The sequence below is a fragment of the Acomys russatus genome, chromosome 5 (assembly GCF_903995435.1).
Source record: "Acomys russatus chromosome 5, mAcoRus1.1, whole genome shotgun sequence".
In the NCBI taxonomy this organism is placed as follows: domain Eukaryota; kingdom Metazoa; phylum Chordata; class Mammalia; order Rodentia; family Muridae; genus Acomys; species Acomys russatus.
Genome location: NC_067141.1, coordinates 54,144,268 through 54,278,028, shown reverse-complemented (window position 1 = coordinate 54,278,028; position 133,761 = coordinate 54,144,268). Strand labels below are relative to the sequence as shown.

Genomic DNA, 133,761 nt, shown 5'->3' with positions numbered 1-133,761 from the left:
CCTATGAGGAGAATTTGCTACTGAGGCTAGACTTTGAATAAAAATAATACTAATGTAATTCGAGCATTTACCTTATACCTCCGCAGGCACTAAATTTATATAATGGATTGTCTGGCCCAGAGAACCACCCTTTAGGGCAGTAGCTGATGCTATCGTCCCATATTATACATTCTAAATTAGTAAGGGACACAAAAACAAGTGGAACCGAGATCTGAATTCAGCTGAAGAGATTTATGACCCTGTTTTCAGCTATTTTACTTAATTAGAAGCACTTTGGGAACACCTGTTTGACAAACTTAGTGTTTGTTGATACAGTAAGCCATATCTCTCACCACTACCCTCCCTCTGACTTCTCACTCTCATTGTCCAACCAACCCAACACAACACACACACACCTCCCCCACAAAATAATCAAATTTGATAGGAACTAATTTGAAATAGAAAAGTGGATACAAGGCCAAAAGGGAAAAATGAGCAAAGAAATGTAAATATGAAAGGAGAAAAGATGAAAATAGATACACTTTTTTTCCATTCCAGGCTGGAATTTTAAGTTTTAGGGGTTGATAGGTTGTTGTTTTTTTTTTAAATAAAAGATTCCTTCTGTGTAGCGTAAGCTGGCCTCAAACTCCATACCTTCCTACCTCAGCCTCTTTCCAATGCTGAAATTTTAAAAGAGAGTACCAGCACGCTGGTACCAGCACACTAGCTGGACGTCAGTCTTTAATGGGCTTTGTAATATTCATTTCCATTCAGCTCCTTCAGCTAAGTTTATACTCTGGATCCAAGTTTCCTACCAATACCTCACAGGGTCTTGTTGCTTTTGCTAGTTATCGATGTAACAAACCAATCAGTGAGGTGCAACTGATGAAACTCTTAGTCTAGGGATAGAGGACACTGTGATCTTTTCTTTAGGATTTACAAAAAGGAGTCCAGTAATGGGGTCATATTAACAACAATACCAGAATCTGTTAGCATTTAGCTCACTGTAGATTTGGCAATTAACAATGGAATATGCAGACTCCCCTTTAAACGGTGTGTACAAAGGCCACCTCTATAATCCTCCCCAGCCCTGCTTCACTGTGTACTTTCTATGCACCCTGAAAAGCATAGAATAGTGTGTGTGTGTGTGTGTGTGTGTATGTATGTGTGTGTGTGTGTGTGTCCATCCAGAATAACTTTTCCTTTCTCTTCTTTTTCCTACATATGTGGCAAATATCATCTCGTGCTTTTAACACTTGGTATTAAACATCGCCTCCTCTAGGGAGCCTATGTTTGTGACTGTACATAGTGTATATGGTGACTGTGCCAAGTTAATGTCTGCCGTATGCACAGTCCTTGTACAGGTGCCACTTACTAAGAGGCCAGAGGAGGACATCAAGTGTCCTGCTCTATCACTGTCTGCCTTACTTTCTTGAGACAGGGTTCCTAACTAAAACTAGAGCCAGGCTAACAGCTTGCAAACCCCAGTGATCCTCTTGTCTTAGCCCTTCCCCACAAATGGGGTTACATGTGTGACCACACTCAACTTTTTAAATGAGTTCTAGGGATTTGAACTCGGGATCCCATGCTGGCAAAGAAAGTACCCTTACCTGCTGGGGCCGTCTTCCCAGGTCCTAGAGTCAATTTTCTTAAACTCTGTCATTGTTTTGTGAATTTAAGCTTAAGAATTTACATTAGAATGTGAATTCTAATTCCACGGCTGTCATTTTTCAATGACATTTATAGCATCTTTGGCATAAATAGATCCCATCTCAAGAAGCCTCTTGGTTTATCCATTTATAAGAAACAACTTATTGCTGGGTGTGGTGGCATATGCCTTTGATCCCAGCACTGGGAGGCAGAGGCAGGTGAATCTCAGTGAGTTCAAGGCCAGCCTGGTGTGCAAAGGGAGTCCAGGGAGTCCAGGACAACCAGGGCTGTTACACAGAGAAACCCTGTCTCAAAAAACCAAAGCAAGCCAACAAACAAACAAACAAAAGACCAGTAAAGAAACAACTTAAAGTTTCATCATTGAATTGCAACAATTTGTTCAGACTCCCAGGATCTAATTCATTCTCTCGTTGTTTCTACATGTGTCGTTACTTCTTCCACCCGGGTCTTCAAACATTGGTCATCCGTGAGGACTGTGACTATTTCCAAACTCCTTTTAAGTTGGATTCCATTAATCACCCATCTTTTTTTTTTTAAGATGTGTTTATTTATTACATATACAGTGCTCTGCCTGCATGTACACTGCACACCAGAAGAGGGCATCAGAGCTCACAATAGATGGTTGTGAGCCACCATGTGGTTGCTGGGAATTGAACTCAGGACCTCTGGAAGAGCAGTCAGTGCTCTTAATCACTGAGCCATGTCTCCAGCCCCAATCACCAATCTTTTTAATGACATGTAGAATGTTGAGCCCTTTACAGAAAGGTTTAAGTGGATTTTGTCCAGATTCATCAGAGAAGTGGAACTACAGTGGGTATAGTCTCATAACATGTATAATCTTAAATAATATGATTTGAGTTATAAATACACCTTGATCCATGAGTTGTTGAATGAACATTGTATTACCAGACTTGGGTTGTTTGGGTTTTTGTTTTGTTTTGCTTTTTGTTTTTGATGTTGTTGTTGTTGTTTGGTTTCTGTTTTTGTCTTTCTGTGTAGCCTTGGCTGTCCTGGACTCACTTTGTAGACAAGGCTGGCCTCAAACTCACAAAGATCCGCCTGCCTTTGCCTCCCCAGTGCTGGCAGTACAGGTGTGCACCACCACGCCCAGTTTATTATCAGACTTGAAAACATTAATCTGACTTATTTGTACCAGAGGTCTTAGGCAACCAGGTATGTTATCAATGAGAAGTCATGGCTGAAAAATTAATCCCCTACTCCTATAAGGAAATATTTTTGTCATATGTGATGGTATGGGCATTTAATTCCAGCACTTAGATGGATCATTATGAGTTCAAGGCTGACCTGCTCCACATAATGAGTTCCGGGCCAGGCAGAACTACACAGTGAGACCCTGTCTCAAAAAGCAAAAATTTTTTCCTCCTAACCAATAAGCTTAAATCATTCAGTAAACCATATTGTTAAATAGGCGTGCTGCCATCGAGGATTTGTTGTTCTATAGCCCTTAATGGGAGATTTAGTCTACATTCTAAGGGAACTAGTCTTTTCAGAACAGAATGAGCTTTCACTTCAGGTTAAAGTCACTAGCTTCATTAGCACTTCACAAGAGAATTGGCCTGTTCTTTGAAGCCAGGAATTGATTTCCTCTTCTTTTTCTTCTTCTTCTTCTTCTTCTCCTCCTCCTCCTCCTCCTTCGTCTTCTTCTTTTGGTTTTATGAGACAGGGTTTCTCTGTGTAGCCTTGGCTGTCCTGGACTCATTTTGTAGACCAGGCTGGCCTCAAACTCTCGGTGATCCACCTGCCTCTGCCTCCCGACTGCTGGGATTAAAGGTGTGCGCCACCACGCCGGCAGGAATTTATTTCTTTGTGGCAGTGAACATCCTAAATGACATCTTCTTACAGGGATATTTTGACTACACTGAGATCCTGTTGTTTAGGGCAGCCACTTAAACCAGTGACCCTGTCCAGAGCTGGATACCCAGTGTTCCTGCATCTGTCCTTGTGGCTGCACCTTGCACTATTGTGACAGGAGAGGTAGGTTCTCTTCATCCTTATAAACCATTTTTGCTAGCTTCAGGCCATTCTTTCCCAGCTTCCTTGCCTTTCTTAGCCTTCAAAGAATTATAGAGTGTTAGAGCCTTGATAGGGATTAGGCCTTGGATTTAGGGAGTATTGGGACGGGTTTACTCTCTCTAGACCACTAAAATTTCCCTACGTCTTGAATAAGGCTGGTCTCTTTCTTGTCCTTTGTGTGCTCACTGTGTAGCCCAAGGGAGCCCCACACTCTGTCTTTCTGCCTCAGACTCTCGAGTGCTGAGGCTATGGGGATATCCCACCTCATACAATTAGATAATATCACTTTAATTTTTTTCAAGAATGTGTGCTGGTTGAACCTAAACACTCAATTTAGGCGGCATAGTGACAGCAGCATTAAGTGACAAGCTTATATAAATTAAAAAAAAAAAAAAAAGGCTTGAGTTTCAAATAGCTTCACACCTAGCCAGAATCCGTGTCTGCTCAAGGTTCACTGTCCTACCCTACAATTTCTCTGAAGTCATTGGTTTGAATATTAACTATTTCTTTGCCTTTATATCACTGATTGTAAAAAAAAAAAAAAAAAAAAAATCACTTCAAAAATCAATGAAGACGCAGCTGATGAAGCTGGAAACAAGAAAGGAAAATACAGCACTAGCATTTTAAGACCTTCCCTCACTGCTGATAATCTGGTAAATGTGTGAAACCATATCACCCAACAAAAAAAAAATTCCATTTAGAATTACCAAAATGCAACTGCTTAAAATCCAAATGGTGGGGGCTGGAGTGATGGCTCAGCGGTTAAGAGCACTGTCTGCTCTTCCAGACATCCTGAGTTCAATTCCCAGCAACCACACGGTGGCTCACAATGTATATAGAGCTCTCATATTAAATAAATAAATAAATAAATAATCTTTAAAATCCAGAAATCGTGTGTTGCGTTGGTTTGGAAATAACACAAGGTGGTGCTAATAGACTTCGCACAAATATCCTTGACCAACCATCACAGACCTGCTGGTGAACTCTAGTTTCCTCTAAGACAGTAGGATCTAAATCAGTATGGCCTTTTTATTTTAGAAAATGTTTTAATATATGCTTTTGATATTTCAGGTACCCAAGGAAAATATTTCATGTATAGCTTATTACTAAGGGAAGCCATTGAATTACTATAATTAATCACTCATTGAATAAACAGACAGAAAGCTGGGTGTCGTGTGTTTGCTTTTACTCCCAGCACTTGGGAGGCAGGGGCAGGTCAGTCTCTGCGAGTTCAAGGCCAGTGTTATCCGCACAGTGAGTTCCAGAACAGCCAGAGCTTCACAAAGCTACACATTGTCTTAGGATATCCGTCTTTTATAAGGGAGGATAAAAGGGAGGGGGAAATGAAAATGAACACAGAGAAACATGTGTGGCTTTTTGTTCGAGAAAGTGCCAGGCCATGCAGCCCAGGCTAACCTGAAGCTGTGTAGGCAGCTGGCCTCAAACTTGATCCTTTAGTCTCTACCTACTAAAATCTGGGATTATAGGCACGAGACACCACAACTGGCCAAGAAATGCATTTATTTTGTTTCCAGTCATCTAATGAATTACAATTTAGGAGTCTTGCATCACAGAAATAGAATATGAAGTATATGTTTGGGCCTGCATGCTAAATATGGTGACACATTTCTATTATGCCAGCACTCAGAGACGGACAGAGTGTTTCAAGTTCAAGGCCAGTTTCATTTTTTAGAATCAAAATAAAACATCCTGGAAAATTAACTGATATGCACAAGTAACCAACATTGCTTAGAGCTGGAGGAAAAATATGAGAACAAAGACCTAAGCCTTCTTTTTCCCAAAGCTAGCTATCAGACCCAGAGTACCAGACATGGTAATGGTTCTGTCAGGAATCAAACGACAGTTCTTAGGCTTGCATGCTAGTGTTGTTTATCTGCCAGGCAGTCTCCTGGCACCTCCTTTTTAACTTTTTTTTTTCTTTCTTTTTTTTTCTTTTTTAAGATTTATTTATTTATTATGTATATGGTGCTCTGCCTGCATGTACATCTGCAGACCAGAAGAGGGCACCAGATCATATTATAGATGGTTGTAAGTTACCATGTGTTTGCTGGGAATTGAACTCAGGACTTCTGGAGGAGCAGTTAGTGAGTGCTCTTTACCTCTGAGCCATCTCTCCAGCCCGCGCGTTTTTTACTTTTAACTACCTTTGTTTTTGCTATCATCGAACTTTTCTTTGTTTCTGTTTGTTTAATTTCATTTTTTGAAGAGAGGTTGTTGTTGTTTTTGTTGGAGATGCTATGTACCTAAGAATGCAAGTTGGAGATTTTTTAAAAATTTTTTTTGAATTTATATTTTAAACACAGGATTTAAGAGAAAGGAAAAGGTGTTTGGAGGAAAAAAAGTAAGACATACCAGAGAGAGCATGGGTGTGAGATTCTCAAAGAAGCGCCTGTCACACAACTTCTGTTCAAAGCTTTTCATATTTTTAACTATCTTGCTTTAGTACTGTAGAACTCTCTTGCTGACTCTCAAGAATATTGGTCTCATTGACAACAGTTGAAGAAATGAAAACTAAGTCACTCCTACTGCCCATTCTAGTTCAGAAATCTCTACAAAGTACAGAGTACCTTAGATCTAAACCTGCTCTTCACCTTAAACAGAAGGTACAAACAACAACAAAACGCTACAGGTTTTTTGTGGTTTGGTTAGTTATTTCAGAGAGCTGCCCCTAAACTAATTGTTTACACCACCCCAACAGCCAAATTTTTGCTCCTTGGTAAATTACAACACTGGTCTACAAAAAAAGTTCTAAGCCATCCAGAGCTACACTGTGATACCTTGTCTTAAAAAACAAACAAACAAAAATAAAGCAATGGTGTAGCTTTTTTTTTATGAAGTAGAGAAAGAATAATAAAGGAAGTGTTAGAGTGTTTACTTGTGGCAGAGTATGTTGACAGAAAGAGAAAATGAATAGGATTTTTATGATCAAAGAGACAAGGTTTGTCTTTCCTATGTCAATGAGAAGTTTGTAGTGATGAGCAAGTGCAAGTCAGAGCCTCGAGGCATCTTACTTTTACCTGTGTGCCTGCTGGGTACAGAGAGGCACTCAAAAAATGGCTGCACTAAACTGTCATGACCTGGTAGGAAAGAGCAATGCTGAAAGTATGCCTGTGCTCACACATCACCACAGATATGTGATTTCTTCCAGCTTGTTGTATTTTACAGATGACCTATATTTATTGTCTGGATTTTCCACACTTCTGGAGTCATAGAAACTGACTTAATTCTCTTTGTCACCCTGTGAGCCTGGTCCCCCTCCAAACTGCCCTTCACCTAGTGAGACAGCAACAAAACACTTGGATTTAAGCAAATATGAAGATGGGAACGAGGAAGAAAAGTTGCCTCTTAGTAGAAATTCAGAAAGTAGCACATTAAATAAGGACCAGATGGCAAAAGCTAAGTCATTTAGAAGTCTGTGAGTTCTGACACTGTTTGGGGGGGGGGGAAGGGGGAGGGTGTTTGTTTTGTTTTGTTTTGTTTAGAAACAGGGTTTCACTGTGTAATAGCCCTGCATGTCCTGGACTCACTTTGTAGACCAGGCTGGCCTCCAACTCTGCCTTCTGAGTGCTGGGATTAAAGCTTTGCACCACCACGCACAGCCTCTAGCACTGGTTTTTGAATGTCTCGAATATATTTCAATTTGGACTTGAAAACAATCACTCTCAGTCACATTTAGAATATACAGTTTATGAATCAATTAAAAACCAATTAAACAGTCACCATAGTAGTGCACACCTATAATCCCAACACGTAAGAGGCAAAGTCAGGAGGCCTGCCAAGAGTTTGAGGTCAGTCTGGACTATTTGGTGAATATGAAGCCAGCTAGAATTATATAATATCTTTTCTATTAAAAAAAAGACAAATAAATGAGTGATACAGTTGGATTCTGGAGACATGTCTGAAATGAGCTCTTTTTCTTTGTTTTGTCTGATTTTGCATCTTGGCAGGCAATTTTAAAAAGTTATGTCAATATATATATTCAAATGACCAAATTTTAGGATACTGAATTGAGCAGAACAGATGTGGAAGAGCTGCCGAATACTGAGCCTCAGTCTTTTTGTTTTTGTTTTTCAATACAGGGTTTCTCTGTGTAACCTTGGTTGTCCTAGACTCACTTTGTAGACCAGGCTAGCCTGAAACTCACAGAGATCTACCTGCCTCTGCCTCCAGAGAGCTGGGATTAAAGGGAGCCTCAGTCTTTTCACCACTGAAATGGTATCTTTAATACAGGCCCACTCTCTATTCTGCTACTGAAAAATGAAACAAAGGCAGAAAACACTCTGAAACCCAAAAGTGTTTTGTACACTTGGCAGCAGGACTATTGGGCAGCAAACCCTACTGTGAGCAAATGTGAAGCCTTCAATTTCTCAGCACTTATATCCACCATCACATTGTGCCTTTTTATTTGCTGAAATTTTGCGACATGAGGATTAATTTCACTGGGAAATGTCCAAAAGACTTAAAGATGTACCTCTAGGTAATGGTAAGAAGAGGAAACACTCACCTTTATTGATAGCTCAGAAAGTGGACTTATTGCAGAAGCTTGATGCTGGTGTGACCATGAGACATCTTACTGGAGAGTATGGTGTGGGAACCACCCCCATATTTGACTTAAAGAAACAGAAAGACAATTTACTAAACTTTTACAGTGACAGTAACAACCAAGAATTAATGGAAACCAGAAAAACTTTTCAGAGAGCTAAAAATGAAGATCTGGATCGTGTATTGATTGAACGGATTCAACAACAGCGACAGGCTTGTTAGTCATGAAACAAGCTAGGGTAGACCGTGAAGAACTGACCATTGAGTACCCAGAAGGCTGGCTGCAAAAAAATGTTAAAAGTGTCATGGGATTAAAATTCTTGTTTGTTTGTTTTTTGTTTTGATTTAGTTTTGGTTTTTGGTTTTTCAAGACACCACTACCTGGCTAGAATTAAGTATCTTAAAATGTGTGATAGGAAAGCTTCTACTGATGGTGAATTTCCTGAAAATTACATTAATGACTTTGCTAAGATAATATCTAATGGAAACCTCAACCCTGAACAAATTTATAATGCTGATGAAATAGCTCTTTATTGGTGCTATGTTCCTAGAAGGACTTTAACCATGGCCAGTGAAAACGCTCCAGTGGATTTCAGGGATGCCAAGCAACAGCTGACTGTTGGATGTGCTAATGTTATAGGCACACACAAGACAAAACTAGCAATGATTGGATATCCAAATGATTTAAAATACATGAACATTTTAATGATACATTACTATGCAAATGAGAGAGCATCAGGAACAAGAGAAATCTTTTCTGGCTGGTTCAGTAAGCACTTTGTGCCAGCAAGACGCACTGCTTCAGGCTGCACTGGAGGAAAAATCACAAAATTATTCTGTTCCTAGACAACTGTTATGCATACCCCTCTCCATAACCTCTCGTGAAAGTAATACTTCCAGCATTAACCTCCCCCCAACGTGTATCAGTGATACAGCCTTACAACCAAGGCCTCTTGCTCTCTGTGAGGAGCAAAATAAGCACTTCGTCTTGAACAACTCACTTACTTCAGTTAACAGAGGTCTTAAAACCCCAGCACTGACTTCAAGAGTTTAGTCTTTTAAAAAATTTTTTGTCAAGACAGGGTTTCTCTGTGTAGCCTTGGCTGTCCTGGATTGGCTCTGTAGACCAGGCTGGCCTCGAACTCACAGCGATCTGCCCGCCTCTGCCTCCCAGGTGCTGGGATTAAAGGCGTGCGCCACCACCGGCCGGCTAGAGTCTTGTCTTGAGGCTGCTTCCTATGCGGGTGGCCAATGGTTGGAATGATGATGATGAGTCAGCATTGACAAATGTTTGACACACACTTTGGGCTACAGTGATGTTTGAAAATGACCTTGATAAAGATTGGGAAATGTTTAGAGACTCTGTTGAAAAAGAAAAAAATGATATCAAAACTTTATCAGCTGCCAAAAGTGTACCAGCTGAAAGTGTGAATAAATTGAAAGAAACTGCCATTGAACACGTGTTAAGTATTAAGAAAGATGCACCAGTTGTGCATCCTTTGTGTGAGGGAGAAGTTGCTGAGGTAGCATTAAATACAGATCACATGAAGACATTAGCCGTGCTGATGATGACACTGAGAGTATAGGGGAAATACCTGTAGACCAAATGACAAAAACGTGCGACCAGTTAATAACTGACCTTAAGCAGTTTATGCGTTTATCAGTGAGAAAGAGACACTTTATTCAGTTAAGAGAAACTCCTTAGAAATCTGTGTTGAGAAAACATGATATGGGGAAGTTTTTATTAAAGGTTCTCTGTGGTTTTGTCTCCTTAACACTTGATGGTATGTTTCTTTCTCACAGACTGCCCAGCTCCAACCTAGTTTCATAGACAGTGACAATGGTGTTGTGACCTTTTCACCAAGATTCTCAATCAGACAGAAATGCTAAGCATTTATCACATATAGCTGTAATGTTACATATTCACCAATATATATATTTAAATGTCAATTTAAGGACTGGAGAGATGGCTCAGCCATTAAAGGCTAGGCTCACAACAAAAAATATAAATGCCACTTTAATGCCCTTCAATTTTTTGTAAGTTATGTCTTTCAGAAAGCTTGAAGAGTGTATGATATATGATCCTGTTTCATTTAGCAATAAATTTATCAACAAATTGCATCTATTGATAGATTTATTTATGTAAATAAACTAGTATTTATATAGTCTTTTATTTAGGGTGAATTTTTTGTACACATCTTGAAAAGGTAGCAGCGTAGCAGAGTCTCTTCATGTAGCTTTTGCAGTCCTGGAACTTATTATGTAGACCAGGCTGGCCTCAAACTCAGATACCTCTGCCTGCCTCTGTATGCCAAATGCTGAGATTAAAAGTATGTGCTACTGTGCCTAGCAAATAGCAATGTGTTTCATTTATAGGGTTTAGCCTTATCCTCGTTTGGAATTTTACAAAATATATAGTATATGTGCTATATTCCTAAGGTGTCTCTGATGGACTTCTCCTGGCTATGACAGTACCTAAGAGAAATGGTTTAAAGGATGACAGATTTGGGCTCACAGTGATTCCAGTATAGCATTAGCTCACTCCTTTGTTTAGGAGCTCATAATTAGCAGATCATCATGGTGGACGGGTTTGGTCGCATAGAAATGCTCACCTCAAGATAAACAAAAATAGACATTCAAAAAATTAAGACAGTGAGCCTGGCGTGGTGGCGCATGCCTTTAATCCCAGCACTCGGGAGGCAGAGGCAGGTGGGTCGCTGTGAGTTCGAGGCTAGCCTGGTCTGCAAAGTGAGTCCAGGATGGCCAAGGCTACACAGAGAAACCCTGTCTCGAAAAAACCAAAAAAAAAAAAAAAAAAAAAAAACAAAAAAATTAGGACAAAGTATGCTCTTCAAAGATAGTTCCAGTGGCCTACTTCCTCCAGCAAGATCTCACCTCCTAATAGCCTGGGTATTTTTTTTAATGAATTTATAATGAATTAACCCATTGATGAAAGTATTTTCCTCATAATCTAATTGTATCTCAATGATTGAGTCCATCAGCTGAGAACCAGTCCTTCAAGACTTAAGCCTTGGGAGACACATACGGGAATCGCAATAAATTCCAATTTCTAAACTCCAAATATTTCTCACTTCCAAAAATTACCTAGTCTCTGAAGTTTTTACTAGTAGATGATGGACATGTAGCATTTATCTTAGCCAAGGCCATCTCATTCCATTCTTCATGTTCATCCTTGCTGATACAAAATGCTTTAGCTGTCTACTCTCTGCCTTTCTTTGTCATTTAAAATACTCATTCATGCCAAACAGAGCAGTCCATACCTGTAACCCCAATAGTTAAGAGGCTAAGAAGCAGGATTAATATGTCCAAGGCAAATCTGGACTAGACATTGATACCCAGCCTCAAAACTAATCTGGGGGTCAGGAGACGGCAGAACAAATAAGTAAACTTCTGATGACCTGAGCTTGATCTCTAGAATCCGGTCTTGTTCTCTGCAATTGCTTTTCCTCTTTGCTACATAGGACAATGAAAAGACAAAAAAAAAGGGGGGGAGGGGAAAGACTGCTTGGTTGTCCCTGCTTCTGGTGATGTTATGAAAAAGATCCTGAATATTTGACCCAGAAGTACCTCTTGGTCCCCAGATTTGCTTTCCCCAGTCTTGGAGCAGGACTGAAGCCTTTCACAATTTGCAGATGTTGCTCACTTCCTGACTTTAGGGCAGTGATCCCTTCCTCAGCGTTACTCCAGTTCGATTTTCTGTTTTTCATAGTTCTGGTCCCTTTAGAGCCTTTGTCTTGTATATTAGCAAGGTGTGCGTGTGTGTGTATAAATCAGCATGGTGTGTTTATGTGTATGTGTGTGTGTGTGTAAATCAGTATGGTGTGTGTGTGTGTAAATCAGCATGGTGTGTATGTGTGTGTGGGTAAATCAGCATGGTGTGTGTGTGTGTGTGTGTGTGTAAATCAGCATGGTGTGTTTATATGTATGTGTGTGGGGTAAATCAGTATGGTGTGTGTATGTGTACATCAGCATGGTGTGTGTGTGTGTAGTTTGAACCCAGGATCTTGTCTATTCTGGTAAAACACTTTATTGTTCAGCTATACCCTCAGAAACTAATAGGATCTTTTGAAAAAAAATTTTCTATTTTATTTTACATGTGTGAGTGTTTTGTCTGCATGTATGTCTATTTACCACATGTGTGCCTGGTACACAAGGTGGTCAGAAGAGCATGCCGCTGGAGTTATGGAGTGAGGCACCTTGCGGATGCTGGAACAGTATCCTGGTCTTCTGTAACACCAACAGTGCTCTTAACCACCGAGCCATCTCTCCTTAGAAGGTAGCTATCACTTATAATAAATAAGTAATAACTAGCATTGTTATTAAAATATTATCTCTCAACCTTAGGCTTGCCTAGGTGCTAAGACTAGCTTGTGCGACTTTTGGCTCAGCAGGTGATAGCACTCCCCAGAAAAAGCTAAACAGAAATGCATGGGCGATCACCCTGCAGCTACTTCAGGACAGGTGCTGCTAGACTGGAAAAAGCAGCAGCTGCAGCCTAGCTAGCTGCCCTGCGGCTCTTCTGATTCAGATCACAAGTGGGTGAGACCCAACGACTTATCATCCAAATCCAGAACAGTCTCCCCTCCAGCAAGACACCCTGTCATTAGACACTAGGCAGATGCAATGTATCCCACTAACAGAATCTGAATTATTTTTATCTTGAAATGTCCACGACTTAAGCTTGTGAGAAGCTGTGCTGGCCAGAAATAGAACGGCAACTTTATTAAAGATCATTTAAGTCAAACAAATCTGGATGCATTCTCAAATTGAAATCAATACACTGGGTTAAAAAAAAAAAGATGTAAAGTGGAATGACTTTCATGTATATTTATTTTAATGAATTTTAAAGTTATATCCGTTAAAGCAATAATTTCATATATCTACATAGAAGACTTTTAATCCTATTTTAAATTTTTTATTAGGGGCTGGAGAGATGTCTCAGTGTTTACGAGAACATACATGGTGGCCTACAGCCATCTGTACCTCCAATTCCAGGACATCTAGCACTTCCTTTGACCTCTGCAGGCATCAGCACACATGTGGTGCACATACATGCATTCAAAACACCCACACACATAAAATTAAATACATCTTTTTTAAAATTAAAAAGTTATTATTTGTATATGTGTGCATGTTAGGAATCAATTCTCCATCCACTATGGCTTCCAAGGATCAAACTTGGGTCATCTGGGTTGCAGGTAAGCGCTTTTACCCACCGAGCCATTTTGCCATCTCATTTTAATCCTATATCAAATAACCACAGCTTTTGTTGGGTCTAAATTAATGATCTTTTTACAATAACAATATGTGTTTGATCACTTAAAACTACTTAAGTAAGGAGTTAAGATATAGGAAAAAACACTTAGTTTCATGTTTAAGTAGTATTTTTATATTAACCTTAACTGTTGAAAATACACTGAAACTTTTAAATGTTTAAAGCTTTCTGGCGTTTTAAAAACCTGAGCTGGTGTAGGTGGAGTGGGTCTTCTCAATAGGCAAAATAAAGAATTATAAACTTCAGGTTTTCTCAAGTGAAGACTTTCTGGCTCAACAGTATTGTGTTTATCCAGTTTAATTTTCAATTAGTAAATACTTCAGACATATTTATATAAAGAAAAATTACAAGTATAAAGAAAACTTATCCTTAAGAGTTATGACCCAAAGACTCCCAGATCTTCACTGTTAGTTAGCATTTGACCTGCCTGTTTTTTCATTCTTATACACGCATGAAGTGAACATCCAAACAGCCTCTCCCCTACAGCTGTCCTCTCTGTTACTGCGTTAGAGTCAGAGTCAGACAATATTTCAGTGGGATGTCTCATGTTTAGTATTGTAAAATAAGTGGTCCCTTTATTTTAAAAATAAACTGCAGCCCATGACAACAGAGTGCTATAATCCCAGGACTCTGGAAGATGTGGCAAGAGGATTTCCCTGATTTTGAAAGGCCAGACCGGGCTACAAATGGACTTCAGAATGAATACTGGTGTGGTGCGTTTGCTATCTTAAGCCACTAAAATTTGAAAGTCGTGTTTTTCTTTTCTTTTTTTAAATATTTATTTATTATGTATACAGTATTCTGCCTGCATGCCAGAAGAGGGCACCAGATCTCTTTATAGATGGTTGTGAGCCACCATGTAGTTGCTGGGAATTGAACTCAGGACCTTTGGAAGAGCAGACAGTGCTCTTAACCTCAGAGCCATCTCTCCATTCCTGAAAGTCATTTTCATGCAACAACACATATATCATGAATAAGACCATGAATGGGGCTTTGAAGTAGAGTGTTAATTAAACAAAAAAAAAAAATAAAATAAAATAGGCCAGGTGGTGATGGCATGCCCCTTAAGTCCCACCACTCAGGAGGTAGAGACAGCCTGGGCTACAGAGTAAGTTCCAGAACAGTGAAGGATACACAGAAAAACCATCTTGAAAAAGCAAAAATAAAAAAATAGGTGTCACTGACTACCAGTTATGGGTGGAAAAAGAAAACTAATGCTAGAGGCAGAAAAACTGTTAAGTTGTGATCTGCAGTGGCAAAGCACTTTGCAATAGTCCTTATAATAACAACTTAGAAGACAAGCCTTATGCTCATTGATCTATCAGTCCAAGTGAAGAAGCCACAGGGAGCAAAACTGTTCATGCATACTGGCTACAGTTGGCTACCAAGTACTGGGCATTTGCAAAAAAGAAAATGGGAAAATAATGTAAGTTTGGAATCTTAACCTAAACTACTTATAGATCTCAAATTGTAGCAATAGAAACCTGTTAATTTACTATTTTATGGCAAAGAGAACACTAGAATTGTAGCCCCTCCCGTGAGTCCTGACAGCATCATAGAGCCTGACACTAAGTTGAGTCATCGAAGAGGAGACAAATATCAAGAAAGTATTGAGGCATAGGAACGGTTTATGAAAGCAATGTAAAGTCTTATATTTCTGAAGTTGTGTTTCCAAAGAAAACAAAAGTGTTGTTTTAAATGAAAATCCCAAATAAAGACTCAGGAGCCAGATGCTGGGGTGAAAAACCTGCTAGCTCAGAGAGACAAAGAAAGCACCCAGCTGACCTTCCTACTCAGCTCACATCCCGATGGAAAAGGACTAAAAGGCTCACAAGCTCAGTTGAAAGCTCAGGAGGAAAAGGCCAAACAAACAAACAAACAAAAAAACAGAAACAAAACAAAAAACCCAAGGCAAAAGGCTTGCTTGCTAGTTCAAAGTTCAAAAAGCCAAAGGCTAAGGAGCTCAAAAGCTCAAGGGCTGAAAGCCTAAGAGTCAAAAAGTGCCTTTTACTTCCACACACTGTCTTAAATACCATTCAACTCAAAGGCCCTCCTATTTTTTAATCCCTGTCATTTGGTTTCTTGCTCCTCCTCTTGACCAAGGGTTAAGTATTAAATCCTGTGTACAGAAAGCTCTTGGATTAAAGGTGTGTGCTAGGGCTGAGCCAAACCATAATCTCCTGTTTAAATAAACAAAGTCCTTGGATTAAAGGTGTGTGTTGGGACTCAACCACAAGAAGCATTATGATCTCAGGGATCATAATGGGATCAAAGACCTGAAACACAAAAGTCTGGGATAAAGACTAGTAGAGGAATAAAATAACTCTCAGACCCTCCCCCCCCACCACCACCCCAAAAATAAATAGACTCCAAAATCTACATACCCTCAGAGAAAGTTTGCTCCCAACTACCAACCTTAGTAGGCACACAACAAAGGGAAGTCCCAAGGAGCAAAACCTACTTTTAGTGTGGGCAGATGATAGACTCAATTTTCTCAGGTGCTGAAGTATGCAGTGGAGTTTTAGTTTACCATAAAGGTGAAATTGATGCTGGCAGGAAAGTGGAAATAACTAGAGATCATCATATGAAGTGAGAAAAAAAGCCAACACTCCAATCCTACTATCATGTGTTTTCTCTTGTATGTGGAATACACACAAATACACATACTCAAAAATTAATAGAAAGTAAAGGTATTTTGAATGAGGATGGAGGGACTGGTGGGAGCAGGAAAAGAAAGGTTAACTGGAAAGTATATGTTGAAAGTACATATAGATAGACAAAAAATGTCATCTTAAACTTACTGCTTTGTATAATGAATACGCAATAATATCTTTCTACATTTATTTATTTGGGTGTGGGAGGGCTCATACGATGGTGTGTGTATGGAGAACTTGCAGAAGTCAGTTCTCCCAGAGGCCTAAGTCATGTTGTCAGGCTTGATAGCAAGTGCCTGTAACCACTGAGCCATCTCACTAGCTGCTCCTCACTCCCAGGATTTAAAAAAAATTTTTTTTTTTCATCTATGTTTTCTGATCTAGGAAATAAACTTTGAGCTTCTTTAGGTCAATGGCAGTTTAGGTCTTTCATTTTTCTGTCTCAAGTTGGACATTGAGGTTGTCTCTCCATATTACTACGTATTTGGAGATGAGGAAGGGATTGTTTGTTTGTTTGTTTCAAGACAAGGTTTATCTCTTTAGCCCTGGTTGTCCTGGAACTCTCTTTGCATATCGGGCTGGCCTCAAACTCAGAGACCCACATGCCACTGCCTCCCAAGTGCTGGGGTTAAAAGCCTGTGCTACCTTGCTTGGCTAGAGAGAGAATTGCATCAACCAGAATCACATCTGTGTTAGAGGAGCAGGTTAGATGCTAAACATTATCACCCAGGGATTTTGTTGGGTTTGTCATACCCAAATTTTGAGAGACTCTCTGAACAGACCACCCAAGAGCCGAGTACAAATGCAATGGCAAGGAAGTGTTTATTGCAAGTTCGAACCCGGGCAACCCTTCCTATGCACTGACACAGCAGATGCAGGGAAGTGGCCTTGAGCCTCAATTGAGAGGGATTTTTAGATTTTAGACAAAGAAATGGGTTTTACAGTATATGATTGGATAACATTTGGGCAGAAAAGCTGCAAGCAGGGAGTGACAAGCCATGGTGTTTTGTGGTTGAGTAATAGGTGTAGAGGTAAGTTGGCCTACAGAAAAGATTGGTGGAAGCAGTCATGGGGCATTAGGCACTTTGGCCTGGCTTCTCCTAATTGGTTGTTGTTATGTGCCAGACCACTTGATGGTCAGCCTGACCAGCAGAGAGTAATTTGGACTTTCCCAAGGTGAGCTGATTGTGTTGCTAGGGAATATTTTTTCTGTTTAGACTAGTTTGTGGTTTTTCTGGAATCTGGGTTCAGCTCTTGGCTAGGTTTAACACAAAATAGCGTTTCTTTTTCAAAATGGAGTGTGTCTGGTCCTTACAAATTCAGTGTCTTTGAGTAATGTACTGAAAGTCATGGTAGATAAAGGCATTCTATATATGGGAAGAAGAAGAAATATAAAAATTTTTGGCTGAAAGGAAAAAAAATGGCAGAGAATGTTCATGTGTTTTCCAAATTTGTTTCTTTTTTCCTCTTAAATACTAAGTTTAACATTTTTTTTAAATTTTTTTTCTCTTTTTTTTTTATTAATTTATTCTTGTTACATCTCAATGTTTATCCCATCCCTTGTATTCTCCCATTCCCCCCCCCCCCTTTTCCCATTATTCCCCTCCCCTATGACTGTTCCTGAGGGGCATTACGTCCCCCTATATATTCTCATAGGGTATCCAGTATCTTCTTAGCTACTTGCTGTCCTTCCTCTGAGTGCCACCAGGTCTCCCCCTCCAGGGGACATGGTCAAATGTGAGGCACCAGAGTACGTGAGAAAGTCGTATCACACTCTCCACTCAACTGTGGAGAATATTCTGACCATTGGCTAGATCTGGGAAGGGGTTTAAAGTTTACCTCCTGTATTGTCCTTGGCTGGTGCCTTAGTTTTCACATACACTACAATTGGCCGATGGTGAAGGGCCATGTAATTTAGCTCTGGCCAGTTAAACTTGGGCCAAGGTATCATATGGCAGTTCAAATATTCTGGTGGCATGAATAATAGTGGCCCCTAGGCTCATATGCTTGAATGTTTGATTCCCAGTTGGTAGAACTGGGAGGTGTGGCCTTGTTGGGAGTAGATATGGTCTTGTTGGAGGACCAGGTGGAGACACTCTCTCTCCTTCTTTCCTCCCTCCTTTTTTCCCTCCCTCCCTTCTTCTCCCACTCTCCCCCCATCTCCTGCTTGTGGATCATATTTAAGCTTTCATCTATTGTTCCAGCATTATGCCTACCTCTCTGCTCCCATGCTTTCCACCGTGATAGCTATGGACTCACCTTCTGCTATTGTAAACAAGCTATTGATTATGTTAGAGTATGGTCTGGTGTTTTATATTGGTTAATCGCTTGCCCTCTGAGATTCTTACTGCAGACTGTTATATACCCCAAGAAGTGCTGTTTAATCTTGCCTCCCTGTTTAACTAATAAAGAAAACTGATACCTGAGCAGGGCTGGAGGAAGATAGGCATGGCAAAGGCGCACAGGCTTGGGGACAGAAGGATCTTGGGAAGGAGAAGCAGACAGATACCAAAGGAGGAAGAGGAAGAAGGTCACCATGGGGTAGAAAGGAGCCAAGTGGGCCAAGTGGAGGAACTCTAAAGTTCCACATGATAGAAATGGTCCAGGTGAACTACCCTAGCAAGTATTTTGGGATTATGGATGGAAAATAGCTCAAATAAAAGTCATTAGAAGCAAATGACATGGGATTGAGACTGGGATATAATGAAAGGTAGCTTAAGAGTTAATATCTGCCATGCCCCAGGTGATAAGGCTATTCTAAAATACATCCGGTATTTGTGGGTTTTTTTAAATTGTATTTATTGATTGTAAAAGCAGGTTAAATAATGCTGCCATAATAATTATAAGCCTATTAATAAACACTTATTAGGTCATACTTTTAAAATTAAACAAAGCACAATTAAATGCTTTCTTCTATAATTGTCTTGGTCATTGCTGTGAAGAGACGCCATGACCACAGCAACTCTTATAAAGGAAAACATTTAACTGGGGCTAGCTCACAGTTTCAGAGGTTTAGTCCATTAGCATCATGGAAACAAGGAGGAGGCTGGATTGTTTCCCTCGGAGCACAGCTTGAACATTTAAGACCTCCAAGCTCTGCCTCCACAGGCATACACTTCCTCTAACAAGACCACACCTCTGAATAGTGCCACTCCCTATGGCCAAGCATTAAAACACATGAATCTAGGGGACCATACTTATTCAAACCACCACATTCTACTCACTAGTCCCCATAGGCTTATATCCATAACATAAAACAAAATACATTTAGTCCAACTTCAAAAGTCCCTGTTGTCTTGACAATGTTTAAAAGTCCAAAGTTCAAAGTCTCTTCTGAGAGCCATGCAATCTCTTAACTGTAATCCCCTATAAAACCAAAATTTAAAAATCCAGATCACATACTGCCAACATATTATAGCACAGGATATACATTGCCATTCCAAAATCTAGGGAAGAGAGCACAGTGACCAAAGCAAGACAGAAAAACCAGGTGGGCAAACTCCAAACTCTGTATCTCCATGTCTGCTGTCAAACTACTCTTCAGATCTCCCACTCCTTTCAGCTTTGTTGACTGCAACTCACATCTTTCTCTTGGGCTGGTTGCACTCTCTTTTAGCAGCTCTCCTTGGCAGGTATCCCATTGCTCTAGCATCTCTAGCTCCTTGGGGTCTCCAAGGAAATTCAGGCTTTGCCTTCACAGCTTCTGCTGCTGCTGTTCTTGGTGGTCACTGCATGGTCCTGGCATCTCCAAAACAAAGGGGTCTTCAGCGGCAGCTGCGCTGCACTTTCATCAATACCCTCTCATAGGCTCTCTTCTTGATGCCATGCCTCAATTTCTTTGCATGACCCCTTCAGTCCTGGGCCTTCAACTGACACAGGCTTTACTTTCACCAATGGCTTCTCCTGACCTACCACAATGCCAAGCCTCAGCTGCTCTCCGTGACCCCTCCTCCCACTCTTATATCTTTGTTTTAAGCCTGTTGGTTTATGGGCTTTAGAAGCCCAAAGTGACCTGGGGGAAATCTGAGCTTCCAATTCAATGGAATGTTTGTTGTGGCTCCTGGCCAGAGCACTCCCCTCTCTGGAAGCAAAACTTCTAGGCCAGCATGACTTAGGGTTGTGGGAACAGGAAGCAAAATGTTTCCTAGTAGGTCACTAGGGGTGATAATGAGTGGAACTATTTCCTCTTCCACACCTTGATTTCTGGACCTGTGAATCCTGGGTATGTGATGAAATGGAACCATAATGTGTTGGGCTGAATAGGTACAGTCCCCATAGATTAGTGTGTTTGAATGCTTGGCCATAGAGAATAGAGCTATTAGGAGGTGTGGTCTTGTTAGAGCAAGTGTGTTCCCGTGGAGGCAGAGCTTGGAGGTCTTAAATGCTCAAAGCTATGCCCAGTATGAAATAATCCTGTCTCCTCCTTGCTGCCTACTGGCTCCTCTAGCACCATATCTGCTTGCACACTGTCATATGCTTCCTGCCATGATGATGGACTAAAGCTCTGAAACTGTGAACTAGCCCCCAACTCAATGTTTTCCTTTGAAAGAGTTGTTGTGGTCATAGTGTCTCATCACAGCAATGGGAACCCTAAGACAGAAGTTGGTACCAGGAGTGGGGTACTTCGGTGAGAGGCCTGACCACGTTTTTGAGAGGATTGTGGAAAGACTTTACAATGTTGGGCAAGAAGAGCTATTAGGTGTTGAGATCTCTGTAGGAGCTTGGAAGATAAGAATGGTGAGAGCAGTGCAGACAATGGAGGCCTGAATTGTAACTGAAATTGTAATTTCAGAGGGAAGATTAAAGACTCTATTGAGGCTGTTTGCTATTTTGATTTAAGAGTCTGTGGTTCTCGTTACTGGGGCTGAAGAATCAGCTGTGATTAACAAAACACCAGAACTACTGAAGTGAAACCTTTACATTACTGGGACAAGTGATGTTGGTTATGGAGCAAACAAATTTGGTGATTATGAAGAGACCAGCATTACTGAGGTAAAATCTTCTGGGAATTATTTTCTGAGAGCACAAAGAAGTTGTGTTTCAGAGACCTTGTGCTGGCAGTGAGCATGGAGAGCAGCTAAAGTTTGACACTGTAGAGGCCAAGAAAGGCCATTGGTGAGGGTACAGCTTCAGGGACAGTTGAAAGCCCAGAACTGAAGGGGTCATGCAAAGAAGTTGAGGCTTGGCACTATGAAGAGAGCCTAAGGGAGGCTATTGGTGAAAGTGCAGCCCGGTTACAACCCAGTTGCAGCAGAAGATCCCAGTTTTTGAGAAGCCAGCACCATCACTGACCACCAAGCAGCAGCAGTAGTGGCATGGAGCTGGCAGAAGCCTTGAAGACAAGCTGTGTGCTGCAGAAGTGACCCAAGCAGTCAGTTGTACTGGCTAGTTTTGTGTCACCTTGACACAAGCTAGAATCATCACAGAGAAAGGAGCCTGAGTTCAGGAAATGCCTCTATGAGATCCATCTGTAAGGCATTTTCTCAGCCTATTGTGATGGTGCCATCTGTGGGCTGGTGGTCCTGGGTTCTATAATAAAGCAGGCTGAGCAAGCCATGTAAAGCAAGGCAGTAAGCAGCACCCCTCCGTGGCCTCTGCATCAGCTCCTGCCTTTAGGCTCCAGCCCTGCTTGAGTTCCTGTCCTGACTTCCTCCAGTGATGGACTATGAACTGCCAGTGATTTTTGTTCATGGTGTTTCATTGCAGGAATAGAAACCCTAACTTAGACAGTCATGGTGCCTCTTTATAGCGACAGGACAGTAACTAAGTCAGATGTAATCCTGATAACATTCCACACCATCCTTGACGCTCTTTAACCCATCATCTACTCACTGGGGGAAACACTCAAGAGTTATAAAATTATTTCAGTTAGCAAATCCCCGACTTGGTTACACTGAACACCAAATGGACTCTTCATGAATGAAGCCACTAAGATTTTGGAATTATTAAAAGAAGCTAAGGCTCATGAGATGAGTCAGCTGATCCCACACGATGAAAAGAGACATTCAACTTCTGCGGGTTGTCCACTGACTTCCATTCTTGTGCGTGTGTGCGCGTGTGTGCACGCGCGCGCACACACACACACAAATAAATAAATAAATAAATAAATAAATACATTCAATGATAGAAGCAGGTGTGCTTCGGGTTGGTGAGCATTAGTTTTGGTTTGAGACATGGTTTCTCTACATACCATAGACTGTTCTGTGTGGGGAGTCATGCCAAATTCTGCCATGTCAGAAATCATGTGCTTAGGCTGCATGCTGTTGTGGGGAACTGCAGCTGTGCTGGTACTTACCATTACTTGTTTTTGTCTGCAGTTGAAACGTTACTTGTTTTTGTCTGCAGTTGAAACATTACTTGTTTTTGTCTGCAGTTGAAACATTGTGCTCCACTGGTTTCCTTCATTTTTCTTGTTTTGAGTCTTCCTCCCCTATATAAGCAGTTCTGTTACTTCCAATAAAGGGCATTCGGCATTCTCTTAGCGTGAATGACCCACTGTTATGTCGTCTTTTCAATCTGCAGGCCCTCACCGTAGCCTAGACTAGCAGCGCCAGCACTGCAGTTCTGCCTTGCCCAGAACTATTTTCCAGGCACTGGTCACATATCATCTTAACTTTTTAAAAATTCTATAAGATAGATATTATCAATATTGTCATCACCATTTTAAAGTTGAAAAAGCAACACAAAGCTGTTAGGCAGCTTGCCTTAAATCACTTCACAGCTAGTTGACTAAGGGTAAGACAAAGATTTGCACTAAAAGTCATTTCTATAATCACTACCCCACAAGACACATGCATTCCTTCATTGTAGAATGCATAGATTATCTTCTGTTCTCTGCTTTCTTTTAGAGTTGGTTCAAGATATATGCCACCAAAATTTAAAGACACATTACAAGATGACATTTTTCTGGATATTCTTCTACCCAATGACAGCTTCACTTAACATGTTGCCTGTGGCAAGGAGATGAAAGTTTGAAGGACGTCCAGCAACCCTGACAGATATGGAGTAATAGTGCAGGTCAGGTCAAGTACACTGACTGTTCCTTCAAGGACGTGCATCAAAGAGCTTTGGCTAGTTGGCCCAGCATTACAGTACATTTTAACATATTTTAATATAGTATTTTTGCTTTTATTGAAAAGAGCTTTTATTCTCACACAGTGTATTCTGATTATTGTTTCTTTCCCTCTATTCCTCCTAGTTCCATATCACCCTCTCCCCATGAAGATCCACCCCTTTCTCTCTTTCATTAGAAACAAACAGGTAAGGCTGGAGAGATGGCACAGTGACTGGGGGCACTGACTTCTAGAGGACCCAGATTCAGTTCCCAGCCCCCACATGGCAGCTCACAACTGTCCATAACTCTAAGATCTGACACCCTTTCACAGACATACATGCAGGCAAGACAACAATGCACATTAGAATAAAAATAAGTTATTAAGAGAGAATCAAAGAAAAAAAGAGCAAAAGAAAGAAAGCAAAACAGGCATCTAAAAGATAATAATAAAATAAAAGTCAATGGTTGCACTTGTCTTCAATTCCAGCACTTGGGAGGCAGAGGCAGGAAGATCTCTGCATTTGAGGCTAGCTTACAAGCATCTCTGTTGGATGTAGTTAGTAGACATCTTTTTCCATTCCGTAGGCTGCCACGTTGTCCAAATGCCAGTGTGCATTGCCATGCAGAAGCTTTTTGGTTGTATGAGGTCCTATTTATTTTTACTTTTGTTTTTTATTATTTGGGAATTTCACATCATGTACCCTGATCTATCACCTCACCTTGAAGTCTTCCCATGTTCTCCTCCCTTTCTCTATGAAATCTCTCAAGAGAGAAAAAGAGAAGAAGAAAAAAGTCCATTTTGTGTGGTTCATATATTCACTGAAGTATGGTCAAATTTTTAGTGGCCAGCCCTGCAAGGGAGGATAAGTCTTCGCCTGCATCTGCCCCAGAATTCATCAGCTAGGAGGGCCTTGCAGTGGCAAGAACAGAGAGAGCTTAGTTATTCCTTGCCCATGCCACCACTACCAGGCAGAGAAGCTTAAGGCTATCACTGAGGCATTGGAAGGGTGGAATGAAGGTGGGAGTCTCTCCTGTGAGGGATGAGCTGGCTCTTCTGTGCCCACACCATCACCACCACCTGGTGTGGCTACCGCGGAGAACAGGGGGAGGGGTTGGGGGGATAAGGTTCTCCTATGAGGGAGGAGGCCAGCTCTCTTGTATCCAAGCCATCACCACCTGTGCGCCTCAGCGCATCAAGGTGCTGAGCCAGCTCTCCCCAGCATTGGACATTAAGGCTTCAAGTGCATCCTTGTGGGTGTTGGTGGTAACACTGGTTACAGACAACCACACAGCTCTTTTTTTCAGTTGCATGGACCACAACTCTCAACCAGGTCTCAACACATGCCATTTACATCAGCATGTCCTCCTGTCCCCTCTAGGCAGCAAAACCTGAGGCTGTTAGTGAGGCATAGGGTGTAGCATCACATTACATACTTCCACAGGGATCTCAGACTTCATCAAGATCTGGGGCAGCAGCATGGACCACAGACACCGACATGGCCTCTGGTAGTGTAGCAGACCACGTTGGTTCTTCAAGGAATTCCAATCCAGAAAATGAGCTCTTCCTCATCTCCAGGCTCTGTCCTTGCCCAGAGCCAGAGGCATCTCACTGCCAGTCAGCAGGTTAGTGGGGTGAGGTCTGGTCTGCATAAACTCCAGGATATTATATGCTATCCCACCAACCTGGGCAATGACAGCATGTTGACCTCAGCCCCCTCTCTCTCATCTGTCACTGTCATCATGAGCTCAATGCTAGTCCCCACTTTCTCTTCTATCAGGTTCAGTGTACTTGGCTTTATGTTGAGGTCTTTGATCCATTTGGAGTTGAGGTTTGTGAAGGGTGTTAAGTATGGATCTATTTGCGTTCTTCTACATGCAAATATCCAGTTTGGCCAGCACCATTTGTGAAGATGTTGTCTTTTTTTTTTTTTTTTTTTTTTTTTTTTTTTGTGGTAGGTAATTCTGGCTTCTTTATAAAAAACCAGGTGTACATAGTTGTGTGGCTTTATGTCTGTGTATTCAATTCAATCCCATTGATTAGGATATCTGTTTTTATGCCAAGTTCACATTTTACTACTATAGCTTTGTAGTGTAACTTGAGATCTGGAATGATGAGACCTGAAGCTTTTTGTTGCTCGGGATTTTTTTCATTATCCTGGGTTTTTTAATGTTTCCATGTGAAGTTGAGAACTGTCTCTTCAAGATCTGTGAAGAATTGTGTTGGAATTTGATGAGGATTGCACTGAATTTGTAGCAATAGAACACAAATTTAAACTGCCTTAATCATTTCCTTCCAGTCTTTGCTTTCATAGACTTCTTTAAGGGATTTATTCATTTCCTCTTTAAAGACCTCCATCATATTCATATTCTATTTTAAGGTCTTCGGTGCTTCAGCTATGTCGGAATTCTGTGTCTACTGTGGTAGGGTTCCTGGGCTCCAGGAGAGACACATTGTCATCAATATTCCTGCAGGAGCCTTCTGAGTGTCTGGATTATACTCAACTAAAATGCTATTTTAATTCTACTATTTCGTTCTACTATTTGTTGTTTGTTTATTTAGTTCAGACATATGGTATCACACTGTAGCCCAGGATGCTCTCAGACTCATGATAATTCTCCTGCTTCAGTTTCCTGAAATCTGGGACTTTCAGTGTGTGCTGCTATACCTCGATCATTATTCGTCATTTACTTTGTGTGTGTGTGTGTGTGTCTCGGGGGTGCACATGTGTACCAAACCGCCACACACATGTTCATAGTATACGTAGGAAGGTCAAAGGAAAGGCTGTAGGGTTCAGTTCTCTCCACAATATGGGTCCTGGAGACTAAACTCAAGTCATCAGTCTTGATGGCAAGTACTTTGAATAAGAATGGCTCCTGTAGACTCAAATATTTGACTGGTCACCAGAGGCTGGCACTACCACAGAAGGATCAGGGGTGTGGCCTTCTTGGAGGTTGGAGGCCCAGAAACACTGTGTCTGTCTGTCTCTCTCTCTGTCTCCCTCCCCCCCTCTGTCTGTCTGTCTGTCTGTCTCTCCTCTCTGTGGATCAAAGTGCAGAACTCTCAGCTCCTTCTCCAGCACCATCATGTCTGCCTGTGTGCCTCCATACTCCTCACCATGCTGATAATGGATAAAACCTCTGAAACAGTAAGCTGGCTCCAGTTGAAAGCTTTTTTCCCCCTAAAAGTTGCCATGGTCATGTTTTCTCCAATAGAACACTGACTAAGACACACTGTTCCCTACTGAGGATCTCATCAGCTACAGCTGAAATAATTTTATAAGGTGCCAGGATAACCATGACGAGTGTGGGGCCTTTGTGACCTCTACAGCAAGTCTCAGGCTAGCCAGGGATACATAGTGAGACTATGTCTCAAAGGTAAAAAGTTTTGGATGTGGGGGGCTGGAGAGATGGTTCAAAGGTTAAGAGCACTGACTGCTCTTCCAAAGGTCATGAGTTCAATTCTCAGCAACCACATGTTGGCTCACAACCATCTATAACAAGATTTGTATACACAATAAATAAATATATCTTTAAAAAAAAGGTTTTGGATGAGATAACAATTCAGATGTAATATGAATGAATTAATAAATAAATAAATTTGAAAAAAAGAAAAAGGAGTTTTCTTTTTTTTTTTAATAAAGAGAATGCTATAAAAGTCAGCTGTATGAAAATCAAGTTTCTTCCATTATCATTAAACTATCTAATAGGTACAGACAATAAATGAAAGACAGATGCTTTATATATCCCTTAGTTTACCACTATCCAAAATAGAGAATATATTCATCAAAATTCTGTAATAAGCTGGGTGGTGGCAGCACACGCCTTTAATCCCAGCACTCGGGAGGCAGAGGCATGCAGATCACTGTGAGTTCAAGGCCAGCCTAGTCTACAAAGCAAGTCCAGGATAGTCAAGGCTACACAAAGAAACCCTGTCTCAAAAAACAACAACAATTCTGTAATAATAACCAATTCAAAACAATAATTTTCGGCTAGGGCTGTAGCTCAGTGATAATGTTTGCAATGAATGCATGCGACCCAGAATTATGTTCAATTCCCAGCACCATGCAAGAGACAGAATGACTTTGCAGATTTCAGCGTATTTTAAGTGTTTTGATACATTGACAAATTGTTTTTGGCTCAGATTGTCCCATTGTTGGCCATTGGCAGCAACCTCAAATTGGTTTGCAGTTGGTTCCTTTTGTGTTCGTTACTTCTGTGTTGCTGTCATAGAATGATTGGCAGGAGCAGCTTCCAAGAGGGAGAATTTGTGCTGCTGGTGGTTTGAAGGGTTCAGCCTATATATGCTTGTCCTTGTGTAACTGGGCAGAACATCACAGTGGATGAGCTGTGGTAGTGGAGGGCTATTGCTATTAACATTGTGGAGAGCAGGAAGGAAGCAGAGACACAGATGGTAGGAAGAGATGAGGAACAAGATATGTTACACACACACACACACACACACACACACACACACACACACACACGGTCTTAATTCTTACAGCTAGGCTCCATTTTCTAAAGTTTCTGGAACCTCTCACAATAGCACTACCATCTGGGGATGAGCTAACACATAAGCCTATGGGAAGGCATGTCATATTCAAACCATAACCGCCCCCCTTTTTTTAACCAGAAAAAAAGTATTTGTGAGACAGGGTCTTGGTATATATTCCTGGCTGGCCTCAAATTCACTATGTAGATCATACAGGCCTTGAACTTGAGGCCATTGTCCTGCCTCTTCATCCTGAGTGCTGGGATTATAGGTATGTACTGCCATACCTCACTTCTAAAGTATCTCTAGACCAGTTTCCATTACCTTTCTTGGACCACAGTTGCATCAAATGCCTACCCTGGGCTGAGAGATGAGAATGGATGGGGCCAAATCATTTACCTTCTTCTCAAAGCTTCACTACCATTTCCTGAAATCATCTAATGCTTTTTTTTTTTTCAGAATAAAAAAGTCCATTCCCTCCCCAATTCTTCCCCAGTGCCCTGACTTACGCATCTCCCTAGCTGCCTACTCATCGGTATTCTTACAATATCCTTTACAGTCAGTGGAGTTCCATGAGCCACTCCAGCAGACTATCAAACCTAAGGAGCAAGTCATGGGAACCCTGATTCTGTAGCTAGTTGGCCAGTAATAGAGGTCACAACCTGGCACTTGCACTTAGCATTGGGTAATACTAGAGCTCTTTTGAGACTGACATCTTGACCTGTGAATCTGAAAAGTGGCAGCCCTGTAAACTCTACTTATGACAGTGGCCATCAGTTTAAACATATCTGTTTAAACAGTCTGTGGGGCTGTAAAAGTACTAGCGTGCTTTTTTAGATAACCTGACTTCAGTGTCTTATACCTGTGTCAGGTAGCTTATAGCTGCATATAAATCCAGCCATCTCTGGCCTCTAGGGCACCTGCAGTCAGTACACACTGTGTTAAAAAGAAAATAAACCTTTAAAAATATTTTGTGTGTTTCCTCCATTGCTGGTGGGAGTGCAACTTCTATAACCGCTTTGGAAATCAATCTCCTACTTTCTCAGAAAATTGGAAGTAGTTCTACCTTAAGACCCAGCTATACCCCTCCGAGGAGGTTCTGCCATACCACAAGGACACTTGCTCAGCTATGTTCATAAGCAGCTTTATTCATAACAGCCAGAAACTGGGAAGAACCTAGATGTCTTTCACCCGAAGAATGGATTAAGAAAACGTAGTACGTTTACACAGCGGAATATTACTCAGCTTTTAAAAGCAATGACATCATTCTATTTGCAGGCAAATGGATGGAACTAAAAAATATTCTGAGTGAGGTAACCCAGACTGAGAAAGACAAAAATATCACTTATAAGTGGATATTAGTCACAAAGTACAGGACAATCATGCTACAATCCACAGACCCAAAGAAGCTAAGTAACAAGGAGGACCCAAGGGAGACACTTGAATCTCACTGAGAAGGGGAAACAGAATAGACATCCCAGGTGGATGGAGGACTGGGTAAGGGAGGGTTGAGGAGGACAGCAAGAGAGATCAAATCACAGGAGGAGGGAGGGAGCGATTACTGAGTGAGAGAACTGGACTTGGGGTGAGGAGCCTTCTCTGGGACAAGTTAGAAACCTAGGGCAACGGAAACTCCTAGGAATCTATGACGGTGACCCTAGCTAAGACTCCTAGCAATGGGGGATCTCCTGTAAAATGGCAAACTCATATAACCAGAAAATAATCCCAATGGAGGGATTGGGACACCAGTCCAGCCACAAAACCTTCAACCCACAATCCGTCCTGACTATAACATGTGCAGGGGTAAAGATGGAGCAGAAATGGAGGGAGTGGCTTACCAATGACTGGCCCCACTTGAGACCCATGCCTTGTGAGAGGGGCCACCCCTGACACTATTAATAATAATCCACTATTCTTTTTTTCCTTTTTAATTAATTTATTCTTGTTACATCTCAATGGTTATCCCATCCCTTGTATCCTCCCATTCTTCCCTCCCTCCCATTTTCCCCTTACTCCCCTCCCCTATGACTGTGCCTGAGGAGGACTTCATCCCCCTGTATATGCTCATAGGGCATCAAGTCTCTTCTTGGTAGAATAATCTACTATTCTTGCAGACAGGAGCCTAGTATAACTGTCACCTGAGGGGCTTCACTCATCAACTGATGCAAACAGATGCAGAAACCCACAGGCAAACATTAAAGGAGAGGAAGTATTGAAGGAACCAGAGTGGTCAAGGACACCAGCAAGAAAACCTACAGCATCCACTAACCTGGGCCCACAGAAGCCCTTACACTGAACCGCCAAACATCATGCACAGGACAGAGCTAGGCCCCCCTGTACATATGTAACAGTTGTGCAACCTGGTCTTCATGTGTGTCTCCTAACAGCAGAAGCAAGAGCTGTCTCTGACTCTGTTGCCTGCCTTTGGATCTCTTTCTCCTAGCTGGCCTGCCTTGCCTAGCCTCAATAGGAGAAGATGCCCTATCCTACTGCAACTGGATATGCCAAAGCAGGTTGATATTCATGGGAGACCTGCCCTTTTCTGAGGAGAAAAGGAAAATTGGGAAGATGGGGGAGAGGGAGGGGCTGGGAGGTGAGATGAAAGGGAGGGACTGGAAGGAGAGGAGGGAGAAGAAGCTGCAATCTGTGGTGGGGATATAATAAAATAATAAATATTTGATGTGTAAATATTTATACAGAATAATAGACTGGAGCTGAAGTTCTGGGATTTATTATTATTGTTGCTGCTGCAGACTGATTTTGCAAACTTTAGTTGTTTTTACTTTTTTTTTTTTTAACAAAAAATGTATTATTGTTGCTTGTGTGTGCGTGCATAAGTCCACTGGCACGTATGCAGAGGTCATGTGACAGCTTTGTGGAGTCAGGCCCTTTACAAGGATTTCAAGGACTAACACCGCCTGCCAGGCACGCCAAGTTCCTTTACTGGAGGAGCCCCTCTCCTCAGCATTTTTATATGCCGTTTTGCGAGAGGGTCTCACTATGAAGCCTGGGCTGGCGCCAAAATCCCAGTCCTTTTGTGTCTGACTCTTGAATGCTGGGGTCGTGGGTACAGCCACCATGCCCAGCTTACAAAATTCTTTTAAGGAGGAAAAGCTTCTTTTGTAAACAAGAATCTAAGATGCTAACTTGCAGATACTGGTGATAGGCAAAGCCATCCAATTTCTGTTAAGAACGAACTCTGCGCAGGCAGTGGATGTTACACCGGTGCCCCACAGCCCTGGCAACAGGAGAAGCACTTTCTTTCAAGAGGCATGAAAAACAAACAAACAAACAACAACAAAACCAAAAACCTGTTCTCTGTCCCGCCCACAGGAGAAGCACTTTCTTTCAAGAGGCACGAAAAAACAAACAAAAACAACAACAAAAACAAACAAACAAACAGCTGTTCTCGGTCCCGCCCACACTGACGTGGGGTAGGTGCCCAGGCATCCCACAAGTGGATGCTCTAACAGCTCAACCTCTAATGCTATGCACCTAGGCTACTGAGGAGTCAGTCCCAAAAGACAGTCTCATCTCAGACACTAACTGCAAGCTCCAACCATGCGGCCTGTGCTTCTGCCGAGCTATGTGTTTGGTATCCCATGAACTTCCTCCTAGTGTGACCTCAGGTCCCTAAGGGAGAAGAACAGGAGCCACAGCCACATATGTACTGAAGATTCTTCATGGGCAAATGACTAAATTTCATGGTCACGGATGTTAAAATGTTGTAGCAAAGCTAAATTATCTTGGGATATTTTTAGTTCCCCTGAAAGCCGCTTCTTGCCCACTCCTATGACCACCCTACGTGCTTGCGCCTATCATAAAATCTTTAAAATGTATTTTTAGCAAGCCACTTGCTTCCACCAATCCAAAAGCTAAGAACATCACTAGACAGCACAAGGTCTGTAATAGATTTTAGTGCTCTGTCTTAACCCACCCACCTGATGTTTCTAGCAATGTATTTTTAATTTGTCTTAATTTAAAATTTTCTTTTTTCCCCCCTTTCTACTATAAAAGATTCATCAAGCTGGGCATGATAACCTGTGCCTTTCATCCGAACACTTGGGGAAGCAGAGGCAGGTGGATCTCTTGTCATTTACAAGGCACCTTGGTCTACACAGCAAGTTCCAGCATAGGGTTATAAAACAGAAACCAATAAAAACCGTATGAAATTGTTACCACACTGGAACACGAAATCTGAAGAACCCGAATCTGTGTTCCTGGGTCACAGTTGCCCACATTTGACCCCACAATAAACTGTCCTTTACTCCTTTTGATGCGAGAGCTGTTTGTTGTTGCTGTTGACATGGGACAGGATTCATGAAAATTACTTAGGGCTGCCCACTTATTATACAGAATTCAGATGGTTAGATGAAAGGATACATTTGCAGGGTATGGCGGCAAGGTTATCTCTGACACCTACACCTGAGTGCTGGGCTCGGTGGTAGAGGTTTGCAATCCTAGTAGAAGCAGGAGGATCAGGAGTTCAAGGCCATCCTTGCCTACATAGCCAGTTTGGTGACACTCTGGGCTATATGAGATGATCCTGTCTCAAAAAGAGAACAAAACTTAGAACAACACGGAAGTTCATTAAAATTCTCTCTTTTTAATTGAAAACAGATTTTTCTCTCATACAATATATCCATCCCCACCACAGTTTCCTCCTCCCTCCACCTGGCTCAGCACCGCAGCCCCCAGATCCACTCCCCCTCTCTTTCCTCTTCAGAAAAGAGCAGGTCTCCAAGAGATGACGGCCAAACACAACAAAACAAGATACAGTAAGATAAGGCAAAAAGCCTTTATACTGAGGCTGGACAAGGGAACCCCACGGGAGGAAAAGAGTCCCAGGAGTAGTCAAGAGTTAAAGACACACCCTCTCCCACAACACCATCAAGCTAGTAGCCAGAGCACACATTCAGAGAAACCTGTGCACACCCATGAGGGCTCCGTGCTCACAGATTCAGTCCCTGTGAGCCCTTTATCCAAGTGCTTTACAGAGTTTAGTCTCTAGCCACCGGAAGGTTGTCGAGGGGACTGAAGATTTAACCCTCAACCTTCCGTGATGATTCATGTCTATGATCCCAGTGTGGATAAGCTGACAGTTCAAGGCAGTCTAGGCTGCATAGTAAGTGCCAGCCAGCCTAGGTTAAAATAGGATCCCGTCTCCCCATTCCCTGCGCCCTCTCTAAGAGAGTTCCAGTGCTCTAATTTTCTGATCACTGTTTATATTCTGGTGGTTAGCCTTATCTGGAGCCTGAGCTACCCAACTAGAATAAAATCAGTTATGGTAGAAAAAGGTGGGTGGGGGAGACCACTGTCATTCATATAAAAGATGCTCCTAACCCCTGTAAGACCTCAGGCTACAACCATGTCTCAAAAAAAGGATGGGTAAGTCAACTTTAAAAAGTGAAACAAAGCCAGCCTGGTGGCTCACGCCTATAATCGAAGCATTTGGGAGGCTGAGGCCAAATTTGAGGCTGCATATTAAAATGCTTTTAGTCGCAGCACACAGGAGGCAGAGGCAGGTGGATCCCTGTGAGTTCAAGGCCCGCCTAGTCTACAAAGTAAGTCCAGGACAGCCAAGGATACACAGAGAGAAACCCTGTCTTGAAAAAACCAATCCCCCGTTCCCCACTACCCCCCCCCCAAAAAAAGAAGGAAAGAAAGAAAGTAAAGACTACCTTGGGGGCTGGAGAAATGGCTCAGTGGTTACTTCCTGCTCACTTTCTGATCTTTCAGAGGTCCTGAGTTCAATTCCCTGCAACCACATGGTGACTCACAAGTATCTGTAATACGATCTGGTGCTCTCTTCTGGTGTGCATGAAGACAGTGTACTCATATACATAAAATAAATAAATCTTTTAAAAAAAAAAAAAGGACCTTGTCTCAAAGCCAAAACTAGTCAGGAACTGAGAAACCACGGACTCTCCCCAGTGTCTGTGTGGCTAACGTGCTGGTGAACGGTGACATCTGCATCAGGACCTGGCTCTTCTTCTGGCATTTCTAAGGGCCCAGTAAATACTTTCCTGTCAGCTCCCTTCGTGTTTGTTGAGAGTTTCGGTTTAACAATGATAAGTCTCCAATGTATCCATTCTCAGAGCTCACAGGACTGCTGATAGGCCAAAGGCAAGAAAGCACGGGGCTGGAGGGGGGTGGGGGGTCTTTTTCTTTTTCCTTTGTTTTGTTTGTCTTCTTGTTTTGCCAAGCTAGGGGGTAGAACCGTGGTTTTGGTTTTTCAGCAGCTTAAACCTGGGCCTATTTGACTTTGTTTTCTTTTCCACCCCCACCTGGCAGCTGAGGACTGAACTCAAGGCTTTGTGCTTGGTACCACTGAGCTAAATCCCCAGCCCCATATTTGACATTATTACCCTTTTCCCAAGTAACTAAAATGTCTATAATAATAGTGCATAGTGATGGTACAGTGGATGGGTTTTATCTGCTTTTTTCCCCCACAGAAATTAACAGTAAATATAATATAAAACTTACTATCTTGTATGCTAAGCTAAATTTTAATTTACAAAAAATAAATTGCAAGTCCCATATAGAATCATTAAGTTAAACTCTGTCTCAAAAACTAACATAATGGTAGGTGTGATGTCATACACCTTTACACCTTTAATCCCAGCAACTCAGATGAGCCAGCTGATCTACTCAGCAAGTTCCAGGACAGCCAGTGCTACATAGTGAGAACCTGCCAAAACAACAACAGCAAAAACCATAGATAAATTAAAAATCAGGTTACAGGCAGGGCATGGTGGCGCACGCCTTTAATCCCAGCACTCAGGAGGCAGAGGTAGGTGGATCTCTGTGAGTTCGAGGCCAGCCGGGTCTACAAAGTGAGTCTAGGACAGCCAAGGCTACACAGAGAAACCTGTCTTGAAAAGCCAAAACAAACAAACAACAACAGCAACCCCCCCAAAAAAAAATCAGGTTACAGTCCCAAGTATTAGGGGACAAAGTTAGGAGGTAGAGATAAGACAGGTGCCTCAAATTAAAGGGAACCAGTTGGTCTACACAGGGAGTTCCAGGCCAGCTATGGTTACACAGGGGCGTGGAGCCTCAAATCAAGGAAGCAAGCAAACAAAAATAAACCCATGTTACAAGGCAAAGGCCTGAACGTCAGCCCTGGCTAGATTCCCTCCCTAGCTGCACAACCCCCAAATATTTACACAAACTCACACACACACATATTAAGGGAGGGAGGGAGGGAGGGAAGCATGTGTGTTGGAGCTGAAGAGAAGGGGAGGAGAGAAAGTAAGTAGAAGGCAGGAGGCAGGGTCCTGCTACAGGCCAAGGTACATGGGAGGCGGTAGAAGAAGGGCTAGGCTCCATCTTTCTCTCTCAGACAAGATGTCACCTCTGAGCCCTTGCTGCCCTGAAGGTCTGGCAATATTCCTGCCTCAGCCTCCTGAGTGCTGGGATTGCAGACATGAGCCATGACCTCCACCTCCAATGCCCTATTTAAAAAAAAAAAGAAAATTAAAAACATAAACGTTCTCTGCTGGGTTTATTATCTGGAACCCTCCAAAATTGGGAACTAGAGACCAGAGAACCACCTTTGGCTACAGAGTGAGTTCAAGGACTAACAAAAGAAAACAGAAACAAAATGCCCAGTGTGGTAGGTAGCCCATGCCCTTAGTCCTTACTTAAGAGGCAGAGTCAGGAAGACCTTTAAAAGTTCAAGGCCAGCCTGGTATACAAATCTAGTCCGAGGCCAGGCAGTCAGGACTTCACAGTGAGATACTGAAGGGGTGGGGTGGGGGGAGTAAAAATTCTCAACTGGATTTAATGGTGCAGACCTGTAATCCTATCTAACTCAGAAGTCGGAGGGGGAAGGATCACAAATCCAAGGCCTGCTCAGCTACAGAACGAGTTCAAGACCAGCCTTGACAAATGAGTGAGATCCTGCTTAAAATACAAAAAGATAGCTGGGACACTAACTCCGTGATAAAGTGCTTGCCTGGCATGTGTCCTAGCCTCAACCCTCAGAACTGAAGAAGACAAAATGTGTAGATTGTTATGACACTGAGTGAGAAAAATCAGTGAATGCTTTTTCTGTTTTTCTAATAAACCATAACCTTCTGAGTGCAGCAAAGGCATCCATTTTGCCTTTGGATCCCAAGTGTGTGTTTTGGGGTCTTCAGCACAGCACGCTCTTAATTAATGATTGACAGTGAATGAGTAGAGACAGAGAGAGATGGATTGTGGGCCTCCCCTTTCCTTACTGCTCTGGCTTTCCTGGAGCACAGGATGGTTCCTGCCTGTCCCCCCCCCCCCATCCCCCACCTACACATACCCTTGAATAAACCTGTGGGAGTCACCTGGCTTCCCCCAGGCTGGAACCAGGGCACCAGCCTGAAAGGGAGGTAGGCGAGAGAGACAATCTGTACCAGGACTTCTGCCCTGTCTGGGTTGGAGCCACTTGGCTCGGGCCTCCATCGCCATGCCTGGGAATGAGGTTGGAGGATGTGCCCTTGAAGTCACTACAGTGCCACTCCACTCAGCTCACTTCTGTGAGCGTCTGAATCCTGAGAGGTAGCAATGGAGACTCCTAGCAAATTTACTGTATAAAGTGAGAGGACCCAAGATCAAACTCACTTGCTTCTTTCCAAGGGTGCATCCAGAATTCCCTGACGATACAGTGATGCAGGGTTATCTGCCTTCATGGAGTGTAGCTGAGCAATGGGAAGAAACAGCCATCAAGTGGAGTGTGACTGCATCATTTCAACCATGCACACTTATATTAATTCATTTCATCTTTGATGTCCTGATATTATGACCATCTCAAGATAAGGGAACACATGCATTTTATTTTAACAGTTCTAGGGACTCGGCCTAGAGCCTTCTGCCAGCCAGATGCTGTAACATGGAGCTATATACATCTCCAGCACCTACCTTTATTTTGAGACAGGATTTAACTATTGAAAACTGGCTTGAACTAAGTAGTTAAGGTGGGGCCTTGAACTTGAAATCTTCCTCCTGAGTGGCTGAGATTGCAGGCCTGTGTCACCATGTAAACTACATGTATTTTATGGCCAGAATAAGAAGGCAGGAAGGGGGTTTAGGAAGGAGTAGGGAGAGATTACAGCCTGAAGGAGCAAGTTGTCAAGAAACTGGACTAAAAACAGTAGATGGGCTGGGGCTGGATTCCCTAAGGCGATTTTTTCTGAAGTCATCAAACCATTATGTATGCTCAAGGAAGCACAGAGGGTAGGTATTAGGTTCCATTTCTAGCTTTGTTCCTGACCTTGGTTATTTCTCATTTCCTTGCCTGAAAAAACATGTGGGAGGAAGAGAGAGGCTTCACTGACTCTGAAACTGTGATTTTGGGAAGAATGCTGATGTAAGAAATCTTTCAACTAAATACAAACCCCGGGTTACCGCCACTGCCAGTCTTGGACCCATGGAAGACTTAGTTCAAGGGACTGGTAGGTTAACCACAGGTCACTTGTACAAGGGCTAAGGTAGAGGGAAGTTCACATTGTTGAAGCTGGCCTGCTTGGGGATTTTGGCTCTCATCTCTTCAATACAGATTTTTCAGAGGGGCAGATAGCGTAGCTGCAGCTTGGTGATGCTGAACTGCCAGGAGGGGCTTCCGTTTGGACTTAGCTCTGCTCATACTAGTCTGAAACAGTGGCCGCCGTTTTTATGTTTTCTCTACTCTTTGGTGTAGAGCTAGGAAGCATCCTACTATGGAGTTATACTCTAGCCTGACTTTTAATTTTTACATTTAGACCCTTGTGAACTCTTATTATGTGCCAAGGTTACACTTAAGTACTACCCCCCACCCCCAGACAGGGTTTCTCTGTGTAGCCTTGGCTGTCCTGGAGTCCTAGACTTGCTTTGTAGACCAGACTGGCCTTGAACTCAGTGATCTGCCTACCTCTGCTGGGATTAAAGGCCTATGCCACCACGCTCAGTACTTTCGTTAAACTCAAGAGTCCCCTTTGGACAGGTGTAAAAGCTAAGATCCCTGAGTGTGTCCTGCCTGCTGGGCACCTCCAGTCTGGTTGCCTATTACAGGTGTGTGTTTTTTTGGTTTGTTATTTTGTTTTTGTTTTTTGTTTGTTTGTTTTGAGACACGGTGTCTCTGTGTTAGCCTTGGCTGTCCTGGACTCCCTTTGTAGACCAGGCTGGCCTCGAACTCACATCGATCCACCTGACTCTGCCAATTTGTCTTTTGCTCAGTGACCATAGGAGTCAGAACCGAGGGCCTAACTTGTGCTGGTTCCTCTTCTGATAGCCAAGGGGCAACTTTTTACTCCATAAATAACAAGACAGGGCATCATTCCCCTCCGTCTTTTCTGGGTGAGGAATGCGCTTTTTATAGCTTGGGGTCATTTCTGTTTACTTGGTTTCTTCCAGTGCCAGTTATTCCTGCCTGGCTTTGTCCTTCACTGTCCTTACCCTCTCTTCGTGGGTTTCCTCTCGCCAAACCAAACGACAACTAACTCAAGAACAGATGCTGCTTGTGTGCGTGTGCCAGCCAAGGAATTTGACTCCCCTCCTTTTCCAAGGCTGCCTACCTCTCTATAAATAATTGTTCTCTTCCCTCCCTTCAGACCTGGGAGTAGTTTGGTCACATTAACGCACGCGCGCCGGAACACAGACTTTCGGGGGCGGGGGCGTGGCCATGAGTGACCTTGTGAAGGTACTAGCCCACTGGGGGATAGCATTAGCAAACCTGAAACCTCTGCAAATATTTGGCTTCCTCCGGCATTCCTCCCGAGGCTTCGGACTGTCTCGTGCCTACCTCACCCAGTACCCTTTAGGCTCGCTCCGCCACACAAAGCCCGATCAGCCTATCTCCTCTCTGAAAACCCTGAGAACTTCATTCCGCACGTTGAAACTCGTCGGTGGCGGTGGCAGGCAGGACTGGGCATGCTCAGTGGCGGGGACAGGTCTTGGAGGCGAGGAAGCCGCATTTGAAGTGCCTCGGCCTGGGGATGAGGGGGAGGCGGGCGCCCGGGCCGGGGTCCGCGGAGGCTCCCGCTGCGGCGGCGGCGGCGGCGGCGCGCGAGGCCGACATGCCGCGGCCGGGTGCAGTCAGCTCGGCGCGCGGGGGCCAGGTCGCCGAAGACATGGGGGCGCCGACGGGAGGAGGAGGGGAGGAGCGCCGGGGCCGCCAGCCCCCGGCGCTGAGGCTGCCGGATAGCAAGCCGCAGGGAGGATCGGAGGACAGGAGGACGCCGGACCGTGACCTCCAGCGAGGCCGCCTGAGTCGGAGCCCGCGCACTGCCCCGCCGGCCCCGGGCATGGGCGACCGCGGCGCGCAGCACGAGCGCGCGGCCCTGCAGTCCCCGGGGGCCCCCGAGGGCGCCGCGGCCGCCGTGAACGGGCTGCTGCACAACGGCTTCCACCCGCCGCCCGCCTGCAGCCGCGACCCGCCGCCAGCCCGCGTCCAGCTCTTGGCTGAGCTGCAGCCGCAGCCGCTGTTCGCCCAGCATGATTCCCCGGCCAAGAAATGCCGGCTGCGGAGGAGGATGGACTCCGGGAGGAAGAACAGGCCGCGTAAGTCCTGCCGGGAGGGGAGCGGCGGTGCCCGCGGTCGGTCGAGGGGGCGGCCGAGTGCCGCTCTGGACTGCGGTCCGCCCTAGAGGCGACGGGCGCCGAAGGTGGCAGCCTGAGGTGGCGCCTTGCTAGTCCTATCCATCTGATGGGTCGGTTAGACACTAGCTGTAGCTGCTCTCTCGATCACGGTGGAGGCAAGGCGATCGCACTGGTCGCCCTTATTGGTGGCCGGGAGCATGCACCTCGACTGATCTTGGGTCTGAGGCTAGGGGGTAGGGCGGGCTGGCACAGTCCCCAGTTCACGGCTCCCTTCTCCAAGCACGTCTTTTGGGGGGCGTGCAGCTCAAGCTATCACCTTGCCCTTTGAATCGCAGAGTAACCGCCAGTATCTTGGGCCCATTGGCAAGCTTAAGTTTGGAGGCGTGGAGTTTGACAATCCCCCAAATCACAGCCTATGAAACAGTATTTCTACACAGCCAGTGAGACGGTCTTTGTAGAGGGAAACACCCACTGACACCATGTGGGCCGGAACTGTGTGGACCAATGAAGACTGCAGGTGGATTTTTTTTTTCCTGGAGTGGATAGAGTTGAGTGTAATTAATTGTACAGTGCCTTAAATGCGTTGTTTCACAATCTGAGGCTTGTGTACATAGTGTAAAAGGAACCTTCCCCACCTGACGTTCTGGGATGTCAGTTTTGTAGGTAGAGTTCACGACTGTTCGTTTTTCTTATCCGAGCCTAACTCCATTCAACTGATCACTTCTTTCTGAGTGTCTTTAATGAAGCTTAAAAATGGCAACAAGCAAAGTAAGTAGCGTGCACGGTAGTAAGCGATCAGAGTCAAACGTGTGCTTTTTTTTTTTTTTTTTTGCATAAAAATTGCTGTTTGGTGTTGGGAAATGGTTAGATTGGGCTTGAATTTTCTGTAAAAGTTTGAACTTTGACAAACGGCATAACTCCTTCGGTCTTTGCTTATAATTTTTATCTCTTTTTCATAGCCTTTCTGCATTGCATTAGCTTCTAAAACTTTAGGAAACGCGTTCACACGACTGTGGGTGAATCTAATGCTTGCATTTTGTAGGTCTGAAATTTTAAGGCATTTGTCAAATTTGGGAATTGCACAGCAGATTTGATTTGGCCATGGCTGTAAGACAGTTACTAAGTGTCTGAGTTTTTTTTTTTTTACCTACCTTTTAAAAAAATAGTTCTTGGGAAATTATTTTACGAATTTCATGCTGCCTGATACCTGTGTCTTATTTCATTTGTTTTACTTCCATGAAGCCACATTTTAGTTACTTCTCTGATCTACATTTAAAGAAGTTTACTATAGTTTTCAACGACAGTAACTAGACTCCAAGAAAGAGAAACTAGGCAGACATATTGGCATAGACTTATAATCTCAACGCCTGGGAGCCTGAGGCTAGCCTGAGCTACATAGCGACTTATGAGGATGGCAAAGAGGCATAGTCCCTGGTTTGAAGTATTTTCGTGGCTTCTTTTTTTCTAACGTGCATTGTGTGGTGGTGGGTATCTGGGTGTGAGCATGCGCAGCAGCTGACGACGCTAGAGGGAGAATTTGTCTCTCCCAACTGGTCATCACACTCACCTTTACCTGCTGGGCTCTCTGTCTGGCCTCTTTGGTGTTCTTGAGATTGGTTTTGTGATACAGTCCCAGGCTATAAATCTTGATATTCCTCATGCCTCAGTCTTCCAAGTGATAGGATCACAGACTTGTACCATCATGTCTTACTCTGCACGTCTTAAAATCCTTTTTGAGGAATTGAAAATGCAGCATATAAAACTGATTTGAGGAAGGGAAAAACTAACCTGAGCCTTAATTATTCTTACAAAGCTATAGGAATTATTTTAATGTGTCAGAAGCTAAGCGGCTTGTGGTTTTTACAAAAAATTAGAGCTCATTTATAAATTCTGTTATTTATAAGTTGTTCATTTACTATTTTTTTTCCCCCTTGAGAGCAGAAGGATCTCCTATAGCCCAGACTGGCCTCAAACTCAACTCAAACATATAGCCAGGAATAACTTGAAACTCTTTGATCCCCCTGCCTCTACAATACACCACCACACTTGGTTTGTTTCTTGAGGCAGGGTCTCACTGTGTGGCATTGGCTGACCTGGAAATGGGCAGTAAAGATCCGCGCGCTCCCACCTCTTGAGTGCTGGGATTAAATGAGTGTGCCACCAGCCTAGCTTATTTACAACTTTTTAGAGGATTGAATCAAAGCTGTTTTCCCCTCCATTAACCTATTATGTTTAGTTTTCTTAGATTTGAGGACACACTAACTTTTTTATATGTATGAATGTTTTCCCTACATGCGTATCTCTGTACCACATGCATGCTTTGTGCCATCAGATCCCCCGGTACTGGGTTATGGATACTTGTGAGCCACCATTTACGTGTTGGAACCAAATCTATGTCCTCTGTAAGAGCAAATGCTCTTAACTATTGAGCCATCTCTTCAGCTCTGAGCATATAGTTCTGAGATCAGTTTCCCACAGTTTAAGGAGTACATCTGTACATTTCACTACTGAAATTTCTTACCTAAAAGAGAGATAGCTTAGTAGTTAAGCATGGTGCTGCTTTTCCAGAAGACAAGAGTTTGATTTCCAGCATCCACATCAGAAAGCTCACAACTGTCCAACTTCAGCCCTATGGGATCTGACATCCTCTTCTGGCTTCAAGGACAAGTGTACACAAGCGGCACGTGCACATGCACACAGACACACACAAGCGCTCACACACATACACACACACAGACACACAGACACACACACACATTAAACAAACTACCCCAGAAAATCTTAAAACCAAAAGTTTAACCCCAGTGTTTCAGTATGAAGGTGTTCTAATCTAGAAATCAAATCAGAAGGCTGGAGGGATAGCTCGGTAGCAGAAGATAGAGGCGTCCATCATTCAAAACTCCCTGGGGTTACCTCCCTGCACCCTCCAGAAAAATCAATTGGTTGCCTGTTGGTTTTACTAAACAAGAAAAGAAGAATGTTACCTAGTTAATGTTCATCTAAATGTCATTTTACTTCACTTACTCCCTAGAGCCGTTCCCTAAGACTAAAGTCCTCAGGTTCTCTCAGGTGTGTTGCCTGCCCCTGCTACTTAGCAGTCATGATGTCAACTACGGTACTAGCGCTTCTGAAAGGCAGGACTTAAACAAGAGGTTGTTTCTTATACCTGCAGAGTTCTGTGCTGTTTCAGAGCTGACACATCTCCCTGTGTGACCTTTACACTAGTTATCTAGCCTGCCACACGAGTAAGCATTTATGTTCTCAAGCATTTATGTGTGTTAGGGTGTGTGTGTGTGTGTGTGTGTGCTGGCTGTTGAAACTAGGGCCTCCAACATGCCAAGAACACACTGTCCCACGACCTACTCCTAAGCCCTGCCTGTCTCCCCTGCTGCCACCATCATCTTTGTTGGTTGCCTTGTTACTTCCTTTCCAATTGAGTTGGGAGTCTGATTGGAAATGATGTAGTCTCACATACTTTGAAATGGAGGAGCATGCATATGTGATTGATGGGGAAGGAGAAAAGTGGTCCAGGTGGCACCACCAGCTCATTGGATAGCTGTCTCCACTTCTGTAGCTGATTTTCTCAGAAGACCTTCAGTGGGTCCCGGTGAAGCATCAATAGAAAGAGGGTCCTTTGATCCACACTCTGTTTTGCTGATTCTATTTTATTTTATTTCTTGCCTGACAGCTCTGTGCTATATTTTATATTGGTTAATAGGTAGTTTAAGGCTTGTCAGCCATTTCTTTCCAACATTAAGCTAAAAATAGTCCTGGTGGTTTTATTTAACACGCAGGACTAACGCATAGCTGGACCAGAAAGTGAATCAAAGCCAAATTCATTAGAGGCTGTATGAATCCACCCCTTCCTCCATCCAGATGTCTTAGGTTTGAATTTCAGCTGTGTGTGTGTTCAGAGTCAGTACTCAACCATCGTGCTTGAGGAAGAATGAAAGGGAGGTAACCAGACCTTGAAGAGCTTGTGTTAGGATGACAGGAGAAAACATGGTACCTGCCAGCTGTCATCACTAAACACCATCCACTGTGAATCTTGGGACAAGCAATGGAGGTGGGAGATGCTGCCTCAGATGCACTTCTTTTGAAAAAGAAACCTAGGCCTAAGTAGAAGAGACTGAACTTTATTTTATTAGCCATATCACTCCTCATCCCATATTCGTTTTTCTGTCCCACAAAGGTGTAGGAAAATATCAGGGAAATAAAGTACTCACCGCTCTATCGCGCAGCAAACAGCTGCTTTAGATATGGCTTCTGGGCTAGCAAGTAAGGGGGCTTACAGCAAAGCCTGGTTACCCAAGTGAGAGCCCCGGTCCCAAACAGTAGGAGACAGTCAGCTCCTGCAAGTCGTCCTCTGACTGCCACACCCTGCTGTGGCACAAGGGTACCCCCATATATGCACATACACAAATCAAGATAGGTAATAAGTATATAACACACGCACGTGCGCGCGCACACACAGACACACCATGTACCACCTACACATAGTAATAAATACTTGAGTTTTTGTTGTTGTTGTTGTTATTGGGTTTTTTTTTTAAACCAATGAATAGGGATGTAGAGTAGTTGCCTACAAATGAACGAAACCCCAGGTTCGATCTCTAGCAGTGATCCCAAGCCTCTTATCCTGTCACTTGGGTAACTAAATAGAAGCTAGGAGCAGTGGTTCTCAACCTGTGGGTCTCGACCCCTTTGGGGGTGATGTCACCTAAGACCACAGGCAAACGCATATTTACATTACAATTCATAACATTAGCAAGATTACAGTTATGAAGTTGCACCAAGAGTAATTTTGTGGTGGTGGTTGCGGGGGGGGGGGGGCGTCGGGGTGTTCACCACAACACAAGGAGCTTTATTAATGTGTGGCAGCATTTGGAAGGTTGAGAACCACTGATCCAGAGGGTCAGAAGTTCAAGATCATCCTTGGCTACCTAGCCAATTTGAATTTAGACTTGGATACAAACCACACTGCTTCAAAAAGCTGGTAATTTCTTGTCTCAGCCTCCAGAGAGCTGGGGTTACAGGCATGCTACCACCTCAGCTATCGTGTCACGTTTTTAAGAGTAATTTTGAGTGTCACGAAATTAAGATTTTGATAACATTTTTGTTCCTGTTGGGTTTTTGTTTGTGTGTTTGTTTTTGAAACGGGTAGTCCAGGCTTGCTGGAACTCACTACATAGTTCAGGTTGGCCTAGAGTTGATGGTGAGTGTCCTGCCTCAGTCTCCCAAGTTCTGGGATTACAGGCATGAGCCAGTACCCCTGGCTTGACAACTTGTTTTTTTCTTTGCTTGGTTGTTTACTTGTTGTTTTCAACTGAGCCTGAATCTCAGGGCCCCAACGTGGCCTCGGATTCACTATGTAACAAGGGATGACTTTTGAGTTTCCTTGTTTTTTTTTTTTAATATTTATTTTTGTTAGGGGTGTTTTGTCTGCAAGCATGTGTGTGCATCATATGTGTACTTGGGGCCTGCAGAGGACAGGAAAAAAAAATGTCAGATTTCTTGGGACTGGAGCTATAGATAGTTGTGAGCTGCTATGTGCTGAGAATCCTCTCTGAGAGTCGCCAGTGCTCCAGCCTGCTGAGCCACCTCTCCTGCACCAACTTGGAGCTTCTGGTCCTCCTGCCTCTGTATCTTGAGTGGTGGAATGACTGGGACTACTGCCATGTGGGGTTTTAGTTTTGATGCTGGACACTGACTTTGGGATTTTTTGCTTTTAGGCCGACCACTCTACCAACTGAGCTACATCTTTACTCACTGATAACTTAAAAAATAGTGTGTGTGTGTGTGTGTGTGTGTGTGTGTGTGTGTGTGTGTGTGTGTTGGGGGTTACGGGTACCGTGACAGTCAAGGGAGTTCAGATGAACTTTGTGAAGTCATCTCTCTTCTTTTATCTTGACTTGGGCCCCAGAGATCAAACTCAGGTTGCCGAAGATAGCAGGCATCTTCACCCACCAAGCCATTGCATACACACAACCTCTATTGATAACTTAATAAAAACTAAACAGCTTAGCTTGAACATTCTTGCTCTGTGCCTTTCTCTGCCTCTCTGTGCAGTGTGTTCATGTGGTACACCCATGTATATGCGGGCTTGTGGTTTTTTGGAATGCTAAAGTAGGACACAGCAAGTGCTCTCTGCCTTATCCCCTCACTGAGCCTGAAGCTTGCCATTCTTAACTAGGCAGGTGGCCAACAAACCTCACCAGTACTCTTCTCTCTGCCCCTCCTCCCTCCATTGCTGAGGTCACAGGCCTGGGAAGCAGCAAGGCTCTTCCTCACAAAGCCATCTCCCAATCGCAGCAACCCAGCATAAACCTTTCCTTATGACTGAATATCATCCTTAATACCACCCTGTATTACATTCCCCAGATTCCGTTATATGGACGGACCATAGTTTATTCACCCCGCCCCGTAGCTTTAGTCTCTAGGTAGGTCTTTCCATCATGACGTGCGTACACATATACAAACCCACTGACAGTCTGTGTAAGAACTCTTCAAGTAACATTTGCTTCAGGTTAGATGTTACAGTTTATCCACAGCTGACTTCAACTGTATCCCAGGCAGTTCAGTTACTGCAAATATGGTGTCATCTCATATGGAGCTCGCTCCCACAGACTGTGGCCTCCTCAGATGGGGAGGAGGGTGTGTGGGTCCTATAGCCAGTCCACCACCCATATAGAGGAATAACACGACACTCTTTTTGAGGACACACAAATGACAGTGAGTAGTAGTATGACTGAGTGTGTGTGTGGTCTGTTTGTGGTTAGGGGTGTATACGTGTGTCAGGAGTATGTGTATTAGGGATGTATGTTAAGTGTATTTGTATGTTAGGTATGTAAGGTGTATGTATTAGATGTGTGAGGTATGTATGTATGTGCTAGGGTTGTGTGTGTGTGTTAAGTTTGTGTTTAGGGGTATGTGTTTGTGTGTGTTACGTGTATAGTGTATAGATGTGTGTTAGAGGTATGTGTATTAGATATGTGTGGTAGACCTGTGAGGTGTATGTGTGTGTTAGGTCTGTGAGGTGTGTGTGTTAGGTCTGTGAGGTGTGTGTATATGTGTTAGGAGTGTGTGTGTGTGTGTGTGTGTGTATGTTACCTTGATGTCGCAGCACTTTGCCCATAATCCCAGCTCTCAGGACACACAGCAGAAAGATCTCAAGATTCAGGCTTAGGCTATGTAGGGAGTTCCAGGTCACCCTGAGCTATGTGTGGAGGTTTTTGACTTTAAAAGAAAAGAAAGAAGAGCCGGGAGCCAGGCACGATGGTGCACACCTGGAATCCCAGCACTTGGGAGGAAGAGGCAGGTGGATTTCTATGAGTTTGAGGCAAGCCTGGTCCACAAAGCGAGTCCAGGACAGCCAAGGCTACACAGAGAAACCCTGTCTGAAAAAACAAAAACCAAAAATAAGTAAATATGGGGGAAAGGAACAAAAGAAAGTGAAACCTAGTAATTTTAGTTACATGGGCTATTGTTTTGGATGAGGCAGTACACTGGAAAGAGGAGAGAAGGCTTCCGTGGTAATGACGAAGTGCTCAGTGTGGAAGGCAGGCAACTGAGCAGCTTCTGGTGGGCGGAGGGATAACATTACCTTTTTCTTCCATTGAATGGTTGCAGGCAGGAGTTACAGGTGAGCCAAGCTGGTGGCCCTTCAGGTAAGAGGTTCTGATGTCTTGTATCGTTCAAAGAGAACATTCCGGTAGCAGAAAACAGATAAATCCATTCTGTGTTAACACGGGTACAAACCTGAAGCAAACGAAATCTGTTACCAGCTTAACTACAATTGTGAAAGCATGAGGACGAAAGTTTTAAAATATTGAGATTCCGCGATGCTTGGACTTTACCTTGGAATTGGTGAATCAGAAAAGCCAGGGTGAAGAGAAAGGGGGGAGAGGCTTCTGGTTGGAGCTATAGAATATAGATGTATCTGCCTTTTCTTTTTTCCTTAGTCACAATCACTCATTCCATACAAGAAGTATGCAGACTAAATTACAAAACATTCAATAGAAGCAGGAGCTATCCTTTGGGACATGGTGAGTTGCCATCTCCTCCCTCTACTCTTTGATAAGGATTCATAGCCCAGGCGGGCGTAGAATTCCCTCTGTAAAAGGGGCTGATCTTGCCTTTGTGACCTTTCTGCCTCAACGTCCCAAGGGCCGGGGCTACTACCATGTCCAGCTTTAGGTTTGCAATTATGTTCTAAATAGGTATTTGTAGATTAAATTGTAATCTGTAAACTGTAATGGACAGTTGTAGATTAAGATCTAAGGCCTAGGATGAGAGTGCTCAGCAGGGCTGCCTCTAAGCCTGACAACTCATGGCCAGTCTCTGGAAACCGCGTGGTGGTAGGAGAAAACTGCCTCTGCCGGTGATCCTCCAGCCTTCCCGTGCCACTCGCACACCATGCGTGCACGCACAACTATGTAAAAGTTTTTAAAAATTGCCTTTGTCTTTGGTTTAGAAATCAGGATTCTGTTAAACACACAAATGCGTCCTCACCCCCACGCCAAGGCTAAACACAGGAACATCGCTTTCCTCCTGAAAGACTCATAAGTAAGTTTCAGGGTTAGTACAGCCTGTATTTGTGTTGTGACCGGAAATGGAAATAGTGCTGGGAATTCTTCGCAGGAGGGACATGTAATAAGTAAGATGAAACCAAACCAGGAGTGATTTTGTAAAGAACTATGAAGCTTTAACTGGCAGGTGTTTTCGTGTGTGTGTGTGTGTGTGTGTGTGTGTGTGTGTGTGTGAGAGAGAGAGAGAGAGAGACACACACACACACACACACACACACACAGACAGACAGACAGACAGACACTCACTGACTGACTGACTGAGACTCTAAACTGTTGGGTATGAGGATATATAAAAATAAGCCCAGTAGTAGAGAGGCTAACGCAGGATTATCTAGAATTCAAGGCCAGCTGGGCTGTATAGTCTGTTTCTAGCCACACAGTCTCTCAAAAAAGGAAAAAAAAAAGCCATAAAAACCCCTGATTCTTCCTCTCCCCCCAGTACTGAGATTGAACCCACATGTTGTACATGCTGAACAAGCACTCTCTCATAAGCTATAGCCCCACCTGTTTGCTTTTTATTATATATATATATATATGTAGACAATATATAATTCAAATACAGAAACTTCAGTGTGCTCAGTGTGACATACAGAATTTGAATAAAAATTGTTTTTTCTAGATAATACAGTTCTCAAACTTGGTGTAGTGTTACTTAATTTAAGACATCTTTTAGGTGCCTCAAGTTGATTGTATATTTATGAATATATTCTCCCTGAGAATGCATTTGAGAGTATTGGATCATTCAAAAGAGTGAGAAAACATCATTGTTTAGGGATAGCTATAGGAATCATGATCCTGGCCACTATGATGTCTGTATCCTTTGGAGAGAAGGCGGAGAGGCCGCCTGCAGGGAGCCATCATTAAGCAAGAGCTGTGTACCTTTTGTTCCACGTCTGTGTTTACAAAAGCACATGTACTTTCTCCATTGTGCAGGTGGAGAGAGGCTCAGAGAAGGGAAGAGACCTGCCTGAAGCCATGTAGGTAGTGATTGTGGAGGCCATAATTTAAACCCAAGGCCATCCCTCTCTCCAGATGCCTTTCTTTTCTGTCCCAATCAGCTTGCCCTTTCACTGGGAACAGGAACCAGTTCTGTAAAACTAAAAACAGACAGGTGCATGAAGTCCGCATAGCTTTGGCAGTAAGTTTATCCATGTGCCTGTGGAAGTACTGGGAGGAACAGCAGCCTACATTAAGGGGTGCTCGACTTCCTATGTACCAAGAGCTAAGTGGACTCTTTTATGTGGTGGCCTGCGAGGTGAGGGTTGCAGGTGTGGATCTCCAAGGGGTAAGCGTTCTATAGTGAAAAGAGCTTCGAAAAGAGCTCTGGGCTCAGACTCTGATTCTCCCATTATAGAAGGAATTAATTATTCTAGAATTAAATAATATTAGTTCTGGTTATTAATATGGCGGCAGTTATTCCCCATTGTATAAACAAATAGTCACAGAAACCTGTTAGGTTTTTGATAAGCCTTAATGCACTGGGGCTGGGAAGATATTGACCTCTAAGCTGTCTTGTCTACCCTCTCAGCTACACAACCCAAGCTACTTGGCCAATAAGTCGTCCTTTCTGGGCTGGACCTGCTCCACCGTGCCCGTCCTCAGAGCAAGCTCTTCCTGGCCACGTGCTTCTAGTTCATGCTAACCCACGATGACCTGCTCTTGTTCTTTTCTTCCTCCTTCCTCTCCCTCCTGGTTCTTCTCTGACCCCAAAAGCCCACAAACCTTGGTCCTGCCTGCCTCTCTCCTGCCCAGTCGAGGCACAGGCAACTTTATTCAACAACTAGGGACACTTTGTGAGGCAAGGCTTGCACCACATCATTTTAGATACCCGGGAGTTTGCTCGTCAGGATCTTGGGGAGCAAGCAGTTAACATTTGAGTACATAGTAGCTCCAGATCGACTTCCGTGTCCCACTTATTAGCAGTGTAGACTTGGGTGAGGTCCAAACTTCTCTGAGGCTCATTTATTTATAGGAATAAACGTATCCATCCTTCCAGCTGGTGATAGAACCAAATATGGAAAATGCGTATGATGATTCTTTGGATAATTTGAGGGCGGGGTTTCGGAGTATCCTTCAATCCCACCTTCAGTCAGCTCCTGAAAAGAGATTTTCCTAATGCCCTTTGATCTTTCTAGAAACACACTATATGGCAATCACAAGCCTTAACTTCACTGTTACTCCTGGGACCAAGCAGGCATGCCCTAAGAGTGGTGATGGCAACACAGAGAATAAGAGAACTGAGTAATTTATTTAACTGGTACTTTGGTGTCAGGGCAAGGTTTTGATTAATTTTAAACTATTTTAAAACTACATTTAAGTTAGATTACATGTAGTTACCGCAGTACAAGTGTGGCAGCCACAAGACAACTCCCAGGTGTTGGTTCTGTCCTTCCTCAGACTCGGCAGCAAGTGCTTCTGCACACTGAGCCATCTCACTGGTCCCAACAAAGTTTTTTTTTTTTTTTTCCTTTTTGTTTTTTAGCAGTATCTTTTGGTCTTGACTGATATCTCAGCCGTTGACTGAGGCAGACAAAGATAAAGGAGATGAGAGGGGTTAGAAAGATCACCGCTTTCCTTTTGAAGAGCTACACGGACTGAACAAGATTTTAGAACAGCTGTCTTTAGCTCTCCGGTCATATTTTTAACCTATTTTCCAGGAAATGAAAAACTTGCCTTCCAGTCTTTTGGTAGGTGACAGATGAGGTGGCTGTTTCTAGGGGCAGGTGGCCTCCAGCATTGCCACCAGAGCCTCCTGGTGCTCTGGCCTTGAGTCCCTGCTGGGACCGAAGCTACAAGGAGTCCAGACACAGGGACAGTATGTCTGCGTAGACCTGTGAACGGTGGCCAGTTTGGACAGTGCCAGTTACTTGAAGTTCTCTGGGGCTCTGGATAAACAACTCCTTTATCTCCCAAGGTCGACCGTCCTGGGATACAGAGACAGGGGTAGTAGACTTGGTCAGTGTTAACCTTGATGAGAGTCAGCAGTACATTGAAGCTTCCTTAAAAATGCAGGCACTCGATGTCAGTTAGCTGTTATTATTATTATTGGTGGTTATATAGATGTCCTGTGTCAAAACCTTCCTCTTCTCCCCATGACTTGTACCCTGTATTCCCTTACAATTTTTTAAATCAGTCTTTATTATATGACAGCCCATTAGATATTTTAAGATAGCTATATAGTTCTTTTTCTGGATCCTTAGTCCCTAAAGAACTAAGAGTGGTCTGTACTCTCATCTGCCGAATCCCACTCATGTCACTCAGTGTGGGCTGTATCAGATTACTAGCCAGGACTGACTCAAGACCCAAGCAAGGCTTCTTGGGAGCGATGTAAAGGGGATGAAGAGGGCATTACCCACCTGGGTGTGGTGGCACACACCTTTAATCCCAGCACTTGGGAAGCGGCGGGCAGGCGGATCTCTGTGAATTTGAGGCTGGCCTGGTCTACAAAGCAAGCCCAGGACAGCCAGGGCTCTGTTACACATAGAAACCCTGTCTTCAAAAAAACCAAAGGAGGGTGGGGTGGGGTGGGGAAGAGGGCATTGTCTTTGGTGGCCTTGAACTCAGAATTAGTGATTCTAATGAGACCCCCATAGGAACTAATCCAAGTTTTATTCCTATGGGCCAAATACTGATGTATTTTCAGTTTCTAAGCTGGGGTGGAACCTGGAGCAGGTGATTGGCAGTTACCAAGGTGGGCAACGTCATGATTGTGGGACAGGGTCAGAATTACTTGTGCCTTTGCTGTCACGCCTCTCCAACTACGTATGCTTTAAAAGTTTTTATTTATATTTTTTGACACCGAGTCTTGTTGTGTTGTCCAGGCTGCCCTTGAACTCCAGCGTCAGTTTCTCAAGTAGCTGGAAAATGTAGATGCACATCATCAGGTTGGCTTCCTGTAGCCCATGAAGATAGTTAAAGCCAAGGCTGTGGCGTGCTGGTAATCAGCAGTTGGCAAGAAGTTTGGCCAAGGGGATAATTATATTTTATCTTTGGGGAGTGTCCTTTCCTGTATAGAAAGTTTTTTTTTTTTTCTATTTATTCTATCTATTTATTTTTCCTTTGTTAATGCTTTTTGAGAGACAGTTTCTCTGTGTGTAGCTTTGGCTGTCTTGGAACTCACTTTGTAGACCAGGCTGGCCACGAACTCACAGAGATCCACCTGCCTCTGCCTCAGCCTCCTAACTGCTGGGATTAAAGGCATGCACCATCACTGCCTGGCCCATTTGTTTGTTTTTGAGATGGAGTTTCATGAGATCAGAGTAACTTCAAACTCTCCCTGTAATTACTCTGGAACTATAGGCATGCATTGGCCCTGGTTGTATGAGGTCTCATGAATCAAACACAGTGCCTTGTGCATCCTAGGCAAACAACGCTGCCCCTGAGCTACATGCTGATCCCCTAGCTGAAGGTTTTTACTATGACAAGGGTCCACGTTAGGTTTACTCTTTGAGGTGACCGTGCATTTGCAATAGTGCTGTCATAAATTAGACCATGACTGCCGCTTAGATTGAGGCTACCGTAAGCAAACCTGGAGTCCTGATGCTGCCATCAGGCCAGCACATGGCTGCATGCACATGGCTGCATGCAGGACTCGAACGTGAACATGTCTTTTAAGTTTACATTTAGTGTCTCTGTGGCCATGGTGGTTATATTTACATCATGAAAGTTGTCAGGCAGGAAGCCAGATATGCTAATTTACCAGTGCACCAGTAAAAGGGACCAGGTTGGACTTGAAGTCAAGGTAATCCTCCTGCCTCAGGCGCTTTTGCTTTCAACTGTTTGTAAGTAGAGCTCACACCCAGCAGGGATCTTTTTTCCCTTTATCTTTCTCTTCTCTTGTCTTGCCTTTCTCCCTTCCTTCCTTTCTTCCTTCCCCCCTCATCTTCTCTGTGACAGGATCTTTTGTGGCCCAGGCAGTGCAGGAACTCATTATGAAGCTGAAAATGACCCGAGCCTTGGTCATCTTGCTTTTACCTCTCAGGTATTGAGATTTCAGATTGCTACCTCTGGAATTCTTAAGAAAGAAAGTTATTCCAGCCAGGGGTGGCTATATATGCCCGTCATCCCAGCAGGCAATTCAGAAGGTGAAGTCAAAAGGGATGCAGGATCTTGTCTCCAGTTATGCTGGCCTGGTCAACATAATCCCAGGCCACGGAGCAAGACGCTGGCTCAAAATATGTACATACATACATACATACAATTATTTTGTCTTTTTTTTCCTTCCAGAGCTGAGAACTGAACCCAGTGCCTTGTGCTTGCTAGGCAAGTGCTCTACCACTGAGCTAAATCCCCAACCCCCATAAAATTAATTATAAAGAAAGAACAAGAAAAAAGTATAAGGTGTAGCTCAGAGGTAGAGCATCTGCTTAGCATGTGCCAAGGCTTGGCTTTGGTTCTTGGTTTGAGGGCAAGAGTATTTTAAAAACACTTGAGGGTCCATATGACATAATAATAGGATTTTTAAGGACCATATTATAAACTATACATATTTAATTATATATAAGTAACTATATAATTTATAGTCTTATTACAAGTTCTTGTTAAATTTCTATTCCAAACATGGTTAGGCTCAGTCTTGGGTTGGCCAGTTGGTAGATCGAGATCACTGTGCATGCGCTTGGAATGGGAGGCATAGAAAAAAAAAAAAATAAATGTGTTTCTTCATGCTAGGAGAGATATGTACCTGTGTGTCCCCAACGTTTTAGTCCCAGGAGCATTATGCCCTTGGATTTATTTATACTTATTTCATGATTCACTGTGGTTGTGTTTGAGTGATCTTAAGGCCTGTGTTGGTTGTGATTTAGGAAACGGCAAGTGTTTGCCTTGAAATAGTTGTCAGCAGGGCTTCTTCAGCCAGGCCCCTCTGCCTGCCTTTCTGAGGTGATTTTTGGTTTATGTGAAGCAGGGTCTCCTGGGTCCAGGCTGGCCCCAAGTCTTGCCATAGCGGCGGGGGGACCTCAAAGTCATGGTTCTTTTGTCTCTCCTTCCCGAGTGTTGGGGTCGTCACCTGCGCCACCTGCGAGATGGCATACAGTGGATTGGCTGTTGTTGAACTGTCAGGGTGCATAGGCCACTATATCTTTATTTCATGTTTCTTGCTCTGGCAGGTAAGTTGAAGTGTGTTCTAGCCAAATGGAAAGGAAATGTTCCTGTTTGTTTCTATAAATAGGATCTGGGAGGGGAAACAGGCAAGTCTTTGACCATGAACATTCAGATTTTGCCTCAAAGATCACCTGTTGTGACTTCCTTGTCTTGAAAGAACATTTGGACAGTGCTGCGGTTTCAGAAACCTTTTTCATTTAGGAAAAATTTAACTGTTACTCAAAACTTGGGACCAGAGTATTAGGGACTGTCAGGTTCTCATCATTCAGTGTCTGTGATTACAATTCATATGAAGTCTTCTTTCTTTCTTTCTTTCTTTCATTACAAGCTCAGATTTCCCTCTTTGCACACTGGATGTTAGGAAAGTAAATCTCAGGGATCATTTCATTTCAACTATTGTTTTTTGTATATTTTTATAAAAAATAACCTCTTTAAAAATGTAACTTGTGGGGGCTGGAGAGATGGCTCATCGGTTAAGAGCATTGTCTGCTCTTCCAGAGTTCCTGAGTTCAATTCCCAGCAACCACATAGTGACTCACAACCATCTGTAACACATCTAATGCCCTCTTTTGGCCTGCAGGTGTGCATACAGGCAAAGCAATACATAATAAATAAATATTTTTTTTTAAATGTAACTTGTTATTACCGTAAAATTAGGAATATATTACATAATGCATAATTAGATAGATGAATTTAGTTATTTAGTCACAATAAGACTTGTGCCATCTCACGTACAGACCAAGTAATAAAAGCCTGGTTGTTGTGGTGTCCTCAGAGAACTCTTTTGTTTGCAAGTGCCTGTTGTTGTTTGTATGTGATTAATTCTTAATTATTTGTTCATGGTCTCAGATCAGAAATGTCATTGTTGGAATAACATAGCATTGTGCCAAAAAGGCTGCATTGGAATCACTCCCAAATCACTAAGTGGAAGTAATTAGTATTTTCTTCATCGTTTCTATCTTGAGAAACAGATTAAGAATGAAGAATGGGGCACATGCCTATAACTCAGTGCTCCCCAGGCACAGGGAAGAGGATTGCCACAGGTTCAAGGCCAGCCTGATCTCCATAGCCAGTTCTAAGCCAGCCAGGGCCATTTACACAGCAAGACCATATCTCATAAAGTAGCCCCTGAAACAGATACACACAGACAGATAGATGAGGGGCTGGGAACCTCAAAGAGAAAGAACAGTATTTTTTGGTATGGGTATAGGGGTGTGAGTGCATTCGTGCATTCGTGTGTTGTGTGTGTGTTGTGTGTGTGTGTGTATGTACTTGTATGCGAGGACATCATGTGTGTACATTAAAGGTCAGAGAAGAGACTTAAGTGCCATTCCTTTTGTTCAAACACATTCCACATTTTGTTTGAGACAGGGTCTCTCCTCTGCCTGGATCTTGCACAGGTAGGCTAGGCTAAGTGGCCAGTGTGCTCCAGGATTCTGCCTGTGCCACCTGTCTCATTGTGGGATTATGAGCGTGTGCCACTATGTCTGGATTTTTCTGTGGGTTCAAGGGGTCTGGATTTTGTTTCTCAGGCTTATAAAGCAAGTGCTTTAGTGACTAAGCCATCTTATCTACTGCCCCTTTAAAATGTTTAATGTTTACTTATTCGATTTGTGAGACAAGGTAACCCTCAAAACTCACAGAGCTCCTGCTGTCTCAGTCTCCCAAGTACTGTATTTGAGAAGTATGCCAGTATGCCAGGCAAGGGAAAGTAGTAAAATGGTTTTATTTCCTCCTTTTCTTCAAGGAGCAAGAACTCACTAGAACAAGGCCAGTAGAAACAGGTAGACAAGCTCTCTTGAAAGTCACTAGGGCACAGTCATTGCCACACTGGTCTTCAGACACCATGACTATGTTTCAAAACCAAGCACAGAAGCATACAGAGAAAGGGAATGTTCTCTATTTGTTAAGAAGGCCCAGGAACGAAAGCAATTATATACCATTTGTCACATATGCCAGAGCCAGTTTGTTTTGTCAGTTTTCTGAAGATATGCTTCAAAAGCATCCCTACCTTTCTTGACAGAATAAGTATCATTTAATAACTTTTTATTAATTTAGAGGTATCATCACTAGCACTTTTATACTGAATTACAACACAGGGAAATCTAAGACAATAATGCCTAAGTTATTTGAATTAGTTCATTCAATGAGTTTTTGTTGTATAGAGTTGTGTGTAGCTTGTATCATTGAAGGACTCAACTATTTTACTCAACACCCTTAGTTTTGTTGTTTTTGGTATTGGTGGTGGTGGTGGTGGTGGTGGTAGTGTTGGTGGTTTGGGAGAGTGCTTACCTAGCCTGCTCTACATGAATTCCTGGAGGGCTGGGAATACATAGACCCTGTCACAAAACAAACAAACAACAACAACAACAAAACACCCAGGCTGCTGAGTAGTGATAACACGTTGGCAGTGCCGGCCACATTAGTTGGCTGTTGCAGTTCTGCTGCTGCCCTCGATGGAGTTTCAGAGACCCATGGTAAGCATCTTCTGAGTTGTTATGAACAGATCTGCCATCTTATTGGCCTGCAGATGAATGTCATCAATAAATAAAGAAGCAGCACATGTCCCAGTACACCACTCGCACGTGTGTACCAGTTTCAGCTAAATTTTAGTCAAGAGTTAGGCGTGTCTACGTGACCACTGCTCTCACTTTGGCTTAGGTCAGTTACCTAAGAAGTAAATGTATAACCTGCCAGGCCTTGGATAATGCTCTCTTAGCATTTGAGTGCTTGTTACAAAAGGCTTGAATGGCTTTTACTTGATTTTTATACTTGTCATGATCAGAGTGTAGAGTTGTTAAATATTTTTAGTATTCAGCTTTTTATGGAAGACTTTCTGTAAACCTTTCTATGGTACTGAATGAATTCAGAGTCAGTTTTCTAAGGTGGAAACATTTAGCATTTGCACTTGTTCTGTAAATTGAGATTCTGTCTGAATTATGTAAGGCAATAGATACACTAATCAGTTGCCAAGCATAGGACCTCATGCCTCTAATTGCAGTGTGAGACATTGAGGCAGGGGGATTGCTGTGAGTTTGAGGCCTATCTGATCTAAAGAATGAGATCTTGTCTTAAATAGACAAACTAATAAATAATTGCTGGAATTCATGAAAATAAAGCTGTTCCATAAGACAGCTTATTGCCTTTATTTTGTTGAAAACATCATCATCATCATCATTATTGATTACTGTACTAACTACTTTTGTTGCTGTGATAAAATACCAGCACTAAAAGCAATTTAAGGAAGAAAGGGTTTATTTTGGCTAACAGTTCCAGAGTAATAAGAGTCCATAATGGCACACTGGCTGGAGGGAAGGCTGTGTGGTTACATTTTCATCCATACTAGGGAGCAGAGACAGGAAGTGGGCAAGGCTCTAAACCTTCAGCAGCCAGTGAGTTTCAAATACATAAGCCTATGGGAGGAGACATTTCTCATTCAAACCACCACAATTCACTTTAAATATTGTGGTGTGATTTGTAAATTTATGCAAGGAGTTTTGCTTTGATCTATCTTGTGGGGCCTTCAGATGTAAGATGGAACAGAAGAATTCCAAAGCAAAAGAGTTTGAAAAGGTTTCCCCTTTTTTGTTGTCTTTTTTTAAGGTTCCCCCACTCCACCCCCAAGACAGGGTTTCTCTGTAGCCTTGGCTATCTTGGACTTGCTTTGTAGACCAGGCTGGCCTCCAACTCACAGCAGTCCTGATCTACCTGCCTCTATCTCCCCGAGTGCTGGGATTAAAGGTGTGTGCCACAGCACCCAGTTTTGTTGTTGTTTTTCGTTTGTTTATTTGGCATGAGGTGTCATATATCACGAAACTGTCCTCAAATTCAAGATCCTCTTGCTGCAGCCTCTGAAGTACTGGATTAAAGATGTCTACACCATGCTTGGCAGGAAACAACTTCTCATTTCCTCTGTCCTCTCCTCACCCCCTGCCCTAGGCTGACTTTGAACTCAGTATTCAGTAAAAGACAGCCTTAAACTTTGATCTTCCTGCCCTGCCTCCAGAGTAGTGGGACTGTAGACATGCACTGCCATGTTCTGTTTGTTTGTTTGTTTTGAGATAGGGTTTCTCTGTGTAGCCTTGGCTGTCCTGGACTCACTTGGTAGACCAGGTTGGCCTCTAACTCACAGTGATCCGCCTGCCTAGGCCTCCCAAGTGCTGGGATTAAAGGCATGTGCCACCACCACCCAGTTTATTCTTAATTCATTAACCCTGTGGATTAGAAAGAATGTAAGTGTTAAGGGAAACATGTACTAAATTTTGTTTGCCACAATCTTTCCCTGTCTAGGAAAACAAACAAGCAAAAACCCCATTCAGTGGTTACTGAATAAAAATGTATTTGTTCTCAAATGATATGAGGTGCGTACTTGGAACCTTGTCTTTCAGCTCGCCTTGCCACAAAAGTAGTCGGTACACTCTTCTTCCTTCTTTCCTCCCTGTGACCCCAGCCAAGCTGTAAAGCTTTAAAGCCTTCCGTGGTTGAAGCTGAAAGAAATGTATAAAGATCATTTCCGGTAGACTGATTGCGTTTGGTGGTGCTGCCTAGCAATGCTGTTCCTTCCAGCAGCTCTTTAATTAGCTACTCTGTGACATTAAATTATCAGTTGCATCCCTAGAGTATGCCAGCATGCTCTGGTGGCTTGTCCAGACAGAAAGCTAAACCTCCTGGTGGTTTAAACTGGGATTTGTCTAAGAAGATAATAAGATTACCATCTTGAGCCCTAGCACACAGGGCATTGGGAAGCTCTAGGAACTCTAGCTGGGTGGGCTCCGATCAGCTCTTGGTGGTGTGGCGCTCACACCACAGTCACACCAGTGTCTGGTGAACATGGCCCTTGGTACATCTGGGAGTTTTGGTTCATTCAGAAACTATTTCTAATTAAGAAAGTGGGGCATTATGGGACTTTTCCTGGGGAGACAGGAGCAGACGTTATTATCCTCAGATAAAGCCTCAACCACAGGCTCAACAATAATGTGAACCAGCTCTAATGTAGTGAGCCAGTGTGTGTATCGGGGTTACTTACAGGTGTGTGGGTGACTGAAAGGCAGCCACATCGTTAAAGGATCCATCAGGAAGGAGTGAAGACTCAAGAAGGGTGCGTCTCTGAACACTGTACACTGTATCGTCAGCGCAGAAGCAGCTCCTCTATGCCCGCGAATAATTGCTGCATCTGTAGCCTTGGTGAGGGGCCTTGTGAGTCTTCAAAGTTTCATGAACTCCTCCCCTAGTCTTAAGAGCCCCCCTCGTCCGTCTAGGGGAGTGTTTCAACGTGGAGGAAAGAGCTGGTCAGCATGGTGTCATTAAAGGAAGGTTGGTACTCCTCTTCTGTCGCCTTTAGATTGGGCGGAACTGGCAGCTTCTTGGTGAGAAATAAAGGTGGTGACAGCATCTGTCTCCAACTGTTTGGTACATTCTGCCTCTAGACAGCCTAAGAATGTTAACATAGAATAGGGATTGAATTTAGTCTGCCTTCCCAGTTGCTCTCCTTAAGGCCTGGAGTGGACATGTGGGGCTTGACAGACGGCATGGGTTCTGTGGTGAAGACAAGGTCACTGGTATGACCTCTGCTTTCTTCTGTGACTAGTCTCTTCCTGATTTCTACCATAAGGGTGGCTCGGAGAGTCTCTAGGACCTTGGGAATAAAAGCTGCTCCTTCGGAGCTCTTGTCATGATTGAGTCTTAGTGGCACAGCCTAGCCTCAAAGGACACACATTGATCCTCCAGTCTCATCCTCCGCACTGTGAGGATTACAGTGTGAACCACCACGGCCGACAGAGAAATGTTAAACATTTGAGTTTGGTATCTTTGGATCATCTCCAGCTCGATCTTGCTTCGGTCTGGTCCAAATCTAAGCTGAGACTGTATTGGTTCTAGCAGAAGGGAGCCTTAGTTCTTGGTTTCTTTTGTCTTTGTAAGAGCATCTTGCTTATTAAACCCTAAACTCAAAACACACACACACACACACACACACACACACACACACACACACACACACACAATTTTTTATTTATTTTTATTTTTATTTTTTTGGTATTTTGAGACAGGGTTTCTCTGTGTAGCCTTGGCTGTCCTAGACTTGCTTTGTACAGCAGGCTGGCCTTCAACTCAAAATGATCCACCTGCCTCTGCCTCCCGAGTGCTGGGATTAAAGGCATGTGCCACCACACCCGGCCATACATATTTTTTTAATGTTGACATTTCAGCTTGTTTTGCTTTCACATAGTTGGTTATCTGTGTCAAAGGGCTGCAAATAAAAGAACTGTGCACCTCCCTGCCCTAAGTATTTGACTGAGTTCTGTTGCCAGATCTGGCTTCTTCAAGGTATGCAGGCTTCTCTCTACCGTAGTAGGCACTGAGAGAGCGGAGCCATCAAGTGAACTTAATTATAAGATGTTCTAAACTGTAGTTTAGATTAACCTGGGGTTAATCAAGCGTGAGACGTCGTTCAGAACTTCAAAACCTGGCTTTACAACGTGAAACTCACCTGCAGTGCTCATAAAGTAAATTACTCGTGAAGAATCTTATTAAGATGCTGTCAGACGTGTCCAGGGAACGGGGGTGTCTGCGAGGTCACTGCAGTGCATTGCCCTCGGCGTCAGCAGAAGGCCTCTGTCCTCAGAGTTGCCGGGAGAGGCAGCTTGGTCGTATGCCAGCTCGGCACTTAAGATGCCCCAACTATTTATACCAATCATCTGGATTCAGCTACTGTAGCAGTTCTGAGCTTGACTGAGGGCCCCCTTGTTGAGAACATTTCCCGGGCACCGCTCCAGTCCCATGGAACCCAAATGTCTAGGTGATAGCTTGGCAGTCTGCACTCTTCGTTTTTGTTTTTATGTTTTATGGCGCCGGGCATTGAACTTGCCTCACGCTTTGTGGGCCAGTACCCTTCCACTGAGCCACACTCATAGGCTGGCAGTCAGTATGTTTAGCATATGCCTCAGGTGTGTTTTGTTTTGGCTTTATTGTTGTTACTTTACAATTTGGTAAATTTGAGAAGCCTCATGGTTGAACATGGCCAGTCGTTTTAAAAAGTACCTGTAATTAGGGCTGGCTGGTGGCTCACCCTACAGAGGTGACTATAGTGCAAACCTGGCAACTTGTGTTCAATCCCTAGAATCCATAGTGAAAAGAGAGAATGACCCCGCCATAGGCGCCCTCTGACCTCTACGTATGTGTTGTCTCAGCTCCCAAATTGCCCTCTGACCTTCACATGTGTGCTGTCCAACGTCTCTGCAGTTGTCCTCCACACCTGTGCCAATCACTCCCCAAAGTTGTCCTCTGAACTCCAGACATGTACTGTCAACCACCCACCTAGTTGGCCTCTGACCTCCACATCTGTGCCATCACATGAAATTATCACCTCCCCCATATATTCACTAATGATAAATTTTCACTTTCAAGTCTAGTTGCACTAAACACCAGAGTCGCAGTTGCCTCATGGAAATATGGCTGCACATAAGCCATAGAGACCTGGTTTAAATTCCAAGTGCACAGTTGATTCAGGTGTGGCGGTTATTTCTATTGCTGAGGTTAAGTATACAGCACAGTGTTAAGACGCCAGCCTTCGTGGGCTTCAGGCTCATCTGCCCTTGTCCCTTTCATCAAGGAAAAGTAAAAGGAAAATGGTTAATGTAGAGATGAATGTGTTAATTATCTGCTACTACATTGCCTTCAACCTAAACATTCATGGTGTTGCCTAGTGTGTTGGCACATGCCTTTAACCCTGGCACTCAGGAGGCAGAGGCCTGTTGATTTCTGTGAGTTTGAGGTCAGGCTGAACTACATAGCCTGTTCCAAGCCAGCCAGTGTAAGGGGTACACAGTGAGACCATGTCTCAAACAGAAAGGTGGCAAAGGGGAGAGGTGTGTGCTCACAGTTTGTTTGTTTGTTTCTTTTTTCTTTTTGTTTGTTTTTCTAGACAGGGTCTCTGTGTGTTAGCCTTGGCTGTCCTAGACTAACTTTGTAGACCACGGTGGCCTCGAACTCACAGTGATCCTCCTGCCTCTGTCTCCCGAGTGCTGGGTTTAAAGGCGTGCGCCACCACTGCCCGGCTTGCTCATGCTTTCTTTACATTTGTTTTCTGTGCCTTTTGAGAGCCTCGCCATGTAGCCCAGGCTATCCTTGAACTAGGTAGCCCAAGCTGGCCATAAACTCATGGTGGTCCTCTCAAGTGCTGAGATGGCAGTGTGTAGAGAATGCCTGGATCTTCTGATCTTAAAGGAACTATTTAATATCCACACAGTGTGATTTTTGTGAGTGGAACTTCCTATGTGGTGCAGGCTGGCCTCAAGCTCACGGTTCTCCTTACTCAGCCCACTGAGAACTGAGATGGCAGGCAAGCAGCACTATGCCTGGCTTCTCTGCCATGCTTGGTGGCTAGTGTCCAGTGGTGTGACACCAGCTTCCATGTGCTAGATACGGGGAGGATGTTGGCTCAGAAGAAAAGAAAGTGTTGATCTGGGGTGTGGAAGCATTCTGCTTTCCACGGGAAACCGGAGATCAGCTATCAGCTGCTTGAAGCAAAGTTAAAACAGTTTCTTGTCTTTTACACCATTGCCGAGGTTTTAACTAAGAATTTGAAAATTATAAAGCTTATAAAGTTTAACTGTGGTGATTCTAAAAATGGGAAAGTGTCAAAAAAAGAAATCCTGGAGAAAAGACCACCCCATTCTACGATCCGTGGGTAAATGAGTCTAGCCTCACTCTGTGATTGTTCAATTCATCTCCAGACAGAAATGTAATTGTACAAATCCTGCCATTTATCTACCTCCTTAACCTTGACCAGAAATTTTTTGTAATGCCCATAAGTTCTGTCCAACAAAATTACTATTTTTTTTTAAAATTTGTGTATGAATGCTTTGCTTGCATGTATGTCTGTGCACCATGTGCCTGCCTGGTGCCCGTGGAGGTCAGGAAAGGACATTGGATTCCCTAAGACTCTAGTTACAGGGTGTAAGCTGCCATGTGGGTGCTGGAAACAGAACACAGGCCCTCTGGAAGAGCAGCCAGTGCTCTTAACCATCTAAGCCACCTCTCCGGTCCCCAAACAAAATTATTTAATAAGTGTTGCATTGTTTCTTTGTGCTAATGGATAATCATTTGTTTATTCAGCCCTGTTTCAGTTTTTGGTTTTGTTTTTTGTTTTTTGTTTTTTTTTGAGTTGTTGAAGATCAAATCTAAAGCCTTGTATACACTAGGCAAGCATTCTACAGCCGAGGCACATCTTGCCTAAAGTTTGAAAGTTTTACGTTAATTTCTTTAGACACATTCACAACCACATTCTCAGGGTTAGAATGAAGGAGTCAAGGGTTGAGGCATCTGGAGCTTTTTAGTGTATATTTCTGAATAGCCGCCATAGGAAAGATTGCACCAATTGACACTCCCATACGTGGTGTGAGTACTTGTATCCTCGACAGCATTGGCAGTTACCACATGACTGTTCTGTAAATTTAGGCAAAACAGCATACATCAACTTGAGAGGAGCACTGACTTTGGTTTCTTTGTATAGAGACTGTAACGTTTAATAGTTTTCTATGTGCAGTACTTATGGGTCTCTTGATAGTGTTACAGAAACCTTAAATTATAAGGTCCTTAAAAATGGTGTTTTTGAACTCTTGGTTTCATACTGTTGACATATGGCTTTGGAGGACTTAGTGTGCATGCATTTAGGATGGCTGAATATAAGACCTAGTCAGAACCTCTGCAATCTATACTATATAGATCAGTAAGTTGTTCAATTAAGAAACCTTTCCATACAGCTTTTATCTATTGGAACCCTGGGTTGCAAGCATCAGACAACTCAACTCAGTCTGTCCTAGCAGAGTGGAAGAGTGGCTCATGAAGCTGAGCTGAGCTCTGCTGTCTACTGGTCTAATGACTGACCTTGGAGGATTATTTGATCCCTTTTATTTTTATTTTATTTACTTTTCTGGACAAGATCTCATTATTTACTTCAGGCTGGTCTGAAACTCACCACATTTGGGTTCTACTATCTGAATATTGCTTTAATTACAGGCATGTACCACTGTGCTTGGCTTCATTGGTCTTCAGTTGTTAGAATACTGCATTTGGAGTCCTTCCTGCCTCTTAAGTTTTCTCTCCATATACTAACAAATAGTAAAAATATGCTACCAGCCAAATTTATACATTATGAAGGGAAGGCTAGTCCTCAGAGACAAGATACGAGTAAAGAGACACTGTTTGTTTGGGTGGTATTACAGCTGAACCTAAGACCACATACATGGTAGGTCTGTACTTTACCACTGTGCTGTATCCTCAGCATACACTTTTATTATCCACTTAGTGCCTTCTCCCCCCCACTCCCCCCTCCCAACTCTTTACTTGTAGAAGTCCTGTTCAGAATTGAACTTAGTCACCAAATTTGTGCATGCAGCAATCACCTGTGCCTGCTGAACCATCTCCACAGGCCTTAGCATGATTCTAACTTCTGGCAACTTTGAAAGAATTGCTAATGTCCAAGGTCATTGAGTCAGACACAGGCCCAAAGGAGTAATTGCTCATCCAGGTGTCTAATTTACAGTCAGGAAGAACACAGTCTATGCTGCTTAAAGACAAGTGCTTTCCTCTATGGTAAGGGCCATTGGTCAGTTTCATCATTGTATGAGCATGGAGAAGTGTAAATGAACTAAGATGGCTGTACTGTCAACTTAGGTGCTAATCTTAAGGGACCACCATCATTGAGTGTTAAGAAGTATTGTCTCACTAAGATGTTTAAGTCTCTGTGGCCATACACACACGATTAAAAATACTATTTCTTAAAAGGCAGGTCCACTGAAGGGTGACAGGGAGTCCACTGTGGCCCATCTTCACTCTGAGACCCAGATGAGAGAACAATCTTAAGTCTTGCTGTTTTGGCAAAGGGCCCTTGCAGAGTTTCCAACCATCGGAAATGCCCTTTTGCCTGGAAAGAACACACACTCACAGCTCAGTAGCCTGATTAGGAACACTGCCCAGGTCAGTTATCAAATGGCAGGGGTTGCTATCTGACACCATTGGGCCTCAACGAAAAGACCAGAATTGTCTGGTCAGTAGCACAAGCGGCTGCCGCCATTTGTCCTTCTGTGAGCCAGGTATTTGGCATACAGATGAAATGCATCCGGATCTTCTTCAAAGGAGTGTCCCAGTGTCCTGGCTAGTCACACCATCTAGATGATGCCTAATTTGGGTTCTAAATTAGGTATATAAAGTCATTCTTAAAACACCTGGGGTATGATCCCTATCGATGCCGAGAATTCTCAACAAAAGTGAAGCCGTTTCTCCTTCGTGCTCTTCCCATTGGATTATAACATTGCTAAACGAAGGTTGGAAGCGACAGTCTATACTGCTGTGCAGTTTAGAACGGAGTGGACGGAGTCACACAAGAGTCACTCACTCAGAACTACGGAAAAGATTCCGAAATCCCGCTGGCCACTCGGTTCCCAGGTGGAGAATGTCCCGTTGGGGCCCTGAGGGAGGGCTTCGCCACAGCTCTTCCTCTGTTCTCCTCAGTTCCATCACTCTGTTTGAAGCCGTATCTGTTAGATAAAATGACTGGAGGCTGTTATTCTGAGCGAAGCCCCGTCAGAGGGTAACACCCACAGTGGAGTTACCAACACTCCCCTGAAACTAAGCTATTTATCTTATCTTCTGTGGCCTAGAGAAATAATATCCACGTTGTCCAACCAGGGCCAGTAAGATGGGTTTTGCAAAAAGCCTGAGGAGCTATGTTTGATCTCTGGATCCCATGATGGAAGACGAGAACTGACCCCCCAAAGCAGTCCTCTAACTGCCATATGTTCTGTAGCACATGCGCACCAGCACTCACAAGAACACACACACCACACTAAATAAGATAAGGAATGAAACAGAACAAGTGGAACAGGCAAGTTAGCAATCCCGTTGGCGGTAGTGATGCCTTAACTTTTATGCATAAGGAACAACCTAAAATAACCTCGTGTTGAGCTATTAGGCAGTTATTTTGTTGTTCTGTCTTCCTGGCCCTGCCCTGGTCTTGAAATAACCAGTCCACTCTTTGCTGTTTTGTTTTTGGTTTCTTCAGACTTTGTCTATGGCCACCCGGATGCTTACTCTGTTTTATACAGTGGAATATTGTCCTAATGAAAGAAAGAACTGAAAATAAAGTCAGGTTCGGGGTAGAGGGCCTGCTTAGCAAGGCCAAGGCTCTGGAATTGTCCCCCACACACTCCTCATTCCCCACCCCATGGTAGAAAAGGTTGTCCTTTGACAAAGCACTGTAGAATTTGCCCTTCGTCTTTGTCTGCTGCCCTCTGGCTTACAGAATCCAAGTTCCCAGTGTCTTGAGCAATTTTCTTGATTGTATGGGTTCAGGCTCTTGGTTTCCTTGGTTGTACAGCTTAAAAAAAAAAAAAAAAAAAAAAAAAGGAATCAGTTTTGCATTTCTTTAATTCTAGTCGCTTTCCACATCCCTGCAGCAAATCCTAAGTTTTCTTATAACACTCCCCTTTTTTGTGTTCACTGTGTCACGCTAAACTTGTCTGTTGACTTAATGGGTGCCATTTTTAATCAGTCTGTCTTTGCAGGGAGATGGCATTATAAACACCCCTCCCCCCAACACACACACCATTCTTATCCAAGGACTGACCTGAAAAAACAAACAAACCCCACCTTAGTTCATCGGTTTTCAACTTGTGGGTATCAACCGCTTTGGGGGATCCAGTGACCCTTTCACAGTGGCTGTATGTTATATATTATGATTCATGACAGTAGCAAAATTACAGTTGTGAGGTAGCAATGGAAATGATTTTATGCTTGGGGACGCCACAACATGAGGAACTGTATTAAAGGATCTCAGCATTAGAAAGACTGAGGACCACTGCCTTAACTCATCTTGTCTTTGGGCGTCTTAACTAACTGTGAGAGTGACCGCAGTTCTCACTTAAGAAGGAGGTGGACAGCGTGAAGGTGCTAATTGACGTTTTTGTTTTGTTTTGTTTTGTTTTGTTTTACAAAGAGGCTTTTTAGCTGTTGGCTTAGGTCAGATGGTTCCCCCTGCTCTATAGATCTGACTTTGAGCCATTAAGCAAGACAGGCCGACTTTTGTATCACTGATACGCCTTCAAAACGCCCTTTCCGAGGCCGGCCTGGTCTACAAAGCGAGTCCAGGACAGCCAAGGCTACACAGAGAAACCTTGTCTCAAAAACACCAAAAAACCAACCAACAAACAAAACAAAACAAAACAAAACAAACAAACAAACAAACAAACACCCTTTCCTTCTTCAGCTAAAACTGTTTGGCAAAAGCTAAGCATGCCCAGAGGCATATAACCCCTCATACAGTTACTCCCTGAGGTAATCAAGGCCTAACTAAAGTCTGTGGCCATTCCTCCTCCTTGAATCATGCCCTTAAACTGAGCATGCTCAAGAGTGTGCCCACCCCTACCTAAAGTGACTTACTCAGAGATGGGGCAGTGCTCTGCAGTGACTCCTGTGCCCTCCTTACCCACACTCACTCACTCCCTCCTTCCTTCCCTCCCTCCCTCCCTCCCTCCCTCCCTCCTTTCTTTCTTTCTTTCTTTCGTGCTGTTTTGTTGTTTTGAGGATGGCTGTGAGTTCCGGATCCTCTGTGTGCCACCACAGGGTTCCACTCCCACTTCTTGTCCTGTCTCAGCTTGTCATCCCGCTGAGTTTGGTGGTGACACGTCCTCTTTGCGTTTTGTTATTAAAGCAGGCTATTCTTTCCAGACTTCATCCTCTCCCGCCTTTAAAGATACAGTCAGTGGTAGCCGGAAAGAGCCACCACTTGACTTTCAGACTCTCAGTAGATGAGACTCGTTCTTCAGGTGTGTTCGTCATCTCCCACTCAGATTATCACGGATGTTTGTCATGGCAAGTGTTTGCCAATCTCCCAGAGCTGCTCCTCACTCTCTGGGGCATGTTCTCTCACCTCAGAGTGTCCTTACACTTGAGCTGTTAGTGACAGCAGGCCAGGTCCTATTGCTGCAGCCCGTAATACCGGGCTCTCCCTGCTTTAGAGAACAAAGGTTTATTTACTCATGCTGTCAAAGGCCAGAATCACAACAGTTGACATTATTGAATTTTTTTAAAGGATCATGTTTATTTACCCTGCCTGTGTAAATACTTTGTGTTTACAGTCTGTATGTGTGCAGGTTAGGGTGCACATGTGGAGGTCTGAGGTCGCCCCGCTGTTTTCCTGTGTGGGTTCCAGGCATCTAATTCAGGCTTAGCAGTGGCACCTTCACCCACTGATCTTCCTTGCCAATTCCGAGGCTACTGAGCTTAATTGGTTTTATTTTCAATTTGAAAATCTAGAAGTTGTCCATGGGACAACCGAAGGTGTTTGGCATAGGCAGAAAAGGCTTTGAGAGCAGATATAATAAAATGTAAATAAATCTATCATTTCAAAGTCATTCCCTTACAGCAAGAAAACAGAATAGAAATATAACTGATAATTTAACATCAAGTCACTTCTGCTTTTGTTTTGTTCTTTCAGGAAAAGGGTCTCACTTATAATCCTAGCTGACCTAGAACTCACTAAGTAAGCTAGGCTGGCCTACAACTTGTAGCAATCCTCCTGCCTCAGCATCCAAGGCTAAGAGTATGGATGTGGGCCACTCATAGCTAGGTTACTTCCTTGTCTAAGGATTAGGCTGAAGGAGCTGCAGTGTCATGCTTGTAGAAGCTGCCTTGTTGGGAGTGGGGTGGATTTCCTGTTAACTTTTCTAATTCAGATTTTTCAGACCAGTAGCTGAGTTTCAGATGGGTATGAATGACTCCGTGTAGATTGTCAGCCTAGACTTTTGGGGAGAGTGGGAGGTGCTGAGACTAAGCAGTGGCCTCCTGTAATTTTTATTTAACACTTGTTTATGGATGTGCCCTTGTGAAATTTGAACGTGGTCTCCTATTGCTGATTACTCTGGATTTTTCTTTGTTTGTTTGTTTGTTTGTTTTTGTTTTCAACCTCCTCCTCTGGGGACCTAGCTCAGGCCCTTGCAGAGTTATAGCAGGCCCTTTGTTTTGTTTCGATGTGACATCTGGTTTGAGGAGGAGAGTAAGGGGTGAAGGCTAGCATTCTGTGTCTCGAGTGGGCATGGCTTCTGGTAGGCATAGTAGATGAGCTGAATTTATGCACATATCTGGACATCATCTGTGGCGTGTGGAGGGCCTTGGTAGCTGGGCAGAATGTTCTTCCTTCCTCCTTCCCCCTCTCTCCTATCTCCATTGAGAGTGAGTGTGGCCGTAAAGGAAGCTCAGGCTTAAGCAGATCTTGATATCAGGAAGATGTGTGCAGTTACACACATGCCTGGAAAAGCATCGCAGCGTGAGCACAAGAGCATGACTGTGTGTATGGTGGCGGGAAATGAAATCCAGGCACAGTGGCCTGACTTCGCTGTCAGGAAGGAGTCTGAGGCAAGAGGTTCAAAAGTTTCAGATCAGCGTAGGCTACATTTCAGGTTAGCCTGGGCTATAGGACAAGAACTTATCTTAACACCACCCATTCTCTTAAAAAAAAAAAAAAAAAAAAAGATGTGAAATGGGTAAGTAAAACCATTTTTCTTCTCTCCTTCACTTCCCATGGTCCTAGGGATAGAGCGTCGGGCCTTCTTTGGTCATTCTGGCTGTACTGTGCTCCTGAGTTGGAGCTGCAGTCTCCTTTCCTGATTCCTTTCCCCACCCCATTCCCAGGTCTGAAATTTCCATTGCTGCTTAAATTAATACAATCTCTCCAACATTTATTCTTTTTTACTTTAGCCCAAACTGCTCATAAAACATTGTTATGAGTTTTCATAGCGCTATACTTTTTTTTCCTGTTGTTTTGACACCTTGCCAACAGCAGCTTTGAAATGGTTCAAAGACAAAAGAGACTTCAAAATAACGTGCAGAATGTTCAGGAATCTCCAGCTGTGCTTTTGAGAGTCAGTTATTGTCAGTTGCCTGTACTTAGCAGCAAGAGTTAACCAAATAGAAGGGTGTGAGGGGCCTTTCCTCCTGGAGGCTGCTATCCTGTATACACTGCCCCAATCTTCTGCTTTTCTCATTAATGGAAACTTGGGGGAAGTAGTTCTGGTGGGATCATGTTTTCAGCTGTCTAGCGTCCCCAGTTTAGGAGTCATACTCTTGGTTTCTTTGTTTAAGGACGTACCCTTGGTTTATAGCTTGTTTTAACAGTCCTGTTAGTAGTCATGCTCATTCAGTTTTTAAGATTTACTTTTAAAGATTTATTTATTTATCATTATGTATACAGTGCTCTGCCTGCATGTACACCTGCGAGCCAGAAGAGGGCACCAGATCACATTATAGATGGTTGTGAGCCACCATATGGTTACTGGGAATTGAACTCAGGACCTCTGAAAGAACAATCAGTGAGTGCCCTTAACCTCTGAGCCATCTCTCCAGTCCTTAAGATTTACTCTTATTATTTTTAAATTACATGTCTGCGGGTGCACATGTGTGCTCGTGTGCCTGAGGAGGCCACCAGAGGCATCAGATCCTTCCAGACTTACAGACAGTTGTGAGCCACCCAGTGTAGGTGCTGGGAACCCAGTAAGAGTAGCAAGTGCGTTTAAACCATCGCTGAGCCATCTCTCCGTTCCCCAATTAGACCATTCTTAAAGATACTATAGTGAACAGACTTATATGTACTCCTTGAATAATTAAAATTTTTTGTTTGTTTTGTTTTGTTGAAGCAGGGTCTCATTCCATAGTGTAGGCCGTCCTGGAACTCAAAGCAGGCAATATGCTTGCCTCAACTTCTTGCATGCTAAGATTACAGGCATTTATAGACATGAACCCCACACCTCACTTAGGGTCTTCCACCCTCTTCCTCCCCATCCCCTCCATTAATGTACTTTCAGACTTTTTGTTTTTGAGACAGAGTCTCTACATAGCTCTGGCTGTCCTGGAATTCACTATGTAGACCAGGCTGGTTCACAGAGATCTGCCTGCCTCTGCCTCTCCAGTGCTAGGATTAAATGCATGCACTGCTACACCTGGCTACTTTTAGTTTTCACACACGTTCTCTAAACTGTCATCCTCAAACTGCTGCAGGAGACCCTGCCCTGATCCTACTACATCCCCCCCCCCCCCACCCCCCCAGCAAGCATCTTCTGTACGCTGCTGAGGTGAGCTACAGCTGCAGCCCTGGTGCTTGGGCACCTGCAAGCTCACCAGACTCCACTTCCGCAGACTGCACCATGAAAGCCTTCTGGCAGCGTTTGTAGTTGGGGAATCTGTGATTTTTTTTTTTTTTTTTTTCCCCGTTCGTGATGTCGAAGGCAAGAGGGAGCTGAAGACAATTGGAATGCACTTGTTCCTTGCACAGCCCCAGAGAGCTTGAAGAGGGAGCTGCCTCTGGCTGCTGCTCCAGCGAGCTCGCCTCTCCTCACATCCTGCTCCTTCTATGCTGTGCACCAGGCAGGACTGGATTTTAGACTTTGGGCCAGCTAGTGCCATCTTTAAACTAGACTGTCTAATAAACGCAAATGGTTTCCAGGTTTCTCTTAACCACTTGCTAAGACAAGCAAGTTGCCCAGCCCAAGCAAGTGCACTGGCCTGGAGACATTTGCTTTGTAAACTTCTCTAAAGACAATAGCATCTTTGTTGACTTGCTCTTGTTAGTGGGATTCATTGCTCTTAAACTCATATGGACTTGGTCCACCTTTCCCCTCCCTCCTCCTCAATCCCTTTCTCTCTTCCTTCCTTGTGGGGTTTCTGGCTCAGAATGCCCTTTCACTCACTGTGCAAGCCCAGGATAACCTTGAACTTGTGAGCCTCCCCTCCAAGGTCTGGGATTACAGACCTGTGTCACTCTGCTGGCTGGTGTGATGCTAGGTTCAAACCTAGGCCTTTGTGTAGGTAGCTACACAAGCACTTCACCAACTGAGACGCTTCTAGAGTGTTGGAGAAATTACTGTTTACCAACTGTTGAGTGGGTGACTTGAGTCATAAATGAAACAACAATGAGGTTTAGGAGTATTTAGGTGCCAGGAGTGTTTCCTTTTATACCTTTCTCTCAGCTTTCTGAATAGAAAACCAGGTACTTCTATCAGAAAAAGGGCCTTTTCTAGATCCCAATATACACAATTTGGCAAGGGTTTACGTAGATAATCTGTAGGGCCGAAACAAAAGAAACTTGTTGAAAAAGCCTTTTTGTTCTCAAAACCAGTGTGCCTTGTCTCTCCTCACCTCTTTTCTCCCCTCCCCTCCTTTCTGTTTCCTGCCCCTTCCCTGTTTTCCTTTGAAACTCAGTCTCACATACAGCCCAGATGGGCCCTCTACCTGCAGTCCTCCTGCCTCAGCTCCTGTGTACTGATAAAACAGGTGTGTACCGCTCAGGAACTCATCCATTAATTTGGCCAAGATATCTATAGAATTTACAGCATGATCTGTGCAATAAATAAATAAGTAAATAAATAAGTAAATAGATAAATAAATAAATAAAGTCTTTAAACACTGGAGTAGCCCCAGGCTTGGTGAGGTACTTGAGTCCCAAAAGCATGCCTGAGGCTGCTGCTTTAGGTCTTTGCAGAATCCTGTGCAGTCTCACTTAATTCTGAGTGGTTGTGATCGACGGTGGGCACCACAGGCACTGTGTCTCTGCACCTGAGTTTAGATTCGTGTCTTGAAGGCAATTTGATGTGGAATGCATTCCCTCATCGACTGTTCAGACTCCAAGCGTTCTTCCCCTAGATGAAATCCCGCAGCCTCACCTCTTCTTTCCTTCTGTCCCTCAGCATTCCCGTGGTTTGGTATGGATATCGGCGGAACGCTGGTTAAGCTGGTTTACTTTGAACCGAAGGATATCACAGCAGAGGAAGAACAGGAAGAAGTGGAGAACCTGAAGAGCATCCGGAAGTATTTGACTTCGAACACTGCCTATGGCAAAGCTGGGATCCGCGACGTCCACCTGGAACTGAAAAACCTGACGGTGTGCGGGCGCAGAGGGAACCTGCACTTCATCCGCTTCCCCACCTGCGCCATGCACACGTTCATCCAGATGGGCAGCGACAAGAACTTCTCCAGCCTCCACACCACCCTCTGTGCCACGGGAGGTGGGGCTTTCAAGTTTGAGGAGGACTTCAGAATGGTAGGTTGACCTCTTGTCCTTCTTAGAACAGCCAAGCCTCTCATGTGACCAGAGTCTGGGTATCTCAAGCTAAGACCTGGACCATTAGCTGTGGCACTGAGATGGGTCTGCGCCATGGTTTCCTCAACCATGTGATAAGAAACATATGACCTATTTCATAGGAGTGTTCCAAGGAAGGTTAAATGGGGAAATATGTCCCTGCCCTTGCTGAGTACTCAGTGTCTCTTATCAGGCTGGCCCTGAGCTCACTACGTAGCCAGAGATAACCCAAACTAATGAGTCTCTTTCCAAGCCCTGGGCTGACACTTGTTTACTGCCATGATGGTTTTATACAGTGCTGAGATTGAACAGTGACTGCTGTGTCATATGTAAAGCCAAGATGATACATACCACCTTCAGAGACACGTAACTCGGTTAGTATTGGGTTTTTCACAGAGTCTTACTTACATAATCATGGGCCCAGTTCTGTGGGTATATAGACTAAGACCCTCAGAAACACTTTCTATACATCTAACTAAAAATAATTACTTCTTTCTATCCGTTTGTTCTCATATGTGTCTCAGTTTCGTGAATGCCATTCAAATGTTTCTCTTAACCAAAATAAAATCTTAGGGTGGTCATGATGACACACGGCCATGATCCTAGCACTTGGGAGATAGAGGCCGAAAGACCAAGGCTAGCCACTGTATTTCAAAACAAACAAACAAACAAACAAAACCAAAACCATCTTCACTATTATAGGCGAATCCCTTCATTATTGAATACCATTTTTAAGTGTAGAGTACTTAGTGTCAGATGAGGAGAAATAGCATTCAGCCTAGATTCTCTCTCTGTTTAGCAATCTCTTAACATCTGGGTTCTAATTTCTCCATCAAACAAGATAGTAATCTCTCTACCGTCCAGGTTCATCTCGTGGGGTAAAGTGAGCACAAAATTGCAGAACAGGTGTAAGCCTGTCTTGAAAAGTCCAGGCAGTTAGATGCAGGCTTGAGCACAGGTGAAGGACCTGATCACTTCACAAAGTTGAAAGTCCAGTGAGGTGTGTTGGAGAGCACAGGTTTTCAAAGCCCGTAGTGCAAACTACTGTGTTGTGTCACAGACGAATGTAACTGAGTCTCTGTAGGAAATCTGTCATGATTGCGTACTGAGTGGAACACGTTATTCATGATGTTTAGTAAAGCTGTAAGATGCAATTTATGTCATCAAAGGGGACACGGTTTACTTCGCTGAAGTGGGTAATTTGGGGTGGGGGTTGGGGGGCCGCTGGTAATAAGCCCCAGGGCTCAGGCTTGCAGCGCACATGCTGTACTTTCTAGACGAGCTTGCACCAGTCCTCCAGCAGTGTCCTGGGGGAGACAGGTCAGCTCCAGGGTTTAGCCATTTTCCTCCATGTCACCCTCCCTTACATGGCTATAGAATTTGATAAGACCACTTACTTAAATGTTTCATGAGGTTCTTTCCCCACAAAAGGACTCAGAAAACGAACAACTTTGAAGTTAAAAAAAAAAAAGTTAAGGAGCATAGATGTGAGAACTAGACGAGGCCATATTGGGGGTGGGGGTGGGGTGGCGGATGAGGGACAAGGGGTGGTGGGAGGGAGGAATTAAACCCGAATTCTAGTTCCGTTTCTGCACTTACCTGCTGGGCGGCTTTTGCTGACACACATTGCTGCTGCGGCCTTCAATTTCATCATCTGCAGAACAGTGGTGGCAATGTGGGGCGACAAGGAAGGACATCCGGGACAAAAGAACTGGAAATGATAGCAAGGATCTTGCACTGTGTGAAGAAACTAAAGCTTGCAGGCCCTGTAGAGGCTTTTGTATAGTAGTGCCTGCTGGGTAAGAGCTGGGCTTGGACGACATTTTAAGTCAGAAGAGGGCTGACTTTGTGTGGGAGTGTGGCAAGTTCCTTAAGCTTTTAAGTACATGCTATCTTGTCTGTGTGCTGTAGAGCTTGAAGTGAACCAAGATGACCTGAAGGGTTTATGCAACCTCTGTCATCCTTCTATTCCCTCCTCAGGGTTTACTCATGTCCTAGGAGAAAGAGTTACTCAATCTGTGTTGGCCATGAGCAAGGGTGTTTCTTAAGGCTCTTAACTGAGAAAGGTCGGATGGTCCTTCAGGCAGTGCCCACAGCCTAATGACTAGACCAGAGCAGGGGGCAAGTCTGGAGTGTTTGCTAAGCTCTTTGGCCAAGCTGTGTCGATTTGGACTTGGGGGCTGTCTTCTGCTTCCATGATAAGTCTTGGCAATGTGAAGGCAAAATTGAGGAAGATTTCTTCCTGTGTCTTGTTGGAATAAATGATGCGCTTGTGTCCAGAGTTTGTGGAGATGGATAGGCGCTCCTGCCTTCTTTCTGTGCAGCCATTCGTCCCCTCAACAAATAACTTCTCATGCCCCTTCTGTGTTGTGTCAAGGAGTATTGTATTATGTACAAAACTAACCTCCTACCCACCTTGGTAGTCAGAGATCAGGTAAACAAGTGAATATGTGGTGTGTGTGTGTGTGTGTGTGTGTGTGTGTGTGTGTGTGTGTGTGTGTGTGTTGTGAGATGAAGGAGAAATAGAGGCAAAGTAAGAGGCAAAGGCAGTGTTGGGAGTGTCTCTGTGTGATGAGGTAACATTGAAACAGAAGCTTGGAGAAGTAATAAATGCCAGGCCATGGGGGTATTTTAGTCAAATGAATCAGTAGGTGTTAAGTCACATAGGTATCCGGAGTCCAAGCTGCTGGGTGTTGTAGGTTAGAAAGTTGAAGATTTAGGAAGTTGTCAGTCTACACTCTAGGGTAGTGACCCCTTGGCCGGGGATCCTGTATCACATATCTACATTTTGATTCATAATAGTAGCAAAATACAGTTATGAAGTAGCCATGAAATAGTCTCATAGTTGAGGGTCACCACAGTATGAGGAACTGTACTAAAGGGTCACAGCATTAGGAAGGTTGAGAACCACAAATCTACGAGCTGCAGGGATGGCTCATCTGTTAAGCATGCTTGCTACTCAATCATGAGAGCCAGAGTTTGTAGCCAAGCACCACATTGGGCAGTACACAACCATCTGTAACTCCAGATCCAGGAAATCCGGCGCCCTCTTATGACTACCTGACGTGTACGTGCGTGCGTGCGTGAACACACACACACACACACACACACACACACACACACACACACAAGGGGGGGGTGAGAAATAAAGCAAAACAGAATATGTACTACTCTCTATCTTAACCAGTTTGACCAACAACAAAGCACGTGTGTGTAAATCCATGTTATTGCATAGAATCACTGCATTTGGATTCTCAGAACTCCCAGTGACCCGGGCTAAAGGAAGGCTCTTCAGCAGACTCTGACCAGTTAGCAGTTGTTAGTTGTGATGACAGTGTTCTAGGTCTGTATAGTAAATGCACTTACATTTTAAGGACATGTTTATTGTCCTTCTCTGATTTAGAATAATCAGAAAAGGCCATAACTGATAAGACAGTCATTAAGTTAGATTCCTCTATACAATATTTTCTGTCAAACAAGGCACTATTTTAGTTGTTATTTTTTAAAAGAGTTTTTTCCTTCCTCCCTCCCTCCCTCCCTCCCTCCCTCCCTCCCTCCCTCCCTCCCTCCTTCCTTCCTTCCTTCCTTCCTTCCTTCCTTCCTTCCTTCCTTTTGGTTTTCTCTGTGTAGTCTTGGCTATCCTGGACTTGTTTTGTAGACCAGGCTCACCTTGAACTCACAGAGATCCTCCTGTTCTGCCTCCTTGAGTCCTGGGATTACAGGCATGCACTACCATGCCCAGCTTAGAGTTCTTTTCTTTAATTTAAAAATTTTTAACCTTTATTTTTCGTTACATGTGTGAGTGTTTTGCCTACATATAGGTCCATGTAACAGTATCTATAGAGGCAAAGTGGGCATTAGGTCCCCTGGGACTTAAATCCAACAGTTGTGATCTACCATGTGGATACTGAGACTTGAACTCAGATCTTCAAGGAGAGCAGCCAATGCGTTTAACTACTGAACCATATCTCCACCCCACCTCTTTTTAAAGATTTTTAAAATTTATTTAACATTTTAAGATCATTGTCCTAACCAAACTTCGTATTTGAGACAGAATCTTACAGTGTAGAGCCTCCTGCCTCTGCCTCAGTTGCTGGGATTACAAGCATGCATCTTGACTTAAGGTAAATTTATTAGTAGTACATACTAGTCTGCAAAATTAATAATGTAGCAAGCTGGAGCACAGAAACCTAATCTAATGTTACATGGTGACTGGTGAGATGCCTCAGTGGGTAGAGATGCTTACCAACAAGCCTGACAGCCTGAGTTCAGTCTCCAGTACCCTAATGGAGGAAGGAGAGAACCAACTCTTGTAACACACACACACACGCACACGCGCACACACGCACGCAAGAAACAAACAAACAACCTTAATGTTAGGTGCAATATGGCATTGATAAGACAATGAAGAATTCCACTCTTTAAATAAGCCTCTCTGTATGTAACAACACAAAACAATGTAGATTACAGTTAATTTTGTAGCAGGATATTTCATCTGTGAAGTACTTCCTTCTTTGCCATGTTTCATCCTTTATTTAACTTCATCATGGATATTAATAATGCATCTTCTTCCTCCTCCTCTTTCTCCTCCTCCTTCTCATTCTTTGTATGTTTTTTTTGAGACAAGGTTTCTCTGTGTGGCCTTGGTTGTCCTGGACTCACTTTGTAGACCAAGCTGCCCTCAAACTCACAGAGATCCACCTGCCTCTGTCTCCCTAAGTGCTGGGATTATAGGTGTGTGTGCCACCGTGCCTGGCTAATGCAACATACTCTTTTTTTTTTTTTCCCACTTTAAAATGCATGCCACATATTCTTAACAACAGAAAATATAGAGGGGAAAAAAGACCACATAGCTTTCTATGCAGGACATATGTCAGTTTTATTCACCCCACAGCTAACATTAGTAGACATTAGAAGATACTCTTTTAATTGTTTGTTTGTTTTTAAAGTAAGATCTGTGCTTTGAATAAATAGCATGTGATGCTGGTCTTTGGCTGATGTGAAGTCAGGGGAAAGGAAGCTTCCATTATATGGGTTTCAGCATAAAGCCTTTCCAGGAGGTCTGGGAGAGAGCTCAGCAGGGCACAGTGCTCACTGTGCAAACACAAGGCACCCAGTTCAGTTCCTGATCACCTCTATAAGAAAACCGGGTGTGGCTGCGGCTGCACCCGTAAACCCAGCCCTGGGTGGGAGGAGGATCGATGAGGCTGGCGGACTTTCAGTCTAACCAGGAAATGGTGGACTCCAGGCTCAGTGAGGGAATCAAGTGGAGCATGATAGAAGGCACGCTACGCCCTTCTCTAGCCTGCACACACAGTACAGGCACACACCCTGGCACCCACACCTGTACAGCATGCGCGTACCTTCCTCCACTGTGTGTGTGTGTGTGTCTGTCTCTCTGTGTCTGTCTCTCTCTCTCTCTGACACACACACACACACACACACACACACACACACACACACACACACGGAAAAACAACAAGAAAAAACTCCTTGTAAGGGAACATTGTGAAAAGTTAGGTGGAAAATCATGAGAAAGGGGTAAGGTTGAATAATTTGAACATGTGGTTTTTTTTTTTTATCTAAGCGGATCATTTAAGCATATTTACTAGCTTGGCTCTCATTATTAATCTGGGAATGGACCTGTGACATTCAACGCTCTCTTCTGCTTTGATATAGGTCCTCTTCTACATGCCCCCCCCCTTTTTTTTGAGTCAGGGTTTCTCTGTGAAGCCTTGGCTGTCCTGGACTCACTTTGCAGACCAGGCTGGCCTCAAACTCACAGCGATCCGCCTGTCTCTGCCTCCCAAGTGCTGGGATTAAAGGCGTGCACCGCCACTGCCCGGCTACATGGCCCATTTTTATTGGATAGAGGAGAAAATAAAGCTATCTTTGTGGTTTGAATTCTCAGTCACGAAGGTTGTTTGAAATTTATCTCTCTTGTGTCTCTGTTAGGCCTCTCTTGTGAAAAGAAAATAAATCCTGTCAGTTATAACTCAGACTTAATATGCAAATTGCGTTTGGTTTGGTAAGATAATCTTTTCCATCACAATTTGACTCCTTGGTGTCCGTAAGAGTATGCTGCAAGAGAAATGTATTATATAATTTCTGTCTGTTATGGTGGGGCCCAACTTTTTAAAAAAAATTTTATTAATTTATTCATATTACATCTCGATTGTTAGCCCTTCCCCTGTTTCCTCCCATTCTTCCCTCCCTCCCACTTCCCCCCTTCTCCCCTCCCCTATGTCTGTGATTGAGGGAGACCTCCTCCCCCTATATATGCTCTTAGAATATCGAGTCTCTTCTTGGTAACTTGCTATTTTTCCTCTGAGTGCCGCCAGGTCTCCTCATCCAAGGGACGTGGTCAGAAAAGGGGCCCCAGAGTTCGTGTGAGAGTCAGATCTCACTCTCCACTCAACGGTGGAGAATATCATGATCGTCGGCTAGGTCTTGGTAGGGGTTCGAAGTTTAATGACTATATTCTCCTTGGCTGGTACCTTAGTTTGAGGAGGACCCCAGGACCCAGATCTGCCTGTTATAAAGTTCTTACTGTAGGTTTCCAGGACCCTGTGGGTCCTACTATTTCCCCATTCTTCCATTCTACTCTCGCCTAGAGTCTCAATAGGATATCCTCTCTTCTGACCCACTTTTTTGGTAAGTAAACTTTTTCATGGTATGTATTCCTTGGACTAGTGTTTTGATATAAGTGAGTATATACCGTTTGTCTCTTTTTGCTTCTGGGTGAACTCACTCATTATGATAATTTCTAGATCAATCCATTTGTCCACAAATTTCAGGAATTCCTTGTTTTTAATAGCTGAGTAGTATTCCATAGTGTAAATGTACCACTGTTTCTTAGTCCATTCTTCTACTGAGGGACACTTAGGCTGTTTCCATGTTCTGGCTATTATGTATAAAGCAGCTATGAACATGGTTGAGCATATGTCCCTGTTGTGTGGTAGGGCATTTTCTGGGTATATTCCAAGGAGTGGGATAGCTGGGTCTTGAGGAAGCCCTATTCCCATTTTTCTGAGAAAGCGCCAGATAGATTTCCAAAGTGGTTGTACTAGTTTGCATTCCCACCAGCAATGAAGGAATGTTCCTCTCTCTCCACATCCTCGCCAACATGTGGTGTCATTTTAGTTTTTGATCTTAGCCATTCTGATGGGTGTAAGATGGAATCTCAGTGTCGTTTTGATTTGCATTTCTCTGGTGACTAACGAGGATGAGCATTTCTTTAAGTGTTTCTCGGCCATTTGATATTCCTCTGTTGAGAATTCTCTGTTAAGTTCCAAGCCCCATTTCGCAATTGGGTTGTTTGGTTTTGTGGTGTTTAATTTCTTGAGTTCTTTATATATTTTGGATATGAAACCTTTGTCAGATGTAGGGTTGGTGAAGATCTTTTCCCAGTCTGTAGGCTGTCGCTTTGTTCTACTGACAGTGTCTCCTGCCTTACAGAAGCTTCTCAGCCTCATGAGGTCCCATTTATTAATTGTTGATATTAAGCCCTGGGCTGTTGGTGTACTGTTCAGGAAGTTGTTTCCTGTGCCTATGTGTCCCAGCCTCTTCCCCACTTTTTCCTCTAACTGAATTAATGTCTCTGGTTTTAAGTTGAGGTCTTTAATCCACTTGGACCTGAGTTTTGTGCATGGTGACAAATAAGGGTCTAATTGCATTTTTCTACATGTAGACATCCAGTTAGACCAGCACCATTTGTTGAAGATGCTATCATTTTTCCATTGAATAGATTTGGCTTCTTTGTCAAAAATCAAGTGAGAAAATGTGTGTGGATTCATCTCTGGGTCTTCAATTCGATTCCATTGATCCACCAGCCTATTGCTTTGCCAGTACCATGCTGTTTTAATTACTGTTGCCCTGTAGTACAGCTTGAGATCAGGTATGGAGATTCCTCCGGAGGATCTTTTATTGTATAGGATTGTTTTTGCTATTCTGGGTTTTTTGTTTTTTCCATATAAAGTTGAGAATTGATCTTTCAATATCTTCAAAATATTTTGTAGGTATTTTCATAGGGATTGCGTTGAATCTGTAAATTGCTTTTGGTAAGATGGCCATTTTTACTATGTTGATTCTCCCGATCCACGAACAAGGTAAATCCCTCCATCTTCTGATGTCATCTTCAATCTCTTTCTTCAGAGGTTTGAAGTTTTTTTTCGAGTAAGTCCTTCACTTGCTTGGTTAGAATTACTCCTGGATATTTTATATTGTTTGTGGCTATCGTGAAGGGAGTAGTTTTCCTAATTTCTTCCTCTGTCTGTTTGTCATTTGTATACAGGAAAGCTACTGACTTTTTTGAGTTTATTTTGTATCCTGCCAATTTGCTGAAGGTGTTTATCAGCTGTAGGAGTTCTCTGGTGGAATTTTGGGGGGCACTTATATACACTATCATATCATCTGCAAATAGGAATAATTTGACTTCTTCCTTTCCCATTTGGATCCTCTTGATCTCCTTTTGATGTCTTATTGCTCTGGCTAGAACTTCAAGAACTATATTGAAGAGATATGGGGACAGAGGGCAGCCTTGTCTGGTTCCCGATTTTAGAGGGATTTCCTTGAGTATCTCTCCATTTAATTTAATGTTGCCTGTTGGTTTGCTGTATATAGCCTTTATTATGTTTACATAAGTGCCTTGTATTCCCGATCTCTCCAGAACTTTAAACATAAATGGGTGTAGGATTTTGTCAAATGCTTTTTCTGCATCTAAAGAGATGATCATGTGGTTTTTCTCTTTCAGTTTGTTTATATTATGGATAACATTGATGGATTTCCGTATGTTAAACCATCCCTGCATGCCTGGAATGAATCCTACCTGGTCATGGTGAATGATGTCTTTGATATGCTGTTGTATTCGCTTTGCGAGTATTTTGTTGAGTATTTTTGCATCAATGTTCATAAGAGAAATTGGTCTGAAATTCTCTTTTTTTGTTGGGTCTTTGTGAGGTTTAGGTATCAATGTGGCTGTGGCCTCATAGAAGGAATTTGGTAATACTCCGTCCATTTCTATCTTTCGGAATAGCTTGGATAGTATCGGTATTAGCTCCTCTTTGAGGGACTGGTAGAATTCTGCACTGAAACCATCTGGCCCTGGGCTTTTTTTTGGTTGGGAGACTATCAATGGTTGCTTCAATTTCTATAGGCGAAATAGGGCTATTTAATTTGTTTATCTGGTCTTGGTTCAGTTTTGGCAAATGGAATCGGTCAAGAAATTTGTCCATTTCCCTTAAATTTTCGAATTTTGTGGCATAAATGCCTTTAAAGTAGGTTCTTACGATTCTTTGTATTTCTTCAATGTCTGTTGTTATGTCTCCCTTTTCATTTCTGATTTTCTTAATTTGGATAGTGTTTCTCTGTCTTTTAGTTAGATTGGCTAACGGTTTGTCTATCTTGTTAATTTTCTCAAAGAACCAGCTCTTGGTTTTGTTGATTCTTTGAATTGTTCTCTTTGTTTCTAATTTATTGATTTCAGCCCTGAGTTTGATTATTTCTAGGCATCTACTCCTCTTGGGTGTTTCTGCTTCTTTTTTTCCTAGAGCTTCCAGATGTGTTGTTAAGTTGTTTATGTGGGACGATTCATTTTCTTTTTAAAGGCACTTAGTGCTATGAATTTTCCTCTCAGCACTGCTTTCATTGTGTCCCACAAATTTGGGTATGTTGTTCCATCATTTTCATTGAATTTCAGGAAGTCTTTTATGTCTTCCCTTATTTCTTCCGTGACCCATGTGTCATTAAGTAGAAAGTTGTTTAGTTTCCACGTGTTAGTATGCTTTTTGTTATTTCTGTTGCTGTTGAAGTCCAGCCTTAGACCATGGTGGTCTGATAAGATACAAGGTATTATTTCAATCTTCTTGTATCTGTTGAGGTTTGCTTCGTGACCAACAATGTGATCAATTTTAGAGAACGTTCCACGGGGTGCTGAGAAAAAGGTATACTCCTTAGCGTTTGGGTGGAAAGTTCTGTAGATATCTGTTAGATCCATTTGATTCATGACATTGGTTAATGAGGTTATTTCCCGGCTTAGTTTTTGAATCAAAGACCTATCCTTGAGTGAAAGTGGGGTGTTGAAGTCTCCCACTATTAATGTGTGGGTATCGATGAGTGGGGCAAGCTTTGTTAATAACTCTTTTACAAATGTGGGTGGGTGGAGCTCAACTTTAATCTCATCACTAGAGAGGCAGAGGCAGGAGGATTGCCCTAAATTCAAAGTCAGTCTGAATAACATAAGCTGTCCAAGGCCAGTCAGGGCCACACAATGAAACCGTGTGTCAAAATAAAACAAAACAAAAATTCGAAAAACACCCAAAATTAATTAGAGAAAGAGGGAAACAGGCAAACAAAAACATGAATTTCTGTTTTGCTCATTTAGAATACATACATACATACATACATATATACATACATACAAACAAACAATTTGGCAACTCATGTCTCTGATGTAGCTGAGTGATATAAACTGGTTTAGGGCAGGTCAATAGAATCTTCCCAGGGAGTAGGTGTGTGTAGTGGTCTCTACTCTGTGGGTGGGGTGGAGGGTGCACTTGGAGGCCAGAGGAGGGTGTCGAGTGCTCTCTGTCCATCCTCCTTTTTCCTTTGAGTCAGGGACTTATCCTGAGCCTGGAGCCAATAAGCCCCCGTGACCTTCTTGTCTCTCCTGGGGTAACAGCAGGACCATATCAGCTGTAACATGACGCTGAGATCTGAACTCTGCGAGTGCCCCAACCTCTAAGCCATCTCTCTGGCCCTGTGTTATTATCTTTGACAAATTAACCTAAAACACACAAGAAAATCCTCTAGCAAATGTAGTCTGAGCCTGCCTGTATTTAGCATACGGTATTAGCACTTACTGGAATTAAAAAAAAAATTAATCAGCAGGTGGAAATGATGTTTCCAAAGATATTTTAACTTGAGATTAGACGTGTGTGTGTGTGTGTGTGTGTGTGTGTGTATGTGTGTGTGTGTGTGTGTGTTTTCAGTAGTGCTAGAAATGGAAGCCAGGGCCCACAGATGCTAAGCAAATGTTTTACCACTGAACTGTATCCCCAGCCAAGACATGAATTGTTTTACTAGTCACAAGTTGTTTATAAGGCATTTTAGCGCAGGCATGTCATGTGACTGTCCAAGGCATCCTTGCCAATTGGGTATCACACGTACCCTTAGGTGAGAGTGTGCAGTTTTACCAAATGCCTGTACTGGAGTGTGGCGATGGACCTCTCACTCTCCATGCACCATGCTACAGCTGCCATGCACCTTCTTTTCATGACAGTGGTTCTCAAGTGTGTTCCTGACACCGACTCCTTCACCGTCACCATGGCCTCTTAAGCATTTCCACTTGGGACTCCTTTATTCCCCCAAGAAGCTTTAATTTAAAACATTTTAATATTTATGTGTATATGGATATTTTGTTGATATGCATGTTTGTATACCACGTGGGGAAGGACCAGTATTGGCACGAGACACCCCAAGACCAAGTTCCTAGCACAGTTTGCCTCAGAGGATATGAGACAGGATGAGGAAGAAGGGGAATGGAACCAAGAATTGAGAGGGATATTTGCCCCAGAGGGACAAAGGATGGCTTCTGGATAGAGGGGCATGGCCCAGAGGTAAATGGCAGCTTATAAAGGTAAAAGGGGACCACCTTCCTCCCCACCGTGTTTAATTAAGATTGGGCATGTTAATTAGGACAGCTATTAGGGGCCTTTTGATTGCCGGACATTAATACTGTGATGGCTGGACCTTGGTGATCAGCCTCAGGGGGACAAATCTTGGTGGCTTGCCTTAGGAATGCCACCTAAAGGTCTTTAGCAAGGCAGAGGGAATGGGAGAAGGGCAAGGCCTGCCGGAGCTTTGCTTGCCATGCTCCAGTGGCCAGAATCCCTTCAATGTGTGTGTCTGGTGCCCACAGAGGCCAGGAGAGGGTGTTGGATCTCCTGGAACTGGAGTTACAGATGGTTGTGAGCTGCTGTATAGGTGCTGGGAATTGAATCTGGGTCTTTAGCAGCTAGTCCTCTTAACTACTGAGACATCTCTCCAACCCCAAGAAGTGTTGTTGTTGTTGTTTTTTTTAATGCAAGCCCATGTATATAGGTGTGTAACATAGACATTTAGATCAAACATTTACTGGTAATCAAGAAATTATATCTTTAAAGATTTATATTATTTTTAATGGTGTGTATTTGTGTGTGGCAGGGGTTAGGTATGTGCGTGGCAGCGCAGGTGCCCATAGAGGTTTGAAGACAGCTTTGAGTCCCCTGGAGCTGGAGTTAGAAGCCGTTGTGAGCTGTCATGTGTGAATGCCTGGAACCATAATTGGGTCCTCTATAAGAGTAGTGCGTGCTGTTAAATAACGAGCAATCTCTCCACCACCACCACCCCCCCCCCCACATTTATTTTAAAACAATTCTTCCGTGTACATATAATTTTACCCTTACTAAATGCAAATTTGATACTGAGATGGCTGTGTTTGTCTAGTGGTGCATAACGGATTAAATCTTGGTTGAATGTTTGATACTGCAGGACATAGAGCATCTTTAAATGTTTTCAGAGCCGATTGGTATTCTGATTGTATAATCATCAAGGCTGAGACTGATGCTTTTCATTAATATGTAATTAAATGTGGATGAGGGTATGGGTGTGCTACGGTGCACTTGGGGAGTCAGAGGGTGGCTTGCCGGAGTGGTTCTCTCCCACCTTGAATTTGCAGAATAACCCGACCCCCAAAGTGCTAAGGGTTGCAAGTTGTGAGGAGCTAGAGGCCACTTTTACTGGCTTTAAAAAAGGCTCTAGGGCATACCTCTTGCTGTCTTTGCATTTAGTGACGCTAGCTTGGGATTTTGCAATTGGCCTTGGTCAGAAGGCATGCCACCGTGGGAATTAGTAAATGCTGCAGACCAAGGCTTTTGCTCCCGGAGCTGATTGTTTCACTCCACCTTGCTTTACCGTCCTGTATTCGAACTAGTGGAAGCCTCATGCATTGATTCCTGGCTCTGGTTGTTCAAGTTTGTCATAATCCAAGGCCCATTTAAGATTAGGATTAGACCATGCACAGCCATGTGCTGCGTGACAATCTGTGTTGGATAGTATGTGTGGCAGAGGTACCCAAGATTATTGTCTAGGAATGTTAATACTGTTTCAGTTCATGTAAGTACACTTGATGCTATTTGCACAGTGCCGAAATTGCCTAACAACACATTTCTCAGAATGTATCCTCTCAATTAAGCTATATACATGACTGTTTTATTGAGCAGCTGTTGGCTACTAGACTAAAATGCCTCAGGCAGTCAATCTTTATAAAGAAAGGTGTAGTTGGGCATAATGGTACAATGCCTGTAAGGCCAGCACTTCTGCACTGAGCCAGGAGGCTCAGGAATATAGACACTCTCTTTAAAAAAAAAAGAAAAAAGAAAGAAAATAAGGGTTATTTGTAGTTTGGACTTTGAACATTTTTATAGCTAGGATCTGCCTTTGTAGTTTGGGCTGGTCTCTTGTCTCTGCCTTCCCAGGGCTGGAATACAGGCAGAGCCACCATAACAGATGCATTTAAAAGTCCAGCAGCACAACACCCTGGCTGTAGACTGGACTCAGAAAACTCAGCTCCCAGCTTCCAGGGAAGGCACTCCTTAGGGGGCCGAATGTGCTACTGAGTGTGGTTGGGGGAAGCCCCATCAATTCATCACCGTTCTGGGAACCATGCTACCAACCTGAGGACTCACTAGGGGAAAAAACCAAACCAAAACAACAATCAAACAAACAAACAAAAAACAGCATCTGAACTATAGCGGTTATATGTAAAATTGTTAAGAAAGGATAAGACCCAGGTGTGCTTTCTTGGCTTACAACATGCAAAACAAAATTTTAAAAACCAGCCAGATTAGCTGCCAATGTATAAACATTGAAAGACTGCACATGAATGTCCACAGTGGGCCTTGAGGGTCATCAGGCAATACTAGTGCTCCCTTGCCACAGGACAGCACCAGGCTGAAGGTGAGTTACAGATCTGAGCAGGTTCTGGTTGACACAGTTACCCCTAGGCAATTGATGGCGACTTTTGTTTTCTTAACCCCGTCTGTGCCCCATTTTGGCGTCTTTGTCCATGACCACTTGTGGAAAGAAACTCCAGCCCATGGAAAGCATTTCTCCATAGCTGGGACCTTAAGGACCAGTTTTAAGCTTTTCTCAAAGTCAATTCAGGTGGACAGACAAACTGTAAAGTATCCTGAGTTTCTTATGACCGCTCTGGAAATTTGTTTATCACTTTGACTCACTCTTTAAACCTGGGAATCTCTGCTTTTCCCTTGGGGTCTCTACAAAAGTGATGGGTTACTTTTGTTTCCCTTTGTCTGGGCCTTTCATGACTTCAGACTCCAAAAATATCTATCCTTTTGAAAAAATGTGTAGGAGAAATGTGTGCTTTCTTCTCACGCTGTATTTGGTGAAATGATTCTGAAGGGAAAAGTGAGACAACAGTGTTTCAGACCAAAGTTTTAAGTGTTCTGTTCACTTATCTTGACATGTTTTTCTCCCTCCCCTCAAGGTAGTTTTAGGGCATCTAGCTAGACACATCGCCTCTGTCCATATTTATGATGTTGGCTCTAGAAGTAGATATCAATATTGCTGATGAACCTGTGATTAATAGTTACGCAGGTTAACCGATGTTTCTAAGACTGACTGATGAAATCGCCACTTTTCAGCTTGGGGTGACCCTGAGGTGACAACTTACCCTGTTCATTTACTAAGTGTTTATACTAGGCGGTGATTAAGGGCAGCCTTTAACACAGTACCAAGGCACATCTGAAGAAAAACAATCCAGACTGTGACCAGAGATAGAGGCCTTGGCCGAGGAACCAAGGAGAGCAGGTGCCATAATGCTGTGTGTGTCCTGCTGTGGTTTTCAGGCCTCTGAACACTTCAATGCATGTACTCTGTTCTCTTGCAGTGTAAGTTGTGTGTATCTCATTTAAAAGTTCCATCTGATAAAAATGATATTTTTGGAATGCATTTATGGGGATGCATTTGCTTTGGGCCACTTAGAATGCTTATTTCCATGTATCAAGAATACTTCTACCACCGGACTGGTGTGACCTGTTCTAGTTGTGCAGTGCAGGTATGGAGTCCATCAGTGTTGTTAAACAGAAAATCTAGACAAGTGACACGAAGTCAAGTTTCCTGTAGCTATTACCTTATGTGTATGAATACTTGCTCATGTCAGTGTGTGAAGTGTGTAGGGGTGGTGAGCCCACAGTGTACATACACTATTGCTCTTCACCTTAGTTTTTTTGAGACCTGATCTCCTACTTTGAGAAAATCGACAACATAAGCAAACATTTAGCCAAACTAACTGAAAGACAGAGGGACACTCTCCAAATCAACAAAATCAGAAATGAAAAGACACCGAGGAAATCCAAAAAGAATCATTAGTTCTTTCTTCAAAAGCCTCTATGCCACAAATGAAGTGGACAATTTTCTTGGTAGATTCCCTTACCAAACTTGAATCAAGACCAGGTAAACCAATTAAATAATCCTATATCCCCTGTGGAAATAGAAGCAGAAAGAAAGAAAGAAAGAAAGAGGAAAAAAAGCCCAAGGCCAGATGGTTTCAGTGCAGATTCCTGCCAGACCTTCAAAGAAGAGTTAATACCAATACTCTTCAAACTATTTCACAAAATAGAAACAGAAGGAACATTACCAAGCTCATTCTGTGAGGCCACAGTCACCTTGATACTTAAACCACAGAAAGACCCAACAAAGAAAGATTTTCAGACCAATGTCCCTCATAAACATTGATGTAAAATATTCAATAAAATACTCACAAACTGAATCCAAAAACACATCAAGACCAAGTAGGATTCATCCCAGGCATGCAGGGGTGGTTCAGTACATGGAAATCCATCAATATAATCCACCATATAGACTAAACTAAAAGAAAAAAATGTCATCTTCTTAGATGCTGAAAAAGCATTTGACAAAATCTAACACCCATTCATGTTTAAAGTCTTGGAGAGACATATACTTAAACATAATAAAGGTAATATACAGCAAGCCAATAGCCAACATCAAATTAAACGGAGAGAAACTCAAAGCAACTCCATTGAAGTCAGGGACTAGACAAGGCTGCCCACTTTCTCCATAGCTCTTCAGTATAGTACTTGAAGTTCTAGCTGCAGCTTACAGACGCAGCAACGCTAGCCTTCCAGCAAGCTCCAGGAGTCCTGCTGTCTTTACCTCCCACGATTGCATGTCTAAAGCCATTATTCCTACCTTTCTAACATGAGTCCTGGAGAACCCAAGCTCAAGATTTTTACCCTCTGAACCAACTCCCAAGCTCTAGCTATTTAGTACCTTTTATAATGGGAAAAAAAAGTTTTGGTTTTTTTTTAAAGCAAAATATCTAAATCTATCTAGTACTTGTGTAGATTTTTTTTCCAGGCTCCATAAATAGCAGTGGCAAATAAGATGAAAATAGAGTCACTAGGAGATTTTGCTAATTGCCTGTGTGAGACATACGGAAATTTACTTAACCTCTTACTTTAACCATTCAGTATCAGGGCTAACAGAACCTACTTGTAAATTTTTGGTGGTGATGGTGATTTCTTGTTTTTGGGGGGGAGGTTGTTTTGTTTGTTTGTTTGTTTGTTTGTTTTGTTTGTTTTTAGGAAGCATCTGAATAGTTAAGGCTGGTCTTGAACTAATGATGTTCCTAGGTCAACATCATTAGTGTTGTTATTGCTGGCATGTGCCTCATGGGGTTTTCTTGTTTGTTTCTGTTCGTATATATGTGTGTGAAAATCAAATGATAGCTTTCTTCATTGGTTGGGTTTCATGCGGGTGATTGTTAAGTCTTGTTTTTTGTCTTGTTTTTGTTTTTCCTGCAGTACTAGGGCTTGAACCCTGGACCTCTTACACAGTGTACAGGCACTCTACTGCTGAGCTACTTACCCAGTCCTTTATTTTATTTGTTTATTTTTCCTGACAGGAAAGATAATCACCAACTTGGACCTGAGGCAGTGATATTAGGAATTAAACTTTGGGTGATACAGAGGCCAGCCTGCAGCCAGCTAGATTCCCCTTTCTCATCTGTACCTAAGGGGTGGAGGAGGGTTTATCTGATCATACTCACCTCCCTCCCCATGGTGTCCCACTTCCGCCTGCCTCTGGAGGACCTGCTTCCGCTCTAGAATAGCCTCCCTTTGTGCTTTTACATCACATGTATTTCAGTACCTTCCCTTTTTGTCTCCAAGAGGGGGGAGGTTTTACCTCATAGGGTTTTGCAAGGGCACTCCTGGGCCACCCCAGACAGTAAGTAAGCCCTTTGTTTTGGTGGGTGGCAAGCAAATAGTGCATGGCTCTTTTGTAGTCCTCACAGCAACACTGAGAAGCTAAATACCTCACCCCAGATCACCTCAGTTGAGTAGGATTTAGAGCTAGAGTTCAAAGTCAGGCCTGCCTGCCCCAGAGCCAAGTGTGGGAAGAGGTTCTGTGTGCCCAGAGGGATTCTGCTCCACTCCCAGGCCTTTCGGACCCCATGTTTTGTCAAGCATATGTAGGATTCCTGTGAGCTTCTGAGTGAACATTCTAATGCACTAACCATTCTTGGCTGTTGTGTCAATTTACTACCAATTTGGTGGCTTACAACTGCAGACATTTCTTCTATCAAAGTCTTTGAAGCCAGTGACCCTCAGGCAAAGCCTTGGCAACAACACCACGTTGTTGAGGCTTCGGGGAGATTACGCTGCGTGTCTTTTCCAGTATTTGCTTGCTGTTGGTGCCCCATAGGCCGTGGTCCAACACTCAGGCCTCTGCCTTCTTCTTCCAAAGGTTTTGTTGTCTGGGCTGTTCATACCTTCCCTGCGTTTGTCTCCTGTCATTGGAATTAGGGCCCATCCAGGTGACCTACAATGATTTCCTTGGTTCTCATCTACCCAAATCTGTTTTCCAAATAAACTCACATTGACAGGGTCTGAGAGTCGAAACAAAAGCCTGTATTCGGGCCACTAATCAATCATACATGCTTACGAGCCAGACAAGCTGTTGTCCTCACAGCACGGCTGTTTGACTGGCGGTGACCGCTGTCGGCACTCTTTGACAATGCAGGGGTTTGGGAGCATTTCTTTGCTTTGAAAGTGGCTCTACCAGATAGCCCACCCCGCCCAGGCTCTACACAGCACGGTCTGTGCACGGCTGCTAACAGGGCTGTGTTCTCTTGCAGATTGCTGACCTGCAACTTCATAAACTGGACGAACTGGACTGTCTGATTCAGGGCCTGCTTTATGTTGACTCAGTTGGCTTCAACGGCAAGCCGGAATGTTACTATTTTGAAAACCCCACGAATCCTGAGTTGTGTCAAAAAAAGCCATACTGCCTTGATAACCCATACCCTATGTTGCTGGTTAACATGGGCTCAGGCGTCAGCATCCTAGCCGTGTACTCCAAGGACAACTACAAAAGAGTGACGGGGACCAGGTAAGCATGCTCTTGATGAAGAGAGCCTCGTTATGCTTAGACCACGCCCACTTCTTGACAAGCGGTGTATAGTAAGAGACTGATTACATTGCGTGTATTTTTAAGAGAAATATACTGGACTCCTGTACCAAGAAAGAGAGATTGGTTGGACATTTGTTTCAGTTTTGTTTTGGATGTAGGATCTTACCTTGTAGTTAAGGCTACCCTGAAGCTTAGTGAATAAGCCCAGGCTAACCTCAGAGTCACAATCCTGCCTCTGCCTCCTGAGTGCCCAGAGTGTAGGCACGAGCCGCCATGAGCAGTTTATTGCATGATATATTAGAGAAAAAGCTGGCGCACGTAAGGGTCATTGTTCACCGCTCAGGCTGGGGGAGGGAGGACGGCACCCGTTTGTTGGCCAGCAGGTAGATAGATCAGTGTCCAGAGGGCAGCCGAGACTGCAACCCTTGGGATGGTCAGAGACACTTCACAGAAACCTTCCCTTGGAAGTTTTTTTGGTTTGGAGGCAGGAAAGACAGCTGCAACAATAGACCAACCAGCAAACGAAAGACATACAAGGAGTGGTTTTCCCCTTTTATCAGGTCAGCAAGCTCCTAGGAATTTTGGAATGCAGCACACAGAAACACAGGCCCCCAGGTGGTTAGAGTACTTCGGGGCTCTTTATCTGTATTACTTATTTATTTATCTATGTTATGCGTATGTGCACTGTAAGACCCGTGAAGGGCAAACAGGTGCAGCTTCCTGTCAATGGCAAACTCAGCCTGGGAAAAGGACCTGTTATCAAGAGATCTTAAGAAAACCCACTATGAACAAAATTAAGCTGATTTGCTATGAGGCTATTCCTTCAACTTGCTAGACCACAAAACCCATTTGTAGAGAAAGTGAAAGGGACCGGTGCCATGCAGCGTGTCCTTAGGATACGGTGTTGAAACTGTTGTTGACGACCAATGAACATGGCACGTTACTTGTCTGGGCCTCAGGATCCTCACGTCTGCCGTAAAAAGGTGCTGCTTGGTTTGTTTGTTCGTCTGTTTTGTTTCCAGCACTGACAACTCTGCAGCACTCTCCACCCGTGGGAGGAAAGTTCTGCCTTTTCAGTGTGTTTTCATGAATTGTGGTTGTGCGGGATGAGTCAGTGTTCCTCACCCAGGGGAAGGTGCTGTTAGCCAATGCCTGACAACATTTCTAGTTGTTGCAGTTGGAGGTGGGACACTACAAGTGTGTGGCAGGTCGAACTCAGGGATACTGATAAAATTCTACAGCAAACTATATAGAGAGTCCCAAATATCAATAGTGTTACAGTTGAGAGAACCTGGTTCAGACACACGCTCTGACTGAAGTCAGCATGGGTTCAGAATGTCGAATCTGTTATGTCTGTAAATCGCTACCTGGCATACATCTTCTTTGTTTTTATTATTATTATTATTATTAATTCATTATTCATTATCATTATTTAGCCCCAACTGGCCTGGAATTCATCATGCAAACCAGGCTGACCTCAAACTTACAGAGATCCACCTGCCTCTTGGTCTTGAGTGCTGGAATTAAAGAGGTGCACCATAATTCCCGGCGATGCACACATCTATCTTTTCATTGAGAGTCTAGTAGCTTACTTGCTCAGCCAGGACTGAACACTGATCCTGTGGTCTCATTAGGACCAACAGGAGACTCCAAATACGAATGCTCAGCTAAAACAGAGCTTACCTTAGAGAGTGTTTTCCTGGCGAAGTTTTTTTTTTTTTTTTTTTCTTTTTTTAACCTTTCATCTTTTTATTTTTAAGCCTGAATGCATATAGAACAACGTGATATAAGACCCCATTGATGTAGATAATTAATACATGCCAATCAAGGTGGAAAGTGCCGTACGGTTTCTCCTTCGCGTTTGTGAACTGCACCCACCTCATTCCTGTGTGTGGTACCATGACCTAATGAAATAAGGGTTCCTTAAAACACAAACAGCACAGTATCCTAGGAGTAACTGAACTGCTCAAGATGCTCTCTAGGCAGTACCAAGGTACACATTTTCTGCACTTAGAAACACTTATACTTTTGTTGACGCATACACAGTAGCTAATGAAGAACATCACAGATATGTTCTCAGATGCGCAGACTCCAGGGATCTGTATCATCTGAGAAGCTTTGCTAAGGAGCTAATTGTGGGGTGTGGCTTCTTCACATATGAACTAATGCCCACAAACCCCAGGTATTCCCTTTATGACCCTCCTGGCTCAGCCTCCCAAGTGCTAGCATTACGGATATGTGCCACCACTTCAGCTCAGAGTTTCTCTTGTTACAAGTTAGAAAACATCCGATGTAGACAGCCAGGGTGAGTGGTGAGGACAGTATGTAGGACACACTTTGGGTACCATTTCTGTTAAGCATGCTCTCCACCACTGAGGTATTTCCCCAGCCCTGGGGAACCACCGATGCACGCAAATGCTGGAACCTTAAGTTTCGTTGCTTCTCATAAACTGAGAGAGGTAACTCCAGGTGTTTCTTAATTCTGGTTTTTCATATATCTGTATATCTATATTTATCTATCTATATTTCTCCTTGTAAACATTTCGTTATTGTTTTGGTGGATTTCATTTTATTGAGGCAGTGTTTCACTATGCAGCCAGAACTGGCCTTGAATTTCCTACAGTGCACCAGTCATAGCCTTCCAAGTACTAGAATCATAGGTGGCTGTGTGTGTGTGCGTGCGTGCATGCGTGTGTGTGTGTGTGTTTATACATACACAACAAAGTTTTTCACTGAACCTAAGAGCTCACCAATTATAGTAGGCTGGATGTGCTGGCCCGTGACTATCAAGGAGTGTCTCAGACCCACCCTCCATACTCACACCCCAGAGCTGGGGTTGCAGATGCACAACAGGGCCCAGATCTTAACCCAGTTGCTCGGGGTCGGAACACTAGCCCCCATGCTTGCTCATCAAATACTTTCCCAAGTCAGCCACCTCCCCAGCTCCATCAGAAGGTGTAAGAAGCATGTTATCTCATGAGCTCCATGTCCCTTTCCATGTTTTGCACGGTTGGTTTTCTATACTTTAACTGTTTTCTGGATTTGGGCACAATTGTTGTTTCCCCTAGTGACACAAGTTCAATTCTTAGTATGAAAACCAGTTCTTTACAGCTCATGTTACAGTGTATAGTCTACTAAAAGAAGAAAATTAGTCTGGGATTTAAGTTGAAAGGACAAAGGGTGTCTCCTCGTCATTCAGGAGTCTACTTTAAGGGCGTATACTTCTATGCCCATCAATGGCCACTGCTCCCACAGGCATTGCCAATTCAGTTACTGAAATGAGTAATCGAAGAGTTCTTCTCACTCTGATGAATAATGAGACTATCCAGTGCCCTTTTCTATTTGCCTCTGATCTACTGAGGATTTTTCTGCATGTCTGCAAAACAGACAGAGGTATCTGCTTGTGAGAGAGGAAATGTCCTGACTAAGTAAGAAGGCTGAGCATAGTAACGCATGCTAGGAGGCTCTTGGCTCTCCTGTGCTGTTGCATTCTTCTCTCCTGTCTGCAGCGCAGAAGCTGTGCAGATGCATGCCCGCTTTCCCACCCAGCTTCTTATCTGGCATCATTCACCATTTTCTAGCCATACTTCCCCATTTTCAGTCATACCAGCACATCAGTTGATGAGTTACCTTCTTTCTAAGTCAGCCGGTTTCTTGAGTTGCCTACATTCTGAGTTGGTGGTCGAATGCCTTGCTGCAGGGGGATGCCTAATGTTCAAAGAGAGATTATCAGGGACAAACCGTGTCGAGGCTGAAAATGTGAACAAAGACTTTAAAAGTATTCAGGGAGCAAACAAGAAAATGTAGGTAGCACACAGCCCAAGAAGTGTTCTCATTAAACACATTCCTGGGGCTTGGTGGGCAGATGAGGGTAGATTTTTGTGTTTGTTCATGCCTCGTTGTTTCTTTGTGGCACCACACCCACCACGCCCACGACTTGGGTATTTTTTGCTGGTTGTGCACATATAACATAAAAGACCCTGAAAGGGGGGTTGCTCTTTCTTTCTCTCCCTCCCTTCCTCTTTCCCTTTCTTTCTTTCTTTTCTTTCTTTTTCTTTTCTTCTTTTTTAATCTGAGAGTATGGCACAATTTTATTTTAAATGCAACTTTAAAACATATGTGCCTGTCCATGATCTGGTGTCTTCTTGATAACGGTATTATTTGTGATACATTTCCCTCATTAATCTCAACTTAATTCCACCCCCTTTGAATTAAAAGCTAATGTCCAAATGAAAATTGTTTTCCCAGAACTAATGGCTCCTTGAAGCTGCAGAACCAGTTGATATGAGCAGCTGCCTCTTCTCTGTTTATCATGCATGGTAAATCAGAGAGAAGTCTTTGCCAGCAGTTAAGAATTAAGGCTCCCTTTCTTACCATGACTTTCCTAATGGTAGTTATTTCTCTGAATTGGGTTTTCATGACATCAGGTAGCTTTCGTAGCAATCTGTAATTAGTTTTATTCTCAGCTACTGTAATTAATTTCTAAATTTGGCAACAAGGACTATTTTGGAGCCTCCAAAATAATGGAAAGCTTTAAAAACATACTTCAAGCATTGGTACATTTTTTGCACTTTCAGTAGTGGGTGCTAATTAGAAATAAGCAATATCCAAAGACCAGTGGAAAGTTTTCTTACCAAAGTTTCCAAGGTAGGATGAGATGGACACTCTAGATAGGTAGGGTCAGAAAAGGCAGCCTCCTGCACTGGCTGCTGGGGCAGACATGAGTTGAGATTGTCACCCCAGGGCTGGCTCTGTAGTCAGGAACTATGCACACACTATTAGTTTCCCTCTGAATCTGCATTTAGCCACGTATGGCGTTCTAACATCATCCATTTCTCCAGTTACGTGCCGCTCCCAGACTGTTTGTCCCAAACAGAACAAACCATTGCGTTGAAGCTGATTAATTAAGCACTTAGGCTAGTAAGCTGGCAGAAGGTCTCACAACAGAAACCAGTGAGAGTCTTTTCCAATTCTATTCTCAAATTCAGGGGCAAGTTTTTCTCAGTGTTTAATCCCAGCTGCTGCCCTCTTTTCTTACCCAGTCTACCCTCAAGCTCTGTTGTATCTCTAACACTTGATGTACAATGCACCTCTGCTCTTCCACAAAGTGCTCCCTTGCCCTTCTGCATTTTTTTTTCTGAATCCATATTAATAGTCTTGATGTGGCTGGGGGACTTGGATGGGCATATCACAAAGCATAAATAAAAAAAAAATAAACCTTATTGTTCCTTCAGTCTTGGAGGTGGGACATTCCTAGGCCTATGTTGCTTGCTGACTGGTTGTGAGACCTTTGAAGAAGCTCTGGACATGGCAGCTAAAGGCGACAGCACCAATGTTGATAAGCTGGTGAAGGACATTTACGGAGGAGACTATGAACGATTTGGCCTTCAAGGATCTGCTGTAGCATCAAGGTAGAAACTAAGTGGTGAGGAGCTTTAGCGAATCCACACCAGGCAGGCTTTCCACCCAGGCCATTCATCTAGTTTTCTGTTGTATTGTTTGGTTTGTTTTTGTTTTTGTTTTTGTTTGTTTTTTTCCTTAAATAAATGTCAATCTACCAGCCTGGCGCAAAATTACCTATCCTGTCAGATCTCAGATTTGATCTCCTGTCCTTGATGGAGCACTGAGGTGTTTACCACTTGATACTTGTGCTTAAAATAAGGCAACTTTGAAAGAAGGTTCTGGAAAACTGCCACAGTTTCTCCTCTTCCACTCTTGTCCAGATATCTAGAAGCATTGCAAGTGTCTCTCCCATGAATAGTCGTGCTACTTTGTTCCTTGCTAAGAAGGGGCAGCCAGCCATTCATAGTGTAATGCTGTCTGCTTATAAACCACGGTAGCGAAGTCTGCTTATTTGAGTTTGAGAGGGATTGATTATTCATAGTGCTTCCCAGAGTATCTTGGTGTGGAAGCTTAGGCCCTGCCTGAGGATGACTTTGAAAACTGTCACTGATGTTTCCAACATAGCTTTGGCAACATGATGAGTAAAGAAAAGAGAGAGTCCATCAGCAAGGAAGACCTCGCCCGGGCCACATTGGTCACCATCACCAACAACATTGGCTCCATTGCTCGGATGTGTGCACTGAATGAGGTAAGAGTTTAACTCTGAGAAAACCGGGGGGGGGGGGGGGGGGGGTCCTCATATATCATCTTTGGCAGTATAATAACTGTCGTCATTCTTAGGTTATAGGGAGAAAATGACGTGATTTAGTTTAAAATAGATACCCGTGTGGAAGCAAGTTAAAACTGCAGTCCACATTCCATTTTTTCTAACTGCTGCGCAGTGCCACGGGCTGCGAAAATGTGAGGAAAGCCCCGGGTGTGTATATAAATAATCAAACTAAAAGTGCTCCCACCTGCAATGCTCGGTATTCTCTCTGCTTTCAGCTTCTTTACAGTGTTGCCTTGTGGCATGGAGTTCAAGCAGCATTGTACAGGGCTATCAAAGCACAGAGAGCTTGCTACAGCCAAGGCCAGCCAGAGCCCCAGGCACAAGAAGAAAGTAGAGCTGAGGACAGACAAAGCTTGGTTAACAAGTTTTGAAAGATTGCTGAATTCTTTGGGGGGGGGTTGGGGGGAAAGTACAACCCCTTTCTAAGAAACAAGATTTGAGAAGTAGAACAGTCCACCCCTTGTGGTGTGTTAGGAAGACAAGAAAAAGAACTTGGGGGCACGGAACAAGTAATAGGAGAAGTACGTAAGAACCACAGCAGATCCGTAATGGGGTTTTGAAATGCATAATTTTAATAGAAATATGACGTGCATACAAGACAGTTCAAATCATAAGTATTATAAATATTAAATATGCATAACACATGTACACACACACCCCCCCCCACACACACACACAGCCACTACCTAGATCAATAAAAGAAAATTTACAGATACTTCAAAGCCTTTTTGAGGATCTAGAGAGATGGCTCAGTGGTTAAGGGCACATGCTACTCTTGCAGAGGACCTGAGTTCGGTTCCCACCATCCATGACCGGTAACTCACAGCCTGCCCTTAACTGTGGCTCCAGGGGACCTGTAGTGTCGCTGCCAAGCTGAGTTGCAGCGTTAGGGTATAAGGCACTTTTGTTTGTTTGTCTGTTTGTTTGTTTTAATGTTGGTTCTGGCTTTGAGCTTTGTGGCTACAAAAAGAGACCCCGCCTGTTACAACACTGTCACCTGGAGAGCAGTCAGCATTTACTGGAAGTCCCTTGTCCATGTGGGTTTAACTAGGAAGCTGGTGAGCAGGCTCTGGAGGCATGCCTTCTCAAAGTCCACTTTGGTCATGGGATTCACTGGAAACACTGGCTTATTTTTTTTTTTTTTTTTCCGGCATTAACCTTTGCGGGGTGTTTTTCCAAGTAGCCAAACAAGCTGTAAGACTAGTGTGTGGGTAGGCTGGCTGTGCCCATGGCTCTCAAAGGTCAATTGCACAGTGACACCCTTTGCCCAACAAAGCAACTGTGCCCTTTCCCCTGCTTTCCAGAGTTACCTTATGCCCTGCAATCTGCTGCAGCGAGCCAGGTCTTTTTAAACACAGGTATCAGAATCCCTTTGGGTGAGGCCAGCCGCCGTTATTTTTCCCATTGGAAAATAACACATGTGCTACTTGTGGGCTGGCGCAAACTCCTTTGGATGTTTCCTGTGCCATTAGTTCAGTGGATGGAGTGGCCTACTCACTGACTACCCTACGACACAGGCTCCTTTACAGGCCGCCGAGTCAATGCAGGCTCTCAGGACAGCACAGGCAATGGCAGCATCAGATTTCCCTGGGAGAGCAGGAACGAAGGTCATCAGCCCTTGCATTGCTGTCTGCAGTTTCTGACTCGAGAATCTCTTATCTCAGCCATTTTCACAGCATGGGCACTGCATCACCTGAATCTGAGTTGTTTGTTCTTGGTATTGTTATGGTATAAAATGCCCTCTTTACCTTTTTTTTTTTTTTAAGCTCTAAAATTTATTTTTATTGTATTAAATTATGTCTATGTGTGCACATCTGTGGTATACAAGTGAGTCCGGTGCCCCCAGAGAGCAGAGGAGGTAGACCCCAGAAGGCTGGAGTCACAGGTAGTTGTGAGCTACTGGATGTGGGCGCCGGGAATCCAACTCGAGTCTTCTGGAAGTGCATCACTTACTTGTTCTTAACCACTGAGCCATCTCTCCAACCCCACCCCCAACTTTATGCTTCACATATCTTCTCATTCATTAGCATATATCAATTATTCATAACACATCTCATTATGTCATTTTCATACACGTACACGGTATATTTTGATCGTATTTTCCTCCCTTGCCCTCTCTCTTACCTTCGTCGCCACTGATCCCCCTCCTCTTCCCAAGTGGCCTTTACCTCCTTCTCTCTCTCACCAGGGATTTTCATTAGGGTTTTTGTTTTTGATTTTTTGGGACAGGGTTTCTCTTGTAGTCCTGGCTGTCCTGGACTTGCTTTGTAGACCAGGCTGGCCTTGAACTTACAAAAATCCACCTGCCTCTGCCTCCCAAGTGCTGAGATTAAAGGCCTGGGCCACCATGCCCAGCGTCATTAGGGTGGCTTTTTTTGTTTTTTTTTTAAACAGGAGCATCGGTGAAGGTTTATTCACAAGAGCAGGGACTCCTATGTTCTTACGGCTACTGCTTAAGGACAGTCAGTGTTGATCCCTTCTTCATCAGCCATCGACTGTATAAGTCCTCAGGGAGAGGTGGGACCCTTGAGCCCTCCCAGCCCCATAAGAGGTTGACAGGCCTAGTCTTGTGCAGGCAACCGCTGCTCCTGTGAGTGAAATAGTGCAACAGCCTCGTCATGCCTGGAAGTCAGCAGTGCTCCACATCCCCCGCCCCTTCCTCTGGCCCTTACATTCTCTCTGGTACTCCTCCCACTATATTCCTGGAGTCTTAGAGGGGATGCTGTAGCTACCTTATTTATGGCTGCACATCCAACAGTGTTCTCAGCACTGTGACCAGTTATGAGCGGCTGCAAAAAAGAAGCTCTTCTGACTAAAGCTGACATCAACATTAGTCCATGGGTACAAACTGCTGCTTAGAGGGTAATTTGTAAGGCACATCATGTCCATTTCACAAAAACAGTAGCTTCCTTGATAGGGTCTCTCACTGTCCTAGGCACAGGTTTTAACCAGGTGCATAGTACCACATATGAATTTCCTCCTGTGAAGTGAGCCTCAAATCCAAGCTGGGTGCAATAGGTTTCCCCCATAATAGCCTGTTGCACCCGTGGGCATATCCTGCTTGGACAGTCGATATTGTCACACTCAAGGTTCATAGCTAGATAAGGCTAATTGATGCCGCTTCTCTGGCAGCAGCCTGCATTTTATTGAGTTTTGAATAGACAATTCAGAGCCCCAAACATAGTAGAAAGGCAGTTGGGGAAGCAAGTCCGTTTCTGCACTCCCCTTGGCTTGAATCTCACTGGAGAAGGCTTTGGTTTGTTTTTGTTCTATGTTCTATTTAGCATGGGATAAATGATGCGCTTTCAAAGACAGCAAGCTCTACAGAACATTCTCTGATTTTAAAACTTCATTTGTTTGTGCGTGGGGGTCTTGCCTGCATGTATGTCTGTGCACTGCATGTGTCTAGTGCCCACAGAGGCTAGGAAAGGGCATCAAATGCCCTGGGTCCAGAGCTACCTACAGCTGTGAGCCGACTTGCGGGTACCGGGAATCAAACCCAGGTCTTCCGGAAGAAGCACTAAGAAATAACCACGAACTGTGCAGTTCACCCTCTGCACACTGCTCTGCATTCTGCTTTGTTCGCTCGTGGTTTTACTGTGTAAAGTTCTAGGCGTACATAAAGGAGAGAGAGAAAGGACTCCATTGGATCAATCAGTTCACACTGAGCACCTTCCAAGACTTTGCCACACGTGCCTTGTCTATCTCTTTTTTTCCATTCTCCTACTCCTCTTCTTAGCCTAAACATCAGAATTTTAACTCCACCATGGCTCTCAGTCTACAGTGCTTCAAATAGAAATCTCTGAAAATACTGCCTCTCGCTATTTTACATAGACTGTCGTAAGATTGCTATATTTATATTTCAACATTTGTAATAGTTGCCTAGCACAATACTTAGGGTATTACTTTTAGCTTTTTGCTTTACTAAAACTCCTGCAATATATACATATATATGCACACATTTATATAACTTATAATTTTGCGTAAATGTCTGAGTATGGGAGCCCACAGCTTTAATACCAGAATTCAAAGGCAGAAACAGGCAGATCTCTCTAAGTTTGAGGCCACCCTGATCTACATAGTGACCCCCAGATCTACATGGTGTGACTTTGTCTCAAACAAAATTACTAAATCAATGAAATTAAAAAGATAAATTTCTGAATCAATGGGTATACCAATTATAATTTTGACAAATATTATAAAACTTCTTCCAAAAGGTAGTTCTAATTTAGGTGTCCAATAAGCATAATATATAAATTTCCAAGAGGTCTGTTAATATTTTTTATGTTTTCTAGTCTAATGGAAAAGAAATTGTACCTTAATATAAGTGAGGTTATGTATTTTCACATATTTAATCATTATTAGTGTTTCCTCCTTTTAAAGTTTTTTAATTATGTGTGTGTGTGTGTGTGTGTGTGTGTGTGTGTGTGTGTGTGTGTGTGTGTGTGTGTAAGGATTCAAACATACTATGGTCCATGTCAGAGGACAACTCATGGGAGTCAGTTCTCTCCTTTTGCTATGTTGGTTCCAGACATTAAACTTGGGCCATCAGGCTTAACAGTCTGTTAATATACTGTTCATCCATCATGTACCGGGTTGTTGGTCCTGCTTTCTTGTTGATTTGCAGGAACTTTTTTGTTTTTGTTTTTTGTTTTGTTTTGTTTTTTGTTTTTCAAGACAGGGTTTCTCTTTGTAGCCTTGGCTGTCCTAGAACTTACTCTGTAGACCAGGCTGGCCTCAAACTCAGAGATCTACCTACCTCTGCCTCCCGAGTGCTGGGTTTGCCCAGCTTGATTTGCAGGAACCCTTTATTAATCAACAAATCATTTTGCTTGATGTGTACTTAGGACAATTTTTCAAGTAAGCAAATAAATTTTTCTGAATTCTGAGTATCACCCCTCTTCTAGTTCAACACTAGTTTTTGGGTTGGTTCTTTTTTTTTTTTTTTTTTTTTTTTTTTTTTTTTTTTTTTTTTTTTGTGGCTTTTGAGACAGGGTTTCTCTGTGTAGCCCTGGCTGTCCTGGAACTTACTCTGTAGACCTGGCTGGCCTCAAACTCAGAGATCCACCTGTCTCTGCCTTCTAGAGTGCTGGGATTACAGGCGTGCATCACAATGCCTGGCTCCAACACTAGTTTTTTATTGTTATTATTGCACATTAATATGTGTGTTTGTGTCTCTGTGAAGATGTGTGAGCTTGAGTGCAGGTGGTTGTAGACATCAGAAGTATTGAATGCTGTGGGGCTGGAGTGACAGGCAGCTGGAAAGTGCCTCCTGTGTGTTTGTGTGTGTGTGTGTGTGTGTGTGTGTGTGTGTGTGTGTGTGTGTGTGTGTTGGGAGCCAGTCTCTGGTGCTTTGCAAGAGCAGTGTGCACTCTTAACTGCTGTGCCATTCCTCCGTCTCTGCACTGCTTTTAAGAAGCGTTCACTTCCATTTTTCTTTAGTCACCTCTCATTTTACCTCTTTGTTAAACAATTTTAATTTTGACCCACCTGGCCTTTATTTGCAATATGAGCTGCTTGTCAAAATTTAATGCCTCCTCTATCTTCCTGATGGACAATACAAGACTAGGCTTTGAAAATTCTACTTTGAGCCTCCTAAGTTTAGTTACATTCCTCTTCAGTGTGCTTTTTCTTTACCTTGTGTAATGGAAAGTGACTGAAAGTACCTCAGAGTCCCTCACCCTTGGAATATTTTCAATGACTGATGTCTTCATGAACCTCCACTGTTAAAATCTGAGACATTTGAAAGATGGTGTTCCTAGACCTTGATTACTCCTGGTAGACAGAACCGAAAATAACCCTCAGAGGTCCTCTTGCCTTTGATCTGAGTGACCATGGCAACTGGCCGTGGTTCGGCATCTGCATGGAGCTCAGTCTTGAGCTTCACAAGTACCTGGGGGAGGAACAGGAAGAACTGCAGGAGCTGGAGGCTTGGGAGACCTGAAGCCTGTCTCCATGCGCAGGATGAAGAGTGTCCACAAGTGTGGGTTCAGAACGAAAATCTACATCCACGGTGTATTTTTTTTTTTGGTACCATCTTTTAACCTTTCTGTAACTCAGGACATTCTCCCTTACTCTTGAGGCCAGAGGCAGAGTATTGTTTCTTTATTATATCCCTAACTCAGTAGGTGAACAAAACACAGCCATTCATGTCATTTGTAAGTTGATTGTAATAGTATTTTATGCTTGGAGTTTGGGAACTGAGGGACAATTTAAACTGGAACTTTAACTCTGTTTTAGTGTGTGTGTGTGTGTGTGTGTGTGTGTGTGTGTGTGTGTGTGTGTGTATGAAACATAGCATAACAACTGTAAACAAGAACTTAACAGCCTGTCCATTATCATGTGTGCTTTGCCCATGTCCTGGTTTGCTTTCTGCTGCTGTGATAAAGGTCATGGGGTGGCAATTGGTGTGAAAAGGATTTACTTGGCCTACACTTCCTAATCAAACTCCCATCATTGAAGGAAGAGAAGATAGGAACTCAAGCAGAGTAGGAATCTGGAGGCGGGACCTGAAGCAGAGATCATAGGGGAATGCTGCTTACTGATGGGCTCAGCCTCATCCAAGTCACAACACACCAGAAGTGGGCTGGGCCATCCCACAGCAATCATGAACATGCCCCATTGACTTGCCTGCAGGCCCATCCGGTGTGGGCATCTTCTCAACTGAGGTTCCTTCCTCCCAACTGATTCTACTTTGTGTCTAGGTAACAAAAACTTAACCAGCATAGCCCAACCAAAATCTTCCTGTTCTCTTGTGTGGAATTAACTTTGTTTTTGGAGATGCTGAAATAGTTCTGTTTAGAAATAGTGACTGAGCGGGGTCATGTACAGCCACACTTAGAACGGTGAGTCTTTACGAAATGCTGTTTAAGCCATGGCTTAATTGTTTGCCTGTAACTTCCCCTCCCCCCCCCCAGAATATCGACAGAGTTGTATTTGTTGGAAACTTTCTCAGAATCAATATGGTCTCAATGAAGTTGCTAGCATATGCCATGGACTTTTGGTCTAAAGGACAGCTGAAAGCACTGTTTTTGGAACATGAGGTAGGTCAAGCTCCCAAGGACTTAATTGTCTCACATATATTTTGGGCTGTCTAACATAGGAGTCAGTGTGTCAATAATATTTATTATTAATATTTGTTATACTCCCCAAATGTCATTTATATAATGGAAGCTTTCTTAGCCAATGGTGGAGATTTTGAGGACAGTTCCTGAAATGAAAAGAAAAAGTCATTTGGAAATGTGAATGATTATTATTATTACTATTGTGGAAAAAAATGTATGGAAAAATTTTTTAGGGAATTAAAGGTAGAATTAAATGATCCAGCAGCCACACTTCTGTGTAGTTATCTAACACATGAGAAGTTACTATATTGAAGAGATGTCCCTGTGACTGATGCTGAAATGATTGACATTTGAATTTAAAGTGCTCAGAATAATTTCAAGCATGCAGGAAGACCTCAGCAGTTGCAGTAGTGGTCCTGATGTGCCCGTGCCATCTCTAAGGCAACTGCTGAAGCCAGGCCAAAAGAGGCGCTGTGTCAGGAGCCCTTTGGAAACCAGGCAGCTACTGGACTCAGTATTTGTCTGTCGTAGTTTCCTCCCCATCCCTTCACACACTAAAATCCTAATTCCCAAGATGGCGGTGTTCGAAGGCAAGGCCTTGGGGAGGAGACTACATTCCAAGGGCAGCACTCTCTGAAAAGGAATTAGCATCTCCACCTCCCACCTCCCACCCCCATCCCAGCTACAATGCCAGTTTACAGTGATGACAGCAGTCCACAAGGAGCCTGCCTTTGACAAACACCCTGACTTTGGCCTACCTCACCTCCAGCAAGCTAGGAAATGAAGTGATATTGTTTATTTCATAAGCCATTTAGTCTGTGGAATTTTGTTGCATATAGTAATCCAATGACTAAGACACTATTTTCTAAAATAATCTGAGTTTTAGAAATGTTCATTTTCATAGAAATATGAGCTTCTGTTTTACAGGAAGGCAGTGTACACCATATGCCAGATACAGCTCTAAGCACTTTACTATACTAATATGGATAAATATGCATTCAGACTAATTAACAGTTATTTGATTACTCAATCTTGATTTTTTTTTAAATTTTGCAACGAGATCAGCATTCGTTTGTTTCATATTCAAGAAATCAACTGTATAGAATCGATTATGCTAAACATGGGCCCTGCCTCTAACTCATAGCCCAGCCATGAATTCTGTTTTTAATGTTACACATCTGTAAAGTTAAGGGCAGTGTTCTCCCCCCCCCCCCCCCAATTTATTAATTATACAGTGTTTTGCCTGCATGCCAGAAGAGGGCACCAGATCTCATTGTAGATGGTTGTGAACCACCATGTGGTTGCCGGAAATTGAACTCAGGACCTTTGGAAGAGCAGGCAGTGCTCTTAACTGCCGAGCCATCTCTCCAGCCCCAAGGGCAGTGGTTCTTAGAGCTGAGGAAAGTAATAGTAGTTCTTTGGTTACAGTTCAGAAGTAGTCTTACAGAACTTCTCCATTTTTGTAGGGTTACTTTGGAGCTGTTGGGGCCCTGTTGGAACTGTTCAAAATGACGGATGCTCAGTAGAGGGAACAGCCCCTCGTGGGGACAGAGAGCTGACGGGCACAGCCAGAGAAGGTGACATCTCCTTGGGACAGAAGCCAAGCCACTATGGTGGATGAACCTGCTGTATTTGTAAATAACTTAAAATCTTAGATCTTTTGCTCTTAGGTTTCAAGCTTATGATACAAAATGGGGCATATTAAGAATTTTTTCTGTATACTGTATTTTTTAAAGAAAAAAAAAAAAAAAAAGAAATTGTGCAGCGTGGCCAAACCTACCAATTTCATGCGTTAACTTTGAAAAGTTGTGTGATGTTTAAGAGGGGCCTGAAATGAGAACGCTGTCCACTTTTCTTCTGGGGTTTACTGATCAGTGTGGTAAATTTAACTTCATCTAGTAATTACTCTAGGAGATTTTTGCCTTTACTTATATTTTTTCATGACGTTTCATGATTTGCTGTTGGTTTCAAATGAAACTACGAATCTGGCATGTTGCACTGTGAACACTTTGTTTGTTTACTCTCTCTCTTTTTTTTTAATCCTTTCTGTTTCAGTGTCTTAGGACAAAAAAAGAAAGAGTCCTTCCTCTGTTTTTGTCCCTCGTGATCTCCCTCTTCTCTGTCTGTAGGCTTTCCTTATTGTAATTGCTCATGTCAATCAAGGTGCTGACCAACTCAACACAAAGTTAAACACACAATCCGCAATTCTAAAAGTCTGACCATGTGAAAGGAAAGGGTTAATGAAGGTGGCAAACATTGAGTATTATATTGCAATTTTATCTTTGTCTTCTTACCCCTCAAATCATAATATTCCATTGGATTTACTTTACACTAAGTTGGAACAGTCTGTGATAATGTGTCCTCATTCATGTGTGCCATATAAAAGGCAGCAAACCCCTGTGTAAAATTTGGAGGGGCTGATCTGATCACACAGGACTTAAGGAAAGTCATGGGTTGAGGTGTTAGAAATAATGATCTGTTTTGCACATGTTTTTACCCTATGAGCCGTGTAACGAGACATCTAAAGTAATAACGTTACAGGGTTGGTTTTTTTTTTTTTTTTTTTTTTTATTTCTGTTTTAGTATTTAAACTGAGGTATGTACTTTATTTCATTTCTAAAACATAATTTATGATACACTAACATATATGGACATTTCCTTCTGAAATGTTTGTGTTAGGGTAGATGGGTCACTTTCAAACGAGCATGCTGTGCACACACTGTAACAGGAGACCTAATCGTCTTTTGATTAGGGAACCCTTGCAAGGGCTTTTTGAAAGGGAATACACTTGAAATTCTTGGCCAATCTTCACCTCTCTCCTTGTGGAGCACCACCCTTCATTTCCGTATCCTTTAGTCTTGAAGAAGTTGATGCTAATGGAAGAATTCACTTGTCTGGTTTAAATAAAGCCCGTTTCTGTTGGGATGTTTTTAGTGTATATGTTATTTTCATTTCTTATACCTCGTCCTATATTTATCTGATTTTTATGTAAAGTAATTGTATGTTGTTGTTCTTGCTGCTGTTTTTCTTCCTGCTGTATAGCTCGTAACATGAGGTTTTCCCACACGTGTGATGGGCTCCAGACTGACTCTTCAGCTGTAGCTGCAGACCAGTACAGGGTTTTCTAGAACTCTCCTTTATGCTCTTATATTATTGACTGCTTAATGTCAAAATGCCACTGTGATATTTGGTGATTTTGAACCAGTTTTTTTTCCCTCATCACATATACATTTTGTCAACTTCTGCTTAGCTTTAAAACATTCAGTAAACTACGAAGTACCTGAAGGAGACATTATCTCTGTTAGCTATTCGAGTGCCTTCTAATGGTCTCTCCTCCCTTTAGTCTTTCGGGGGACAGCAGACCTGAGACCTGAAGGTCATGGTTCTGCAAAGGAAACCAGGGCAACTAACTGTGCCTATATATTTATTAATTATCTGAAATCACTTGATCTCTCACTATGAACATCCAAAAAAGCTGGAGCTGGGTGTGGTGGTGCCCATTTGTAACCCCAGCACACAAGAGGCTAAGACAACAGCATCAGTATGAATGCAAGGCTAGCCTGGGCTACATAGACTTCCAGGCCAGTCTACATATGCCTCCCCCGCCCCCACTTTTCTCTCCTTCCTCCTCTGTCTCTCTTTCCCTCTCTGTCTCTCTCTTCTTCCCTTACACACACACACACACACACACACACACACACACACACACACACACATCCCATTAGTATACATCAGTGGTTCTCAATCTGCAGATTTTGACCCTTTTGGGAGTCAAATAAGTCACAGGGGTTGCACACCAGGTACCCTGCATATCAGATATTTACATTACAGTTCATAACAGTAGAAAAATTACAGCTATGAATGAGCATTGAAATAATTTTATGGTTAGGGGTCCCCACAACATGAGGAACTGTATTAAAGGGTTGCAGCATTAGGAAGGTTGAGAACCACTGGTCTAGATGAATAAATAAGATTCCATTATCAACTAAATGTATTTAGCTACATACTGCTCACTGATTTGTACAAGGAGGAACGTGTGTCCTGAGGGTTTTTCATATTTTAAAAATTATTTTCCTTAGATTCACCATCGCAAAGAAATACGGCAAGAATTAAAAAAAAAAAAAAAAAAAAAAATCTTGTGCTATGGAATCAGTATGGTCAGAGAGCGCTGAACGGGGCTTGTCACTGTAGGGTGGCTTCCGTTCAGATGCAGCTTAGCCAGTGACTAACTGTGAAAGCAAGTTGCCCAAATCCTCTTTTAGCTCAAGTTTGCTCACATATAAAACACAGCACATAGTTTTACATTTCTGTTTTGTCATCTGTGTTTGTTGCTGCTGTTTTCTTTTCTTTTTTTTTTTTTTTAAGATTTTTTTTTTAACAGATGCATTAAATAAATCATTCCCAGCTTTCTCAGTTGTGAAGACTGGAGACAGACCGTGGCCACGGGTCCGAAACCCCACACCCTCAAGCTTGCCATCACAACGGACCCGTCAGCCTGAGCCAGGTGGCTTGAGCATTATATATCACCATTATGGGACTTCTCAAATACTCTGTAGCAAAATTGTTAATGTGAATGATCGCAGAGCACTCTTTTAAGGGTGGTAAGTGATCAACGGTTCTGAAATTTGAAGTATATATAGTCTTAAGGGTATGTGGTGAGAGTCAGTGGAAATATAGTTGTATTCTTTGGCTTGTGCACCACAGGAACCCTGAATCCCTTCCTTGGGAACTGTTTGGGGGTAATTACAGTTGATGCCACTCAATGATATGAGGAGTATTGGAGGTTACTGAAGAACTGGGAAGAGGGTTGGAAACTAAGATGAACAGTGTACATCCTCGCGATCCAGCAGAGGAAAGATTGCAGGGCAGAGTGTGTAATGAGACCCAGAGACATTCATCCATCATTATTCACAAATACAGCAGTAAACAAAATGAAGTCCCATGCTTTCTAGAAGGAGAAAAATAGGCACATTATATGATACATAATAAATATGTAATGTCACGTTACATCACTACTACACAGAAAGAGCAGGCTAAGGCTATATTCCTTCTATTGAGGAGGATAGTTCTATTTAGGAAAATTAAAAGGGAAGGAGTCTCTTTGATCAGGGTGATCAAAAACAGCCTCTTGTAGCCAGGCTTGGTGGGGCACGCCTGTAATCCCAGCATTAGGGAGGCAGAGGCAGGCAGATCTCTGTGAGTTTAAGGCCAGCCTGGTCTACAAAGTGAGTCTAGGGACAGCCAGGGCTACACAGGAATCCCTGTCTCATAAACAAAACAAAAACAAACAAACAAAAACAAAAAAACCCAGCCTCTCCTGGAAATGAGCTCTGAACAGAGACTTGAATGGAAGTAGAAGTGGATGTGGGGGTATTTTTTTCCACTCAATGCAAATGGGAGTGGGAGTTTAGGGGATCTGTAAGAGGTTTTATCATAATGGGTAAAACATGGCAAGGGGGCCGGGAAGTGCAGTTTTACTAGCTGTCCTCAACCAAGTCCCACTAGGAGGTGTGGATGAGGAGAGGAGGGCTTCTCAGCTGAAGGAAAATAAATGATGAAGGAAGAAATAGCCTGCCTGCCTTTTTCAGAGTAGAACATTTTTGCTGGAGCCTGGTTCGCAGACAAGAAACTGGATGCTAGGGGAGAGGTGGCCACCCTCTGCTTATGGAAAGGCTTTTATTCCGTGCTAAAGATTTTCGACTTCCTCGTAATCAGCACGGAGCCACTGATGTATTTCAAGTAAAGCAAAGCTGGAAAGAAACCAGACTTCGAAGGAACAGGCCAAATTGTCCTCTTGAGGGAAATCTATAAGCCAGTTACTACTACACAAACACATAACACCATTCCATTAGCTGGCTCACTGGCCCTGTTGTGCTAGTCTCAAGCAATACCTGCTGGGTGAACCATATTCCCTCGGTAGCTACTGAGGACTACAACTCTACCATGAGTCTAGTGAGTGAACAAGAAGGTTCTGGCACCAGGGTTCTCCCAGTGACCAAGAGATGATTCCAGTGTTCTGAGAATGAGTTGCACACTGTACATTGTTTACTGGACCTACTAGGGGCTTATTCATTGGCCCTTCATCTCTAATTTTTACTGAAAAGTCATGACACAGGAGACACTGGGCAACATTCAGGATGTCCTCAGCTATGAGCAGGACTGCAGACGCCTGCTTTCTTGCAGGGAGATAGGCAGTTCGTGCAGTATGTACCAACACATAGGAAGCGTTCAGAGCCCTCAGTCCCCTGAGAGAAGGGAGAAAGGAAATGATGGACAAGGAGAGGGATTTCTCTGGTGAGATGTCCCTGTGGTGCAGGTGTGATTGAGTCAGGGACTTCCCTGGTCAGATGCCCCTGTGGTGCAGATGTGATTGAGTCACGGTCTAGGCTTTTGGGGATAACACGCTCACCTTGCTTTTCTGTTTTAAACCAGTCATCTCATGAGACCGTTTATTTGAATTATTGACTTGAAGCTTCCCTGTTGATACTTTCACGTCATAGTTTCCAGTGTACAACTTCAGCACTTTGTGAATTTTATGTGTGATATGTTGATCTTTCCTTCCTTAGCCAAGCCAAAAGCATTTTCTCTCATAACAAACTCAAATTACTACAGTTTTCTGAAAGGTGTCTACCAGCGATCTGCTGTAATCGTTTATGTTGAGCCCTTTAAAGTCAACCTTGGAAGACTGCTTTTTAAGGATTCTTCAATTGCAATATAAAAATAAATACACATTTTTTGCATTATAAGTCTTTGAGTCTTTCTTTCTTCACTCATTCTTCTCAGATAAATACGGAATCTTCCATCTAGAATTAGCTGAGATGACTCGATGTTTCCACTAAGCTGTTTCAGCCAGTTGCCAAGAATTCATCTTCTTGTTAATTTTAAACATTTTTGTAAGAAATGCGTTTTGTATGCATGCAGTTTAACATTAAATAGATACACAAGACTGAATATGATAAAATGAGAAGAGCCAAGTTTCCTTTTTTGTTGTTGTTTTTATTTGTTTTATTTAATCAGTTTGAACATACTGGCTTACCAGGAAAAGGTAAAGGGGGTAGTGGTGGTGTGTATGTGTGTGTGTGTATGAGATTATTTGAAGGTCTGAGAGTATCATGTGTGTTTGTGATTTATTAAAGTTGCTTACAGGTGGTGTGTGTGTGGTGGTGTGATTTATTAAAGTTGCTTACAGGCTGTGGTTGTGTGTGTCTCTGTGTGTGATGTATTAAAGTTGCTTCCAGGGTATGGTCGGATTAGTCCAACAATGGCTATTGCTTGACAGGCCAAGGATCTGGTAGTGGTTCAGACCATGAAATGAAACTGGATGTCTCGGGAGTCCCAGGGCATTTCTAGAGAGCTGCTGGTCTTCAGTCTGTGTTGGAACCCGAAGCTGTAGGTTCTGACGGCAGCGAAGGAATGCCTTAGCAACAGGATATACGTGGTTGTCATTGAGTGCGAGGACAAGCAGGCAAAAAGGAAACCCTTCCTAGCCGGGCGTGGTGGCGCACGCCTATAATCCCAGCACTCGGGAGGCAGAGGCAGGTGGATCGCTGTGAGTTCGAGGCCAGCCTGGCCTACAAAGCGGGTCCAGGATAGCCAAGGCTACATAGAGAAACCCTGTCTCGAAAAACCAAAAAAAAAAAAAAAAAAAAAAAAAAAAGGAAACCCTTCCTTTATGCTCTTTTGTGAGTGCTACCACCAGAAGGTGTGGCTCAGATTTAGGGTGGGTCTTTCCACTTCAAATAATCCAATTAAGAAAATCCCTCGTAGGTGTGCCCAGCTGCATGGCTTGTAGTTAATTCCAGATGCGGTCCGGTTGACAACCAAGATTAGCTGGCATGCCCTGATGAGAGAGAGAGGCCTTTAAGGCTTGTCATGTTGATGGGGGAGGAGGGCACAACTGTGAATGGACTCATTGACTGGGGCCCACCTGTGTCCTGTCCCTGTCCCCGAGGCCTGTGCAATTGGGATCTGGACTACTCATTGGGAAAACCTCAGGTTTTGGCATGATCTGTGACGCTGGACATAGATTTAATTTACCAAATCTAGTCTCTCACTAAACTCGGAGACACAGTCATCACTTGCTGCTAAGGCATTATTTGTTTCTGCGCTAGGGTGGGGGGTGGGGTGGGCCGCGACTGTCCTCATGACTTCCCTCATGTTAGGGCTGGTCTCACTGAGCATCCTTGGGTTCTCACTGGATTGAATTGGCTCCATTTTGCTAGAGCTTTAATTGCTTTTATGTCCTCCTTTGCCTTGTAGCATGTTAGGGAGGAATCTTTTTTACTTTGTTTACACAATAAGCTCACTTTCTGAGCCCACTTTTTAGCCCCAGGCTACTAACTTGTGATGCTTTCTTTACCATTGTAAGGGAGGGTCTGAAAATCGCTGAAGGAAGACTCCAGACTCAAATAGCATGTAAAAACAAAGAGCTTATTCTGCAGAAACGGCCTGCATGCATGGATCATCCAGCCAAAGGCACAGGCCTTTTTGTAGGGAATTAGGGCACTTCTAAGAGGTTGTGCTATCTTCTAATTTGAGTAAACTAAGGAGCAACCACAGGAAGGTGTAAGCTGATAGACTGGGCCTGAATGGCCAGTCACCTGAGTTACAGTACAGAGACATTAGGCCGTATGTGGTCACATTAGCGACTGATTGGCTCAGATCTTTCCTGAACAATCTTTCCAGGACCAGGAATATCCTGTTAAGTGACTCCCGCTAGGATTGCCTGGTGCTGGCCTGTATGGGCTCTGTAGTCAGGGTGCCGTGGGCCTGGGGCATGTGACTCTAGCCATAGGCCTTTTAGCAATGTCTGACCCTCTTGACCATCCAAAATGTCTCCAATATTATAGATACTGGCAAGATCACCAGAAGTTTGCTATGGGATAGAATTCTTCCCCAAATGGAACATGGGGAGGAAATGGTTTTAAAATGGACCTTTTATTTCTTTATTTTTTTAAGGGAAAGAAAAGCATTCAGCCAAGATCAGAGCCTGGAGTGTAGACTGGTTCTTGCCCAAGATACCATAGATAAAGCTGAAGTCTGGTGTTCAACTATAAGGTCTCTAACATTCTTCTATGTGCAGAATTGATGTCCAGCAATTTTCTGATTTTGCCAGACAGTAGAGCTGAGGTCCAGCTGTTCTGCATCACCATCCAGTGGTGGTGGTACTAAGCCTCAGTACTTTCCTAAGTACTAGTACTCACTACTCCACTGGGAGGCTTTTCTAAGCTCTAAAATACACCTCTAACTTCTCCTTTTCCCTTTCCTACCTGCTAAAATCCTAAGAAGGGTAGGTGTGCTTAGGGGTCTAGGCTGACCTTACATAGCTTGGAGACCATTGAAGACAGACCCTCCCTGCATCTCTCAATGCACCTGTCATAGCTGGTAGTTCCAGAAAGAAAATGTCACAGCTGACCCTGCAGAAAATTGAAAACACCCTAGAAAAAGGAACCCTATCAAGCTGGGTATGGCGGTACACGCCTTTAATCCCAGTACTCAGGGAGGCAGAGACATGTGGACCACTGTGAGTTCAAGGCCAGCCTGGTCTACAAAGCGAGTCCACGACAGCCAAGTCTACACACAGAAACCTGTCTCAAAAAAAGAAAGAAAGAAAGAAAGAATCAGGACCAGGAGCTAAAGTCTCCCAAATCTTGGCTAGCCTTTCTTTTGGCCATTTGGACACCTATGCTACTTGATGGCTCTTGTGCTGCTAAGTTGAAGTACTTGCCCAACCCCTGGTAGTATGTCTGAGAGACCTGGCTAGCAGGCTGGGGGCCAGGCTCATCCTCACTTCGGCCTCTGAGGGCACCTGATGGTGTGTCTTCTCCTGGGATATCTGGGCACCCTCCTCCTCATAGTCATCTTCAAACAGTGCGGATACACAGATACATACTTCCCCTTTGGGGTGGTCAGTTTGGGCAGCAGTTTCCACACTCTCCATACCTGCCAGCATGTCAAAATTTACAACGACTCACCCAAAGGTGGTGCTGCTTTTCCAGGTAAGTATGGATATGGAACATGACTGAGGTTGGTGGGTATTTGGTCCAGGGTTTGGCCATGGTGAGCACTCCACAGCCAGTGTGTGAGGAATTGGGCTGGAAGTCATCATTGAAAGGCTTGCCCCAGTAGGACTCAACCACCTATGCCTGTGCTTGTGGGGTCACCCCCACCCCTGGGTCACAAAGTTCCTGATGGACCTGTGAAAGATGGTACCATTATAATGCTTTCAGCTGAGCTTGATGAAGTTCTTGCAGGCTCTTGGGGGGTGGGGTGGGGATGTCAGGTCACAGTGTGGCTCTAGGCTAAGGTCTGCCTTGTTGGTGTGCAACCTCACATAACCCTCCTTGACGAACTGGAGGTACAGGACATCTTCACTTACGACAACTGCTTCACCAGGGCAGCGCAGGTGAAGGATGAGCTGAGCTTTCCCATGGAATGGATGGCAAGATTTGGCTAGTCTCCCTTTGTCTTCTCAGGTACCTTCATAGTTGCTGTTAAGATCCCATTTCTCTTGAATTCCCTGTAGAGGTGCTGGGGCATCTCTCGCAGCACAGCCTTGGTAGTTTTCAAATAGTTATGTCCTGTCTCGTCTTTTCTTCATCTGGATCTGTTGTTTTCCTTTTCTTCACGTGGAAGAAATTAGAGGTATTGAACTTGGACAAGTGGGTGGGGGTCCTGAAGGGGGTGATAATTAATGCCTTGCCTGGGAAATGGTTCATCGGTCAGCAAGTCCCTTAATATTCAGCTGCTCCGCTGTTTCATGGGTGCAGACGTGGCTAGTTGCCCTGATGGCTGCATTGTGGGTGTTGTCAGTGAACGCAAAGAACAGCACTTGACAATAGCACTGCCCTCCCCTGTTCTTTGCAAAGTTCAGCTCCATCATGAACTTCCCCTTATGTTTCTCTATTACTGGGGCTGGCCCCACGCTTCTTAATGTTAAGCAACGTAAAGATGACATCTTCTAGGGCTGCAGACTGGATAGGCAGAAGGCTACTGCGGAGAGGCTGCAGAGGTCCAAAGGTAAGCAACAAGAACTGGCCTGTGTGACATCTGGCTTCTTGGAACTGTAGATGCGAGTGTATTCAGCACAGACAGTGTACATCTTGTCTTTCTTGTACTGTTGTTTTCTCATATATAAGGGGAACAAATGTTGTTCAGCATTCGGCAGGAGCCTGCGCTTTGCCTAGTACTGTACTGGGAAGCTTGGTCGCCATCGAGCACCAAACTGGAAGGGCATACTCCTCCACAGCAATGTCGGGGCTGTGTTGGTTTCTAGGCAGAAAAGGATGAGGCATGAGATCAAAGGTTCTGCCTCTCCCAGGAACGCTGGTGTCAGGACTAAGGAGGTTGGAGCATGGGACCACAGAACTAAGATCTGGGCCAGAAGATCCCCAGTTCAGCTGGAGGTGCAGGAGAAAAGATTTCTCCGCAATAAATGCTACTGCTCTTTTGTGGGCTGTCAGCACCAGGCCAATGGGCAGCGAGATGGTGATGGTAATCTCCCTGAGGGCTATTTGATACTCCTTAGAAGATCTGGGGTTTCCCCAGATGGGAAGGAGGAGGAGAGGAGGGAACCCAGCTGAGGAAAGGACTCAGTCGTTTTAGCGCTGAGCTCAGGGACTATCTAGTAATTAATGGCAGACTTAGACCTTAGCAGTAGGGTCCGACAGGCAAACGTCCAGTCTATGGGCTAAAAGAAAGCATTTTGCTGTAGTCTGACTACATTGTGTACCAAGGAATTCACACTAGTGAGAAACCCTTCTGTTGTGGTTTGAATGAGAAAATTTCCCCATATGCTCTGGCATTTGAACTCTTGGTCCCTAATTGGTGGTGGTGGTTTTGGCTTTCTAGGAGATATGGTGCTGTAGTTATTTTACCAGTATGGCCTAATAATGTTTATTATTAAGCCTATGATTATTATTACAACAGTATTTTCTAACCTGCTAGCAATCGATTAAGATACAGACATCTGTTATATGTTAAAATAGCCTTAGTTAACCTGGGGCAGGACAGACATTAACCCCTTGAAACTACTTCCCGTAGTGGAGCAGGTATGGGATACCTGCCCTAATCCCAAACCATCTGATTCTAATAATTTCTGTCAAGCTGCCTCCTATCCATAGTCCCAAATACTTGCTAATTATCATCATCTGGGCCAAGTCTCCATCCATGCTAGCCATGTGCTTCTCTTCCACCTAACCCACCACCCAGCCTTCTTCTCCTTCCCTCTCCTCTGGTCTCTCATCCTCCCCAAGCCCTGGAACTTTAGCCACGCCTATCCCATTTGCCCTGCGCAGGTGTGATGGCCTTTTATTAGTCAAACAGATTAGGCTCTTAGGCAAGATATAGGTGGGGCACAGAGACAGCAAGCAGTAATTAGCATCAAAATGCACCAGACCATACTCCTGTTAGTATGGCTTTCCTGGGTGGATTATATCCTTTGAAGTTTCAAATCCTCACACCATTCCCAATGCCCTCTATCTAACATCTATCTACCGATCTATCTACCTCTCTCTCTCTCTCTCTCTCTCTCTCTCTCTCTCTCTCTCTCTCTCTCTCTCTCTCTCCCTCCCCCTCTCTCCCTCCCTCCCTTTCGCTCTCTCTCCCTGCTTGGTGCTTTTGTTTAAAGAGTTGAGCTCTCAGCTTTTGACCCTATTATCAGGCCTGCCTTTTGTTGCCATGATGGACTTTATCTCTCTAGAGCAGAAAGTTAAAAAAACAAAACAAAACAAAAGCCCTTTTATGAACTGCTCTAGTCACAGTGTGTGGGGAGTGGAAAAAGCTCTGAGTGAATGTGTTACGAGAGGGTGAGGTCCTGAGTAGACGTGTGCCATTGACAAGGACCGTGGTAGCTCAGACTCATGGGAATAAGTATAAAGTCTTCCTTGGGTCTGACAAAGCCTTCCTCTGGTCTGTGTGCAAGTGTTGATAGAATGTACAGAAAACACCAACTTCAGCACCCTCCTCCAGGAAATTCACAGCCTGAGACTGCTCCCCTACAGGGTGCTTCCTAATGAGAGGAGCTAAGCCTGCCTCCTTATCCAGACGTATGTAATAAACCTGGCTCCTTCACTCACGTGTATAAAACAAATATGCTAAGGTCTTGTTTGCTGCTGCTGAAGTTGGGGCTGCTCCATCAGAGCAAACACAGCGCATCCAACCCCAGCCGTTCTGCATGTTTCTTTGCTTGTGTGTCTGTTCTGTTCTCTGTGTATTCTTGTAGGTCTGTACTTTCTTCATTCTCTGGTCATCCCAGTCAGCTTTCCATGGCAATGTGTTTGTTTATGCCGTGGATATGGCAAAAGTGTTTTATCACAGCACAGAATAACAGATTTGCCTTCTGAGTCAAGGGGTGTGGGAAAGCATTCCATGTTACATGTTCATTTAACTGAGCATTAGAGAAGCCACATCGGGAAACACTTCAGCTTTCCATTTGACTGTATTAAATACCATATTACCCATGCTTGGAAGAAAATGTATTTGGGAAACATATGTGGGAAAGCTCTGAGGACCGGAGTCTAATATCCCTGTTACTTTTGGGCTTTCCGTGCATTTCTGAAAAGCTTTAAAATAAAAAATGCCTATTCCCTTTAAAAATATATATATAAGTGTGAGTGTTTTGCATGCATGCCCAAGAACTGCTCCTTAAGGAGCCCAACCAGGCTGGAGACAGAGGTTTCCTTCCAAGTCCATCACCCCGGAGAAGGCATCCATGGGCTGCTGGGAGTTGATAATTAGACCACCCAAGCATAGGTCCAGTGTCTCAGTGTTCTGTTGCTGTGAAGAGGCAACTATGACCATGGCAACCCTTATGAAAGAAAGCATTTAATTGGACCTAGCTTACACTTTCAGAGGTTAATCCATCCTCAGCATGATGGGGATGAGGCTCTGCAGGGATTGGGCACCCAGGACTTTCCACCCTTTGTGAAGACAATGCTATGGGTGATGTTTATCCCCACAGGGATGAAGAGGTATACTTTGAGCTTGGACAAGATGTCCTTCATCATAGAAGTCCTCAGGACCCTGACATGAAAACTTCTTTCTAGGGCTTCAGGACGAGCCCGAAGGAGGCATTTCTGGAGTGTGACTTCTGCAGGGCACTGGGCAGTTTGATGTAGACTCATAAGTGGAAAGGCTCCCGGCAACATGAGAGGCCTCCAAGGCGTGCTGCCCAAGGCATGCTACAAGTGGACAAGGGTGATGATATCTATCACAGGATTCCAGCTGTCTCCCTCCTGCTATCTGGGGTATAAGTGTCCATTTAAGATGCTTTCCAGAACCCACAAAGGGAGGATGTACACCCAGCTGCTCATGAAATCCACCATGGTGTCATAGTTCCTGGGATGCCACTGAGTGAGGACATTCTGAACAAAAGGTCAGCCAGATCCCCCACGTAAGTTTAAGAAAGGCATGTGATGGCCAGTCGTTTTCTAGCAAGCTCTTCCATTTGGAAGTGACTTGGGTGCCATAGATGGTGGTTTCAAGGGACCCACCCCTTGAAGTGCTCTTTCAGTATGGAGTAGACAGTGGCCTTGGTGAGGTCTTTCGGGGGATCATTCCTGGTATTTCTTGGCCAGAAGTGTCTAGAAGTGTCTAGGAGTGATCTGTACCCAGTGTGAAGGTTTGTGCCATAGAGCCAGCACCTTGCTGAGATTGGAGATGACACCCTCTCCTCAGGAATGACACATGATCTCACGTGTCTTCTCCAGCTCATGGGAGAGGCTGACTACTATCTCTGGTGCTGGTGCTGCAGCTGCTGGGCCCTCTGGATGGTCTCTTGCTTCGTGTGCTCCATGAGCAGCTGTAGGTTGTATTCTAAATCCTGGCGATGTGACATACATAACTTTTGACACTAACTTCAACCACACTGAGCATTTGGTTCTTATCTTAGTCACTGTTCTATTGCTGTGAAGTAACATCATAGCCAAGGCAACTCTTAGAAGAGAAAGCATTTAACTGGGTGTTTGCTTTACAGTTTCAAAGGTTAGTTCATTATTATGGTGGGGAGCATGGTTGCACACATGGCTCTGGCAAAATAGCTTCAGATCCTGACCTGTAAGGGGTGGGGGGGGGTGCAGAGAGAGAGAGAGAGAGAGAGAGAGAGAGAGAGAGAACGAGCTGGTATGGGCTTTTGAAATATTTTTTTCCTCATTTTTATTATAATTTATTCATCTTACATCCCAATTGTTGTCCCTTTGCTTGTATCCTCCTGTTCCCATTCTCCCTCCCTCTTCTGCCCTTTTCCCCTTCTATAGACCTCTGACAGGCCCCCCCTGCTCCCCCCACCATCAGACCACAGCCTATCAGGTCTCATCTGAATAGCCTGCATCTCCTTCTTCTGTGTGCCCTCGGGCCTCCCTACCAAGGGGAAGTGATCAAATCAGAGGCAGTCCCCCCACCTCTCTCCACAAGCCTTGGGGAATGAGCTGTGCTTGCAAAGTCCTCGATTGGTGCATCAGTCTGTGCAACACCTGCCCGCCCCTCCACCTCCCCACCCTGGTCCAGATCCACCTATCTCCATGGTGAGTTAGTAAAGTAATGGATTGCCCTCTGTTGTTGTTGTTGGTTTTTTTTTTTTTTTTCGAGACAGGGTTTCTCTGTGTAGCCTTGGCCATCCTGGACTCACTTTGTAGACCAGGCTGGCCTCGAACTCACAGCGATCCGCCTGCCTCTGCCTCCCGAGTGCTGGGATTAATGGCATGCACCACCATGCCCGGCATGGATTGCCCTCTGATGGAGAGGTCACATATGGCTGAATAGGGATCACTCCTAAGAGAACCATGGTGCAGGTGCATGCTTTCACTTCTAAGCCAAGAGGCAGTGCACACTGGACCCTAAAGAGCTCATCATCTTCCCCAGAAGTAAGGGTACATGAAGTCAGAATCCCCACTCCATCATCCTGGGAAAGGTCCATGAGGAAGATGAAAACAAAGAGGATCGGGAAGGCAGTATTTGCAAGAGCCAGGCTGGTGTAGCCAACCTGGGTGGTCAGCAACTGTGGCAAGAGCCTGCCAGACACTACCACACAGACACTCTTAAAGTCAAAAGGAAAGTATTGATGGCTAGTGGCTATACAGGGAACTTGGCCCCAAATCAGGCAGCCTTGAGCTCTTTGTCCTTCATACACAAAATCCACTTCCTGGTTGTCACACTCCATGTAGCAAGGAGCAGAATTGCAGAAGCCAGAAAGCAAAGTTAGTGTATTCCCGGTAACTATGGACTAGGTCTGGCTGAGGGTCTCTGTGTTTGTTCCTATTTGCTATAGGAGGAATCTTCTCTGATGATATATATTTTTGGGGGGAGAAGGGGAGAAAGCCTCACTATGGTGTTGAAACTGGCAAAAAGAAAAACAAAAAACAAAAAACAAAAAAACCAAAAAACAAAAAACAAAAAAACTTGCTTGTAATCCCAGATGACCTTGAAATTTTGATCCTCTCATTTTTCCCTCAGCATAGAATTACAGGATTCCTCCACCACACCCCTGTGAGTGGAACAATTTTAAAGTGTGTGACATTTATTTAATGGGAAGAGAGCAGAGTAGAAGTGAGTGTGCAAAACAACTAAGGCTGAGAATTTCTAGAACTAGCAACAGATGCCAAACAACAAGTGTGAGAAGCCTATAGAACATTAAACAACACAAATGCCAATCTGAAGAAAATCAAAGACAAAAACAAAAACAAACAAACAAAACACCCCAAAACCAAAACCTGAAAAGAAGCCAAAGCAATGAATCAAAACCTCATCTGCTAAGAAACATAACACAAATTTCAGATTTCTCCCCAGTGACCATACGAATCAGTAGACATAGGTTAGAAAGTTTCTACATGCATAGTATTCCAAAATTTTATACCCAGAGAACTTGGGGAGATTGTATAGCAGCCACCATGCTGGCCAAGTGATGGATCCCTTTAGAATCACATCTACTTTATCTCTGATACACTTTTTTTTTATGCTATCCCTCTGCTAACTCCACCCATCTGTTCTATGGGGAGCTAGTGTCTGGATGTTGAACTCCTACACAGACTCTAACATTAACACCCTTTCTATCCTGTTTTTTGCAACCTCAGTCTTTTTTTTTTCTTCATTTGTCTAACATGATATGGTGCATCAATAGAATGAAAGAATGAAAACCAAGGGAAACATGGTGGGATGTAGACAGATCGGCATCTTTCCTCAGACTAAGCAAGGATGGGCTGGGTCACTTCTACTAAGACAAAAAAATCAGACAAGGATGATGTTATTATCTTTTCTAGTCAATGAGGTCCAGACAGTTTGGCGAGGGCAGCTAGGCAAGGAAGGAAACCAAAGGAATCAGCATTGGAAAGAAAGAAGTAGAACTCTCAATTTTCAAATGCCATGACCTTCCATGTAGGAAATTCTAGAAATCCACTTATCAAATAAAATATGCAAAGTCTCAGGATAAAAAAAAAATCGACTGGAGTTGTCTAAGTTAGCAATGAATAATCTAAAATAGAAACCAAGACGTGGATTCCACTTATATAGCCACAAAGAGAACGGAATATTTTGGAATTTTAAAGAGAGCAAGTACAAATCTGTACTCTCAAAGTACAAGGCATCGTTAAAAGAACATTTTGAAGATCTAAATAGACTAGTTATGGTGACAAACATGTGTAACCCCAGCACTTGGGAGGGTGAGGAAAGAGAGGTTCAAGGCCAACCTGAACTACATATCAGGACCTGTTTCTAAACTAAACTAAACTAAACTAAACTAAACTAAACTAAACTAAACTAAACTAAACTAAACTAAACTAAATTAAACTAAACTAAATACACACACAACAACAACAACAACAATAATTAAAACCAGCTAAAGTGAAACTATTTCACATCTCAAATATACAAAGACTGTTTACTTATTGAGGTAAGACTTTACACTCAGACTGGCTAGATTAGCTTCAAACTTGTTTCCATTCTCCTGCCCCAGCCTTGGGAGGGTACAAGAACCTGCTAAATTTAATAGCCCCAGTTGTGTGAGCTACCTGGTGACTTAATATTATTGAGCTAATAATAATTCCCAAATTGATGTACAGATTAGTACAACTCATAAAAAAAAATCTCAGATGCTTTCTGTTGTTCTTGTTGCAGAAATGTATAAAGAGATCCCAAAATTTGTATAGAAACTCCAGGAACTAGACAGCCATAAGAAGGAAGGGAGTTTAAGACATCCTGAATTTGAATGAACTATATAAATGAAAACAGAAGAACATGAAATGTATGGCTGTTTATGTGAATTAAGCAAATGAGGCAGGTCTACAGAGACACGGGGTAGATTAGTGCTTTCCTAGGCTGCATTTGAGGCAAGCAAGGAACTTAACAGCTGATGGATCTGAGGTTCTTTTAGTGGTCAGGGAGATGTTAAAAAATAAAGCGTGCTTGATGGCTACCCAATTCTATTGAAAGTTATTCACTTGTACACTTGAAAGGGCTGAATTGAATCATGCATGAATTATATTTAGAAAAAGTTGCTTTAAAAAAGAATGTAAGATAGTGCACAGGAAAAAAAATCATTTGAAAGTCATACAAAGGATCTGGAGAGATCGCTCAGTGGCTAAGAGTACAGGCTGCTCTCCTGAGGGAGCTGGGTTTGAGTCCCAGCATACATATGGTGGCTTCCAACCATCTATAACTCCAGTTCCCAGACATCCTGTGCTTTTATGGCCTTGATGGGCATTACACACATGAGGTGCCCAGAATTATATGCAGGCAAAGCAATTATATATGTAAATACTTTTTTAAAAAAAAGTGATTTAAAATTAAAAATAGTAATTTATATGGTCATCATTTTTTTAAAAATCCTGATTAGAATCACTTTCAATTTACGAAGTATTCTGTTTGGTTTTTGCTTTTCTGCCTGTTTCTACCAATATATTTCTTGAAATTATCAATTTTTATTGTTGTTGTTTGTTTCTGTCAGAGATAGTGGCTTGCTATCTATTTCTGACTGATTGTATGTAATATATGGCTCAGGAGGGCCTGGAATTTGTGACCATGTTTCCGTCTCAGTCTCCTGAATACTGGTGTTGATGAGTGCTGCTATATCCAGCCTATCATAACATTTTCTTTTTTTTTTTTTTTTTTTTATTTTTTATTTTTTATTATTTTTTTTTATCATAACATTTTCAAACACATATTTTCCAAGTATATTTTCTAATATTTTATACCCCCCCCAAATTAGTGTATGTTACATATGGTCTCCTTTGGTATAAATTTAGAAAGCCCCAGTTGTGTGAGCTACCTTTCTCTATTTCCCTCTGTCTCAGGAGTAGGAGTTTTCCAGTTGGGGGATTTGGTAGGCAAAACAGTTGGGATTACAGGAACAGAACATCTTGACAAATTAGTCCTAATGACCTCCTGAAACAAAGACATGGCTGCAAGGTGGGCATAGCAAGGTAGCCATAGCAACAGGTAGTCATAGGTGGTCCTATAACCTTTTTAAAACAAAGGGAGGGTTGCAAGATGGTTATAAACAACTTTTCGAAACACAGGCATGAGTGCCATTCCTAGAGCATGCAGTACAGAACCATTTGTAGTTAAGGTTATAGGTGGGGGCATAGCGCAATTCTTGAAAAACAGAGGTTTAAGCATGAATAAGGATGAACCTACTTCATCTTTAGTACAAGGTGGATTTTAGGGCTAAGATGGAGGCAGGCTGGTTCTTCATTGGCCTTGAACTTACAGAGTTCTACCTGTCTCAGCCTCCCAACTGCTGGGATTAAAGTTGTAGACAAGCATTCCTGACAAAGGGCATATTTTTATATTTAATAGGTAAATAGTTTTTAAACACCACAATGTTTTGACTATAAGCTGGGAGTATTTTTGTATGAAATTCTGTAAGTGCATGGGCTGAAATTAGAAACGTCAACACTACCTTGAATTTTAAGTTCAGCACTATTAGACATTCTCCTTTGGGATTCGATTACTATTTATGTTGGATTCTAAATTCTAAAATGAGCAGTCATTCTCCTGACTGTGAGTTGGAACGCTGACAGCAAGTATCTACGTACGCAATGCTTAGGCAGGCAGAAGGAAGTGGAGAAATGAGGCAGTTATCTGCAGCTCCTCCACCCCCACCCACCACCCCCCAGTTTTCGAAAAACAGCAAAGTAGATAGATGATTGTCTGCAACAGTTGCGCTCTGTTTCCTCTGCCTGGAATTAGTAAGTAATTGCACAGTTCTTTGTGTACTTTAGCCTGTGTTCTGAACTTCACATTTGACTTCAGCTGTTCAAAACAGTCCTTTGTGCTCATGAAATAAATATGAGGGTTGTCTTGGCCAAATCCAACTGTGAGGATCCACATCCATTGTCAAGCCTGAGCTCGGGGGGCAAAAAAATGTAAGGCTAATTTCATCTGTGGCACTTGAATGATCACCGGTAGAGACATCATAACAATATGAACTTTATATAAGTACAGAGATTAATCTTTTCGAAAGGGAATATGGCATATTTAATATTTGAAATTAGAAGGGGGTGCGTGTTCCCAGGGCTTAGATGAGGCTTAGGGTATATTAAGGGAAGCGGTAACTTCGAGTTACACAGGCAATCTGCAAGACATGTATGCGTGTTCGTGTGTAACAGGTGTATATTCACAGACATGGGGGTGGTGGGTGGGCACTGAGATAGCTACCAGGCATCTTCAATTGCTCTCCACGTTACTTCTTGAGACAGTCTCCTATTGGCCTGGAATTTACCTAATTGGCTTAGGATGGCTAGCCAGAAAGTCCCAAGGATCTTTGTATTTCTGCCCCCTCCCCCTGCCCTTCACCCCCGGCTCTGGGATTACAGTGGCATGGTGCCCCATCCAGCTGTTCATGTGGGTGATAGGGCTTGAACTCAGGTCTTTGTGCTTATGTGACAAACATTTTATGGGCCTAACTATCTCCTTAGCCTAGATATGACTTTCTAAAGCTCCAAACTTTGTGTGATTTTTGGATGCCATACAAATTCTAAATATGTTGCCATGCAAACTTGAAGGCAGTTTTACTAATCCTTCCATAGTGCTAATCATCGGATTATGGCTGCTTGTAATTTAGTGTCAGCATTTGTTTATTGGCTCAGTCTTGCTTAGAAACAATGAAAGTTTCACACTTCAATTTAGGAGAAGCTGATTTTTTTTTTTTTTTTAAATCACTAAGAGGTAAGTTGCAAAACCGTGCTAACATCTTCTTCCCAAAGAAAGCTACCAAGAGAAGGTGACACTACACTCGTCGCGGTTTTTCTAGTGTTCAAATTTGTAAATAAAAGTTGAACAACTTTGCAGGGAATGCCAGCAAGGGAAGGTTCTTGCATTCAACTCTAACAGGTTGGATAAAGAGGTTGAACTTGGATCAGAGACCTTTAATGTCTTTTCCACTCTATGGAATGCATGTGCTTATCAAACTGCCATATAAATATTTATATTTATACTGAAAAACTAGTGCCCCTGTCAGCTTTGTTTAAAGGAAGTCCTTTTTGCTGTTTGTTGCAGAGATTCACAGCTGGTCCAAGTCCTGAGAATAAGTGACTAGTGAATACTTAGGCCTCATTAGGGCCAGTATCACCCTCTCCAAGGCCAGGAAGACAGGGAACATTGCAGAGGAGGGAGTGGAGAAAAAATGATGAGACCTAGAAAAAAGGAGGCATCTTGTGGAATGCTGTCCTTCCGACATGACAGGACGTGGTCATTCCACTTGGAGCTCTCAGTAGCTGTGACTGCCTGTGTAAGATCTTCTTCACAAAACAAGGTGCTTCAGTAGTCGGCCATGGCCAGGGGAGGGGGGTCACGCAGCCCCACTACTCTCTGAGAATTTGCAGGCAGTTAATGGTTGCCAGGGAGGAGGGTCCACCAGCTGTCCTTCCCACTCCTCACCTTAAGCAATTGCTTACGTAAGCAATTTTGTGATTACTGGTGAAGAGAGAGATTTTTCTCAGTGATGTAGCCACTGGCAAATTGTCCATCCATGTGCCTGTACATAACTCCCTGCTCACCCCATCCCAAATGGCTTGAAAAGAGAATGGGAGCTAGTTGGAAAGAGGAAACAGATGGGGGACAAGAGAGGGCAGTCAGGTGTAAATATGATCAAAATATATTGTTTACATGCATAAAAATGTCAGAACGATGCCCATTGCTATACAAAATTCATCTATCCTAATTAAAAAACATCAAGGTTACCCACACAACTTTCTGGAGAAAATTAACGCTTTAGGAAGATGAGATGGCTCAGTGGGTAAAGTACTTGTTACCAAGCTGATGACTAGCCCCTGAGACTCACAAGGTGGAAAGGGAAGAATTGGATTCCCAAAAGTTTTGCTCTGACTTCTACACAGTGTTGGGGCACACAGGCTCCTGTTACCTGTACAGAGGTAATTTCTAAATATGTAAATGTCACTCCTATATTTCCTTTTATTTTGTGTCAGGGAAGAGAGAGTGAGAATGCAATCCCCCACGATCACAGATTGTGCAGTCAAGTTTACCCCATTTGGGTAAATCACAGAGGGCAGCAATCCCCAAGTTCAAGGCTTAAGCCTCATGATAAAACTACCCCTAAGACCATGGTGTCACCTCTGCAAGGTAAGCCACCCCCATATTTTCATCGCATTGAAATGTCTGTATGCCCAGGTTAACATATCACACCAAGGATGAGTGCCAGGGTCCTTGGTCAAGGCCCTTCCTCCTGTTGCTCTTTAGATTGCATTACTATCCCCCCATAAGGTCACCCTCTTCTTTCTCTCATCACATTTGTGATGCCCTCTAAGTGATGATGACAGACAAGAACTTAGCAAAGTGTTTATAAAAAAGATTAAAAACGAACTTGGTGACTAAATTCTGTCAGACTAAGTTAGTATGTGTTCTGTCTTTTTCCCCCGTAGGGAGAAACACTTGAATCACTTTAAAGACTCGCTCCATGATTATTTTTGAAGAACAGAAGGTGAGGCTGGGAAGATGGCCCAGACAATAAAGTACTTACCGCGAAAACATGAGAACCAAGTTCAGGTCTCCAGTGTGCACACAAATGCCTCCTAACCCTCTGGAGGCTGAGACAGGAGGTATGAGTTTTGGTTTCAGCAAGTAAAACCCCACTGAAGGATTAATTAACCCATAGCCCAGGTGGGCCACAGACTTGCTATGTAATGGATGAAGAGAGTGAAATTCTGATTCTTCTGCTTCCACCCCACACAAGTACTGAGATTATAGATGCAGATCAGCATGCTCCACTCTATCTATTCTATCTATCTATCTATCTATCTATCTATCTATCTATCTATCTATCCCTCTGTCCATCTATCCATCCTTGCACATATACTGTATTGACTTAGTTCCATTGTATGGTAGTTTCTGCTGACTTCATCCCGTTTCCTCTCTAGAAGTAGTTTATAAAATACTATAGTTTATAATAAGCTTGCTTGGCATTAGACATAGCTTATGCAGGGCCACCCTATCCCAAATTTATTTGTCTTCTCATCTTCTGATTCCCTGGTCTTCTCTCTCAGGATTCTGTCATTGAAGAATGACCTGATGATCCAGGTCTATACAATATTTCAATTATATCCACCTCATTATCCTTCTGTTAAGTTTTACTTTAGATATTATATATATATATATATATATATACACACATATATATAATAAAGTGTGTGTGTGTGTGTGTGTGTGTGTGTATGTGTGTGTGTGTATACACACTTGTGAGCATGGGTGCCCATGAAGGCCAGAAGTGTCAGAGCCCCAGGATCTGGAGTTACAGGCAGTTTTGAGTCACCCGTCAGGTGCTGAGAACCAAATTCTGATCCTTTGGAAGAATGTTACGTACTCCTAACTCCTAGGACATATCTCTAACCCCATAATTAATTTTTAAACTGATCTATCACTTTTCCCAGAACACAACTTGCCTTATGAAAAGTTTGTCTCCTAAATGCATTGTAATCATTTAAAAATATTTTTTAATTTCTTTCTTTCTTTCTTTCTTTCTTTCTTTCTTTCTTTCTTTCTTTCTTTCTTTCTTTCTTATGTATACAGTGTTCTGCCTGCATGTACACCTGCAAGCCAGAAGAGGGCATCAGGTCACATTATAGATGGTTGTGAGCTACCATGTGGTTGCTGGGAATTGAACTGAGGACCTTTGGAGGAGCAGTCAGTGCCCTTAACCTCTGAGCCATCTCTCCAGCCCTCAAAAATATTTTTAAAAGAAATTGTTTTTTTTTTTTATCCCCACTCAGTACTTTTATTTCTAGAAATAATGTAGACTGAAGATAGTTGTTGCTATTTTTGAAATTACATTTATTTACTTGTGTGTGAGTAAATGTTCTTGCACCTGTACCACATGCACATACGTAACTCAGAGGTCAACTCCTTCTACTATGTCCATCCCAGAGAACGAACTTGGATTTCCAGGTTGGGCAGCCGACACCCTGTCCACTGAACCTTCTCGCTTGCCCTAGTTTTCATTTTCAAATAGAATTTTGTGTTCCCAACAACTTAGCCCAATACCACAGCTAACACGAGCACTCCTTCTATGTCAGGTAACTTTTATTCAATGGACTAAGACTGGTAACATTGAGTGAAGTGTAGTTTAGACTTGCATGACTTTCAAAACCTTCAAATTTGTATAAAATGTCAAACTTCCTAAATCTCTAGGAGTGGGGCCCCAGAGAGTAGTTTTTAAAAGCTTCCATAGATGATCCTTAAACACTGTCTTGCAACCCCTCTTTTAAATTAAAGGTCATATCTAGAGTGCAACAGGGACAGCTCAGTGGCAAAACTTAGACTCTTAGCTTGCAAGGCTCTGAGTTCCCTAGCACTGCCTCTCCCAAATCCTTAATCCTATCTACAAAATACTCCTTATTTCAGTTATCCCTAGATGTGGGAAAGCAGTTTCTATGGATGATCCACTATTAGCTACTGTCTAACCTAGCTCGTTTTCTGTGTTCAGATGATTGCATCATGTCAGTGCCAAACAACCATATCGAATGGATGCAGATAAACGCCTCTTGATATGTCAGAGGCGAGTTGCTTCCTCTACATCTCACTGAAGTGATTTTGTTGATATAGCTCTGTGGTGTGACTTTTAGTTTCTCTTCATTTTCCTAATGTCTCATATGAGGCCAGGAAGGCATGTTCTGTGTTTAGTTTGCATGGAGAATGCTGGCTTAGTGGGTAGTTACTCCGTTCAAGATTACATAGAGTTCATCTCAGGTGAGCCGTTTTCCTTCAAGTACAGAAGTGACAAAAGACAGAAGCACTAGATCAGCACTGCTCTACTGTAGCCGCCATCTCTAGAGACAGCAGAAATAAACACTTTGCTTTATTGAAGCGCCCTTCAGGCACATTAAAAACTGGAAGGACAATTAGCAAAGAAACTTTAAGATTTCTTTTCTTACAAACTGACTATTATGCCTAGCCACAGAGGCAGTGTTTTCTCATGGTTATTTGAGGTTATAAGAAAGCAAGGAGCACATCTTGAATCATGTTTTCCCTTTTTACATAGGGGGTCCTCATATTTTCTCCAACGATAGAAACAAAAATCTATGGCAAATCTTCAGCTTTCTAATAGCTGCTGGACGTGATTTAAAGGTCTCATGACAAAAGCTAAGATGGACCCTTGTCTGTCACCTGCATTCTATGAAAGGGCTGCTGAACTCAGTGAGGATAATTGCCTAGGAGGAGCCTGACTCTGCATTCAGGTCCCAAAGATGACAACCCAGAATCCTCCTGGTTACCTTCAAGTGTCTTTACCTTCTCCTCAAAATTGAATCATAAAATTAACTTAAAAAATCATGACATACTTCAGCTGAGTAGACTGGTGCATGCCTGTAATCCCAGAGCCCAGGGAGGTAGAGGCAGGTGGATTGCTGTGAGTTGGAGGCCTGCCTGGTCTACAAAGCGAGCCCAGGACAGCCAAGGCTACACAGAGAAACCCTGTCTCAAACAAACAAACAAACAAACAAACAAACAAACAAACAAACGAAACAAAAAATGAACAGAACAAAAACTCTCTTCACATAGTGTCTGGCTGTGGGTCCCTGCATCTGTTTTCAGGGAGCCTCTCTGATAATGATTGGACACTGGTCTATGAGCATAGCAGAATATCATTAGGGATCATTTTATTGACTTTTTTTTTTTTTTCATTTTTAGACTAGCAGAATTTGATTTTATCCTAGGTCTCTGGGTTTCCTACTTTCTGGTTCTTGGTTACCCTAGGAGTGTCAGGCATGGCTTCCCTCTCATGGAGTGAGCCTTAAGTCAAATCAGACATTGCTTGGTTACTCTCACAAATCATGTACCCACATTGCACTATCATATTTTGCAGGCAGGAGAGATTGCATTTCAAAGGTTTTGTGGCTGGGTTCGTGACAATGTTTCTCTTTCAGAAGCCTACACTTTACCTTTCCACACCAAAGAGACTAGAACATAGGGGTTAAGGTTCCATGTGGGCACCATTTTGACTTCTCTAGGTCCAGTGAGTTGTGTGGGTGTTGCCCTTGGCAATGTAACTCCACTGTTGGCTTGTGGAGGGCAAACCTTTGTCTTAGCAACAGCCTGGGTTGTTTAGAAATTTCCATGGGACCTCCTTGGCCAACAACTCAACCAAGAACAATCTATTCCTGCCACTGGAAGTCTCGCCTGGAGACAAGAGAAGGCCAGTTGAGACCCCCCTATTCCAAATTACTAGGAGACCTAATTAAGAGCACCTTTATACATGCCAGGAAGTTTTCACTGCACTAGATTTCCATATCATCCCCAAATACCTCTCAATTCCAGCTGTCTCTCCCTCTTTCGCCACCTCATCTCCCCCCGCCCCCACAACTTGGTCCCCTCTCTCTGTCCCACTTCACCCTCAGTCAGATGGTAAAATCTATTCTATTTCTCCCAGGGAGACCCTGTGTTTCCCCTTAGACTCCTTCTTTTTATCTAATGTCTCTGGGTCTACAGATTGTAGCTTGATTATCATTGACTTAACAGCTTATAATCACTTATAAGTGAATAATACATTCTGGCTCTGGGTTACCTTACTCAGAATGATATTTTTCTAGTTTCACCAATTTGCCTGTAAATTGCATCGTGTTATTTTTTTAACAGCTAAATAATATTCCATTGTGTAAATGTACCACATTTTCATTATCCATTACTCTATTGAGGAACATCTAAGTTGTTTATAATTTCTGGCTATTATGAATAAAGCCACAATGAACATGGTTGAGCAAATAACCTTGTGGTAGGGTGGAAAGTCATTTGGGTATATTCCCAAGAATGGTATTGCTGGATGTTGAGGCAGTTCAATTCTTATTCTGTAGGCTATCTCTTTGTCTGATTGATGCCTTACAGAAACATTTTAATTTCATGAGGGCCCATTTATTAATTGTTGATCTTAGTGCCTGAGCTGTTATTGTTCTGTTTCAGGAAGTTGTCTCTTGTGCCAATGAGTTCAAGGTTCTTCCTTATTTTCTCTTCTAATAGATTTAGTGTTTCTGGTTTTCTGTTGAGGTCTTTGATCCACTTGGACTTGAGTTTTATGCAGGGTGATAAATATGGCTCTACTTTCATTCTTTTACATGTAGACATCCAGTTAGACCAGCACCATTTGTTGAAGATGCTTTTTTTTTTCCACTATATACTTTTGGCTTCTTTGTTGAGAATCAAGTCTCCTTAGGTGTGTGGATTTACTTCTGTGTCTTCAATTTGACTCCATTGATCAACCTGTCTGTTTTTATGCCAATGCATCCACAAGCTCATTTATTGTATGTGTTTGTTTTAGATGTCTTGTTTTTTTTTCTATATGAATTTGAGTATTGTTCTTTCAAGGTCTGCAAAGAATTGTATTGTAATTTTGATGGGGATCTGTAGTTGCTTTTGGTAAGATGACTATTTTTACTATGTTAATTTTACCGATCCATGAGCCTGGGAGATCTTTCTTTCTTTTTTTTTTTTTTCAATAAAATGTGTCAGTTTTATTTTTAATCAACAGTAGTTTTAGGAATATGGGTAGGAGGTTTTATAGGAAGTTTTACATAATTGCTCATTAAAGTTGGTTCAGTTATCATGTTTGTCAATTACATTGTGCAAGGCTGTCCCCAGGGACCGGCTCATAGAAGGGGAACCACAGTCATTTTCTTAGAGATCCCACACTCAGAAGCACATATGGTTGAATGTCATGTTGTAACCTTCCTAATAGTTTGTTTTCTTTCTTTCTTTTTTTTTGAACTTGAATTTACAAGTGAAGAAAATACACATGAGAAGATGACAAAATATGGATGCCCTGTTGGTATTCTGTTTGCAGATAATCAATTTTCACCATGGACATGGAATTCTACTTGAATCACAATGCATAATCCAATACTGCAAATGAATGTCTGTGGCTAAATGGAGGTGCTGAAAGACTCACTGCCATGGTTAGATAATTATCTTCTAAAAGGTCCAACTTCTGCTCTTGCATTTTTTCTGAAAATGCAGTTACTAAAATTTTTCAATATTAGCCAGGTGCGTTAATGCATGCATATCACTGTGAGTTTGAGGCCAGCTTCATCTACAAAAGAGAGCCCAGGACAGCAAAGGCTACACAGAGAAACCCTGTCTCAAAACCAAAACAAAATGTGATTTTAAAAAGGTGTAAGCATAATGAAGTGAAATAAAAATTAATTAATGGATCAATGTTGTATAACATTTGGTTATAACATTTGGTGATTTGGGCAAAAACAAAGCACACATGCATCCTCATATAAACTAAATGCTGTTGTGATTGCCTCAGAATTAATGTTATGAAACAACAAAAACTAACATCAGTATGAATAATTTAAATGTTTAATTCTTTTTTTTTTACTTAAATGACAAAAGTTTGCCATAAAAAATCCCTATGGTTTGCCAAGAAGCAAAATAAAAGAATATGCTTCCTTTAAACAACAGAAAACTTAGGCTGGGTGTGGTGGTGCACACCTTT

General features: G+C 43.2%; 1 protein-coding gene and 1 pseudogene across 1 annotated transcript; one reads left to right on the top strand and one right to left on the bottom strand.

Moving 5' to 3' along the window:
- The first annotated feature begins 38,358 nt into the window (after positions 1-38,358).
- Positions 38,359-107,385, top strand: Pank1 (pantothenate kinase 1). The gene is given in 8 exon segments (XM_051146363.1): positions 38,359-38,702; positions 38,704-39,251; positions 72,715-73,067; positions 91,324-91,577; positions 96,833-97,009; positions 97,566-97,689; positions 104,688-104,813; positions 106,301-107,385. Coding segments are annotated over 8 exon segments (1,971 nt in total). The 5' UTR covers positions 38,359-38,373; the 3' UTR covers positions 106,361-107,385.
- Positions 107,386-114,454: 7,069 nt separating this feature from the next.
- Positions 114,455-115,965, bottom strand: LOC127189877 (RING-type E3 ubiquitin-protein ligase PPIL2-like; annotated as a pseudogene).
- Between the last annotated feature and the right edge of the window lie 17,796 nt (positions 115,966-133,761).